The sequence below is a fragment of the Melozone crissalis genome, unplaced genomic scaffold, assembly GCF_028551555.1.
Source record: "Melozone crissalis strain CALT ecotype California unplaced genomic scaffold, PUWL_Pcris_2 ptg000009l_1, whole genome shotgun sequence".
NCBI classification, from domain to species: domain Eukaryota; kingdom Metazoa; phylum Chordata; class Aves; order Passeriformes; family Passerellidae; genus Melozone; species Melozone crissalis.
Genome location: NW_026535787.1, coordinates 17532276 through 17633220, shown reverse-complemented (window position 1 = coordinate 17633220; position 100945 = coordinate 17532276). Strand labels below are relative to the sequence as shown.

The window sequence follows — 100945 nt, the reverse complement described above, 5'->3', positions numbered from 1 at the left end:
AGTAACTGCACTGTGCAGACAGCGTGCCCAGCAATACCCTTGGCAAAACAATGTCCTGGTTTACCAGAACCAAAACAGAAACCAAACCTTCACTATTTCCTGGATCAGTTACTTTTCTGTTGATACTTTGAGGACTTGATTTGCTATCTTACACCAGTCAAGAAGACAGCTGTGTTTCAACTTCCTGCAGTCCCTCTGGGCTTCAAAAACAATGGCTGTAATGGGCATTGTGGGTAATGGGCTATAGTTATACCTCTTTTGAGTTTTAGTAAAATAGATACGGGTCTGGATGAAGGCAACCTATTTAAAAAAGGTTTAGCTTGATGTTATTAATGGAATTTGCACCATGATCTTCCAAACAAGGCTGCTTTTTGATATTAAAAAAACAACAAAAAAACCCAACCCAGTGCTGCTCACGTTTAGAAAGAAATTGAAGGCTTTTCAACTGGTTAACATATTTGAAAGCAAAGGAGACAGAAACTGGAGGGGAAAAGAGAGGAAGAAAAATTGCTTGTGGTTAACAGGGAATTTTTAATAATTTAAAACTGAAGGCTGAAAACACTTAAATATTCCATGTGCTAGTGGTGATTATACAAATCACATCAATGTCTTGTACAAGGCACTTGGTACCCCAAATGTGTCCTTGTGAATGTTTTCAGCTAAGAAGCTGAAAATAAAGATGAGCTTTTACCATCTGCTTGAAATACCATTCATGACAGATATAGAAACTGATTGGCAGATATGACTAATTAATAAGTTATTATTTGTTAATGCTTTGAAGTTTGCAGGCTTTGGCTGCCTGGTGTCACTGCAGTGGTGCACAGAAGTGCTTCACAATTACTCTTCCTTGATGTTTATTCCCGAGTTCTGACTGATATGGTGAGAAGTAGTAAAGAATAACAGCCCATCAGGTTACTCCTCTTACAGGCTATGCACTGGGTGAGACAGGCTGCTCAGAGCAGGCTGTAACAGCACTTTATTCACCTCAAATATGGTTGTAATAGAATGAATTATGGAATTTAAATAAGCCCTTGTGTTTACCTAATGTGATGTAATTGATCCTCTATCAAGTATTTGTCAGAAGAAATTGAGTACCTAAGTTTGTCACAGACCCACAAAAATAATTTGGGTTAAAGAGAACCTCCAGAGGACATCCACTCCAACTCTTTGTCCAAAACGTGTCTGTTTAGATGAGACTGCTTAGTATCCAGCTGAGTCTTGAACACAACTGCAAGGACAGAGATTCCACAGCCTCCTAGGGCCACCTGTTCCAGTATTCCACCACTGCCATTATTATAATAAACAGAAAAACTAAATACAGCACCCTTTTTCTATATAAGTAGCGTATTGGCCGGTGCCGCTCGCTCAGGTCGGTATCTCGGTGTTCGGGGCTCCCTGCCCCGGGAGCGTCCCGCAGGTACCGAGCGCAGGGCAAGGGTCGCTGCTGCTGCTGCTGTTGGGCTGTCCTGGGCACGGCAGCCCCGGCTCCCGCCTCGCGTGTCTCTGTCACGGGTGTAACAGCCAGCGGAGAGCTCGGACAAGCAAAATGCGCAGTTCACTTTCCTTTCTTGCCCCTTACAAACAGCACAGCGCGCACCGAGCCCTGAGGCGGGGCTGCCCCGCCCGCGCTGGTGCTGCTCCTGCTCCTGATGGTCACGAACAGCCCCGCTACTCCCCTCGCAGCTCTACCCCCGAGGCGGCTCTGGAGCAGAAGCCGCTTCAGTTTCGGAGCCGGGGCTGCGCTGGGATTCCCTCGGGAGCGTTCCCGGCTCCCGCCGCCACGGCCGCTCCCCGCAGGACGCTTTGCCCGGCTCCAACATGGCGACCCCGCCCTTGCGCCCGGGCTCTCCCTGCCCGGTTCCAAGATGGCGGCCCCGCTCCCCCGGGCGCTCCCCCGCGCCCCCGCCCCTTCCCGGGCCCTCCTGCGCGCGCGCGGCCCCACCTCACTTCCGCTTGTGCAGCAGCCATTTTGCCTTTCCGCCGCCGCTGCTGCCCGATCTTCTCCCTCCCTCCCGCCGCCGCGGGCCGCTACACTCCAGTTCCCCCCCCGGGCGCGGCTCCCGCCGGACCGGGGCCGATCCCGACCCCCCTCCCCTTATCCCGGGAGGCTCCTCCGCAGCCCGGGCGCGGGGGCGGCACCCGCGCCCCTTGCCGCGCGATGTCCAGCGAGGAGAGCTACCTGGCCATCCTGCGGTACCTGACGAACGAGCGGGAGCCGTACGCGCCGGGCACGGAGGGCAACGCCAAGCGGAAGATCCGCAAGGCCGCCGCCTGCTACGTGGTGCGCGGCGGCACCCTGTACTACCAGCGGCGGCAGCGCGACCAGCAGCGCTTCGCCGAGCTGGAGGTGGTGCTGCAGGCCGAGCGCCGCGCCCGCCTCATCCGCGCCGCGCACCTGGCGCCCGACGGCGCGCACCGCACCCGGCTGCAGACCTGGCAGGGGCTCTCGCAGAAGTACTGGTGGAGAGGTGAGCCCGGGGCGGGGGCGGCTGCGGGCACCGAGACAGCGAACCGCGGCTGGAAGGGACGCGGTGGGTCCCTGGGTCATCCCAGGCATGGCACAGGACCGCGTCCCGGCGGTTCTTGAGCGTCTCCCCCGGTGGAAACTCACGGCCTCTCGGGGCAGCCTGTGCCGGCGCACAGCCACCTTTACAATTTGTCCTCGTGTTCACGTGGAACTCCCGTGCTTTGGTTTCTTTTTGTTCGTTTCTTCTTGTGCCATTGCTTGGCACCACCGGGACCTTGCTCCATGCTCCTGACACCTCTGCTTAGATGTTTATACACATTAATGCGGTGCCCTGTCAGTCGTCTCGTGTCAAGGCTGACCGTGTGCAGTTCCCTCAGCCTTTCCTTGTAAAAGGGACGATTCAGTCCATCAGTCATCTTTGCTGCCCTCCTGTACCCGCCCCAGGAGTCCCATGTCTCCCTTCTACTGGAGGGATGTCCGTGTGCCCTCCCTGCCGGGACCAGGAGGGGACTGTCCCTTGCCGTGACCGGTGCCTTTAAAGGCCACCTCGAGCACGTGCTTTGTGGGCAGTGACACTGTGTCACACCCCGAGGGGCAGGGCTCGCTCTGCACGGTACCTCTCGGTCAGCAAATTATCCAGGGCTGCTCGTCTGGCCGTGGTACCTTGAATATCTGCAAACACAGAGTACAGCTGTCCCCTCCAGGTACTGCACGCAGCCCAGGTAAGGCAGTGACATCTCAACGGTGCCCTTGGGATAAGGTGATAATCCAGTCCACATGGGCTGGGGTAGCTCTGTACCTCATTCATGCATATGCTGGTGTTCGTGTTAAAGTACTACAGCTGCCAGTGGTGGCCGTGCTGGCACTCATTGTTTTATTTGTCTCTTTCTTGCAATGAGAAGCTGAAAAGACCAGACTAATTCTCAGCTGGGTCCTGAGTGATGCCACAGCTGTTACAAATGGTGGTGCCTGAACAGCAGTAATTCCCAATTGGGACTTTATTTTGCCTGAGGGAATGACTTGATATCTTGTTCCCTTTGGATTTGGAGTTCTACTTTTAGCCCTAGGTATCCATCAAACAAATTGCCTGCTTTTCACTTGCCATGGGCCCAGTGTGTGTCTGCATTGCTTCTCTTGTTCCGCTCTTTTCATCCACCAGCAAGTCTGTAATTCCAGCTTTAGTTTTCCCTATTTTCAGTTGGAGAGATTTTGCTGTAGCTGCAGCCAGTCCCTCCAGTCCAGATCTCAATGACTTGATGATCTTTTTGTATGAAGAGGGGATTTGGCATCTCAAAGCTAATATACCCATTCTGGATGGTGCTTTCCTTGCCTTTATCTGCATTCTCATTGTCTGCCCAGCATTGCACTGTTCTGGCATCTTCCTGTGCTGGAAACTTCCTCCATGGGTCTCAGTGTAGCTTCTGTTTGTCAGGAGAAGGCACTCTGTGTTCTTTTGATCTTGCTGATCACCTTTATTTGCACACCCTAAATCCTCTTGCTTCTCTTACACTGAGAACACTAAAATTCATTCCATGCTTTCAGTTCAAGTTTTATGTTTCTTACACGTGTCTCCCTTAAAACAATGTTTTCCCTGCCATTACAGTGCTCTCTGGCTGCTGGGGACAGCAGCTTTGGCTGCTGTCAGCCTGAGGTGGCCATCAGCCTGGTGTGTGTTCTGTAACTGCAAGGCCATGGGCTGGAGAATGCCTCAGGGGCCAGGAAGGGTGTTAGGGATGTGATCTGCAGGCCAGATCTCCTTCTATTTCAGATGAAATCAAGGAGATGTACAAATTGTTAAAATGGACATTAATATCTCAGGTTGCCTTAAGTCTCTGTTTTCCTGATCCTTACAGAGAGAGATATTTAATGATAGTGCAAGTCATGCTCTGAGGAGATGTGAGCAAGCAAGTCTTGGTCTGTGTCAGCAAAGTTTTGAGCAGTGCTGGATTTTAAGCCATAGAGGCCCAGCTGCTGTATATGCTTTTATATTGTCCTAGTGAAGAGAACAAATTTGGATTGAAAGCCGCGCACGGAAAATGCCGTGGGATCCAGAAGGGGACCCTGCACTCAGGACCTGCTGAGGATCTGACATTATTTACAGAATTGCAGAATGTGCTGAGCTGGAAGGGACCCACAAGGATCACTGAATACAACTCCTGGCTTGCACAGGACCATCCCCAAAAGTCACAAGAGTCATTCCTGAGAGCACTGTCCAAACACTTCCTGAACTCTGCCAGGCTTGGTGCTGTGACTGCTTCCATGGGGAGCCTGTTCCAGGGCCCAGCCACCCTCTGGGTGAAGAACCTGTTCCCAAAATCCTACCTAAACCTCCCCTGACACAAATTCAGGCTATTTCCTTGGGTGCTGTCATTTATACTTGGTTCCACTGGTTAAAGTACTGGAGGGAAATTGATTTATTTAAATTCCAAAATCATAAGCAATTGATTTAAATCAGTGGTAATAGTACCTATCAGTGTCATTGCATATAGCACAGTTGATCCCAATTTTGCAAAAGCTCGTAAGTGAGCCTTCCAATTTTTGTCCTCTTCAGGAGAAACAAGCCATTTGTGTGGGCTAAATACAGGGTTATATTACATTTGTCATTGATGTGGGATGATGAGACTGAATGTCTAAGTATCTTTTTTTTTTTTAACCTTAATAATCTTTCTAGGAGGGTTTGCTTGATGTAGTGACATTCTAAATGTTCTATCTCAAATTAGCAGTAGAGACAATATTATGCAATGGTGTGAGAAACTCAGAATTGGTAATATTGCATCAGAGAGGGAGAGTGTAGGTGGCTGACTTTATTTTGCTTGGTTAGTATGTAATATTTTTGATTATTAATTATTGATGTTGAGCTAATTTTCTACATAATTATTTGTTTATAGTAAATTGAATTAAGATTAGAAGCCTAATCAAGCTCCATTGATTTTTCTTAGGTATTCTTAAGCAGGTTAAGGATTACATTAAAGAATGCAGCAAGTGCCAGGAAAAGCTAGACCGCTCCAGATCTCTCTCAGATCCTTCTGAAATGCTGGAGGAGCTAGGACTGGATGCAAAATCTCATGAAGACAGTAATGAAACAGATGATGAATTGAGTAACACAGCATCAATCCCAGCAGCATCCCCAAAGCCTGTGAAGAAGAAACCAATAGCAAAGCACGAGCTTGTGTTTGTAAGTACTGTTGTTTGCATCTGAATGGATTTGCAATTTCTATTACTGCATTCTTGGTTATGGACTTCTTTTCCATTGTTGTGATAATCTTGTAACAATAAGACTGTACATTTTGCCAAAGATATTGAATATGTAGAAATGGGATACTGGTGTATATGTTATGAAATTAATTATAGGACATAATTACTGAGAAATAAAATCATGCTATATATTATGCATCTAGAATCTAAGATAAAATTAGTGGCAAAATTGCCATTGCTTACAATTGCCATCACATACAAGATTCTTATGAGCTCTGTATTTTTCCTTAATAAATGATGAAATAGTAATATATAAAATTCTTGTTCATAATTGCAAACCCACATCCACATAAAGACATTTGAATTTCTAAACTTTTTCAGACTGTAGCATAGAAAAATACAATCAAAGAGCTGTTTGAATGTGTCTTCCCATTTTTTCAGTCTGTTTTAATTGTGTTTGGAGGGAGGGTGAAACTTAAAGAAGGAAAGCAATAGTAAAGTTAAGCTCTATATTCTACAGGCTTGAACTGATTGTATGGTTGCAGAAAATAATCCTTTTCTGTGTTTCAGTGTGAATGCTTGAAAAGGCACAATCTAAATGTAATGAAGTTCTCAAATGTTGTTTATGACAGGTTGACAGTAAGGGCCTTGTGAAGCAGTCATCTTCCAAACATTGTCTGTCAGTCTTAAACCAACTGAATCAGCAGAGGCTTTCCAATCAGTTCTGTGATGTGACTTTGCTGATTGAAGGAGAGGAGTACAAAGCTCACAAATCTGTCTTGGCAGCCAACAGCGAGTACTTCCGAGAGCTCTTCATTGAAAAGGGAGCTGTCACTAGTCATGAAGCTGTAGTGGATCTGTCAGGTGAATTGCTGTGGGTTTCAAAGCTAGAAATCATAATATTCTAAGGTGTACAGTGTGTAATTCAGTCTTTTTTGGATGTTGAAGACAACCAAATTTTATCTTGCTTTTTTCTCTGTTTTAATCTAAAAGTATTTTGTGTAGATCATAATGCAAAAGTGATCGCTCTGATTTTGCCTAATCTGATTTTCCATGGATTGTGGTATTTAATCTTAACATTTCTGAGAAGCTTTTGATGGATTTTTACCTTGCTTAGGCCTGTTTCCTCCTTGTATTAGTTACAAACACTAAAAGGAACAAAATCAAGTGCTTGAGTACATCAGGCAGGGATGTTGACGAGCTGCTTGGAGAGTTGTTTAACTTAACAAATGCTAAATTGCTTCTTATTTTTTTATGAAGCAGAATTTTACATGTCTGCTTTCTCAGACCTGGTACATGCAATACAGGAGCTAAAATATATGTTCTAAAAATAGCTTTGTAGTGATGAAGAGTAATGTACAAAACATAAGGCTTCTGCATTGCTTTCTCATTTATTAACTGTCTCTGCATGAATAATAGGCATGCATGAACAGTAATTTTCTCATAGGATGGTCCAGAAGCTTCCCCACATTAAATATTTGATTTATTAATTATGCAACTGTGGACAGTTATACCAAATTCTTATATTTCAGCATTTCTATCTATATATCCATATTTTTATTGTTTTCAATAGCTACTTCCTTATTTTTCTGCCACATGGCTTGTTACTTAAGACCTGAGTACTTTCTGAATGTAGCAGATCCAGAAAGACTTCGGTTCAGTTCATGTCCTTCAAAAGTATTGTGGCTCTCCCAGCATCTTGAAATATTCCTCAAAGAATTTTATTGTGAAACTCTTTAAGTACAACTTAGTTATTGGAAAAATTGTCTGAGCTTACCCACATGAGGAGGAAGCTGTAGCGTAAATGACAATTAATTGAGTGCCAGTGATGGGCTTGTTATTTCCAAGTGTGTTTTGCTCTGAATTTCAGACTTAACTGTATCAAAGGTGAACTGTTGATTCCTCATGGGATCTTTTGGGGTAATTTCAGGTCATCATTATGTGCTCTAATATCTTGTTTTACTCCTGGTAGGTTTCTGCAAGTCCAGTTTCCTGCCTTTATTGGAATTTGCTTATACTTCAGAATTAACGTTTGACTTCTGTAGCATGGCAGAAGTGGCCATGCTCGCCCGGCATCTCTTCATGTCAGAGGTCCTTGAAATCTGTGAGAATGTGCACAAACAGATGGAAGAGAAACAAATTACAGTGTACCAAAAGGGAGATATCCAAACAGTAGAGTCAACACAAAATTTAGCAGAGCAGGCTGAAGTGCAGGTGCAGCCCATGGATGGTGTTGAGCAGCCTAAACTCACAGCCAGTGAAGTGCCAGTAGCTGTGAATGGAGCTCCTTCCTCTGCTGGGACAGAGGAGGCAGCAGCACCCCAGCCTGACCTCCTGCACCCAGAGCCTCTGGAGGCCACTGCAGGTGATCCTTCCAAGGCTGTGGAACGGTGTGAAACAACTGAAAATTACATCAAGATCCAGCTGGTGGAGAGCATTCCAAACAGCCTCTACAACAGACTCGGCACCGAGCCATCGGCTGTGGAAGCCATGGACACACAGAGCCAAGGGGAAACTGAGGCAGCTCAAAATCAGAGTGATAAAGCACATGTGGATTCTGCTTCTGAAGACTCCTCAGAGACACTCAAGCAAAGAAGTGATGAGCAGAGCAGCTCCATTTCCCAGCCAGAGAGCCTTGCTTCCAGCCAGGATGATACTTACAAAAGCAAGCTTCGCCAGCGCTCTGTCACTGAGGGGGGATACATCAGGCTGCATAAAGGAATTGAAAAAAAACTGCAGAATAGAAAGACAAATCCTAAATCTGCAGTGCAGCAGGTATTCTGTGTCATTAGAGTAATTTCTAAGCTGTGACAGTTGGGCAAACAAAATCCCAAAAGCATTGACTTGGCTTCAGTATTCCTTCCATATTGAAGGTCCTTAGAATGCTCGGTGGCCACAATCTAGGTTGAGTATCTTCTCACAACTTCTTATGGTTGGACAGAAGTTGTATCATCTCCCCAAAATCCTTAATGATCTATGAATTTAATTCTAAGCTAGCTCATGTGTATGTCAGTCATAGACACATAAATTTATCTATTAGAGAAGTGAGATCCTACATTTGTTCAGATTTGAGAACAACATTGGGAATGAAAAATTTTACATCCCATGTCGATCTTAAGATGTAGTAATGAGTCACAATAATGCATTCCTGCTACCTTCTGATTGGGGTCAATGAGAAGAAAGGTCCAAAGAGCAAAAAAACTTGTTAAAAACTCTAGCACCTGAACATACTAAATGTTAAGTAATTGAACTAGCTCCAATCACAATTTTCTTTTTTTTTATGAAACGGTGTTATTACTCTTTCCCCTTTGAGAGCCTTTCCTCCTTCAGTGCCTCTGGATAGTTGGCAGTCATCTCACTGGGCATCATGCATTTAGTTTGTGACAGAGTGCACTTCACTGCATGTTGGCCAAGTCTTCTGAAGAGCTATTAATAATTATATTATAATTTCCAAAGGAGTCCTGAGAGTTTTGTGTACCAGAGCCACCAGTCCCACACACAGGACAATAATGTGGTATCATTACAGCACCCTAGTAGAAACAGTAGAATTAGTATCTTTTTACAGAAGGACAGCTTAAAGCCCAGATGCTAAAAGTAGCACAATCAAAATACTTGAGCAACCTATTTATGCTGATTGAAGAGCACCGCAGTTTTGTTCTCTTTTGGGAAGGGGAATATGGAATATTTACTTTTGGGAATAGTTCCTGTTATGTATTTTGCAGTTTTTAAATCCAGATCCTTGGCAGATGAAGTGCACAGATCTATGGAAAAAATAAATTAGTTTGGATGACTGCTCAAGGTTGGAGTCAGGAACAGGCTTCTGCTTTCCTAACTTGTTTTGTAGCCTTTAGTGTTTTCTGCATCCCTCAACTCCCCCTGTGGCATGGGATTTCATATAAGCATTGGGAAGGAGACACTCTCCTGAGTTCCCAGTTTTGATGCTGGGAGAATAATGGGAAAGAGATTGCAGGAAAAATGCTTCTGGTTTAAATTACAGTACTTGCACCTGACATGGAGATATTGGAATGAGGTGTGCTTTGTAGGAATTAATTCTTTTCCTAGCTCTTACTAATCCTGTACTGAATAAAATTATTTTTGTGGCTTCACAGTTTAGCCAAGTTTGCATAATTTTTCAGAGCAACAGGAAATTTTTTTAAAATACATTAAAAATTTGAGTTTCAATTTGGTTTTCAGAGGCATGGAAGGGCTGGCATGTTTTCAAAACCTGCTAGATACCTCACTTGTTGGGTATTAGAAGAAGTCATGTGAGACTCCATTTTCTTAATGCAGGAAAAGCCAAATCTTTATTCACATACCTTATTTTATACAGGTTTCACAGACCTTTTGTTTGACACCCATGGATTAGTAGCTTTCTTGCCACCTAATTCATTGGTTAGTAAATAGTATTTTACTTGTCTATCAAATCTCTCTATTCCTGGATTGTTTACATACTTTTTCTGCTGGTTCTCAGTGGACAAATCCTTGCTATTGTAGGTGCATTTGTTTTTCACCCTCAGAGTAGATTGTTAATAAATGTCTCATTCTCAAAATGGCTTAATATGGGAACTTGCAAACTGCTCGATAGCTGCCCTTAGAAGAAGTGACAGGGCAGTTCTGGCAGTTTAGCAAAGTGAGGCTTTGGTTTCACAAGGCCTTTCTTTTATAGTTCTTCTACCTGTCTACAACAGTTGGGAGAGCAGGATGAAGAAATTGGGATGCCTGTACTTCCTTCCCTTGCCTTATTCTCAGGAACCCAAAGGGGACACACACCTGATACAGGGCATTTCAACCTGATCGCTTAGAATTTGGTTTCTAAAGAGTTTGGCAGCAAGTTTCTACAAAGGAAGATGAGATTATCAGCTCCAGGTAGCACTAGCATATGTGCCAATACCACATAAAAAACCCACTAGTGCCTTATTCCTAGATAATCTCTAGGAAAGCTGGAATGCTCTCAACTTGATAGAGTACTGCCAGTCAGGATTTCTGTGATTCTTCTGTAACTGTCTTGTAGCTGTCACTCAGGCACTGACTCAGGGCTGGAGAGTTCATTGTCCCTGAACTGGTAAGTCACTGCGTGACCATCCTCATAGTAAGCTTATGGTTTTAAAAAAGAATGGTTTTTCACTCACCTTGACATCTGTAGTTTAGTAGTGAACTGAAACAAGGTAACTTTCATGCAGCTAAGTCAGCTGAACACAATTAGGAGGTATTACAGAAAAACAGAACATCAGCTTTTAGTGCAAACTTTCAGACAAGGCATGAAGTACAATGCAGTAAAATTCATTAATAGGTTCTGGTTTTCCAACTTAGGTTGCCATGAAGCTGGTACAAAGAGGGAAAAAAATGAAACAGCCCAAAAGAGAGACCACAGAAAATAACGAAGTGGAGGCACAGCACAAGTGCACTGACTGTGGAATGGTGTTCCAGCGGCGCTATGCACTCATAATGCACACACTGAAACATGAAAGGTCTAAAGAATATAAATGCCCAGTAAGTTGAGGGGTTGGGTTTGGTTTTTTTTCTGTGTAAATCTTCCTCCTTATGAAAATTAATTCTGTAATTATATTAGTAATTATATTTGTTGCCTTTTTTGGTATATGTATTTATTTTCCTTACTAATTTCAGAGTTGGATATAGCCTTGATCTGGCTGGGGTGAAGTAGAATGGAGTGCAGCCACTTGGCCTGACAGTAGTGTGTGACTTGCTGCTCAAGACAGTGCTAGCATGGGATTTGCTTTTAACCCTACCAGTGAATTTGTGTTTAGTCTAGACTGGAAGTTAATCTCACTGGGAAGTGATCGGTGGTTCTGTCAGTAGCCATAAAATAAAAATATACAACTCTTCGTTAACCTCAGGAGTTGGGTTATAGAGTTAACTCATCATATTACTGCACTTCAAACATTTGATTACTTCTGGTTGGTTTTTTTTAGTAATTCTGCATGTTACATGCACAGTGAGTTTGTGTGTTGTCTGTCCCAGCTGTGTAAGAAGGAGTTCCAGTACGGCGCGTCGCTGCGGGCGCACCTGGTGCGGCACACGCGGAAGACGGAGGCCGGCGCTGCGGCCGGGGGGCCCGAGGGGAGCGGCATGTCCTCGGTGAAAGGCAGGACCAAACGGGAATTCGTGTGTGACATCTGTGGGAGGACTCTGCCCAAGCTCTATTCCCTCAGAATACATATGCTTAAACATACAGGTGTCAAACCCCACGCGTGCAAGGTAAAGTCCTTTCGCTCTCTAATCACATTTGTCATGTTCTCTATTACCAATGTTTTGGTATCGATGCTCTGCTTAAGTTTATGTTAGTCTTGTTCACCTCACTTGGTCACTTCACAATAGGGAAAACTAGTGTAACATTCATGATGAAATTGCTTACAGTCCAAGAGTGAGAAAACTAGAATGAGTATGAGTTGTGCAAGTTGATATTCTAGTGTCTAGAAAAATGTCTTCCTTTGATTATTCCTTTTTTTAATAGACCAGTTCTATCACTGCTGGAGAATCACAGACTTGTCCATACTAGTTCCCAGGAGATACAGGAGGTTTTGTTCTGTTTGAAGTTAAACACCTATTACATAATTAGTTTTATTTGTCCTATTCCACCACGTATGGATTTTTTTTAGGTTTGTGGAAAGACCTTTACGTATAAGCATGGATTGAAAATGCACTTAGCTCTCCATGAAGTACAGAAACAGTTCAAGTGTGACTTGTGTGAAAAGTCTTTTGTCACAAAAAGAAGTCTTCAGGAGCACATGAGCATCCATACAGGTAAGTGATGAGAAAGGGAATCCTTTTCCTTTTTTTGGCTATTTTATGCTGCTGAACTTTAATGTTGCTCTTCAGTGTCAAAAGAAACTGTTTAAAAAAAATAAATGGTAGTTTGTTCTTTTTCTTCTGGTCAGGCAGCTGAGGTAGAGGTCAGTGGTCATTTGTGGTCATTTTCTGGGGCTAATCCATAGTTTAGTGTTATTATGCAAATGTTCTGTACAAGAACGGGGAATTGTGGTTGGTCTGTTCCTGTGGATTTATGTACGTATTTAATGCCTGCATCATGTCAGTTCAACAGGAAATAGGCAACAGGCTGGAATGTTCTAATGCACTTCATCTCCCAGCCTGTCCTTTTACAGGAAAACATGCTAAGTTAAATCTCTCAGAATATCCAGATATGTTTTACACGATGTTCTGTACTAATAATGACATTTTGTAAAGCCTAGTGTCTGGAAAGATCTTAGCATAGGAAAGATGGCAATATAATAATTCAATACAAGCAGAGTTTTAAAATTGTAATTTGTAAAGGTTGTCTGTGTTTCTGGTTTTCTGGGCTGAGCAGAATCAAGAGAGATACTCAGTTAGTATCTCTTTTTGTTCCTGAAATTAAGGTATTTGTATTAGTAGTCATCAGTCCTGTGTTGATGAAATGGAGTAAAAACTTTTATTTTAAGGTGTTTTTCCACAAATGCAAGATATAAGCAGTAGTCCATAAGCAATGCTGTGTTTCTGAAGAAGTTGCATAATACACAAGCACAGGCACTTGTGGTTTTTTTCACACAAGAAGGCAGGTTTTTAGGCTGCTCACTCTTCCTCACTAAATCATAGTTGCAGCAATGTACCTATGTTTAAAAACATAAAATAAACTAATTTAGAGTTGCTAGTTCCCCCCCCTTGTGTATTATTACATTAGCACATACAAAATACACTTAAAAATTCCATCAGTGTGTAATTAAACAAACTTCACTTTGCAGTACTGCTCTGATTACTTAAGTTATATATGAATTAAAACCTGTCTCACAAAGCACTCCAGAGAAACGGAGGCATGGCTTGCTAACATGTTTTGTTTTGTTTTTGCTAGGAGAATCCAAATACCTTTGCTCCATCTGTGGAAAATCTTTCCACAGGGCATCAGGACTCAGTAAACACATAAAGAAACATCAGCCAAAGCCTGAAGTTCGTGGATATCAGTGTACTCAGTAAGTCAGGTGATGGGTGGGTTTGGTGGGCTTTTGTCTTGGTGTTAATGATCCCAGTCATTTTCAAGATTGAAAGCAGCTCCTTGTTGTAGCATAAAACTGTTCCACTGGCCTGGGATAAGACTTGGGGAGCATGAGAATAAAAATGCATTTTGTAAATACATGCTGGAGAGCAAAGGCTTGGTTTTAAACTGTTACCCAGCTCCAGTTTCTTGCAGCTCTTCTCTAATGACTTTGCACTGTAATTGGTGCTATAATCAGTAGCTGTGTGGGTATACAGCTTTTTTGTAGAACAGATAAAAGAGTGTAAGGTTGTGAGAGGCCAAGGGCCTTCAGCCTGGTTTGCCCTCTTGTAGTGTGACAGTGGATTTCATGGATTTGAAGCTGTAGGGTCTGCAATGTCCTGCACTTGTGTTCAGTGTTTGCTGAAACATGGCTGTGTTTAGGAACATTGCAGACTGAGACTCACTGACTGTTGCACTTCTCTTCATTATAAAACATGTATGACTACTTCAATACTGCAATGAATAACATTTGTTTTTATTCTTAATTTATTTTTATTCTATTTTATTCTTAATTTACTATTATTTACATCACAGCATTGTGGACTTTAGCAAAGCAGAAACTGTAACTGGAAAGTGTGATCTTAGTGCATTAGCAAAACATGGATACTTCTTCCGTGACCAAACAGACTATAGGGAACTTTAAGTGCCCTGCAGAAGGACAAATAATGTTTAATTTTGGAACTCACAATGATTCCCTGGGAAGCTCTGTCAGATATTAAGAGGAGTGGTACAATTTATATTATTGCCTGTAGCAACTTAAGGTTTTAAAGAAAGCAATACTCTAAAGAATTGGTTAAAGTATCTCATTGCTGCTGCGTACTAGCAAAAATAATATTTTCTAAATTATGAAAACTTATTTCAGTTCTGTCAACAATGTTTATATTTAGTGATTTTTAATACTAAAAGCATTAATTCTAAAAATACTAAAAACAGAGCTAATAGAGGGTGCACAGACACTGTTTCATGAAACATACTATGGAAGGGAATTTTAGATTTGAAGGTAAAGTATATTTATAAAACAAAAATTTTTTTACTCAAGGCAGTAGGGCCATGGATGCAAGAGGTCACCTTGACAGAGAAGATATTTTGACTCCCCAGCTTCTTCAAAACAGAGACAGTCCTTGCTGCTTTTCCAGCAAAGGTCTCTGCTAAGGATATAATTCATGTTGTCACTGGTGGTTTAGAGAGCTTCACTAAGCAATAACCAGACTTCAGTTTTTAGTTTGGTGGCTTGGAATGGAAACCTCCCTGTCAGGCTTCAGTCTGAACTTCTGGCCCAGTTGAGGGGCCATGAATTATTTTCCTAAAATGTTCCTGGAAATTTTGCAGTGAAGTATGTGTTTGATTAAACTGCAGTAATGCATGACAACGTATGGTGGTTGCTTGAATTTTTTACTTCTCTAATGGCTTTTCCAAATACACAATCCTTGGGGAGAGAGCACTAAGTGCCAACCCCATTCAAGCCCCTGAGGGGTCTTTCTGGTACTATTTTAAGTGGATGTGCAAACTGAGGATCCCTGAGAGCCCCATTTGAACTGGAGTGGTGAGACTTTCCAGCCTAGGAGGAGGTTGGTTGTGTGGCTCGAGGACTGTTACGTTTTTTTTTTTCCCTCTCTCAAAAGCAAAGTCAACTTTTTTCCTTTCCAGAATGCCCATTATTCAGGCAGTGTAATATCAAATGTTTTGTTGCTGTATGGAAGTTTTTCTCATTTTCAAATTCCCTCATTCCAGTGGTTGGTCCTGTAGAAGTTGAATCAGCCACCTTTGCTTGCTGGCATTGCTCTACCTCTGTCCTTTCTTGAGTCATGCAGCTGTTTGTTGTTACATGAGGAAGAGAGAGAGATGAGCAGCAGAATTTCTTTCAAAGGGAGAAACCATGTTTTTGATTAGATCAGACTGTAGTCTTCATACCAAGAGGAGCTGTATAGTCCAACTATGGCAAAGTATAAGTGAAGGAAAACCCTAAGTTAGCCTGGGTTAAGATGTGTACAAGCAGCAAGCTAAAGAAGAAGTATTGATACTTTCAGATGCTTTCTTGCAGGATTGTGAATTTGGGGTTTTTTATTTTCTAAAAAAACCCCCAACATTTGAGCATTAAAAATAACAAAATCCAGTTATCTTTGTGTCAGTCCTCTTTGGTTAAGGAAAGAAGCAGCTGTTACTGCCTCATAGGTTCATATGGTATAATACAAATTTCTCATGTCTCCCAGTTGTTTTGCCTTTGAATATTTACCATTAAATCTGCAGAAAGAATGTAGTTACTCAATAACAGACAAAAGGGTTTCAGAGGTCCTCAAGTTTTATTCCAAGCTTTCAAACAAGCTGCTGTTCTTTTAATTTTTTCCTAGTTTAGAGTGGGATTGTGTTTTAAATAAATACTGATGATGCAGTTGGTGTTCTCAGTCTTGAGTTGCTATTAAAGAAGAGGGTCCCAGTGCCTTTGAAATCAATGCCTTTCTTTTATGGGATGCTAAAACATCTCCTGTTACAGGTGTGACAAGAGTTTCTATGAAGCTCGGGATCTTCGGCAGCATATGAATAAACATTTAGGTGTGAAGCCATTTCAGTGTCAGTTCTGTGGGAAATGTTACAGCTGGAAGAAAGACTGGTACTCTCATGTAAAGTCTCATTCTGTCACAGACCCTTATAGGTAAGAGGAAATTAATTTAACAACTGAAATGTACCAATCAAAGTGAGGCTATAGAGATCTACAGCCTGTCAACAAGGCACTGCATAGTCCACTTTTTAAGTACCAATGGATTGATGGTGATTAGGGTCTTGAGTATTTGAGGATGCTTTACATAGTGTGGGTTGACTCCTGACTTGGGACACAGTGCTGGAACTAAGATGTGAACTCATAAGAGGATAAATACAATCAGTGCAGTCAGAAATATATGTGATCTCACTTCTCTAGAAGGGTTAGTGGAAGCTTTGTGGCTGTGGATAAGAGGAAATGTAGTTCAATCCAACAATATTACTTCTAATTATGGAACTACTTACCATATAAGACAGTATTGCCCTTAACCTTTGCCTACCATAAATAAAGTGCATTTTGGCTTAAAACACAGAAGTGTACAAAAATGGTTTTAATAGATTTCTCACATTAACACATTTTAGGTGTAATGTATGTGGAAAAGAATTTTATGAGAAAGCTTTGTACAGAAGACATGTGAAGAAAGCCACACATGGTAAAAAAGGAAGAGCAAAACAAAATCTGGAACGAGTTTGCGAGCACTGTGGAAGAAAATTCACACAGCTCCGGGAATATAGGAGACACATGAACAATCATGAAGGTATGTAGAACACAAATAGTCATTACATCCCTCAACCCCTAAAACATAATGTGCAAGGGGTAATTGTTTCTTTGAGTCTGTGTGTCCTGTCTGGCAAGAATGGAAGAGTTTTTACAGATTCTCCAGTTCTATGTGAATCCTGGTTTGGTAACTTGCTGTCAGTGATTGCCAGAGGTTGCTGTTGGGGGTCTTTCTAAAGCTCCAGTCACACACAGGGACTGTGCCAATTTGTCCTCAGTACCTGAATAGAAGAGGAACATTTTTACAAGTGACTAAGAGGGGTAAATCTGGTAAAGAATTGGATGTGGATGCGCTAAAACATTCTCCATTTTCAAAGGCACACACAGTTAACAAACTACTCTTCAGATAAGAGAATGATTGGCCTAAATTTTAAAAAGAAAAAAGGACCAGTGTTGGAAACGGATCAACTTCTTAATTTATGACAAGTGATAAATTGTATGATGTTTGGAGAAAATATGAAAACTTCCTTTTTCTTGTTAATGAATTATGTGCCTTTTTACTTTAGAGGTAAAGTATGGAACTGATTTTTGAGTATCTGGTTCTTTCAGCTGTGTTGGGAGTCTATATTCTCCTGTCCCAGGGCAAAACCTACCTTTTTTTGAAGCATGTCTTCTTTTTAAGAGCTCTTAAGAGTAAATCTGACAGCTAACTATTGAAATAGAGATTTTGTGTTTGTTTCTAAACAGCAAAAGTGTCCTATAGTAGGTACCTACCCTAAATGTACAGCAACTGTCAGAGAGGAAAAGCCAGTAGTGAGATGGTGTTTGTCACCACCACAGACCACAGAACTCAGATGTTACAAGGGAAAATAAGATCATACAAACATCAGGTGCTGTATTTGAACATATGCAGTGAAGAGGAGAGTAAAGCTGTAGGTGTACAGAAGGATTGGCAGAAGCAAAGGATGACTAGAAATGCAAGTGACAAATTCTGTGAAGTAAAACATGGCTTCAGAAAGGCATCAAAATTATCAGAATTCCATTAAGCATTGTGCAATTAAAATGAGGAAGAAACTGCATTAAAAGGAATCTTGACAAGTTTTTCAAAGTGAAGTGTTGGGTTGGGCTGGGCACTTGTGGAGAATCGTAACTACTGAATGCATTATGCTTGCATTACATGGTTACACAGAAATGGTAAAATGATGTTTTGCCACACAGCAAACATCACACTATTGCTGTGGGATCTCTTTCTTACATGGCAAACATCACAGCATTGCTGTGGGATCTCTTACACAGCAAACATCACAGCATTGCTGTGGGATCTCTTTCTTACATGCAAACATCACAGGATTGCTGTGGGATCTCTTTCTTACATGGCAAACTGTGACAGTGTTCACAGGGGTCCAAGGATGAGGGAAGAGATGAGGATTTGACTCCATGTTTCAGAAGGCTTGATTTATTATTTTATGATATATATTATATTAAAACTATATTAAAAGAATAGAAAGAAAGATTTCATCAAAAGGCTAGCTAAGAATAGAAAAAGAAGGAATGAATAACAAAGGCTTGGATCTTGAACAGAGTCTGAGCCAGCTGACTGTGATTGGCCATTAATTAGAAACCACATGAGACCAATCACAGATGCACCTGTTGCATTCCACAGCAGCAGATAATCACTGTTTACGTTTTGTTCTTGTGGCCTCTCAGCTTCTCAGGAGGAAAAATCCTAAAGAAAGGATTTTTCATAAAAGATGTCTGTGACAGCAAACATCACAGGATTGCTGTGGGATCTCTTACATGACAAACATCACAGGATTGCTGTGGGATCTCTTACACAGCAAACATCTCAGCATTGCTGTGGGATCTCTTTCTCGCATGCAAACATCACAGCATTGCTGTGGGATCTCTTTCTCACATGCAAACATCTCAGCATTGCTGTGGGATCTCTTTCTCACATGCAAACATCACAGCATTGCTGTGGGATCTCTTTCTCACATGGCAAACATCTCAGCATTGCTGTGTTCCCCACCCTGCTGCTCTCCCTGTGGCTGCAGGCCAGCGCTGTGACCTTTGCTTGCTGTGCCCCCAGGTGTGAAGCCGTTCGAGTGCCTGACGTGCGGCGTGGCGTGGGCGGACGCGCGCTCGCTGAAGCGCCACGTGCGCACGCACACGGGCGAGCGGCCCTACGTGTGCCCCGTGTGCAACGAGGCCTACATCGACGCGCGCACCCTGCGCAAGCACATGACCAAGCTCCACAGGGACTACATCCCCTGCAAGATCATGCTGGAGAAAGACACCCTGCAGTTTCACAACCAGGGGACGCAGGTGGAACACGCCATCAGCATCTTAGCCTCGGACATACAGGAGCAGGAAACCGAGATCAGCTTTGGCGCTGGCGAGGGCGAGACCGTGGTGGTGACAGGAGAGACGCTGGAAGCCATCGAAGCAGTTGCAGCTACTGAGGAGTGCACGTCGGTCTCCACCCTTTCTGACCAAAGCATCATGCAGGTGGTAAATTATGTACTGGCACAGCAGCAGGGACAGAAAATGGCTGAAGTGACGCAGGCCATTGAAACTGTAGAAGTAGAGGTGGCCCATGTAACAACAACGGAGTCGATTTAGTGTATGAGGGAGCAAGAGGGGTGAGGTTGTGTATCTGTGAGAGCCAAGTGTAAAATGGGTTACCTGAGGCTTTCAGTGATGCCTGTTTCCAAATGGTTAATCCTCAGTACTGAATGTTGTGATGACAGAATACTGCACCACGCATCAGATGGAGAAAGTACCAATACTCCAGTGTGGGCCAAGGCTTTGAAAACTGAGATTTCTATAGTGGCTGTAACTTTAAACAAAACAAAAAGGTTAAAATAATGTTTTTGTCTCATGAAGTATCATACTGTAACTTTGAAAAATTAAAAAGAAAAACATATAAAAAGGCTGCACTAAAAACTAGAAATGCACAGCTATTGGTAGTTTGTTTGTTTGTTTTGATGTGCATTTCATCAACTTTGTGAGCAAATTTCCTGTATTGGATGCTGTCTGTTTACTCCCAAGACAAGGGAGGTGGTAGAATGCTTTGTGTAGGCTTGTGCTTCATGTGGCATACAGAAAAACTGAAGCTTTTTTTCTGGGCAAATGCACCATTGGTAGTTAGTGAATCCCAGTTCTGAAGAACTTACTTAAATTCCAGGTGTGAGGGTGGCTGGTCCAAGGTTCAGCAAAATGCTGTAAAATGTTTTATAGATAATGGGCAGGTAGATGGTTGTGATCTGGTTCTCCAAGATGGTTGTGAATTGAAGTTGACCAGAGGACAGCCCACCCCAGGGAGGCTGCTTAGAGAAGCAAACTCCTTTTCTTTGTGAGGGAGGAGTTTGCACCACAGCCTCTGTGCACAGCCACATTCAGCTCCATGTTTGCTTGGAAGCTGTTGCCAGCACTGATGTGTGATCCCAGTGCAGGCAGCCTCATGAGGGATGCTTCTGTTTTTGCTTTACATTTGATGTAGAAACTGTCAAAGGAGAAAGGTCTAATGGCACACTTTTTCAGGAACTAAGGAAGTCCAGGTGGTTATGGACTGATCTTATATTGTATTGAAAGGAGGAGCCCTGCTAATTCCCAAACAGGACACATGACAATATCAGGATAGTGAAATATGAGTATCTTGGGATGGGGTAAAAATTAAATGGTCTCAAAATTACCAGAATCTCTAGAAGACCTTATTACTGCTGCTTTAAGAGAAATACTTCTAGATCCAGTTGATAGCTGATGTTACACCACATAGTTGGAAAAATCCTTACTGGGCAATCCTGCAGGTAAGTGTGAGAACAGCTGTGCTTGGCCCAGGTTTCTGTGCCCCTGGTTCAATACCACAAACAGGGCACACCTTAATCTGTACAAGTGTAGGTTCCTTTGTTGCTGTGTGGCTTTTTTAAGCAAGCAGCATGTCTGTCAAGGAAACTGAAAGTGCTTTGCATGTGAACAGTCAGAGCTGTAGTCTTTAAATTCTTCTCAGTCTATAGTGGTATCAGGTTTCCTAACCTGGACAGCAGTAAGATACCCGAGCAGCCAGAAACTTGTAATATTGCAGGGTAAATTTCGTAAAGAAAGTGACATGCATATAACTGCTACCTGTGAAACAGATCCACTGAATAAAATTTCAGCAAACCCTGTGGCAAAGTAACCACCTCATTTGAATTAGTATTTCTACTTTTCATCTTATTTAACTATGTGGATATCTGTCTACTAAGCTACAGAATGGACTGTTCTTTTTATACTTTGCAATTCTGTAGATAAGCAGTTGTTGAAAATTTTTTATGTTTGAGTCTTGGATCCAAATTAATTTGTAGATGCCTATTTCAAAAGTCAGGGTCTTATTTCAGAGAAATAATGTAGTTATTTATATATCCTGCACCCCTTTACAATTGTATTATTTTCTAATTACCAAATGGAGTAAAACTAAAATGAATATTAAAAAAATTACTGCTAGCTGTAACTTGAATTTTTGTATGGTAAAGAATCTGGAGATAGCCATCCTGCTTAAAATTAAAATACTGCCATTATGATGGAAAAAGATTTAAAAGCACTAGATAAACTTGAAAACTTACTTCAATGTTTGTATCCTAAAAATAATTATGTATTACTAAAGTGAAAAAGTGTTCAAGGAAAAATAGCTGTAAATAGTGCTAGAACATTATTTGTATATTTAGTGTGTTATCTTACAAAAAAGAATATTACCAGCACCTTAGTTTAATCTTTGGTGCATTTATTTATTTGCCCAACCTATGGAAGAAGCAAAAGTGAATCTGAATTTTGGAGCCTTCTTGTTCACTGTCAGAATGCTTTTACTGACTCAGTGATCTGCTGTTTAAAAACAACCACCAACCAAACTAATAACAGAAGGTTGTTTTCTAAAGGAGAATCAGCCAGGAATGTCAAAGCTGAATGTTGTGGCACCCCTTTCTTTACATGCTGTGCCTTACCTTTTCAGAACGGTGTGAGGTAAGTGGGGAGTGTCACTCTTGGCTTTGCTGTTCCCATCTCTGTGGGGTTGCCTTATGTTTTTCTTTGGACTTCAGCACTTAAGACATTCACTACCCTCCTGCAAAAGTCAGACTGCAAATATGCAGTTGGTATTTGATTTTTTTTTTAAATAAAGTTAATGAGAAGTGTCTGATCATTAAGTATTCCTAGTGAATTCCTGTACATAATGAATCAGATTTGTACATTCTGCTGTTTTTATTTAGTGTTAAATGTATAAAGTTATGGTTATTTCTGTCATCAATAAACTGAGCTCTGCCATTAATTGCTCTTTCAAGAAACTTTCATTTTCTCTGGGGAAAGAAGGTGTTGCAGATTCCTCTGCAGTATTTCACTTTCCACATACAGACAGAATCTGGCCTGGATAGTTCTACTAACCCCTGCTTTTTAATTCTTGCCTAAGGCCCAAAAAGTTCCATTGTATGGGGAAAGGAAACACACTGCCCTCCTGAATTGTGTCAGAACGTGGCTGTACAAGAGCACAGTGCTGATGAAACACCGTGTGTATTGACACTGAAACTGCTTTGGCTGCAAGTCCTCGGGTGGGTGAGGTATCTGCTCAGCCCCTGGTACCCAGCTGTAACCATTCTGGTTTCTTTCAGACCTTACTTCTCTTGACTTGGGTGTACAACACTGCACCCCACAGCAAGCACCAGCAAGCTTTGGCTCTGCCCTGGGATGGGTATTTGAGAAGGGGTTGTGGTGTGGAGCTTGTCCTCCAGTGGCACTCTCCTGACTGAGGGATGGGCTGTACAGCTGCCTCCAGGTCTGGGAGCAGTGTCCTGTGCCTTTCCCTTTTCTGTTACAGGAGCTTCAAGGCAGGACTGATGTTGCAGAAAGCCTGATTATCTCCTGTGGGTCATCCTTAGGGAATGCTAGGAGCTTTTAACCCCTCTGTGAGCCCCTGTGAGTAACCAAGCTAGGTCTATAATTAAAGAAAAGTGGGGGTTTCAAAAGGCTGAGTGCTGAAGGAGTAAGGTTGGCTCTGTGGAACAACTGCTGCTCCACAGGGGTGCAACTACAGATGCACAGCGGCCAAGTGATGTGTGGACAATATTTTGCCCCTTTGTTTCCACAGGAGTTACAATCATGTCATTTCTTGCTGTGGAAGGGAGCACCATGAATTTCTGCAGCACCAGTGTATAATGCTAACACTCAGGAGCCACTCTTACAGCTGTGGCCAACAACGTGGTGAAACCCCCCCAGCATCTCTGGAGCAGCTCTTAACCGAGGCCTGTGCTCCTGCAGAAAAATTGCAGCTGCTGCAGGCAGAGGCCCTGGTCACTGCAGTCACCCTCCAGTGCAGGGCTCTTGGGGAGCACCCTCACAAGTCTCCAGTGACCTTTGAAGGACTTAGCAGAAAGGAAGTTTTTCTTGTTCCCCTAGGAAAAGTTCTGTGCTGTCGCTCCTCAGGGAACAAGTGCCCTGCCTCGCAGCACTGCTGAGCTAGGTGGTGCTTTTAGATGTGGAGTAGTGCAAGCTCTTCTTGTCATGGCTTTAAATTTCACATGTGAACAGGATTGTCACACCATAACTAAATAACTAAAGCCCCCTTTAGGCCCGTGTTTCACAGTTACCTGTTCTGTGCCTGCAGCTGTAGAGATGGCAGCTGCTGTCAGTGGGGACACTTCTGTCACCAAAGCACTGCTGTCATTCTGTAACATCAGCCAACACCTGACATGCAACTACCATCTTTACAAATTAGGGGATGCTGGGGGAGAAAAGGAGACATGATTACATTTTTAATATAAGTTGCATTAACTTTGGATGAATAACTTGTACTCCCAGGAAAACATCAATATGGGCCCATGACTTCAAATTTCAGTGGAGCACTTCCTACAGAAGCACAGAGACTTTCTGCATATCCATCTCATCAGGAAATCCAATCCCAAGAAACAAATTTAAGAACTGAGCCACATGCCAAGCAGAGGTTTTCCAGACCATGTTCCATGCTCCAGGAAGTCCATGCTCTGATTACCAGCCACCCTGAGGGGCAGCTGCTGCTGGAGTGCCCAGACATCACCAAGTGCAGAGGTTTGGGCCGTAAATCCTGGGCTCCCACCACTGCAGACTGCTAAATGCAAGTTTGCAAACATAAATGGGACATGCTGTGTTCAGAGTTAAAGTGTAACAAGTTGATGTTCCCAGCTTTTAATTCCATGGATAACTATGCATCTACGCCCAAGCAATGGCTCCACATTATTAAACATGAGCAGCTTTCCTAAGTACTATATAAGATGCCAGTATTTCAAAATTAGACAACAGTAGTGAAACAGTAATGAAACCAGAAGAAATAAGAGATGTGTTAATAAGATAAAGTAAAATAGCAAACTGTTAATTATCCAATATTTATGGTGTTCTAGTGAGTCATGACAGAGACACTAGACAAATTCTGGTGGGTTTAGAACATAACCTTCCCTTTTGTAGCTTAAGAGCAGAACTACTCAGCATTCCTCAACTTGTAGTAATATAGGGAATTCAAAAAAGCCAAACCTCTTTGCAGAACACCCTTTAAGGCTACTAAATTAAAAAAAAAGCTTTCTTGAAACTCTGTAGTTTCTTCAAACAGATTTATCTTATCTTACAGCAACCTATTCAGAGTTCTAGTGACACCAGTGAATTCCAATAGTTCAAAACCTGTTTGCCTCTTCAGGGAACAGAAGTTGCCAATTTCTCAAAAGCTGACTTTTCCTCCCAAGCCTCTTTAGAAAGCCAGCTTTGGAAAAGCCACTGATAGCACACAGAGCTCAGCAGAGCCCCGTTAGTTCTGACAAAGGGGTGCTCTACCAACCTGGCAGCCGTGGAGATGAAGCTCACCCGGCCCCGTGGCAGCTGTGGCTGCTGCCTTGGTGCTCCCAGGAGCACAGCTGCTTCTGCCACAGCTCAGTGAATACCAGGATTGGGTCATCTCCAATAGGGCACAAGCTGGGAACTGGCACCCCTCAGGTACCCTAGAGACAGGCTGGGGACTTGCTGCTGATCAAATCTTCATTCTGAGAAGCTTTAAAGGAATGAACTTAGGTGAGGGCCACACCCAGCACTGCCTGAAACACGGCCAGCAGCAGCTCACTGCACTGTTCGGTGGGGCTGGTTTGGTTTGGGGTTTTGAGAGGGGATTTTTCTTGCCTTTTGTTTTTTGGTTTTTTTGAGGGGAGGATGTTGTTGGGCTTTTTTATTATTTAATACAGTTAGATGAGTTTGGATCTGTTTGCAAGGCAGCAGGCTCAGAAGAGCCCAGCTGCAGGGCAGCACAGAGAACGTTACTGGGTAACTGCTCACACCTTCACCTTGTCATCAGTGTTCTGCAGGCTGCTCAGGGGCCAATTCCTGCTAAGCAAGCAGGAGCCCCACGGGACAAAACCACACAGGCTGGCATTTCAACCACTGCCAGGCACACACAGCATGCTGGACTGAGCAGTTCAAGGTCTCAGCACTTCCCCTAATCAGATCATTTATCATGAGTTTCAGGATTCTTGGAACATCCTTACAAAAAAAAAGGCAACTCAACTAACCAAAAAAAAAAAATCACACCAAGAACAACAACAAAAAAATGGCTCTCTGCATGCAAAAACATCACTACTCTAATATTCACCCTGATGATATTGTTCAGACCAGTCAGTTTGTTCTTGCACGTGTCAGACATTGAACAGCAGCAGACAAATCCAGCTTGTTTGGCACCGAGTCCTGAGGAGACTGAGGCCATCCTGATGGATTTGCTCCCAAGCCCAGAGAAGGAAGAGAACACTTGCACTGGGTGAGGCAGGATCACTGCTACCTTCAGCTGACATACAGAAGTTTCTGCAGTCTCTCACAGGGTCCAGGATTATTTATTGACTATGGAACTAAGAAGATAATTTTTGCTCTCTCAGTTGCATGGAAGGTATTTCATAGCATGTCTGCTCTTCTGCCTAGCAATTTCCTAAATGATTTTGAAGTACAAGGAGATTCTGGGTATGAACATCTACTTCAGACAAAGATGTGAAAGAAAGTAGTGGTAGGTTAATTAAAACAAGGAACAGATCTCTGAGTCATTCTTATTTGAAGTTCTGTTTTGCTTTGTTCCTATCCAAGTGGTTGATATAGCATGAACCAGCTACTGAGGAGCACAAGAAAATAGCTATTCACTATGGATTACCACTATCTTAAAGGGATTTATTTAGACAAACATAACCACATGTGATGAAAATAAGTGAAAAGTTTGTCTTGCCTAGTTCCAGTAATGCCCAAATTGGTTTTGGAAGTCCTGAAAATCAGTTTTGAAAGTGTGTTTTAAATAAACCAAGTATTTCTGCTATGGAAGAAAAATAATGTATACATTTTTATGTTAAGTTTATAACAAGGCTTTTAAAAGAAAACAGTTACAGGTATTCAACTGCATCAGACTTCAAAAGAAAAGAGATTACACATACAATACAAAAATACAAAAAAATATTTTTAGAACTTACAAACTCAAAAGTCTAAGTGGTCAGAGCTTTCCTAAAATAATAATAATAATAAAAAAATACATTTCAAGATGCACTTTCCTTTCTGCACTTGCAAGTTCAACTTTAGCAAGAAGACAGTTTTAGAGGCAGGATGAAAGCAACTAATGTATTGAATGCTACAACCATTTCCCAGCTGAAATTAATTTAGTGTTGACACTATCAGGTATTGGAGTTTAAAAAGAACTTTATGCTTATTTGGGGTATGGGAGGTGCTGCTGGTGGGGCAGGTGGTGCTACTGCTGTTGATAATGTTCTATTTAACCAGTTCTGTTAATAAAATGTTTTTACAAGTACACAATCTAAATTAGACTGAAATTTAGATGGCCATTACTAGCACTGAAATCCCCCAGCACTGTCCTGCAGTATGGAAGCTAAGAAATAAACTGACCAGATTCACGTCACTGCTGAAAATCACTGCAAAAGGAAGACAGGCAGGAAAAGGTCAAGTTTTATTTCTGAAGCTGATACTTGTTAGAACATCAGGACTGCAGATGCAGCACTCTTTGACCTGATAGTGTCCACTGAGGTCATAGGCATCAAGGCATTTTATCTTAAATGGCAAGACAGGGAAAGTGCATCTTAGATTTTTCATACTTAAGCAGTGAGTTACCGATTTTTGGTGTGGCTTTTATTCCTTCTAGGCATAGTAAAGAAAAATATTTCAATCAAAGGTGAAGCTTAATGTACATTAGCTCATATTTTTGGTGGTGGCTTTTGTGTACCACTAGGAAATGCTAACAAGCACTACTCAAGGCTAATGATTTAAAAGGAGCACACTGAAAATACTGATTTACCTTTGTAATGAATATTCTTTACAGACTGTATCTAATATACAGACAAGGCCCATTTCCTTAGGACAGAACAGGCCACTGAAGGTTACACACCCTACATGAAGTTTTAAACAAAATCAGAGCTAAGTTACCAGAGCCACTCAGAGCAACATAATTCCTATTTGCAGAGACTTAACAAAAGGTGACTGCAGGGAGAAAAAAAATCCAAGTTCTTACTATTTCCTGTGTAAGATTATATTCAAAGTAATAGTCCAGTAACACTTCCTAGTACAAGACAATGCTCACTCTCTTTAGCAGAATTCATAGGAGTCAGCTGTTTCTCCTGTTATGAAGAGGGAGCCAGAAATGAGAATGCAAGAGCATTCAATTTTAACCTGATTAAAGAGACAGTAACCTTTTTCATCCACCTTATTTAATCACTGACAAAAAAAATTATCTTAAAAAGGTACCACTCCAATTTCTTTATTATCTGTAACCTTTTGAAACTAATCACATGAACTACAAAATTAGCAAATGCCTTGAAATCTGTATACAAAACATAAATTACCTCTAATTTCAAACTCATTTATTAGTGTACCACTCAAAGTCTTAAAAAAGTGGCTCCAAAGATAGTCTCATACCATTCTTAAAAAAGGAAACTGTTCCTTTAATGTTACACCCTCCCCTCCCCCCAAAACACCCAACTTGTAATCCACATCATTTAGTTATTTTCTTGGTCATGGACATTTCCAAGATGAGATTTTATATTTCGTTCCCATAGCTTCTGGTTGTCAGAAAATCCATGCTTTCCTTTATTGAACGAATTTGGTCCTGCTGAGGTTGGTGTATCCCTGTGAAAAGTGAAACAAGAGCAGTTGAGAAAGCCAGCTCAACTACAGCAGACTGTGCCATGTCACACTGGAAATGCCAACTTCAAGCCCAGTCTGCCCTCTACCACACAAATTTCCTTCTGTGACATCAGGAGCCCTCACTTTTGGCAACTGCAAGCTGGCCACAGAAGTGATCTGTACACAGTATGTCAAAATACAGCAATGAGATGGGGCAAGAGAGGACGTGGCAGTGGCAGTAACTGCTGCCAGCTTCGAAGATTAAGAAACTGAGGATCTAAATTTGTTACTGGAGAAAAGAAAAAACACCAAACTAGAGAACTTTCAGAGTGACTGACTTTAAAAGCAGTCTATCATGATTAACACCTCTGAAATACACATTCTCAAAATTCATCCCTAATTTAAGTGAAGCTTCCTCTGCAAAGATCCCTACTCATTTTAGGACTGGTCCCTTACCATCTCAAATCTGTGACAAGCAGAATAATTATATTATTTATTATAAAGTAAAGAAGCAATTCTTTGTCTTTCTGAGAGATGATTCTTATCTTCAACTTGCACATGAGTTTAAAAATGTGATCAGACTACCTACTTCAAGGGAATTTATAAAAGGGAGGACCAGGAAAATACAAGGTAGAGACAAACAGGAATTCCTACCTATTACACTTATCAAAAAAAAAAAAAAAAAAAAAAAAAAAAAAGAGTTTCTATTTAATGCAGACTCAATTTCTTCCTCAAAAGATGTAAATAAGATTCAAAGTTCAAATGCAAATGTAGTACTTTTAGCCTGTGGATGACAGGCTAAAATTTAAAATTTGAAAATCTTGTTTCTGGAGAAATGTTCCTTTAACCTACTCTGCCTCCTTGTACTCTCAAGCCATGCTCAGGATGTGCCCTGAGCTGGGCAGGGGTTCCTCACTGGCCCTGGTCCACAGCAGAGCTCAAAGCTGCCCTACCTTCCGATGTTCTTCATGCGCATCTTGGCTTCGGGGGGCATCTCCTCGGGCTCGCTCTGCGGGGACAAAGGAGGTCAGAGCCTGACAAGGGACACAGAGGCTGCACTCTGCCCTGCAGGACAGCCAAGGGATCTGCACACACTGCAGGTCCTACACAGCTACAGGACAAAACACAAACTCCTTTGTTCAGCTCCATGAGAGAAGGAGCAGTAATATGACAGCAAAATATTCAGCAAACCAGATGCACAACTTTCCTTGGCCTCCCCCTAATCAAGCCTAGAGAAAGCAAGTATTAATTCAAATTATGCTGTGCATCTTATTTTCAGGGAGAAGTTATCAACATTTTAATGATTTCTTGAACCAACACAGAGCAATTGTGCATTCTTCATCAGAGCCAAAAGAGATGCTTCTAGGTTGAAAATTCCTGACATTTATGTTAGAACCATAAATAACCCACTCTCCCTGCCTACCACACCAATGGTATTTTGTGCTCATCACTGGCTTATTACTCACATCTTCATCTTCGTTGAAAGCTGCTGCTACAGAAAGGGTTTTTGGAGCCAGGGTTGGAACAGGCTCTTTAGGCTTCTGGAAAAGACAAAATGCACAAGTAACATTAGTCTACTAATCAAAAAAGCTACCCTTGGCTTTTTAAGTATTTTGGCAAAATTAAATCAAAGATCTTCACTGAAATAGGCAACCAGGGAAAAGTTTTTGTCTGAATCAAGCACATGAAGGATTCTCTAATGACAAAGGAAAATGACTGCTCATTTATGTGTGATCGCTCTGAGCAGCAAGCTGAGCCCTCTCATATTACAACTCCCCACATGCAGGTCTTCACTTTCGAGCATACTGCAGGGGTACTCAGCCACTGGGGCATGACATGAACAATTAAAACAGAACCTGAACAACCTGTGGTATTCAAAATTTTACTGTGTCACTACTTCCATTATTCTTTTGGGATATTCTTACCCATCAATGTCAGAAAAAAAAGAATAAGTTTATTTTCTTCTATTTTAACAACATGACAGCTTTCTGGCTTAAAACAATTCAATGCTTTTAAACTACTATCAGTATCTAGCACAGTCTGATTAATATAAATTCCTTTAAAGAGTATTTATTTTATTTTTCATTTTTTATTCCTCTATTTAAAGTGGAGGAAGCTGTCAAACACAACTGTTACATGTGCTACAACAGTGGTACCAAGAGTTACTTCAACACCACTGAGAAAAAAAGAAGTAGCTAGTAACAGATTGCTACTATAATACTAAATCAATCACACACAATGCTTTCTCCATTTTACTGGTAAATCTTTACTACACACTCCTAGAAGCTGCTACTGCAGCAGAGCCCTTATGCAACTGCCTACAGCTGTTCCTCACTGATACTGCACAATTCCACACCATTTTTAAAGCATCTGTGCCCAAGGAATGGGGAATGTCCTAGGGGAGCAAAAATGCCTGAGGAGAAACAGGTAAATTTCAGCACTGTCTGTCACCCACTAAGTTGAGTGAAGCAGAAATCCTGAGCCAAATTTATTGCCACTTTGGACATGAGAAACTGAAGCATACCAGAGGCCCAGAGAAGGAAGCCTTGTCCATTTTCCCAAAGTCTGAGCTGACCTGGCTGCATTTATACCCTAGAATGCTGCCAGCCACATCTCCTTTGCATGTCAAAATAACAGAGCACCCTTTTAATCCTCTGCAGGTTTCTAAAATGCTGGCATTGCAGTGCAAGCCTTTCATGATCACAGTTTGAATTTGGTGCAGACAGCTACTTACAAGGTATCCATCACAGTGACAGGTGGGAAATGTAAATGAACTGTATTAAACAGAGAGGCAGCCCTGCCTTGTCCTTGGCCAAGCCAGGGGAGGACTACTCTGGAGGTACAGAGTCATCAGATTCCCATCTAAACAAGCACAAGGATACCTTGTGCTGGACAATCAAGGGGATCAGAATTCTTAGAAACCTATGTAACAAAGCCCCATCACCTGCATTTAACACAAATAAATCACACTGACCTTGCAAAGAACAGGCAAAGTCATAGAAATATGCTACAATTCCCCATGCTAAAATAAGATCTTTGGAGTGGAAGACAACCTATTAAGCCATCTCAATGCTTTCTTCCAGCTTTAAGCATCCTATGCAATGAAGCTCCCAGCACTCATTTCAAAGTAGCCTGAACTGCTTAACAAGTCTCCTCATTTCCCTCAGGAAATTCCTGCAGACTTATCAAATCTCATTATAAAATTATTCTGCATGTTCAAAGATCTACAGTTCATTTCAATCAAGGCTTATGATTCCTGAGACTACTGACCTATTATTAATCACCTTGAAGTACTTACACATGCACGACTACCTGGCCAAGTTAAGCTTTACCCAAGTTACCCCCACGGGAATTCCAGGTTTCCTCTGCAAGGAAGCCTCCTCAAAGCACTTCCCTTTTCCCTAAAATGAAAAGCCCTCAGTAAACTTACATTTGCTCCCAGTTTGATGGATATTGCAGATGCCTTCTTTGTTGTCTGACTGCCTATGGCAAATCCAAACTTGGACATTTTGGCAGGAGCAGGCTTTGTGGTGAAGTCTTCAGCTTCTTCATGAGCTGCCCGTTTCTCTGCGCTGCGACTCGAACTTTCTCCTCCATTACTGGAAGAAACAGTCTTAGTTTTCACAGGTTTTTCTGCCTCTTCTTCAGGTCCTGGTGAAGTCGAAACAACTTACCAAGATGAGCTACTTTTACTGAGCAGATTGATGGGAGCAGCAACCTCAAAAAGCATTATACTCTGGGTGCAATAGGTAAGGTGTTTTTAGTGACAGCATTTTCCACCAATGTATATTTAGTGGACAGCAAAAACACAAAGAGGAGAAGAAACTGCAAGCACTCCACTACTTGTAAAGAACTTGTTGTATGAGCCAGGAAAACAATCTTGAAGCACCATCTCTTTATTTAGTATGGAAGTCAAAGTTCATGTAGTAAATTAAATGTAGATGACTAACACTTTTTAAGAAGTTTTTTAAGTTGCCACAGATAAGCTTTCATAATTGGAATCCCAATTCCAAATCTAGAGCAGATAATCTAAGTTAAAATAAATTCTACTCAATTTCTACAAAATCATGTCCATGCCAGTCTCTAGGCTTGTCTGGCACAACCCTAAAACCATGGGAGTGCCTACAGTGAGGCCGGCTGGCTCAATCATCTTTCAAGTCACTGCTTGCCCGCATCTCATCTGTGATAAATCTGCCAAGCTCTGCTGAGCAAGGAATCAGCACTAAAAAAGCAAATATATAGAGTTCCTCTTTTCTGCTTCTGTATAGCCATGGAAAACACAGCAGCTGAACAGTGATCCACAGAGAAAAAACATTCAAGCAACACTTCCATTCCTATAAAACCAGCTTCTTCAGCTACACCAAGGGACAAAGGTGTCCTTGGAAAGCTCACACTGAACAGAGTAAATGCTTCAGCAAAAAGACACTGCCCTGCTGCTGCCATAAGCAAAGCACTGCAGCAGCAGGAGGGGGAAAACAAACCCACACTAAGGAATGGCCAGGGAAGTGCTCAGAGCAGCAGTTTAAAGCTACTGGAGCTAGCACAGGTTCCTCATCACACCAAATGCAGAACAGCACCTCCCGTGCACAGCAAATTCCGACCATCGGGGGGAAAAGCTCTTTGCACTGCTAATGCAAAAAGCTGCTAGCTAAGGTGAGGCAATGGGAGAGAAGGAAGTCTGAACTGGGGGCCAACAACACTGTAGCTCTGAGAAAAAAAAAAAAAAAGAAGCAAACAACATCAGGAAAGAGAAAAACTGGGGACTCAATCTATATCTATATCTATATATATATATATATATATATATATTTGTCTGCTATTTCCTAAATCAGAAGCAGCAGGATATACCAGTTCTACCCCAGTCTTCCAGGTATCAATAAGTGATTGAAACCAAAATGGATTTATCATTCCTGGCAGACCACAAAAAAAAAGTAACTTTAATCAGTTTGACTGTATTAAAAAATGCTACTAGAAATCTGATCCAGAAAATATAGATATAAAAATGAAAAACAAAGGAGGAAAGAGAAACAATCAAAATTTACACAAGTGACCTTGGGTACTGGTGGCTGCCTTAGCAGAGTTTACCAAACAGCAGTCTGCAGAGACTATGAGAGCATGCCCATAGTTAGTGCATAAAATGACATCCAACAGTGCTCCAGGTGCAGCCTCAGTACACTGGAGACTGGGTCAAGGCTAGGTAGAAGCTTCACTGGCCCTAAAAATGCTGGAATTGCAGAGCTAAGTCTTCTTTTCCATAATGCACAAAATCCGTAGCAGCCAGAATTCAGGGCCCAGGGAACCAGTGCTAGCTTGAAGGTTACTACACTATGCTTACAGCTTACTTCTTTAAAGTAAAATTTCAAATACTGCTAGGCACAAGATGAAGATAATACAATCCACCCATATCTGTTTGCTCACCAGACCCTAAAGAGCACCTCTCTCAGAATCAGCTCCTAGCAGCACTGCATTCTGAGTGCTATTCCTACTGGGCTTGCCAAAGGATGAACACCAGACTGCTAAGAGAAACACTCTGGCTGTTTGTCAAGAGTGTCAGGGGCACAGGACAACTGGGGAAGGTGGGGAGGGAGCTGTTGTGCTGCTGGATTTCTGCAGGAAACAGAAACTCAGGCATATTAACCATTAAACAGGTCTCCACCACCTCCCCTGCCAGCCCATAGGTATATTCCAAGATCTCAAGGCTGCTTTATCATTTCCTGCAGGTCATATTTCACCTCCAGAAAGCACCAGCACTATTTCCAAACCAGACTGGCTAGTGCCCTTCCCATGGATTGCAGACATGAAAAGCTGTCCTCCTTCACAGCCAGGTTTTACTCATGCGAATCACCGAGCCACACGAGGGGACACTTCCACAGCCCAGGTGGCTGAGGTGACAAGAGTGACAGAGCCAGCTGCACAGCATTTCAGGATCTGCTGTCCCTGGGAACAAACCAGTCACAGCTAAATTAATTTTCAGATAAGCCCCAAAAGCTAAGAACTGCAAATTGCTTTCAAAAATCCTCAGGGAACAGCTATTCCTCCTTTTAGGGCCAAGGTACCTCAAGTCATTCAGATCATGTTTCAGCACACAGGACAGTAGGAATTACTGATGTGCTGATGCTGTCCAGTTACTGTATTACTAATACAAAAAAACACCCAATACCACCACCAAAAATAAAAACCAAAAAGCCACCAAAGCCCAACAGAGAAGCAAGAGTCAAGGAACTATCTAAAATCAATACTCTTCAAATGTCAGCGATTATGAGAAACAACATTCAATGTTGAGCCTGTCTTGATTGGTTTACAAGCCTGATTTAATTTTTCAACAGATCTAAGAAGTGCCCTCTCCCTACAGATATATGAAAACAAACAAAAAAACCCCACTAAAACCCAACTAAAACAAAAAAAAAAGGAAATACACCAAGAAAGAAAAGCTTTATCTTTGCAAAGACATTGTCCTCTCAACTTTAAGGGAAGAAAGAAGAAAAGAAACATTAAAATTTTCGAACCAAATACTGCAAAAATTACAGGAATGTCCAGTAATAATATAAATACCATAGGACCAAACAGCAAACTTACAGATTGTTGCCAAGCAAAAAAATCCCCAAATGCTTAAAACAGCGATTAAAGAATATTCACCGAGAGTGAACATTCATTTATAAAAAAGGTACCGCAATTGTTGAAAGTTAATCTTTAAGGCTCAATCTCCATTCTTGCAGACAGCAACAGTCACATTTCTCTCAGAACACGGCGTAAGTACTCCGTGCATTTTTACGAGAGAGAAACAGCGCATTTGCCCGGACAAGGAGCAGCGGGTGTGTTTTTACCAAAGCGCCGGCAGAGGCGAGCCCAGCAGGCGCCACTGGCCTCTCCCCAGCGCAGCCCCCTCAGGCCCAGGCCACCCACTCTCCCCGCAGGGCCGGGTAACTCACGGCCGGCTGAGGCACACCCGGACCGCCCCACCCCCGCTGCACCGGCCCAGAGCCCGTTCCCACCCCACAGCTCCGCGGCGAGAGGCGCTACGTGTTCACCTCCTGCGGGCTGCGGCCGCTTCGCCTTCTCCCCCTCGGCTCTGCCGTCCGCCATTTTCCCCCGCCTCCTCCGCCGCCTCACTCGCCGCGCACGCGCGGCGCTCGGGCCCGCCCCCGCGAGGCCCCGCTCGCGGCCAGGCCGGCCCCGCCCCTGCGGCGCGCGGGGATGGCGCGGCGGGAACGGCGGGAGCGCGCCGAGCGGCGCCCGTCTGAATGATGCTCGTCCGGGGCCGCCGCGCACGTGGGCACGGCTTCCGTTCCCTCCCCCGGGGAAAGCGGGGGGATCAGAGCCGCCCCCCGGCACTGCCGGCATCGCACCCTGAGCCTCGGCGTCCCGGGGGTGCGAAGGAAGCGCGTCCGCCGCCGCGCCCTCCTCGGTGCGCGTGGTTTAACGATGCCTGCCGTGATTCACAAACAGCATCCTCACTGCCTCCGCGGTGGGTATGAATAGCTAAAGCGGGTGGAGGTGGTGCGCCAAGCAGGAGCCGGTGGTGCCAAGCAATGGGACCAGAGGCAACGGCAGAAACTGAGGCACAGAAGTTCCACCTGAACATGAGGAAGGAATTCTCTCCTGTGCAGTGACCGAGCGCTGGGCAGGCTGCTCAGAGGGGCTATGGAGTCTCCCTTACTGCAGATATTCAAGAGCCATCCAGATGCAACCCTGTGCCACCTGCTCTGGGATGACCCTGCTAGATTCGGGAGGTTGGACCAGGCGACCACTGTGGCCCTTTCCAACCTACCCAGTCTGTGATTCTGTGTGAAAAATACACGTATTTTATGATTGGCTTTTTGCAAATACTAAAATGAATATTATATGTGTTGTGTTAGAAAGTAATGCTGCATTAATTCTCTTAATGTGAAAAACGCCAATCACGTGTTTTTAAAATTTTAAAAGTTTAATAGTAATAAAATGATTAAAAAAATAGTAACACAATTAGACAAATTTGGACAAATTGAATTAGGACAATATGAGACAATAAAACCAAAGAGTTACGGACAGTCCAGGTACCTTTTTCTGGGCATCACAAGCCTGGAAAAGGATACACGTTAACAAAGGATTAACCCTTAAAAACAACAGCCTGTTGCATATTCATACACCTCATACATGATGTATAAATTCCATTCAAACACAGGATTCTGTCTGGTCATTGTCAGCTTCCTCCTCTGAATCCTAACAGCGCCTTTGAGGCAGGAAGAAGTTGGTTTCTTCCGATAAGAGGGCAATAAATTCTTTTTCTCTGAAAGATTTAGGTGTCCTGTGGCTGCTATCTCTGTGTGAGTCCTTTCTTTTAAACAAAGCATCTTACATAGCATAGTTGTTATTTTAACACTTTTTATAACCTAAAAAGAATTTATTGCCCTCTTATCGGAAGAAACCAACTTCTTCCTGCCTCAAAGGCGCTGTTAGGATTCAGAGGAGGAAGCTGACAATGACCAGACAGAATCCTGTGTTTGAATGGAATTTATACATCATGTATGAGGTGTATGAATATGCAACAGGCTGTTGTTTTTAAGGGTTAATCCTTTGTTAACGTGTATCCTTTTCCAGGCTTGTGATGCCCAGAAAAAGGTACCTGGACTGTCCGTAACTCTTTGGTTTTATTGTCTCATATTGTCCTAATTCAATTTGTCCAAATTTGTCTAATTGTGTTACTATTTTTTTAATCATTTTATTACTATTAAACTTTTAAAATTTTAAAAACACGTGATTGGCGTTTTTCACATTCTGTGACATGAGTTCAAGTGAGCAGTGACACCACCTCCCCCACGCCAGTGTGCGAGCCAGTTTGCAGATCAGAAGAGGCTGTGTGTGTGGAGGAAGAGCAAATGACAGAAGGGGCATGGTACCCACATCTCCAAAGTCTCTCTCTCGGATCTGGATGAGGCCCCTTCCAGCCCAAACCATTCCAGAGTTCTATGTAGCTCCATTGGTGTCTCTTCCCTCCCTGAGGAGAGTCTGAGTGAGGCACCCACACTCACACAGTCAGTCCTTGCACTTCAGAACTTCCCACACCGAAGGCAGCTCTCAAGCATCACCTGGAACACCACCCTAGGGTGAAGCTTTGTGTACTTCCCAACCACACAGAGCTGAAAGGAACCAGGTCTTTCCCTGTGCCAGAGGTGACCTATGCCTGCAGGCCCTGCCCCTCACAACAGGCAGTGAAGGGCAGTGTTGGGGCAGTGAATCTTCCAATGCCCACCTTACAACAGCACGTGGGAAGAGGTCACCAGGGAGTGGGTGACCAACTCCTCATCTGCCATCACTGACTTCAAGCATCCCCCACAAAGAAAGCCATCCTCATCCCACAGACAGCAGAGCTGTATTTAGCTGCCCATGGCAGCTCTGCAGCCTGAACACAGACTTCCAGAGAGACACCAATGTATTTTGAGCTGTGAGAAATATTAAAAGGCCCTCTGCTCCTATTTACTAATAGGACAGTTTACCAACTCAGAAGTTCCAGCACTTTGGGAAATCTACATTACATGGCCTGAAAACAAAGGCACTCTGGGATAAAAGTCTTACCCAAAAGTAGGTAAGATTATTTTTTTTTTCAGCACAGTGAAGAAATTTGCCTGATTCCTTCCAAACAGGGACTTTATTTGTGCCAGACAGAACATCCAGAAATAAATTGTGCAGTTCCCCAAACTCACTCAAGGCTTTAACCATTTAGTTCAGTTACCAAAGTCAATTCATTTGCACACAAGAGGATTCAGGAAGTAATGGGAGAGGTCTCTTCTACTTCATCTTAGTGATCTTACAGAATAAAACTGTAGACAGCCTCCAAAGCAGTCTGAAGACCTTTGCATTCAGTAACAATCACCCTTGCCCCAGCACAGTTCAATGGAACAGACTGATAGTCTTCATGTAGAGTTATTTTTTTTTACAACAGATTATCTCATTTCTCTTACACAATTTCAATAGTGTGTGAGTAAATTTAAACAGCTGGACTACTAAAGTAATTAAAAAAAACAAACTCTTAATGATGGTAATTTCAAATATAAGCAACAAAACATGTTCTGAGTTTAAAAGCTGAACAGAGCACCAAGAAGTCGGCACAGTTTGTGTGTAAAAAATTCATTTTCCTCCCCATCACTCTACTTTTGCTTTAGTTTATACCTCTTGGGGTAGTTTTTGGCAAATTGCTTTTCTACTTTTTCCCGTCCCTTCCCAAGTTTGAGTGTGCTGATGAGGTCTAATGTTTGTTTCAATTCCTTTACAGGCTTGTTTACAAAGTCACAGTATTTCCTTTTGGGAACAAATTCCAGAGCCTTCTTCCAGTCAGCTGTATCTTTCAAGGTTAATAAAATATGCATCATTTGATCCAGTGTGAGATTTTTAGCACCAGTACTCCACAGCAAATACTTATCCAGTGGAAGGGCTGCAGTCTCCAGCCCTAACCGCTTTGCCCGTGCTAAGGAGACTCCTCTTTTAATGCTCTTGTCAACCATTGACCCAACAATATAGATCTTATCGTGGTCAAATGCTTTCATTACTTTGGGAGAATCTGCTGTCAGATAGATGAGCTTCTCCTTGGGAAAGATTTCTGTGTAGCACTGGTCTGTCACTGTGATAAGCAGTTTGTCCCAGGCCTCTCTATAATTCTTGACAAATTCCCTGTGGTAGAGGCTATCATCTTTGAAGTTACAGAAGTGGATGTGGAACGGATCCACAGATCTCCGATTGCTGCTCTCACTCATTACTATCTGCCTCACTGCGTTTGAGACTTCTCGCACAGACATGTCCTTTTCATAAGACATGTCAAATACCAGAGGCTGGCCAAAGATCATGGACTGAGCAGCCCTCCAGTTGTATGCTCTGTCCATGGTGCGGGACCATAAACACACAAATGGACTCTTCTTGGTCTCCTCTGTTTTTGAATCTTCATCTTGTGCTTCCAGCCTCCTTTCCCTTTTCTCATCCATCTTTCTTTTGTCATTTTTCTTGTAAAGTTCTTTGAGATGCAAATATTTTAAATACTTCTTTTTGGCTGACTTAGAAGGACACTCCATAAAGGTTTTTAGCTGGTCTTCACTCATATTTTCTGGAACTGCTCTGCCAGCTAGCCTCCACATCTCCAAAGTCTCACGTGCAGCAGCCAAACTGGAAAGCTCCTTTGGCTCTGAGACCATCTCACTGACCTCTTCCTGCAACCCAGATTTCATTACCTTCTTCCACTCATCCAAATCCAGTTTTTCTGAGGGTTCACGTGACTTGTCCTGCTTCAGACAAAGTGATAAACTCAGAGTTCTACTGAATGGAAACAAATCCTTTTTCATCCCATGTTGTGTGGCAAATGGAAGGACAGAACTTCTTACAATTCTTCTCAGAAGCATGTTAGCTGAGTGCATACTTAGGCATGTGCTGTGTTGCAACACTTATCTGCAAACTCCAATAAGAGGGGAAAAAAACTTGTCAGAAATCACAGAACACACACAAAGAACACACATGCAGATTTTTATTCTTATTAACACTGACAGACAATAGGTTACTTCTTGGAGGATGCTAGAAATTCCTCCTTCTACTATGAATTTTTTACTGATTCCTAAATAAAAACAGCTTAAACCAGCTATACTTACTGCAATTCAAAACGCAGTCAAACAACCTTCAAGAACTGTCCAAGATCTCTTCAAGTTATCTGTAGCATATGATGAGCCTTCACAACCAAAGTCAGCGAAATGCTGCACGCAAACCAGAAGAATTTTTATGTAATTTATCTATCCTGTGAAAACAGAAAGAAGAGAGGGAAGAATAACAATTAGTACAAGAAAAAAACATCTATTTTCTTTTTCCTAAATTGTCTGTGAAGTTGGCATAGGCTCATAAAACTGAGGACATAAATCCCCCACTCCCATTAATTTTATCCACACTTATATTTACATATGAAAGGTCTACAGAAAGAAAAACACACCCAAGAACATTTAATAGTTTCCTTGGCCTATGCACACTACTGAACTAAGCATCAGTGGAGTTTCAGTCCTTGAGGAAACGTGATTTGGACAAAACTATAATTAATTCCTAATTTTTAAATCAAAATTCATAATCTTCCTAATAAACTGAAAATAATATATATATATTCTGATATACAGAACAAGAAGTTAGATCTAATATTGGGTTTGTAAACATGTACCTGCTCAGATAAGAGGCACAGAAGGAGCAGTGTATTATTTAGAAAAGTTATATAACCTGGCATGTGTTTTACTACACAGTAATTGGTCAAACTGGTGGCTGACCTCTCATGTTCTGCCATTATTAAGATAAAAGAAACAAGAACAACCAAGCAACCCAACAATGTGAAAATTTGTAAGTGCTACAATGGAAGCACAATTATTACTTTTGCCAGTAGTTAAATCCTTCAATGTAAAATTGAACGATTTAACTATTGGCAAAAGTAACACTCAAAGAAGCGCGGAGAAATCAAGGGATCAGTTCCTCAATTAACTTACATGACTGGAGCTCCATTTAAGTCAATATTGAGCACCAGACTTACACCATCAGAATACTTGATGACAGCTTTTGATAGAGCCAAGCAGTGTGTCATTCAAGCTAACATCATTACTGCAGGAATCCATCTAAGGCTCTTTGAAGAACCTAGATTTGTAGCACTGAAAGTATTTTTCTTTTCTTTTTTATCATGAATTCACTGCAACTCATCTCAATAACAGAAAGGCTCTCCATTGGTATATCAGAGACTGAACAACTTGCCTTACTTCCCCAGCCTAGCTGCCCACTCAGAATCACAGACTGTGTAAGGCTGGGAGGCGCCACAATGGATCTGGTCCAACTCCTCTGCTCAAGCAGGTTATCCCAGAGCACATGGCACAGGGCTGTGTCTACACGGGTTTGGAATCTCTCCAGTAAGGGAGACTCCACAGCCCCTCTGGGCAGCCTGTTCAGGCACAACCGCCTGCAGAGTAAAGAGCTGCTCCTCACGTTCAGGTGAAATTCTGTGCCTCGGATTCTGCCCATTGCTTCTTGTCCCATGGCCTGGCACCACGGACAAGAGCCTGGATCCATACTCTGACACTCACCGATGAGGTCGGCTGCAGGGGAGCAGCCCTGCACATGTTTAACAACTTTTAAACCAGCCCACGAGCACCCGAGCCGCTGAGCACAGGCCCCCACCCCACAGCCCCGCGCTGTGCCCCCCAGCCCTGACGGGGACACCGGCGGGGCCCGCGGCCTCCGGGGCACCGCTCCCCGGAGAAGCACCTGCCGGATCTGCGCTCCCGCCCGCGGGGCTCGGTCGGTCGGGCAGGGCAGGGCAGGGCCGGGCGGACCCCGAGGAGCCCCGAGCTCACCGCCAGCCCGGGCCCCGGCCGCACCGCCACCGCCGCTCACCTCGCGGAGCCGCTGCGCCTGCGCGGGGCGGGCCCGCGGTGCTCCCCTCGGCTGTCCCCGGCGCTCCGCGGCTACACCGCCGCGTTCCGGGCTGTGTGCGCCCCACGGCGGGAGCTGCGGCGGGCGGTGATCCGAACTCTCCCGTATTCCGTTCCCGGGGAGCCCTGGGCACCGAGGGGGCTGCGGGTGGGTGCTGCCGCCGCCCGGGTGCGGGGCAGGGTCTGTCCCTGCCGCCGCGCTGGGCTGGGGCGTGAGGCGGTCGGCTGGGGCCGAGGGGTTTGTCAGCCCGGCCTGCTGATCTGTGATTTCTCTCTTGCTCTCTTCTCTCCCCTGCCTCCTTTTTTTCCTTTTAAAAAATGTAATAGCACAGAGAAGTTTTGCTTCTTTTCGGCCCGCAGGTTGCTGTTGTTTGATGGTGCGTTGTTTTGTTGTTTTTTCCCCTAACTGGAAGGCTGGGACTTTAGTGTGGACCGTGATCTGTCGCGATGAGTTTCCTGCTGCCCAAACTGACCTGTAAGAGGGAAGTGGATCAGGCAATTAAAAGCGTCGCTGAGAAGGTTTTGGTTCTCCGTTTTGGAAGAGATAATGATGCTGTTTGTCTGCAGCTCGATGATATTGTAAGACCTTTTTTTTTCTTTTTTTCTTTTTTTTTTTTTTTAACGGACTGTACAAGTATATTTGGCGCATAGAAGAGAATGTTTTTGCTACGATAGGCACTCATGGAAAGTTTGGTGACTAATATAGAATGAAATTACACGATATTTATAAAAAGGTTTGAAAAGTAAGCATCTGTGTTACTACTGTAGTGGCTGAACAAAGTGCTTGAGGTAGACAAGATGTGATATTCTATACCTGCTTAAGCTGGTAACACATAAGAGAAACAAGCTTTATAAAGCTTGCCGCCCTCTTGTTCTCGTTTCTCAGTCTATTTGTCATCTGCCTTTCTCACTCTTTGCAGCTTGCAAAAACAGCTCATGACCTAAGTAAAATGGCAGTCATTTACTTGGTGGATGTGAACAACGTCCCAGTGTACACCCAGTACTTTGACATCAGTTATATTCCATCTACTGTATTTTTCTTCAATGGACAGCACATGAAGGTTGATTATGGGTAAGTCATCCCACCATTGTCTATTATGTCTGTAAGAATTATCAGTTTTTTACTATGTTATCATGTCTGGGGAAGGTAACATTTGAAAACTATAATGTTGTTACCAGCATCTGCTTTGAGAATTCTGTAGGAAGCCAGAAGGATGTAAATAGGGAAGTAATTTGGAATATGCCCTGATGCAATAAGTAGGTGAAATATATCTGACTATGCAAAAAATAGTAAGAAATTATTAAAATTTCAGACATAACACTGCACCTGTTTGACCTTTGGAGGTCACAGCATATTCCTGACTTGGCTATGCCATTACAAAGTTCATTCTTTTGGAATGACCAGATCAGAACTCTTTATCTCATTTGGGCATATTTTCACATTTTTAGGTGGTTTTTCTCTGAATACTTTAATGTTACAATTCTACCTTTATCTTATGCTTATATTTAGGTCTCCAGATCACACCAAATTTGTGGGAAGCTTCAAAACAAAGCAAGACTTTATAGATCTGATTGAAGTGATCTACCGTGGAGCAATGCGGGGAAAGCTCATTGTGAGAAGTCCTATTGATCCCAATAACATTCCTAAATACGACCTTCTCTACCAAGGAATTTAATGGGTTAATCTGAGAAAATAATTACACAAATGGACAATGTTGTAGATCATTTTTTCCTTTGAGCATTTTTTGCTTCCTCTGACACTGTGGGACAGTTTGAGCATTTATCCTGAAGGATCATATTGGTCTCCTTCTGAAGACAGATATTCTGTCACCTCATGCTTCTCTCATAAATAAAGCTATGTGTTCATGCACAGAGTTCTTTGAGTTGTGTGCTGACCAGCCCTTAGAAAACAGGCAGGCTGTGTGCATCCTCACCTGTGGCATCTCCAGTGCAACCTTCTTCAGGGAACTGAGGCACGCTGGTAGTTGCCTGTTTAGTACCATTTTCATTCAGATGTAATAACAGCAAAAGTGACATTAATAAAAAAAGCTGTGCTTGCTCTCAAGAACGTTCAATTGAATGTGCCTTTCCTATGAAGAATGTTACATTTTACCCATTGCTGCATAACAGGACAGAAGTTTCTTCTGAGAGATGATGACTGAAATCTGAAATGGAAATAAACACAAAGGCAAGTTGATGCTCTCTTCTCTCTGATACCCATTATTACTGTTCAGCAGCTTTTTTGACTGAGATTGGAATGTTCTACACTTGTAGGAGAAGGTTTTGTCATCTTTCAAAGGACCCTTTTTTGTGGCCATTGAACACTTTTGATTCCCATGGGTTTGAACTGGAAATTAAGAATAATTCTTTTGTTTATATTCACTTTAAAGATTATTGGAACTTCTGCTTGTACACATTGCAAGCCTTGAGTATGTAAATTTAAAAACTGTATTTCCTACCTCTGTCTAAAGTTAAACAGCTGAGAGGAAGGAGCAGTGTCATTCCTTTGCATCAGTTTGGTCACTGCAGGTTGCCTGACTAGTGTATCTCTATAGCAGCTCATGGCCAGAGTTGGCTTTAAAATGGAAATAATTCTCACTGGCTGAGTTGGCTTTAAAATGGAAATGATTTTACCTCCATGTGTCATGTTTGGGGCACACCAGCTCCAACTGGAGGGAAGGCAGTAGTGTGTGCTTCCCTGAAGCATTGTTCAGCTTAACAGTAAATGTTTCAAGGAGGAAGGTGGATGTTCCAGCTCTTGAAAGATTTTAAACAATATGTGGTACATAGAAGGAAACAGATTGTTTATAGATTCTTTTGCTATTCCAGATTTGGCCTTCTAATGAAGCTAAGCACTTAAGCAAATGTTTTCCTGATAGTTTAGTCTGATTATAGAGCCAAAACTACAGAATATTTATTATAGAAAATGATAGATGAGAGTTGGTATACCTTAACATCTTTAATTCAATTTTAAATTTCACAGCTAGCCAAAGGGTTGTGGCTTAAGGCTTTCAACAATGCATATCTTTCCTAATAGTTAACTTTTGTGTTTTTCTTCTCTGACAGAACTCAGTACATCCCTCCGGGTGTCCAGAGTTGCTGAGGATCCCACTGGGGGGCTTGGAGACCTTGGCATGCTGCCCAGAACACCTGGGGATTTGATTTTGACCCTTGGAGCAAGTTGCCAACTTTGTATGAGGATGTGAAAGTCAAAGAGGTTTGAACAGTGTAATAACAAAATGATCACAGGGCGAAAATGCAGATTTTAGGATTTTTGGTAGGGGGGTTATGGGGACAAGATGGAGGAATCAGGGCGTGTCTAGCCTTCCTTCTTCTTCTTGTTCTCCATTTTCTGCTGGGATGTTGGCACTTTGGGATTGGTTTAGAGTAGAAGTGCACTGTCCAACATAGGTGATAGGTATTGGGAATTAAGTGAAAATAGGAAATACGTAGTTTGTAGTATAAAAGGACAGCACCGCCTTGGGGGCGGTCAGAGTGCTCGTGGCTGCCCTGCAGAGCGGATCTCCGCTGGGCAGAAAGAAAATTTTATAGATAAGAATTAATAAACAACCTCAAGACCGAAAAGTGAAGAGTCCAGAGTCATTCTTCAGTTGTGCAGAGACATCCTACGCATCTTGGGGCAGCAATTACCAACAGCAACCCAAGATTTGGCATCCCTGGCTGGGCACGTTCCAAGGGGGCACTGATAAACCTCTTGGGAAGCAGCCAGAACAGCCTGGGAAGCAGCAGCCACTCTCAAGGCCATCCAGAGAGCTGCTGCCGAAGGGACTCGTAGCAGAACAGTCCGGAGCGGAGCCAGAAGGTGCCCTGGATCCTCTCTCCTGTGAACTGCTGGCGTTTCCAGCTGGACCTTCAGACTGACCTGACGACTCGGATTTGGTAAGAAGGTCAAAATTAAGAACATGGGGGGACATGCTCCCAGGAACAGTTAAGGATTTTGTCAGCCTTACAAGGCATGGCAGAGGCACACCCGATGGAAATTTCAAAGAAAGAACTTAGAGATCTTTTGCTATGGGTATGCTGTAATTATCTGTACCAACTGCACGGGTGATGCTGGAAGCAACCTCAGCAAGATGTGGGCAGGTTGCCAAACAGCAGGTTGCTGAAACTCCCACAGGGGCAGAGGGCGGGGAGCAGAGGCAGAAGCGGGGGGCGGCTCTTGTTCCAATTGTCCCAGGGAAACTGAAATAGCTCCCACAGAAGGGGAGCAGGAGGGAACTTCTTCACCTCCGATTCCCTCATCACCCCGAAAGCCCACGGGACCTCCAAAACGCTCAGAATCCCCAGATACTTCAGGGTTTTCGGGCTCAGACTCAGACACCCTCTCATTCCCGGGACAGCTCAGGGCTGAAGTTTCCCCAAGCGAAATCGAGGAATCGGGACTGTGCCATTATCGGGGCACGTCCTCCCGATTCGCAGGAGCCAAAGGGATACAGGAGAGGGAGAACAGCAGAGTCGGGACGGGGGGCCGAAGTGGGACCAGAGGGGGCAAAGCTCTCTAGCGGCGGGCGCGGTCCCGCGGGCGGCGGCCTCAGGCGGCGGCGGGGGCAGTGGCGAGGGCGGAAGGACCCGGTGGGAGACTCGGGAGCTGACGCGGTTTGCGCGGGGGCGGTGCCGGCGGCAGCTTCGACCGGCGCGGTGCAAAAAACGCGAGCGAGGGGCAGAAATCGCGAGGCAAATGTGGCGCAGCCACCCGGGGACAGCGTCCGGGACGAGCCCGGCGGGGCAGCTGCACAGTCCCAGCCGGCACCCGTAGGCAGGCGCGCGGTGATGACGCCGTACCCGGATTCGGGACGCGGAGATCTGCCCGAATCGCAGCGCGGGCAGGAGCCGAGCGGGAATTGCGCGCGCCGGCGGGGGTGCGGATACAGTGCAGGGGGAAGAGGAGGGGATTCAGGAACGGATCAAACCGGGGGGGAAACATCGGAGGCGGAACGGGAAGGAGAGAGTGACGTCAGTCTAGGGAGGCAGGAGGCGTGCCCGAGATCGCGCGTGCGTAGAAGCCGCGGGCGGAGCGCAGTTGGAGGCGGGTCCGCTCCCCTGTGATGGCACGGGCAGGGAAGGGGCGTGCTCGGGGCTCGGTCACATCCCGGGGCTCCGCCCCCTCTCCGGTTCCCGTCCCTGCAGTCCCAGTCCCTTCGATCCCGACCTCTCCAGTCCCAGGGAGACACACACGTGTCCAATCTCAACTGCTGGCTCAGTCAAAAATCGCACAGTCTCGGTCTCACTTAAAATCGCGAACGCTGCAGTCAGCCTAACCGGAGCCGATCGCGGCCGCGCCGCCATCGCGGTCAGCCAGGCGGGCGACAGCGCCCCCTTGTGGTGGGGCCACTACATTGCAGGACATGCCAGACCTGCCCGACCGAGCCACAGCGTCATCTGGTGGCGGGACTGCAACATTGCAACACTTTTTTCCAACTACGTAGAAAAGGAAATCTAAATCAAAGACAAGTACAACACAGCAAGTAGAGTATTCATCAGCTTCTGAATCTCATGAAGCTCAAGACATTTCTGATGAGGCACAACAACAGGATGATACAATAGGCATTGCTGCCTCAGAGGGTGTTCCAGCAGGGATGTTTTCAGCAGCAGCAGCAGCAGCCAGTTCTTCAGGCAGGAAGCCAACAATCGCTGTACTGAGGAGTGCAGCCAAATACCTTCTATGATATTTAAGCATGGCCACAGGAACGCAAGTACGAGAATTTCAGATTCCTGTTCTGGATTTAGGAGCAAGGCCGAAGACCTCAACAAAACGAGGAATGCGGATTCCAGAGACACCAATGACTTCTACAACTCCATTGAACATGCAGATACCCATGGAGCTGCAGGTTCCAGAAGAAGAGGAAGTTGAAACAACGGATTGGACAGATATTAGAAAAGAACTAGGGAAAGAAAAAAGACTTATTGCAAGGTTCAGGAGACATCACAATGGCAGTGACATACGATGCACAGGGTCAGAATCCAAGGTGGGATAGACTGGATTGTGAGGTGATTAAAGAATTAGCTAAAGCCATCAGAGACAATGGACTGAATTCACAATATTTTAAGCAGCTTCTGAAGGGAACTTTCAACATGTATGACTTTACACCTTACGACATCAGATGCCTTGTGTCAATGATTCTCACCGACACGCAGAATCTTGTGTGGAACACAAGATGGAGAAGATCTCTCACAGAGCTGAGGCTCAGATACCAAGGTGGACCAAACGCAAAGCTCACAGTGGCACAATTAGCAGGTGATCCTCCAGATGACAATCCAACACAACAAGCAGCGAGGCTTCCAAGACAAGTGCTGAGTGACATCAAGGAAGCAGCACGAAGAGCAATCCTGCAGATTGCTCCAGCAGGACACAAGATATCCCATTCACAAATGTCAGACAAGGTCCCATTGAACCTTTTTCCTCATTCACAGATCAACTCACACAAGCTGTGGATCGACAAGTGACTGATGACATGGTGAAACCACATTTCATCGAAAGTCTTGCCTATGCCAATGCCAATCTGGATTGCCAACAGGTCATCAGTGCGATGCCCAGTCAACCTTCTTTGGCAGAGTTGGTGGAGGCATGCAGCAAAGTGGGAACACCTCAGTACGTTGCATCCATTGTGAAACAGGAATTGTGAGGAGAGTTGGAAGAACAACTGGGAGGACGGTTGGGAGAAAAAATGGAAAGAGTGCTTCAATTGCAGAATGAGAAGATCGACAAGATGGACAAAGTTCTAGAAGCGTTGAAAAGAAGAGTAACTCATCGGGAGGACAATGCTAGAGGTGAGGAGCATTTGGACACATGAAGAAGAACTGCCCACAAGCACAAATGCAAGTGCCAAAGACAGAAAGGCCACTCTGTCCAAGATGCAGAAGAGGAAGACGTCTTGCGAATTAATGTTATTCTCAGACGGATGTGGATGGACAACCTCTACCGTGTCCGGGAAACACCAAAAAGAGCGTGCAACATCGTCAGCATGTGTCGACACAAGTGATGGCGATGACACAAGAGCAGGCAGGACAGTCATCGAAGAATGTCGGACAGATTCCCTCAGCAAAGTCCTCAGCAGACTCCCCAGTGACCCAGAACTCCTCCCACCTGGAGCGCAGTGCACATTGGCAGCTTCCAAGTTAACGTGCTTCTTGTATGGAAGTCACGCAGTGATACCAACAGGTGTCAACGGGACTTCATCCAAGAGACAAGATTTCTTGATAACTGGTAAAGACAGAAGCAGTACCCTTGGACTTGTCATTTATCCTTCAATCATTTCAGCAAATCGAAACGAAGAGTTGACGGTTTTAGCCAAGGCTCTTCAACCACCATTGATTGTGGCAGAAAACATCCCGGTAGCAAAAGCTATTGCTTTGCCACCACATGCCACAGAGCAGGTCATGCCGGTGTTTGACGAAGAAGGGTTTCCTTCAAAGGAACACATGGAAGTACATACCACATGGGTGAAACATATAGGCCGAGATCGACCCACTCTCACTTGTCAGTTGACCTGTGGATAAAGAACAATCGTCATCAGAGGAATGCTTGACACAGGGGCAGATGTCACAGTTATATCCTACGTCTTTTAGCCTCAAGAATGGAGTTTGATTGCGCCCTTGGGTTCCCTCACAGGCATAGGGGGAAGTTCTATGTGTCAGCAGAGTGAAAATTCCATTGTTGTCACAGGACCAGGAAACAAGACGGCGATCATTCGTCCCTTTGTTGTGCAGAAGCCCATCACAGTATGGAGACGAGATCTTTTGGCACAATGGGGCATGAAGTTGGAGGTGGATTTTTAGTGAGGTCACTGTGGCACTTGCCACATTGAAGTTAACCTGGAAGACAGATGATCCAGTTTGGGTGGATCAGTGGCCCCTTAAGCAAAAAAAGTTGAGTGCACTGAAAAACCTGGTCCAAGAACAACTGCAAAAGGGACACATCAAACCAGCAAATAGTCCATGGAACTCTCCAGGGTTCGTCATCAAGAAGAAACTATCAGGCAAATGGAGGCTGTTGCACGACCTCAGGAAGACCAACAAAGTCCTCGAAGACATGGGACCATTTCAATTGGGGCTTCCATCTGTCTCGATTCCCAGAGATTGGCTGCTTGTGGTCATTGACCTCAAGGACTGTTTCTTCAGCATTCCACTTCATCCAGATGATGCTCCAAGATTTGCCTTCTCAGTTCCAAGTATCAACAAGGAAACACCTCTGCAGCGGTACCATTGGGTGGTCCTTGTTGTTGTTCAAACAACCTCTCAATCTGATCACAGATGTCTTGCGGGTATGGTCAGATGATTGGAAGGTTCACTTTTGAAAGAGAGCAGCAATGAAGTTTTATATTCATACTTGTCAGGCATGAAAATATTGCTAGAAAACAGAGAACATAAATACTTCATCACTCACATCAGAGCACATACATTGCTTCCAGGGTTTCTAGCAGGAGGGAATGCTCAGGCAGACAGGTTGACAATGCCCATTTCACAAACCCTACTGGATATTTTTGAGCAGGCAAGATTAAGCCATGCATTTTTTCATCAGAATGCGCAGGCACTGATGGAATCCTTTCACCTTTCAAAGAGCCAGGTGAGGGAAATCATTAGTGCTTGTCCAGATTGTCAGCTTGTGCAGCCACCTGCTTCCACAGGAGCAGTCAATCCACGAGGACTGCAAAGTCTTCAACTGTGGCAAGCTGAAGTCACAAAATATCCATCATTTGGGAGGCTCAGAAATGTTCATGTTTCAGTGGACACATTTTCAGGAGCAGTCTTTGCATCAGCACATACAGGAGAAACAGCAGAACATGCCTGTTGACATTTCTTGCAAGCATTTGCATCATTAGGTGGACCTCAAGAAATAAAAACAGACAATGGCCCAACATACACAGGGAGGGTGCTTGACAAATTTCTGAAAAAGTGGGCTATCAGACACATATTTGGTATTCCATATTCCTCCACGGGTCTAGCAATCATTGAAAAAACATATCATACCCTGATATCCCTTTTGGATAGACAAAAAAGGGGGGAGCCATGAGGTTGAACAAGGCATTGTATGTGTTGAATTTTCTCAACAGCTCGTCTTCCAGAGCCCAATCCACCGATTTTAAGACACTTTTCGAACAGCTCTCAGGCAAAACTAAAGGAGAATCCTTTAGTTTTGATCAGAAACCCAGAGACAGGACAAATAGAAGGTCCCTTCAAATTAATTACATGAGGCAAGGGTTTAGCTTGTGTTTCCACAGGGCGAGGTCTGAAGTGGGTGTCGGCACGGCACGTGAAGCCATTTCGGACTCGAGAGCAAGAAGACACTTATCCCGGAAACAGAGAAGTGAGCACGCAGACGGAAGAGAACCAGACTCCAGACATTGACTCAGAAAAGACATAAAAGAGCAACGACTTGGGGGTTTCTTTTGGGGTTTGGGTGTCAAAAACATGGCAAAGCTTCTTACCAAGGGTGAAGCCATGAGCTTGGTAATGCTCGTGTGCCTCATTCTTCCACCTTTTGCTTTAAGCAATGGGGCGGATTTGCCCATTGTCCAACCCAAAGAGAACATTTGGAAAGCTTTGGCTCAGGCGGCAAATCTAGACAGCATTTGCTTGATACACTCAAGGCCAGGGAGACCATTTTCAACATGCATGGTTGGATTGCCAGTGGACGAATGGCTGGTTCCAAAACACACTCCTGTAAAAGTCTCACAGGTCATTGTGGATCCTGTGAATGAGTGGTGTTCTTGGACAAAATTCCTTCCTGCGGCTTCCTCTGAACCTCAGGAATTGGAAATTTTTGGGTCCACGACAATGGAACTTTGCATGAGATTCGAAATTTCGGATGTGACAAAAGCAAAAAATAAGACCATTGATGTCACTCCAAATCATGCCTTTCACAAAAATGCATCGGCTTGGTGCAAATACACGACAACCGAAGCATCGCTCCAAGTTCCGGCACAATTGCCACGGGGGATCTTTTTCATTTGTGGGGACAGAATTTGGCATGGCATCCCTGCAAATGTCAAAGGCGGTCCATGCAGCATTGGAAGAATTTCATTGTTGTCACCTGCTTTGAAATCATTGAAAGAGCAAAAATGTAAAGGGAAAAGATTATTGGAACAGTATAGTCCAAATTGTGATGATGAGGTACACACTTGGGACAAGGCTCAGAGAATTGCCGTTGCGATTTTCTCACCTCAGACAACGTCGGGGGTGGCCTTGACTCAATTGGACCACATGGGTTGTTGGTTGAGCAAACATGCTCAATATGTCCCTCTTGCACTGAGTGACATGTTAAAAGACATTGACAGTGTGAGATGGTCAACTCTTCAAAATAGAGCAGCAATCAATTATCTGCTGCTGGCACATGGACATGGATGTGAGGAATTTGAGGGAATGTGCTGCACGAACCTGACAAATCACTCAGAGTCAATTCATGAGAGCATCAAAAAGATAGAGGAAAGTATAAAAAAGCTTGGGGAGATCACTGGATCTTGGATTGATGATGTGGTTGGATTTTTTGATCTTTCTCCATTGTGGAAAGAGCTTCTAAAAATAGGGTTTTATATTTTAGTAGGACTTTTGGTTCTAGTGCTCATTGTGCCATGCATCTTTTGTGTGTGCAGCGGGTTATGAATTGAGTCGCCAAATGTTACAGTGTGGTTTTATTTTGCAGGTAATTGTTTGATTTGTTGTTTGGTAGTTTGTTGGGCTTTTCCCCCCTTGCTTTTGGAGTGACACAAACTTGTCTTTATTATTCAATTGAGCCAGGTGTCCCTTTATCTCTTTGCTACTTAGCTACTTTTCTGCCAAGTTTCAAACCCTTTCCTCCCACATCCAGTTGTTAACCCCTCCAGTCCCAAGCAGTTTTCCTCTCTTGTATCCTTTGCCCTTGTGTTCCATCCCCAGTTCTCTTGATTAGCTGAACATTGTATCCTCCCTTGAGACCTGCTCCCCTGTATAAGCTGTTGCTTGCCCCCAGCTCATTGCCTGGGACCCCGAGACTGGGGGAGTGTAACATCAAATAAAGTAACCCAGTGCCACCCCAGGCCTGTGCTGCTGTCGCCTCTTTGTTCTGTGTGCACCTCCTCTGGTAGCTGGGATTCTGCGGAGCCCCGAAAGGGGGACCATCAACCCCCACTGTCACCATCTAGCCGGGACATGCAACAGCCAAAGAGGTGCTTTTGGTGCAAACAGAAGGGGGAGACTTCTCAAAACCAAACATAGTTTCAAACTTAGAACTGTGATTTTCTCCACAATGAGATGAAAGTGCTTAAGTGACTGAAACGTGCAGAGGCACTTATGAAAGGAAGAGATCACTATCAAGAACAAACCAGTGTTACCTTTATTAATTGCCTGTCTTCTTCCTTGTGCTACTTCTGGTTACAACAGGCGAATTCCTCAAGGCTGTTGTGATCTTGGCTTTCAGCATGCTCTTCAAGTACTTAAAGATGGGTTGTAAGCAGCAGGAGGGTGCTAAACCATACTTTTCTGTTCCAGCAGAGAAAGTAGGACAATTTACTCTCATGAGACAGTGCACAGTTTTGTTTAGGGGTTTGCTGTTCGACACCCATTCTCGGCAGTTTTTGTGTATCCATTCCTGTATTTCTGGATCGTGTCTGCTCTGGTGCTTTATGTTGTGTGTGGAGTCAATGAATGCCACAGAGTACACTTTATTCATCACCTCACGTTTCCTCTGCACCAGCAGATCAACAAACACCAACCCACCATAGCCATGGGCAATGAAGGCCACATTTCTGGCTGCACTCTTTGCAATGAAATGATCCCATACATACATGGTGTGCTCTTCGGGGCTGCTGCTGCCCCTTTTGGGGATCGAACAGGCAGACTGTCTGACAGGAAATCTCTCCTTTTCAGTTTTCATATCAGTGAAATTGTCATTGGGGTTCAGTACAATCACTTCCCAGTGGCTCTTCAGGGCCATTTTGATGAATGGTATTTGTGTTCCATGTTTCAAGCCCTCACTGACAATTGTCCTTCGCCCCCACTGTCCAGCACAAAAAGCTCCATGGTCTTGAAGAAAGATAATTAGGCTAGAGGAACTTGTTAATGCATCCTTGCTCATGAAAAAGAAACTTCTTGGTTCATCCTCTGTAGCATCAGTAGGAATATAAACCTTCTGCAGCATGCAGACTCTTCCCAGGAGCTCATAAACATACTGGGTAATAAAATGTCCCAGAACTTCGTAGCGTTCGTGATTCTGCTCACGTCCATTCTTGTAGTAATTGAAAACAAAGGATTCATTTGTATCCAGGTGCCTCAGTTCCCCTTTTATATTGAAGTCATATTTTAGTTCCTCTTGATACTTGGAACCCTCTGTTAGTTTCCTCAAACTGAGTTCACGCTGTATTTGTAACCACTACAAATTAAGAAGACTATTATTGTCTTCTTAAGTAGTGATAGACCTCCACACAACACCTGTCTACCCACCCCTCCCTGCATTAGAATTTAGATGTAAAAGCTGTTACAAATTAAATACTTGTTGAACCAGAGTATTTCATGGTAATGTATAGCAAACCAGCTGCTTCTAAAACCTCTTAGAGATGTCAGTTGCGAAGTTCCAACAGCAGTACCTCCTCTGCCTTTATTACACCTTATTTCAGTTTGGTAGTTAAAAATTTGTAAGTAGCATGTTTATTTAAAGATCTGTTTAAGGTAGTTTGAATTAAGGGCTTTAAGAAGGAGGCACATGTACATGGTTCATTGTTCACTTGAACAACTTTTATTGTGCTGTCTCCTAGCCATTATCTTGGAACTCCACTGAATTTCAAGGCCACCTTTGAAATACAGGCCTAGGCAGCTGGACATAGTCCAAGCGTCATAACTGCATCCTGAGCTTTTAAAGAAAATAAGCTTACTAAGGACTTAAACCTTCCTGTTGCTGGTGCACCAGCATACTCTCCATGTTCTTCTACCTTCAGCTGCACTAGAACAGATAATAATGATGTGTTTGCTTTCTGCTAATCACTCTAATTAGTCATACATCCTTGCAAGAACTTGCCACATGGAAATAGAGGAATGGATGACAGAATAAAGTAGCCACTGTGATCCAGGAGCAGGAGAAAAGAAAGTCCAGGCAGCAAACTATCATGAGGTTGGACTGAGATCTCCAAATTCAGATTATCTCTAGTGACTGAAATGAATTATACCAGAAAGCAATTTTTGAGCAGCTGAAAAATTAAGTTTAGCATAACCTTCTATTTTCCTAGTAATTCTTCAATCTACTACTGACTGTCACTGGCTGTAGAACAGCAAACAGGGCATAACCTTTGGCGTGGTCAGAATCCTACCTTTACAGGAGTTAGTCCTAATACAGTAATTTTTTTTTTCCTGTAAATGGTCTGGATCAAGTTACATTTGGCAAGTTAGACTGTATACCTTTAAGTTTTTATTGCTGAACTAAAAGAAGTTTCAGAACACAGTAAATTACATTCTATGTTAAAAGTCACTGTACCTTTTGATAAAGCCAATTACTAGGACAAAAAGTGATCTGAATATTTTCATGTAAGCAACTTGATTTGGAACCCAAGTCTTTCAAGGAATGCAAGTTTCCTTGAGGTAAGGTGCTTAGCAAAATTATTTCTTACATTCCTAAATGAAAAACAAAAACTAAAAAAACTCAAACAAAACAAAACAAAAACATTTTTGCTTTTCAACACATAAAATACCATATGTATTTTCTTTTTGAGTAATCTCTACTGGGCCAGTGTTATTAAGTCCTCTCTGCATGGTCATTTCTGTCTTCTAAATAATAGAGAGCAGGCTAGAAAATTATGCCTTCTCCTTTTCTATCTCATATAATCAGTACACATAGAAAAAGGGGAAAAAGTCATATGCTATGATATATAATCCATTTATTACTGTCTTGCCAGTTTCTTGGAATGGAAACAGTGCAAAGAAAATTCAAGGGCACCCATTCATCTATGATTTTTTCATTCTGCAGGAAGGCACAAAAGACACAAAGGAGATGGGAAACAGTCTGCTATACTACTGAAATATGGGCAATTAATGCAAAAGAGATAATACTTAGTGGGAAAGAAGCTACCCATATTCCAGTTGTTGTTCCCATGAGACAAAGTGGGAGAAAAATGGGCATATTTTAAGGAAAAATGCATTTGAAGAAAGGCAGAAAGCTTTCTGTAAGAATTAGGAATAGGTAGGTGCAGCTTCCTTGGAGTGGCATGCTGGGGACCACGTCTCAGTCCCTTTCCCTCCTCACCCCTAAAAGATTGGAGAGACTAATTTCCCAGCATACTCTGAACGGGAGGTTACTATTCTTTTACTGCAGCTACTAACAGCAACATTGTTTTTTCAGTTCCAAAACAAGGAAGTGTGATTCCAAATTAAACCCTGAACATCTACTTTACAAAGCATTGTGAAGGGTTGTTGAAGATTTCAGGAGGCAGAAACAAACACAGTTTTACATAAAGTGCGCATTTGACTTTCCTTCCTAAAATTGCCTTCAGGATGGAAAATGAAAAGTTTTGAGGCAATTAATGGTAGGTTATAATTTTGGGGTTTACTTAAATAGTAGCTTAGAATTATATACTTATTAGTCCAGAGAACTGATTTTATTGTAGGAACACAATTAATTATAGAATTAAAAAGTAACAATTGAAGGTTAAAGATACAGCTGCATAACACATGCACTTCTTTGTTGTAAGTCTGCATTCTAAATCAGCATTGATAGCTGTTTGTACTTCATTGTCTGTATATAAATGCAATATTCAAGGTTGTAAATGCTAGCAGCCTTTGCAATTGCTACTTTAGTTTTAAAAATTTGCTTTTGGGGAAAAATAATCCCTCTTTCCCTTCCTCCCACTTTTCTATTCAGATTCTAATGTGCTCCAGATGTAAATTCAGCTGGTGCTTGTTGCAGCATTTGGCATATTGTAAACACCAATGCAGTATAAGTACTACATAAGATCCATAAAGATGACTTTGTTTTCCATTTAAAACCACTTCATTCTAGTTAAGCCCAATATTACCGTATGCTCTTCTGTAAAATCTGTCATCATCATAGATGGAAATCTTTTTCACTCTGGGAGTGTAGACAAGTCCTCTGCATGAAAAAAAATAAACCCAATCATGGTTTCAGTTTTCATTACTTCAAGTACTGGGGTGTATATCCACAAGATCTGTCACTAGCTGATGGTTTGGGGCGACCTAAAGCGCTCCAGTAGCTCCAAGTTACAAACTAGCCTCTCATGTTTGTAATTCACATCTGAGAGTTAGCTACAGCTAAACCTCGAGTATGAAAGGAAATATTCGTCCATACTAGCTTTAATTCCCACGACCAAGAAGAAAAAGCAGAAAGCGCCACAGAAAACTTACAATTCTGAAGCTACCCTGAAAAAAAAAAAAAAACACAGCAAAAAAAACCCCAGCCAACAAATCTTCCTCTCCCCTTGGCTGCAGGAGGATTTCTAAGGACAGCAGCTGCAAACTACGGCCAGCCGAGGTTATAAGGGCTCTCCCCGGCTGTGCACCCCCCCCCCCCCCCGGGCAGGGCGTTAATTTGATTAATTTGGCGGGGTCTGGTGTCAGCTGAGGGAAATGTCATTAGCACGGTACTACTTAAACCTGGGCCGGCCCGGGTTCATTATTGCTCCTTTACAAGTAATGCTGTTTATCGGCTTTTTAGTGGCTCTCGGCGGGTCAGTACCGAGCTCATCCCGAGCAGGTTAAAGCTCGGCGGGCCTGAGGGGCTGCGGCCGCGCGGCGGCTCCGGCACGGCCCAGACACGGCCCAGCGGGGCGGTGCCCGGCCCGGAAGTAGCTGGGGAAGCTGCGCAGGCGGCGGTGGCGGGGCAGGCCCGGGCAAACAGCTCCGGCAAACAGCTCCGGCGGTGGCGGTGAGTGCCGGTGCTGACACCGGGGCCGTTCGGTCCTGCTCGTTGCCGGTCCTTCGGCGGGGGAGGGCGGAGGAGGGCAGGGCTGCAGCCGGCCGGCAGCGTTTTGGGGGGGGCCGCGGCGTCTGCCGCGAACGAGCGGAGCCGGCAGCGCGGTTGAGCGGAGGGACGGAGGGAGGGAGGGAGTGCTGGTGGCGGCGTTGCTGCGCCTCTGGGAGAAGGCTGAGGAGATAGTGTGAAAGGGTGGAATTGCTGGCTCAGGCCGTCGGGATTTGCGGGTTTGTCAGAGGGAAGCTGTTCCCTTCCCAGCGGGGGGAGCCGGGGCGCGGAGCTCGGGGCCCGGTGCCGGGCCGGGCTCGGTCACTGCCGCTCCTGGGGGCGCCGCTCCCCCGAGCTGTCAGGCGGCCCCTGTTCCTCCGCGGTTCCTCCTCGAAGGCGTCGGAACAGGCACTACTTTGGCTTTTCTTTATCGGTCCCTTCCCCACCCTGGGGGACTATGGCTCTAACTGAAAAAAACCTCCGAGATAAGTAAAAGTCCCCGAACTTGGCTTCTCGAGAGCTGCAAACTAGCTGTAATCTTTCAAAGTCTTATGCCAGTGTCATATAGAATATGTATAAAGAGAATACCTATAAATACTGGAATCTCTGAGGCTGTGTTCTTCTAGTGATGAAGTTTGTAGGTTTAACAGGAGTCTTTGTCTATTACTTATTCTGGGAGCCCTTGCAGTGGTACAGGTGTCCTCTTTTACTCCTTTTCACTCTATAGTCTAAGTGTGAGCTTCTTATTAGTTGTGTGCCTGTAGCAAGGAGTTAATCAGTCAATGTCATAACTGAGGATAGATTCTAGGACGATTTCATTAAAAATTTAGTCTACACTGACAATCCAGAGCCTTGCCCAGGTGTGTGGCTGTCAATTACCTTTTACTAAGGCCTGTAGTGACAAGGCACAGGGCAAGACAGAACGATCATAAATTGAAAGAGGGTAGGTGTAGATTGGACACAAGGAAGAAATATTTTTTACAAAGCAAATGGTGAGCCTGGAACAGGTTGCCCAGAGAAGCAGTGGATGCCCCATCCCTGGGAGTCTTCAAGGTCAGGTTGAATAAGCTTTGAGCAACTTGATCCGTGTTATGAATGTGGGTTTTTTTGTTCTAGATTGCTGAAAAATTATTTTCTTGCTCTTTCTTAGTGCCTACTACTGTGGTTCTACTTGCCTCTTAATCAATAAACCAGAAATTGTTAAGTTTCTTTTTTTTTTCTTTGTATTTTTTTCCAGTAGAGAAAACCATGTCAGGAAGAACATCATCTTCAAGTCATGTCAATGTAAGTGTTCCTGAAATTTTCAGCATTTTATTTTGAGGCTATGGATATCCTAGGATGTTCTGATGTGTTTGCACAACCAAATTGATTCTTCATTTTGTTGGAACATGCTTTCTTGGGAAACTGTTTATTGTGGTAGCAGTCAATGCTAATGTCTACTGTTGTACATTTATTAATACATTATAGGCTTAGCATTTCATTACACATAAACAGGATGTTTTCTAAGTTATTTTAAGACCTAGGTTACCACCTAAAATTTTAGAGTAATTTGAAGTAAGGAGAACAGCTGCAAAACTGTGTAAAAGTTGGTTATCTGCAGAGATGCACGCAGAGGCTTCTTATGCTGGTGTGTATTTTTTTCCTAAAATATCCCTGTTAGAAGCAGTTTCTGACAGTGGGAGTACTGGAGAGAACAAATGGTGGGCACAGGAACAGGTAGGATTGGGTGAGATCTGGGGGATCTAGTGGTTTAGAAATGAGCTGTTTGCAGCACTGTGTTTATGCTCTTTCTCTGGCCCTTGCTTTTACAGGTGGGAACCTTCAGGAAAGTATTGCTGATTTAGATGAGGCTGCCAAGTGTGTATGCACATCTATGTGTAGAGTTAGTCACCTTTTCTTTGGGAAAAGCTGAGCCAACTGCATACCTTGTGTTTAGCATAGATCCAGACCTCCCTTTGCCTGTTGACTTTGTGCTTGCTCTGTAAGTTAATTGTGGGTGCTGTAAACCAACATCTTCTTAATCAGTGCAAGCGTTGGGAAGATGCTGTGTGGTGAGCTGGAAATGTTGCTGGTTAATGTATCTTGTGCTTTTTATCCCTTTCTGTCAGTTGTCTCTTCTTTTTACTGAGTCTGACTTTATCTGTACTTTATGTTGTCTGTTATGTCATTACAGAAGTTATCAGAACCTCTTTAATTTTAAATGTATGTTAAAATTCTAGATAACTGTGTTCTTTGGAATCTCATAACAGAAGCTGCTAGTCAGGCAGCAGGTGGAGGTCTGAAGTAAGAAATCTGTTCCTAGCTGTTACAGTGCAGATCAGAAATATGCATTCTGACTAATAAACGTGTTTATAGGCCCCTTCTATAACAAAACCAACCAAACAAATTTGAAACAATCTACTTGTAGGAGCTGCTGAATAAGAAAATGTCTTGTTTCAATCCTTCCATGTTGATTGAAAAGGGTGGTACTTGTCTGAGAGGTTGTTACCTGTGTGTGACATGAGTATCCTTTAGAGTTTGAAGAAACTGTTATTAAAGGAGTGTTTGTTACAGTGTTTGACCATCAAAGGCAGCCTGAGATACTGTATAGAAATTTGGGTCTAATTACAAAAAACTTTCATCTTAGTTTTAAAGAAGTGTAGAGAAGGAGTAAGAGCACTCAGGATTTGTACTGAAATATCTCATTATGGTGCAGCATACTTCCTTATGGTCTGTCTGAAGGACTACCTGCTGAGCTAATGAATGCAGTTAAGGTGCTAATAATTAGGTTGGAGTCACTGTTCTGGAATCCCTGCTTTTAATTTCATGTTACAATGCAAGGCATCTGGTGGCTTGCAAATCAAGTTCATAGGATGCTTTACAGTGTCCATCATATGGAGTAGATTCAGCTTTTTCCTGCCTGAGCTAGATTCAGAGATGTGTAAATGTTGCATTCCCTCTCTGATACATTCTCATCTGGTTGTATTTGTAATGTAAGGTTTTGCTTCTCAGGATGCCTGGAGAAATAGCAATGTTTGCACTTTTATTCTTTCAGTTGATACTTTACCTGGTTTAATTAACTGATAGAAAATATCATCCTGTTTCCTTGTCTTATGAACTAGTACAAATTTAGTTTGGTTATTTTTTTGATTTTCAATGAACAAACCTTCTTTCCTGCACATTTTTTTTCTGAACTGGTGAATTCATGTGAATTATTAACTACTTTCTCTTTCAATAATTACTTTCAAAATGCTGTCTCCATTTCTGTGGCAGTTGGCAATGACAACAGCTGATACCATTTTGAGAACATTCAAGTCTGATGCTAAATTATCATACCAAAATTGTTCTTAATTCTGAATTTTTTCTTTTGAGAAAGCAAACCTGGTCATGACATTCAGCTATTTAGTTTTCTCTTTATCATTCTCTAAGCTCAGACAGTTAAACTGGAGAAATCAGAAGGAACTAAGGAGACTGCCAGTGGATTGGTTGTCTCCTTTTTGTTGCCTTGGAAGATGTAAAGTTAATGAAATAGAACTTTTTCAGATGGTTTCATGTGTTAAAACTTGCTCATCATGACACATGATTTGGGATCAGGCATTAATGAGGAATGCATTTCAAGTAAAGTCACAAGTCAGGGCTTCCCTTACAACTTTATTTTGCCCAGTTAATGCAACATTGTACATGGAGGTATGTCAGCTCATAGCACCAGTGGATAATTTAGTTTTACCATGTGTAACATCATCTATTTTCAGTTTCGTATACCAAAGAAGAAAACAAACACCAAGTCAGAGGATGTCCAAGTTCAGTCCCCTTTGGCAAGGCTCCCAGGCTCCCACCATTGTGACTACCCTTTAAAAGAGGTAAAGAGAAGTTCTTCAGAGTGTAAAGTGCGTAGGAGAATGTTACATGAGGATTTGGTTTAGTTTTGGCTGGTTTTCTTCAACACCAAGTGTTGCCTTGTGACCCATAGCTAATCCAGACTGTCTTGAGAGAAGCAAGTGTGTAAGTCTGAAATCTGTTTACAAGCATACATTTACAGACATGGGAGTCTTAGTCTAAATAATTGAAAAGCAGTTTGTCTTTGGGTGTAGTTTGAAACTATCTTGAAAATCATTAATATAAAGGTAAATATGATATTTAATATTTTTTTTAGTTGATTGTCTTCTGACTGCTGAACTTTTAGGTTATATTCAGATCACTTATCAAACTTTTTGTGTTATAGAAATAACCTTTACATTGAGTTTTCAGTTATCCAGGAGCTTAAGCTTTTAAGAGAATATCTAAAGCACTCTATGCCTCTTGACAGAATTTTAGGTGCTAATACAGAAATAACTGTATTAAGACCAAAAGACTGTAAAAGTCTTATGGCATTTATCATAACTGAGTGTCTGGATCATCTCAGTCACATATAGAAGCAAATATTTGCCTCTGTAAATCTTTTCCAAATTTCATAAGCATTTCAAATATCAAGTGTTGGATACATACTTTGCTACTCTTGTTTCCTTCAGCTCAGCATCCAGAGTTTGTTGCTGGCTTTAGTGCTTTCAGAATCATGGGCAAACAGAGCTCCTCCCTCTCAGAGGAGGTTGAAAGGTGTAGTGAAGGAAGGTAGGAATTTCTCCTGACTTAGAGTAGTGGTAATGTGAACCAGGTCTCTTGGTAGGCCAGGTCATTTGAGAATGCTGCAGTAGAGACTTGCTGTGGGCTTGTGTTCTGTACTGGTGATGCTTTCAGTGAGCAGAGCCTCCAGTTGCAGTCAGGTTTTGAAATGGGAGCTGGTGTCTCCTATGGCTACAAGCAGCAACCTGTCTGCCTCTATAAAAATTATGATTTGAATGGTGAATTGGAAAATTCTTTATTTCCTGGACGTTGTCTAATTTTCTGTTTCTTATTTTTCCTACCTATGTCTATACATATTTCAAACTTTCCCATATATCAGGGGATTTCAAATGCTTTAAGCACTGCCTGGTTTTTACGTTCTACTTTAAAAGACTTGGTTGTGAGTTGTCAGAGGTTGCACCATGTTTGAGAAACTTTGTGTGGTTTTCAGTGATTCGGATGTACAGGTCTCTCCTGTGCTTGAACACCAGTGGTAGAAGATGAACTAGATGGTGTTGGAAGGCAGGAAGAGGGGAGAGCCCAGTCAAGTCAATTTCTTGCTGCCAACTTTAATAATGGGTTATTTTGCATTAGAGTTTATCCCTATGGTAGTGAACAGTTTGATTTGGGATGTGCCTTTCAGACTGGATTGAAGTTTATAGTGAACGCACAGACATGAACTTTACAGATGCCCTTTCAAACCACACTTAGTCAAAAATGAAGATAAGTTTGTCTGCTTTCAGCCCAAGTGCCATAATTTTCAAGCATCTCTTGGGTTTATTATATTTTAAATTTTAAGAAATAAGGAAGATTAGAAGGAGGGTTGGAGGTTTCTGGAATTGCAGCAATAACTGTTTTTTGGTAGGACTTCTTTTATTTAATTTGAAAATATGAGTACTTTCTGGTAAGGTAAGGGTATGTGGAAAAAATTAAGTCTTGCATTTCTGGGGTTTGCCAACCAAGTTACAAACCTTCAAAATGCTTTTCCTCTGAGAATTTTATATCCATATTGTAGCCTGGAAAATTTGCCTAAATGCACAGCATTGGCCTCTACTTTCTGCATCTTGTGTATTTGTGATTATGTGGAACAGGCCTAATATTTAAATCTGTGTTTGGTATAGTCCCTCTTGAAATTGGGAAGCAAAGGAATTGTCCTGTATATTTCTTCAGGAGAAAAAATTCTGTTCAAGATCAGGTGGTATATGGATGCTTTAAATCAAGCAAATTAATTATTTGCAAAATTGCTGTGTATGCTATTTATAACTTTGATATATTTGGTCAGTTGCATTGTTGCAGTGTCCCATTTTTCTGGTGCATTATCCATGATGACATAATCAGGTTTTTTTGAAATCTGCCAATTTTATTTGTTTTGTTTCAGTGGAGATTAAGTGCCAACAACAGAAAGCCTTCCACAAAAGGAAAAAGGCAAAGGGAATGCAACAGACACAGCTCTAATGATGAAGAATCAATTGGGTAAGAAGTCATCTCAAAATTAGTTTATCTCTGTTTGCATATTCAGAGTTTCACATCTTTCTTGAAGATTAGTGTCTCTGCTCTCTAGCTAATTATTGTGTCATGCAGAGATGGTTTTCAAGCTGTTGGGTGGCTCACCTTCAGAGAATCATGCTTCAGTGGTCTAATGGCAGCTGTAGCCTTTCCTTGGTGTAATATCAGCACAAGATCTGTGGCATTAGAGTGAGAGTGCTTACTAGAGGAATTACTGCTTGTTAACCTGCTTGGAGTCCTGAAAGGTGTTCGTTACTCTCTAAGTGTGAACTGTTATTCTAGCCCTAGATATCTTTAGATCTTTAAGAAACTTCCCAGAATTCTTTTTCTCATCCTTTTTTGTTCTGTAGGTCACACTCATTAGCCTAAGCTTTATCAACTCTTTAAAACAATTAAAATAGCCCTTAAACAATATGGTGATTAGTAGTGGAAGGAAGTAAAAAAAAAAAAAAAAAAAAGAGAGCTTTTTCACCTCTGTGTTACTGTCAAGGCACTTAAATTATTAAGACTGCTGATGTGCCACTTCTTTCTCTGTTGCCAAGAGCAAATGTCTTGATTTCTTTGAGATTATGGCAAATTATTGATGTGCTATTATAAGATAAAATCATCATCTTCAGAGTTATCAGCTAGGTAATTGTTTTATCCAAGGAAATTTTGAAGCTGTTTTTTCTGCAGTTGACAAATGGAAATAAAAATGTAGAACTAGATTTATTAGCAGGAGCTGGGAAACATAATGACTTTGTGACAAAACGAATGTTTGTCATAATGAAGCAGTTGTTATTCCCCAAATCACTTAATTCTAAATAAGTGAATAAGCATTCTCTGCTCTGTTTTCTGACTGCAAGTAAACTTGCCCATAACTGGTTTCTTCTCAGGAGAGGCTGTTAAAAACAAAGTGCACAGGTAATGAAAATGCAGGTGATTTTGGCACTGCTGACTTCTGTAGGTTTGTGGTTATGAATAGTCATTGTTTAGCCTGGTCTGTATATTCAGAATGCTTCAAAGTGTTGCAGGGAAGAGCTGAAATTGTAAAAGATGCTGAGTTTATTTTTCATACCTCCTCAGAGGCATAGCTGTCAGTTTACATGCACTTACCTCAAAAAGCTTCTGTCAGTAACTTTTAACTGAGGGAGCAGCTCACAGGGTCAACCTAACAGAATTTAATTGCAGTTTCCTGAATTTTATTTATGTTTTGACATGGTTGATGTGTGATGTCAAGATATCAATCTCTAGAAGTCTTTCAGTAAACTTTGAACTGATCTTTAAACATTGAGAAGTTTGGTTTCTTTAAAGCTACCTTTAGATCTGCTGTGTATTAATTTTCTGTTTATTTCAATATGCAAGAGACTTTCAAATAGCATTTATAGGTGTTCCATAATTTTTATACAAATAGTTAGCAGCAGAGTATTGAGAAATTATTTAGACTACAAAGAGACAGCAAGTATTTAGACATTAAACCTGTACATTTTTCAGTTCTTTGAAAAAAGATGTGTTTCTAGAGACTAGCTGGAACCTCTCTGTAAAGTAAATTTACTCTCCTGTCTGCAGTGAAGCTTGTACTAAGTGTTCCACTTGGGTAGTCAGTGTTTCTCAGTAAGTCAGAATCAACATGGGAACTTCATTGTGTAATAATTGGAAAGAGCACCCAGGTTCTAAAGAGGTGGTGTTTGTTGAGCAAGAGTCTGAGAACTGACAAAACTGTAAAGAGGAAGGAGTGACCTAGTGTGCTGCAAGTCTTTCTGATGCAATAGTTTTTATTCCCAGTGAGGAATTTTTCATTTGCATTACAAAGTAGAAAATAAATCTTTATTACAAACTCCTATTAGCTCCTGATATTTTTAAAGCAGTCTACTTTATTGATAGGAGCTAATATCAGGTGTTTAGGGAGATGTGTTGCTTCAGGACTGTTACTGTCACCAAATTTTAGTCATAAAGGACAAAGTAGATATATTAGCACAAACCTACAACTTCACATGGGGCTTTTTTAACTTCTGGATTACAAAATTTGGTAGTCAATTGCTTCTGTCAGCTGTGCTGTGGTGTGAGGTCATGGGGGTCTGTAGCAGCAACTGCAGCTGCTCTCACTTGTACAGCTCTGCTCCTGGGCTTGTGAAAGGATGAGTGTCAGGGCTTTGTCTGGGATCCCAGAGAGGGCTCCTGGGGTGGGTTAGTTCCCTAGTTAGGAGGGAGGGTGGAAGTTAAGATGTGTGCAGTTCCCTCAGGTCAAATGAAATTGGGCATTTCGTTACATGTTCAGTGAAACACGTGTTCCAGCTGAATCAGGTACTGACCCCGTAGCAGTCAGGTTTTTGTGGCAATCATTTGCATTTACCCTTGCCCTGCAAGAGCATTTGGTGAGTAATAACCTCCTAGTCCAGCAAAGCAAGGAGGTTCATAGGGATGCTGATGTTTTTGGGTCACTGACTTCTCATCAGTTGGTGAAAGGACAGGACCTTGAAGCTGAAGGAGGACAATCGAAAGGTTTCCTCACAGCAGGGTGTTGTCAGTGAATGCATCAATCAGAGATTCCCGTTAATGATAGTGTGTCATGTTATTCCTTTGGGCTCAGAAAGGGAGCTCCTGGGCTGTGCATGTGCTGCAGAAGCTCAGATAACTGAATACACATCAAGTCTATCAGTGGCTTTATTCTGTAGACACAGGACAGACCCTCAGCTTGTCTGAGAGCTGAGGGAACAACCCAACAAAACAGTACGTGATGTCTCACTGCCAAAATATTTATTTCCCAGAATTTGGGTTTACTAGTAAAAGAATATAGCCATGAAGACAGTGGTGTAGACAATTAATAGTAATTTAGTCCCAAATGAGCCAGTAGTCTCCTTGTCTCATTTTGATCACTTTCTAATACAAATTTGAATGAATTGCAGACAGCAGTTCCAGCACTGGTGTGTGTACACAATATGAACACTGGGTAGGGAGCTATATCAAGCAGCTGTGACTATTGTGTGAAATAAGGTCAAACATTTTCCCCAATGAGATATAAACAATAAGTTTTGTTCCTGTGGTTTATAAGGCAGGATATTTTTTCTATTGCCTGTGAAAAGCAAAATGAGACTTGTCAGGAGCAGCTAACAGCATTTTTCATAATATATTTTTTGTTTATTCCATCATTACATGCATAACTATGTTTTCATTACCTTTGCTTGTGTATTTTTTTCAGTTTTTGGGAGGTAGATGGGAGACTATGGTAGGTACTTGTTTTGGAAAGTAAAATAATTGTCTTTGGTTTTCCTTCACCAAGATGCCTCCAGTGTTACTGTTATGCAAATTACTTGCTGGGCCTGCTTGTGGGACTTGCTTTTAATGTATACTTTGCTTTTTTCTGTTTGACACTTACTTTAATATTTTGAAATGTCTTTTGCTGGAGTTGCTCACTTTATTCTGTGGACAGTTTAACAAATAATTTAGGGCTCTGTGTACCAACCACTGTTTACAGATCTACGGGCTGGCTTAGGTTTAGACTTTCCCTGAATCTATTGTACTCCCAGTCTTAGTGACATGATTTTCAAGAAACGCTGCCAGAGGCCATACTCCTTTTCGAAAGGGAAGCCATTGAAATCTCTTATGCTCCTTTTCTGCTCTGAAGGTTTGGTCATAACTGGTTCAAAATCTTCAGTCAAAACCTGGTGCCAGATATGAGGTGATTCCTTGGCCTTGTGCTGGCAAGTGTATACCATTGACATCCTGTTTTGTTGAAGGTTCCTCTCCTTGCATGGATTTCTAGTTCAAAGCTTGCTTCATGGTATGTGTGTGTGCTTGAAATTATAAGATCATTTTTACTAAAGTACTTGCCAAAAATCTAGAAACCCCATTTCAATCAAGAGAATGGGGAACATCACAAGTTCGGTTCCAAGTAACACTCAGTAAACCAAATTATATAGGAACCTGGAGCCTGCTAAGGTCTAGCCTGATATGTGAGCAAGGGATGTCAGACCTGAATTTTCAAGGTGGCCAGCAAACTATAGGTAGTGAAATTCTGATTCTGACTCCTTTGCCTCCTGCTGTGGACTTTTTCTGTCCATTAAGTTGTTTAAACACTCAACCTTGGAATATTTTCTGGTATCTTTACCAGTCTTGATCATGCATGGTCACAGTGTCTTTATTTTAATTATGTGTTCCCATTGGACTAATGAACTTGCTGTTTGAGCCTAAATTTAGTAAAATTTCATTCTGATATCATGTGTTTGAGAAACAAAAAGAAAAAGATATATAATTTCTGTAAGGTGGAACAATGAAAACTGAAATAATTGAGTTCTGGGAAATTGATAGCCTTGGTTTGTTTTTAGTCAGGAGAGCTGAAGTGTTCCATAGAGAATAGCACATTTATGTTGTCTCATGATCCCCTGCAATAATGGTTTTAAAACATATTTTTTAAGAAGAAGAAATTTTCTAGTTCACATCTGCATATTGCTATGGCTTACTTCTATGACTGTCCTCTATTTGGAGGAAAAACATAATTTAGTTACTTTAAGGTTTGATTTTTAATTTTGAGTCCTTTTGGAGGAGAAAGGGAAATAGCTTAGTTTTTCATTGCATCATCTGTTCTGGCATCCCAAGAGCTGAAGTGACTTCAGTTCTTTATTCTTCAGTAACTGGCCCTATAAAGTAGTTTGGGTGTTTCTTGTCTTTAGGGAAGAATTTTAAAGCAGAAGAGTGAATGTCTAGTTTCAAGTGATAACTTGTACAAATTTTCTTCATGAATTCTACCTTGAAATTTTCCTTAAGTGCTTGTTTCTGTAAATTTTCTTAACAGCCTAATAAGTTCTTGTGTAGCTGAATTTTTAAACTGATCATGTTTCTTAAATATATATATTCTCTAATTCCTTAAGTACTGCTTATTTATTTCTTATTTCTAATATACATTACAGTGGACAAACAACAAATGAAGTAAAAGTCTGGTTGCTTCTGGAGAAGTCCAGAAGAAAGCCAGAAGTTCTGATTTAGTGGGGATTTCTATAGGAAAATAAGTCTCTTGCTTCCTGTGCTGAATGAAGAGCACTTGCCAGATTGGGATGTGCTCACTAAGCTGTTGCAGTTGAGCTCCATTGTTTAAGACATTAATGTTACTAAACTGACCCCAGGACCTGTGTTCACTTTTTAAGCTTTTCAGTGATTAAAGCATATCTGGAAATGAAACTCCAGTCTCTGAATCCTTAGAGTGTTGAACAAGCCTCTCTGACATCTACAGTATTTGAGGCACGTTCTTGGAACTCTTTTTTGCATTAGGATTCACAGACTGTATGCAGAACTAGATGAAAGAAAATAAAGGGGAAGGCCTTTTCCAGATTGCATAAAACATTCTGGAGCACTACTGTGCTTTAGGTTGGTATTCAAGTGAGACTTTGCACATGTGGCTTTTTATTGTCTTCTCAGAGCCAATGGCTCACTTGATAAACCCAGGATTGTTTTTCCAACAACTAATTAGGACCAATCTGTTACATAACACTTTGTCCTGTGTCCATGTTCTTGCCGTCAGAGTGCCTTAAGTGGGTTTTGGGGTTCTTTTTTGTTGGTGCCTTTTCTTTGTCTTTTCAGATAAAGCCTTAGCTCTTTTCCATCAGTTTTTCTTTGCCAAACTTCTATCAGAAGTTCAGAGATAAAAGGAAACTGCCTTCACTTGAGCTTAAGTTCTTTAAGGAACCATTTAGATTTACAGTGCATTGTCTAGATAGTGGTCTCCAAAGTGTGGTGTGTACATAATAATTCACTGGGATACAGGAAGGAAATATTTTTGTACAATTACTAAATGTTTATATCATCTTGTATTCCTTTTAAAATTTCTATTTCTGTGTTTTACAACCACAGAATTGAGGTTGGAAAAGACCTTTAAGATCAACCTGTCACTAGTACCTCTCTGCAGATTTTAATTAAATAAACTTTGTAGAAGGCATGTGCTCAAAATACTTACTGCTGGTAGGGATGTGTGGCCAAAACATTTTGGAGACTGCTGGTTTGGGAAAGGTGTAGCAGAGCTCTAGGAGAAAGCAGCTCATGGCATACACATTGTGGCATTCAGGGGTGCAGAGATCTCATCAGGTTGACAGCCATCCACAGCTTCTGGGCATGTTGTCCAAGCTGTGGGTAGGAACATTTGTCCTTTCAGGTTCAGTGGAGGGTTGTGTGTCTTGTGTATATGGTAAGTAACGAGGGAGAGGAAATCCCAAGCTCAAGATTGAAAGAGTAAAATAAAACACTTATGTGGAACATCTGCCTCCATTTCATTGTGTTTCACTAGCATGGCAGTTCCAGACCTTATTTTAGGTGCAAGCATGTCTGTCCTTCAGCAACAAAAGTTTCCATGCCACACCTGTATTTGCCACTGGTACCATGTAACCAGGCTGCTGAGCTGAAGGCAGCATGTCAGTGGGACAATTACTGCTGCTTGCAGATGTAAACACACTGGGGAACAGCAGCCCTTTGCTTAAGAAATGTTACTGTAGCATGTGTGTAACAGCCATGTGAGTAGTAAGGTTTTTTCCCTAGCTATTAAAAAGAGATTTACTCTAGAGTGAGAACATGTTTTTTTGTTAGGCAAGACATGCAGTAGGAAAAAAACCCCAATTCTTGTTTCAGTAATCTTTAAAACCCAAAAAGTTAGCCTGAACTTCAGTGTCTTCATAGGACCTGCTCTTGGAAAACAAGTCTAGTTCTCAGAGGTTTGAAAATAAAGTAAATCCTGATGAATCATCTATGATCTATAATGCTTATCAGCTTATAAATTCAATAAGCTGGAGTTCAAGTCCTGCCATTAGGTTGCCACCACCTTATGCAGCACTACAGGCTGGGGAAAGAGGGGCTGGAAAGATGCCTGGTGGAAAAGGCCTTAGTGGTGCTGTCAACAGCAGGTGAAAATGAGCCAGAGTTTGCCCAGGTGGTCAAGAAGGCCGGTGACACCTGGCCTGTGTCAGCAGGACCAGGGCAGTGATTGAAGGCCACACCTTGAGTGCTGTGTCCAATTCTGGGCCCCTCACTAAATGAAAGATGTTGAAGTGTTGGAGCAAGTCCACAGAAGGACAGTGGAGCTGGTGAAGGATCTGGAACATAATTCCTTTGAGGAGCAGCTGAGGGAACTGGGCTTGTTCAGCCTGAAGAAAAGAAGGCTGAAGGAAGACCTTATCACACTCTAGAACTGCATAAAAAGAGGTTGTGGTAAGGTGGGTGTTGGTCTCTTCTCCAAGACAACCAGTGACAGGACAAAGGGACATGTACTCAAGTTGTGCCAGGGAGATTCAAGTTGGATATCAAGAAAAATTTATTCACTGAAGGAGTGGTTAAGCACTGGAATAGCCTGCCCAGGGAGGTGGTAGAGTCACCATCCCTGAAAGTGTTCAAAGGCAAGTACATGGCACTTTGCAGCATGATTTAGTGGGCATGGTGGTATGCAGTTGAAGACTTGTTATCTTGGAGATCTTTTCCAATCCTTATGAGTCTGTAAGAAAACTGTCCCAAGTTACTGACCATAATGCAGGTTAATTCTTTATGTGAAGACTTCAGTACCCATCTAGCAGAACTACCAAAGTATAGATACTTTTTTAAAAGAACTTCAGTAGAGTGTTTTTACTGACTTTGTAATTCAGAGTTTTAAGTAATATGTTTAGTGAAATTGAATAGAGATAATTGGAGCTTCGGAACTGGGAGATTTGTAATAACTTCTTTTTTTCCCCAGCAACATCATAATTAATCTGTCATATGGGAACAAATAATATTCCTGGCTTTAAAATAAGATGACATAAAATGAGTGTATGTTTTCATGTCCTGCAAATGGTCAAGCATACACTTTCAGAATGGCTTGTAAGGCCATAGTGACACCACTTCCAACATTTTGTGATAACAAGATGTACCAAAATTTCCATTTCAGTGTTTCTGCACTGAAAGTTTACCTCTTTAGAATGGCATATGGTTATGTCATCATTCATACCAGAAGGAGAAACCTTGCAAGGCTGCCCTGATCAAAAGATGAGTTTGTGGTTGCTCTTCTCCAAAGAGAACTGCTTTGTAAATTGCCAGGGAAGTGACCTTAATTCTCTAAGGTATGATGTAGAGACAGCAAACTCATAGAACATCTTTGTTGAATTCATATGACTTAAAAAGTTCTCAGCACCCTATTATTAACGTATTGTTATATGTATGGCAGGCAACCCAAAGTTATCTTGACGAATGTCCTGAGGATGAAAATAGGAAGAAAATACATACAGGCGCAACCTAAAACTGGTGTTAATTTTTCTGATGCTGGCAAGCTGCAGTCAGATCAAGCACCCTCATCATCTGCTGCCAGCGTAAAGATATGGCAGATTTTAAATCCTACTCTCCAAAGTCTTTTTCTGTCTAAAAGGTATGTTGTCTTTGCCTTATGTCACTAAACAAAATAATTTTCCTTGCAGTTATTTCTTGATGAGAAAGTGTTCTTTATTGTGCCACAGTTTCCTTCTTCATGAACTGTATTTTGTCTCACTTCACTGAATTCACTTGTACCTGGTTCCTTTTGATAATCATTGAGAGATGGTGCCAGGCATACTTTAGTGTTTTTTCTGATCAAATGGCTTCTAGAGGGTCCTGTACTGTCAAGACCAATTAATTATGGTTTAGCCATTGGACTCTCAAAATGTTTGGCTTTTTTTTTATTCTCATGAAAAGAATGCACTTGAATTTAACTGAAGTGCTTTTCTAAGAGGAGATACCAAGGTGTATTTTCACTGTTACTGCTTTAGACTACTCATGAGAATAGGAAAATTGGCATAAATCATCAGAAGAAGAGCATATCAAGTCTAGTATCTTCTTTGCAGACCTGCAAGCAATGGTCAATTGTAGATGTTCAGGGAAAAGCATGGTTAGAGTGAATGCTTTATTCTCTGGATTTTCTGTTGAGCTTCTGATAACAGTTTAGGGGCTTCCTTTATTGGAGGTTACGTCCAGTCTACATGTTTTTCAGTCTTAAAATTTTCATCTTTAAGTTGTATCTCTTGATTGTTTATCCCCAGTGGGTCTCTGAAATTGTGTCTGAAGGTAGCCTTCTGATGAAAAGCAAATTTATGTCTTGCAAGAGGAGATCTGAGTGTTCTCCAGACATCACAGCATCTGTGCTGGAGTGTGCTCTGTGGATGAACACAGACAACAGGAGAATTATGCAGTCAATATTCAAAAGGCAGTGTTGTTCAAAACATATTCAAAAGGGCCATAACCTTACAACCTAATCCAAAATAAATTGCAATGGAAGTGGTAGCATTTAAATCCCAGTCTGAGGAAGGAAGTGGATATGGGCTATACAACAAGCTGGCTGCTGTGACATTGTATGAAGTAAGTTGAGCTGCTCTTGCACATTGTGTGCGTGTTCAGGTAGGAATTGCATCTTTATATTTCTGCTTGGCTTATTTTTGATGCTTGTCTGTTTTAACACTTGCAGGTATTTTTCTGGGTCTTGCAATACTGTAGAGTGCTACCTCATATCTGAGGACTGGAATAAAATCTAATGCTACCTTTTGTGTGCATGCTAGTTTTCTACCTGTTTACTAGGTGCTTTAGAAAATATGTTCTGTTTTACTGGAGGCTTCTTGTTCACAGGAAAATCAAGATTGTTTGTTCCAGAGTTCTGACAAATGTGTACAGATACTGCATGAAAGCTGTTTAGAGAGAAATATTTACCAGTTTTTAAACTGCAGGATATGTTAGAGGCAATGCAGTGTGCATAGTATCTGGCTAAGGTAAAATTATAAAATTACATGGCTAGTTTTCTTACCTTTTGTGTTTACCTGTTTTTCTTGTACTTTAATGGGATTTTTTTTTTTTTTGGCCTCTAAGGGACTAAGAATATTGATGTTTAATTATCAAGCCTGTAGGATACATGGATTTAACAAGAAGCTTGTTTCTCTAGATTGCAGTGCAGTACTTATGGTTTACTGTTGTATGTATGGCAGGCAACCCAAAGTTATCTTGACGAACGTCCTGAGTACGAAAATTGGAAGAAAGTACATAGACAGCCACGTAATAATTGATGCAAATTTACCTGCTGCAGACAAATTGCAATCGGGTCAACTCCCCTCATCAGCTGTTGCCAGCCTACAGACATGTCAAATATTAAGTTCTCCTCATGAAAGTTCTTTTCTTTCTGAAAGGTATGTTACTCACTGCTGATTTTGCCAGTCTTCCTGAAATGACGTAACTTCCCAATGGAAAAGAATTTCCCTGAAACAGCTTTTGTTCTACTCTTTTCTTGGACCAGGAGATCAGTTTCCTGAGTGCAAATTAACATGCTTCTCCAATGAGACATTTTAACATTGCATTTGTTCTGGTTTGCTGGACCTGGTGTTAAAAGGCTGCTTTTCTTTCTTAGAAGGAATTTCTGTTTGCAGTGATTGCACTGCTTTGATTTGGGAAGAAACACAAGTAATTCTAACACATCTAAGTTGGTTTTGTGTCCAGAACCAAAATCTCGCTTTCTTGTTGGTGTTGCTGTGTTCTAGCATGATTTCAAGTAACTTTTTTTGCAAAATATCTCCAAATTCCTCTCTGTAATAATTAATTTCTTACCACATTAACCCACGGGTGGTGTCAATATTCCTAACAGGGTGGCATTGGTTAAGGGCTCTGCGTGTCCTCCTACCACTTAACATCTACTTTTCATCTTTTCCTATATTTAGGTTGACTGAGCATCACAGTAATGTTTGACAAATAAACTAGCAGAAATCAGGTATTAGAATTAGATAACACCTGTTTTGGTCTAAGGTGGCTGTTGCATTCAAAGCAAGCTGCCTCTGTTTGTCTTTATGGCTACAACAGCAAATTTTCCACAGGGAAAAATAGGAAATTCTGAGGAAGACGGTAGAAGGATGAAGAGAATAATGATGTGAGGTTTTTTTTGAAGGCAGGAGTTATTAAAAGTTCCCAGGTTGAAACTGAGAGAAGCCAGTCATATTCCTCATTCTGATACATCAACATCTTAGGGAGCTGAAATTAATAGCAATTTTTTTTTCCTACAGAATTGCCCATTGCTGCTTACATTAACCTGACAGAGCTGCAATTTAAATGAGATTTAGAGAGAACAGTTTATTAGGCTGTCTCATTTTAAAGTATCATATTTTTTACTAATAATTTTCTGTGACTTAAGGCTGGCTGAAGTGTGGGGTGTTCATTTGGATTGTTGTGCATTTAGGTTTTTGGTTTTTTTTGTTTTGTTTTATTGCAAAATAAGACTAATTTTTAGTATCCGATTTTTTAACTTTCTAAAGTTTGGATGATGGGAGGTAGTGGAATTATAGAGAGAAAAACATGAACTCTTGTATTTAATGCTCTAAATCTGAGGGTACGTCTTGTGTATTTTTTCTGGCTCATATCTAGAGCACAATATTCTATATTAAGCACAATAATGGTTTGAGCTAGTAATTTTTTTAGTAGTTAGGATGACTTTTCACTCTTCCCCAGTGAATAGCACTTTAGTGCAATTTGTAATAGATACAGTATGGGAAATGGAGAATTGAGGAGTTATTTCAACTAAGTCATGGCTTGATCCTGGTCACCTGTCTGTAAGTAAAGCCAGTGCACTGCATACACTTGGCACTGATTCCTTTGAGGTCTCTTCTTTGGAGGAGAATAATAAAACTCCCCTCTTGTAAGTGTTATATATGCACATGATCATACAGAGAGTCTTTTGTACCATCAGAGTAGCCAGAATGCATGCTGAAAATTGTGCTAGTTTTGTACTCTGGAAATTTCAGCTCAAGTTAAAGAATTGTGTGTCATCAGAACAGGATGGTAATAAATTAACTTATCTCTACCAGCTGGAACTTACTGCCAGCTCCCCCTTTCCATTCTTGCTCTTTGTATTACAGAATTGGTGGATTTTTTGTTGCTTTACTGCAACCCAGTGTGAAATGCACTTATTTAAGTGAGCACTGACCTGTCAGTATAACTAATGAATTTGAGGTAGATTTTAAATGTATAGAAACCCAAGGTTTTAAAGTGTTTATAGTATTTGTTTCTCCTGGTTGTTAAGAACACTTTACAATATATATTGCCATAACTTCATAGGTGTTGCATATTAAGGGGTTAAGGGGTGCATTTTAAACTGAGCTATCAGCAAAGCTGGCATTGAAAATAAAATGTGCAGAATTTATACATAAAGCAAATATGTTTAGGAAAATCTATTAGCTGAAATAGCCCTATTCAGTGCTTTCTGCTGTTAAAATCCCTGAATTGTGATGTTGGTGTAAAACAAATGCTGAAAACTACTTGATGGATTTGTATGGTCTTTTAAGACAGTCAAGTCTACACAGCTGTTATGCATACAAATATTTTAGTTGAGAGAGAAGTGTGGGTTCCAAAATCAGGTTTTCTATAGTGGCCTGCCTAGTTTATGTAAGACTGTCTTGTTCAATATACAGAATGAACAATAGCACTTACTGGAAACTACTTCTGTATCTGGTCCAATTTATGATTCTTTATGAATGGAAAGATAATCAGTAATTTTTTCACAGTGCTTATCACTGCAGAAGCACTCCAGAAATCTTTGTCTGTACAGAATTCCCAAAGAGCACTGCTACTCCAATTTACAGATAGATCACTCAAGAGTAGTCATCTGTTCAAAAAGTGTTTGACAGTTTTGGTTGTCTGGTTAGAGATGTCAAGAGTCTTTTTTGCCACGGTGGGTGATGATTTTTAGGAGTTGAAACTTGGCTGTCAGTGATATCAGGCGTTGTGATGATCACTTAGCTGTTTGAAAATCTGAGATCACAACCTTGAGTTGAACACATTATAAAAGGATAAACACAAAATCCATTTGGATTAAGTACTGTAATTCTTTTCTGTTTCTTTCTTTTGATGTCCCATCCCTCTCCACCCCCTTGAAGTTACTGTTTCAGGCCCTTTTGAGCAGGAATTTCTATTTCAAATAATTCCACATTTCAGGATCTTACTCAATGGATTTTATCACCAGCTCTGAATCTAAGTTAAAAATATACTACACTCACTGCATTTGTTACAAAGGCAATGATTGTCAACTGACTGTTCTCTCTTTTTTTCTTGTGTTCTTGTTGCAATCATTCCTTAAAGCAAAATAATGTTTCAGTGTCTGATCTCAAGTGTGTCAGATGCTAATATGGTGCCTTTTAGAAGCATCTGTTTCATTTATCTGTGTATTGCCACAACTGGACTGAATTAATTTGTGTTTCCTTTGGCAAGGTCCACGTGTTTATGGGAAAGACAGAAGTTTGAAGTCTGATCAACTCTTGTTTCTGTTGGGATTTTTATTCAGTATTATTTCAAAATTAAAGATAAGTCATAGTTACTATTATTTACAGGTCTGAACGTTGCCTGAGAAAGACAGATGATGAACTGTGTAAATTGACCAAGGCTTCCAAGGAACCAGAAAAAGTTAATGCTGTCACTTTAAGAAGACGAGAGCTGCAGAAGAAAGGTTTGTAGTTAGCAGTCATTTGGTGGTTAAGTGTGAATTTTGGAGATTGTTGGGATATTTTCCTTTTTTAATCTAGTATTGTGAAGAGAGTACAGAAATAAATTGAGGTGTTGCACGCAGTGTATATGTTTCCTCAGAATACTTTTTTTTTTACAGATACCATAAAAATGTATCAAATGCCTGGTTTTAAATAGGAATAAAACTATGGTGAATCAAATCTGTGGAAGAAAAATGAGACTGAGTGCAGCCTCACTGCACTGTTATAATCTTGATTTTCTAAGAAAGTCTTATAATAAAGAACGTAATCCATTAAGAATGCTCAAATAGTTTGTGAGCCCTGCTAAAATATTCATGCTAGATGATATTTATTTTCACTGCTGAAGAATTGTGACCTCTATGCATATTCTCTAGGAATAATGTACTGTCTTTTTATGCTGGCTACTAATATTTGCAAATTAGAACAGGAAATTGAGAATATTGCATTTGGCAAAAGATAAAGAAAGACTGTGGAGTATAAAGTGCTAAATCTTGTTTGGAAAGGATCTATGAATTTGCTTATACCCTTGACTAATTATGCAAAATAGTAATAATTTTGGGGAATATATTTTGGCAGTCATATACAATTAAAAAAGGAAAGAACTTACTGTGTAGAACTTATTACACCTACTTCCATGCATTTTATATAAGACATAAACAATATGAAGAAATGTAAAGGTTTTTAAGGATAATATATTAAATTACCTTTTTTTTGACACAGAAAACAAGCACTGTGGTGAACTGGAGAAGAGGAGCAGACACATGAACAGCACCACTCTTAGTCAGAAGGAATCAGTTTCTTTTGATTCTGAGAAAAGGAAAAGAAGATATAGTGGCCATATTTCTGATGATTGTAATGCACATATTCCACAAAAGTCACTTGCATTCTCTGTAAGTTGCACTTAATTTTAGCACACATTCACACATACTAACATAGCAGCAGTAGCAACATCCCAAATAAAAGGATTATACCATAAATAGGATTTATCATACAGGTATATTAGCAGATATTGCCTGTTGAGGTAAATTAGTTCAGTGATGCATCACAGGGAGTGAATCAATGTTATTCTGTCCACATCATCACATTCTGCTTATTGTAGCAGAAAGGTTGAGAAAGATGAATGACAGTGTTTCTTTCATGCAGGAGCATAGATTCAAACAATTTTGAAAATAAGGCATCTAGCTTCTTAAGTGAAGATTCTTTCACAGATGGTCTAGAATTTGGGACTAATTAGGGGCATCAACACTGAAATCTTGCAGATGTCATCTTTTTGCTTCCTCCTTAGTCTATTCCCTGAAATTTTGTACTTACCTATCCTTAGGATTTGAAAAAAACCCAACAAATAAGACTGAGGGAATCAGTCAAGTACAAAGTGGGTTTATATCAAGCATTTGAATATAAACAATAAAGACATCTCTGTAGCCTTCTGATTTAAACCCTACAGAGACAGGCAGTTATCAAACCTGTAAAACCCAGTTGACCAAGTCACACTTTTGGAAAGTAAGGAAAGCACAGATTATTGGCCTCTCCATGTCTGACACTGACAGAGCTGCTAAAAATCAGAAATAATTCCTTGTTCAGTTTGAATAGGGGTCACTGTAGCCTTTTAAAAGATTGTAATAATACTCTTTGGAATATGAGGGGGGAGAAATGATCCTGAATTGAGCATTCAATGTCACTGTGTTAAGCTATAATTATTTTTTCTAGCACATAGCTAATATCAGTGATCACTGATCTGAACCCTCTAGAAATGTCAAGTAATAAACTTACATTCTGTCTCTGATTCCTGTTTCTAGGAAAATAAAGGTTTGAGTTCAGCTCAGTCTCCTGACTGCAGAATACCCCGTGAGGATGGACAAAACCACAGATCTAATCCTATTCTGGTGCCAGACGGTCCAGCAGAGAGAGACTCTAAAGACACTTCCACCCACAACCACTTAAGGCCTGCTCACAGCCACACAGAGGACTCTGCCTCAGAGTCTCCTTCCAGAAATGTGTCAAAGAAACAGCTGTCTGCCAGCAGTGGGGATGTGCCTTCCCCACAAGTTAGTACCATCAGGAGAATAAAGCTGGACAAAGCAGAGTACCTGAGCAAGCTGCGGAACAGAATCTGCAGGGGTAATCAGCACCTTGTTTCCATTGACCCAAGTATGTACTGTGTCTGTGCTGGTGACAATTCCTGGTGGTACACTTAGCTACTAAAACTTGAGCATAACTGGCTAGTTGAGACAGAGGGAACAAAAGACTGAAGGCTGCCATCCTGTTTTTAATGCATTGGGCAGGTTAAAGAACAGTGCCTAATGTCAGGATCTTGTATCTGAGAAACAGGATGAACAGCAAGATTCTTGAATTCCAATCCTCTTTTTCCAGCTGATTTTGTGACTATGGAAAAACCCAGCTTTTATTTTTTAATGATGCTAAAACTGAGAAAAATTACTCTCTTCTTTGAAGCAGCTGTGCTGTGTCCTGTTTCATTTAGTAGCCAAATAATTTTGAGGACCTGGTGTTTGTAAAGATACAGAGCACTACTTGTTGCATACAATTCCATGCATGCAGATCTTGACTGTTTTGAGCAGTGTACTTTGACATCATGTACTGCAAGTCAGAATTCTTTACTTGTCTGAAATCCACAAGGAATGAAATATTCACAAGTCTGTACTTTGTAGTATACGTATACTTCTTTTTTCCTTTTTTAGTTATCCTTTCCAGTGATGATGAAGATGGACCTTCTGAACCACAATGCACAGAGCTAATGAAGGATAATATGACTGAAAATAAAGAAACACAGTCTGACTTCTGTTTCTCAGCTAAGCAATTAGAAGACAAAACAAAAAGTCACACAGAGCAGGTAGTCCAGTTTTTGGCCAATGTATTGTTATGCCAATTTATTTCTGTAATGTTTGTTATAGAAAATGATTGTTTATTATTGTCCCAGCCACAAGCATAAGCTGCAGAAATTTATTTCACAGATAGAGTACTGGACAGTCTTCCGAGAATTTCTCTGATTCTGAAATTTCTCTGGTTCTCTTGGGTGTTTTTGCTATGCACAATGTATTTCCTATTATGACCATAAACATTTGGAAATATTTAATTTCAGAAAACAGGAAGATCAAATAGTAACCTGAGGTAGAAACAGACATGATAAAGATACATCTGTGGAAGAATTTGTTTCCACACACTGTTTTTCATTGATCATAGTTTTTTTTGTCATCCAATCCTCTGTTGTAATTCAGGGCTTATAGCAGTTCAGGATCTTTGTTGACAGCAGGCAGAGATAAAGTGAAGTTCCCCTTCCTCTTGGGCTAGCTGTAGAACTTGAATCTAAAAGTAGCCATAAAGGTTGTTTGCCCTGTTTTGGACTTGATTAGCCTTTGGCTGCTGGCTTTGACCTGGATATGGGTTATCTCTGTAATCCTGAAACAAGTCAGAAGAGCCATTGCTGCCTCTTCTCACAGGTGAATCAATTCAATCATAAGCACTGAATTAGATCCTGAAGGTCTGCTGTTAAACAGAGCTGTTGCTCTGTTGTTTGAGTTTTTACTATTTGGAACCAAATGAGAGATTGTGCCTTGGTAATGGAGGTGAAACAAGGTACTGTTAGACCCTTAAGAAAATTGTCAGTAATGAATGTAATAACACTTGGAGCTTTTTAAAATTATTTTTTTATGTGGAAGCTGGCTTTGGGAGTCAATTCTTAAAGTCATGAATAAAGGTATTCCTGAAGTTACAAGAGGGCCATATCTAACAAATACAAATTTTTTCCAGTTTTTAGCAGAGTCAGTTGAAGATAAATATCCTCTCAGCTTACCTTCTAGAAGCACACCTAAAAAGCAGACAAATCTGGATGTTGAATTTGATAGACTACACATTGGGAAATTTAAGTGTCTATCAACAGGTCCTGCTAGGGTAAGTTGTTCTATTATTTTGTGAATACTTAAAAATTAAAATTCTGGTTAAACAAACTCATTGGTACTTAGTGTAGAAGCGCAGAGTTTTTTTTTACTGCTGCATTAAATTCCTTTGGCTCAGCATTGGCGTATGTGGCCTTGTGCATTTGGATTGCTGTCAGTAGAAAAGCTAACTGTGATTTGCTGTGGCCACAGTTTTCACTTGTAGAGGTTCTGTATAAATGCTGTACTGGCATACAAGTCATACTGAGGAAGTTTTTAATGAATTCTAACAGAAAACAAGGGCCATATTAATGGCCAATTAATGTCGCTTTATTTAAAGACCAATTACTTTCCTCAGAAATAGTAGTTGTGTTCTAGTAAAGTAATTCATAATGATCAGAGTTCAGATATATACTATGCTCTTGCCTTTTAAACAGAAAATTGCTTGCTTTGTGGCTTCAGAGAGCATAAAAGCAATACTAAAAGCTTTAGTGTGTAGCCAATATTCCACTCACAGGGTGTAGAAACATAAGTGAGGATGTTCTTTAAATGGAACACCAGCTCCAGGAGTTTCAACAGGTCTTTGACCAGGTTCATTCTGTATATTGCCACTGAAAAAGATGTTTGAACCTACATATCTTTTGCCTTCAATAAGACATTTTGAAATCTTGGATTGTAATAACAATTTCAGCATCTCATAAAACAGCAGTTACAGAAACATTTCATGGAAATTTTCTAAATTAATGGCAAAAATCATTTGAAGGATGAATTGAAATAAATGTAGGATCAATGCTCTTAAGTGTAAAGTAGAATTTTTCCTAGGGAAAAAGGGAAACACAACTTTGTGCCTACTGTGGTGCCACAGGGGAAACCTCCTTTGTTAATATGTGTAACCTTTTCTCGAAGTGACAATAAAGCATTTTTCATTTACCAAAGTCTCTTTAAGATAGCAGCAGTGCAAGTAGAATCTTTAAAGGCCTTTAATTCAAAGATTAACATAAGGAAATACCAGCATAAAGTTGAACCACTTCTCTCATGTCCTTACTGCAAGCAGTGCATCTGACAGCTTCTCATATATTGCGTTACCTCCTTCTGTCCCAAGTGATCATCTTTTCTTTTTAAGGAGCCTATTGGCAGTTCTGCAACTTTGTGCCTTGCATTTCTGAAAGTCACTTGCTGTTATTTATGTTCTGCAGTGCCTTTAAGAATGTTTTTTAGGTGATATAGGCAATGTGAAGTCTCAAACTTCACAAAGCATATTTGACTTCAACTTAATGCTTTCCAAACTGAATTTCTATTATATTATTTTAATATAATATTTTATTTTATTATTTTCAGTTTATTTCAATATAAGGAAATATGTGAAGATATTTAAAAATCCATATATTGTTTTAATAATTTTGTAAAATGCAAACTAATTTATGTTTTTTAAAATCTTATTTCAGTTTACAACGAAAAATATTGTGATCCCATTTCAGGGTAAGAGAATTTTCTTTAGCCTTTTCTTAATTATATCTTTATAGTACTGCATTAAAATACTAAGTATGTGTTTCAGTTATCAATAATTTATAATCTTTCACAATGATATTAGATAGTTTTTAATTTTTTATGTTTTTCAGTAAATAAAAGTTTAGGTGTCGATAGTGTAAGCATTAACAACTTATCAGCTTCTTGTACTTTTAATATGAATTTGTAGTTTTAATGGCATGCCTCCCATATTCCTGCATATTTTAGGTGTTGAACTATAGTAGGTATGACTTTGCATATTTTTGAGGTGAAACATTGAACTTTTCAAATTTGCATTTTAGATCTTTAGGTTTACAAAAATTTGTGATTAGACTAAAGCTAAGAGGAATATAATGCTAGATTTGCATTCTGTTGATTTTCCAAGATGATGTGTTGTAGGAAAAGGTTTATGAGCAGTTTTAAGTGGACTTGACTTAAAATAGGAATTAATGATTTGCAGTGTTCTTTTTTCCATAGTTGTAGGTATTAACTGTGGTTATTTTGACAAAAAAAACCTCAATTTTTTTTCCAGGAAGAATCCTGCATGCAGATGTTTAGATTTTTGTGTTACAGTTTGATAGCTTTGTTTTACACAGCTTGATGTAGCTGACTTAAATATTGAATTCTCAGTATATTATGTAATGCAAGGAATAAAATCTATAAATATTGTGTTACTACACTCCAGTCACACCTCTCAGCATGTGATTACTGTGACATAGATAGAGTAATACATGGCTGTTAAGAGCATGTTTTTTTGAATTCTGTTTTCTACAGTGTCTCTTAAGAACATTCAGCTTACAGTGGACACACTGGATCTGAGAAGATTTGGCTGGTGGAAAAGTGGTGGTGGCTGTTCTTCAACAATTATTTTTCTTTGGTTGTCTGTGGATTATGTAGAAAAGATTGAAACCCAGATGGGAAAGTTAGTAACCAGTCAGCCATGTGAGTAATTGCTTTCCTTAAGTGCAATGAAAAGGTCATGTCAGTAAAACAGCTGGGTTTTAGAATGCAGAGGAAAGCCTATAGTGTTTTAAACATCACACAATCAGAAAATACACTGAGTTGGAAGGATCATTGAGTCCAGCTCCTGGCCCTGCACAGCACCATCCCCAAAAATCATACCATGTGCCTGACAGCATTGTCAAAATGCTCCTTGAACTCTGTCAGGCTGGTGCTCAGACCACTTGCCAGGGGAAGCTGTTCCAGTGCCCAGCCACCCTCTGGGTGAAGAGCCTTTGGCTAATATCCAATCTAACCCTCCCTTGACACAACTTCAGGCCATTCCTGTGGGTCCTGTCCCTGGTCACCACAGAGAAGAGCTCAGTGCCTGCCCCTCCTCTTCCCCCCTTGAGGAAGTTGTAACTGCAATGAGGTCTCTCCTCAGTTTCCCTTTCTGAACAAACCAAGTGATCTCAGCTGCTTCTTGTACAACTTCCCCTCAAGACCCTTTACCATCTTTGTGGCCCTCCTCTGGATGCTTTCTAACAGCTTAATGTCATTTTTATATTGTGATGCCCGAAATTGCACACATGTACTCAAGGTGAGGCTGTACCAGTGTAGATAAGTTGGTTACTTCTGCACTTCTAAAATGCTTCACTGTACTTTTATTTGGAAGAAAAAAACCTAATCTTATATGATTCAAACTTACTGTTGCTTAATAAAAAGACATCAAAGCAATTTAATTGTAGTCTCTGTCAGAAGGCCTTCTGAAACTAGACTTGAGTACAAAGCATCTCTCTCTTTAAAATATATGGATGTGTTAAATATCCTTACTCTTGAACATTGTCTGTGCTATACAAAAGGCTTGGCAAGTAAAGATTGGCTTGACCTTTGACAAGACTGCAGTGAGCCATTGATTATTATTGAAGAAAATTTCCACAAAAGGCAAAATGGGCTGTTTAATCTTTGGGTATTATGGACTCCTTGTATTTTGTATTCCAGCATGAGGCTCTTAAAAAAACAGAGTATAACTGTGGCTCACACATTCAGAGTGGCACAATCATACAAGGTTTTTTTCATAGGTGCAATGATTTTGCTTACATAAAAGATGATGTCAGCATTGTCTGTGTGACACTTAATAATCATCTCCTGTATGAAAAATTATGAGCAATGGCAGCTTTACACAAGTAGTTTGGAGCAAAATACTGGATAAAATTTTAGGAGAGAGCTCCCTTTAGTTGATGCAAGTTTATTGAAGCTACTGGTACCTTCTGTAGACACAGTTCCCAGTGAAATGAGTGGAATGTGAGTATGAAGATGCAAGGTATCTTTTAATATTAGGTTTATTTGCATTGGTTACATTCTTGTTGGAGAAACCATCAGTAATTTTAATTAAATTTCTGTTTGATTGTTTTATACCTCTTAATTTTACATAGTAATATGAGTGTTTTGAAGTGTTTTCAGAGACTTGTTGAAAAAATCAGTAGTGGTTTTGTGGATTGTGGAAATGGTTACTATGGTTCTGCTCTGCTGCAAATATATTTGGAAAATGTATTGTGGTGGATCTGACAGCCTGAGAGGGCTCAGAGGGGTTTCTCAGCCAGGAGAGTTAGAAAGGACTTGAATAAGAAGACAGGATAGGCTGTGCTGGTCTATGTTCATGGCATGGCCAGACAAGTACACTGACCAGCAAAGTACTTAAATATGTTAATGCCCTCAACCCTCTCTTTGGCCATACTGCTTCTTCCCTGAATTACCTGAATGTCTCTCTTTGCTGCCTTTAGGTCTTTCCTTAAACAATCCTTTGGGATTCCTGTGCAATCCCAAAATACTCTTCCCCTGCATCCCATCATGTGTGCTGTTCACCTCAGCAGTAGCCCCCTTTCACTCCAAAAAGTGCTCTGGCACTGACTTATTGTGATGGGTTTTGGGTCTGGACCCTTGGGCTGAGACTCTCCTAGGACAGCCCTGATTGTGTGTCTCTTGCTCAGTCTGTAATTTGGGTTCCTACCTGCCATTTTGCTGTGCTCCTCTGGGCCTGTGAAAGTGGGACTTCTATGGGCTGATGGCTCCTGTGATGAACCTGGCAGGGCTTGTTTGGGCTTCCCCTCTTGCCATTGTCTCTCTTAGTTCCTTTGTGGGTGTTCAGACAAGTTTCTATCATTTAATCTAATAGTTAATGTTATCCATTTTCTCCCTTTTCCAGCCAAATCCAATGAATTTGTATTTTTGGAAATGTCTCAACCACTCACAGAATGGGAAGAAGAGAGACTGACTGAACTGATTACAGGTGTCAGCAAGAGGAACAGAGCACCAGATCTTGCTGAGTTTTTGTCTTTGAAAGAAGCATTACTCTTGTTTAAGGATCTTTCTCCTGAAGAAAGCTCTTTTGTGAGTTGCAATAAGGATCTACTAAAGCAATACATGCCAAAAGAGAATACCTCAGATGCTCATGAGCCTGTAATTCAGGTGAGTGGATAGCTGTTGCTTTATTCATCACCATTGCTTGGCATTCACACATTTGAGTAAATTTTAGGTCAGCCTTCTTCCATAATTCATATCAAAAATCCCAGTCAGGATTACTCCAAAATTTGCAATCAGCTAGATTGTGTCCACAGAGGGATAGTCTGTAGACTTCATCAGTCAGTGGCAAGTACCAGTGCTTTAGATCAATTCATGGCTGTGTAAATTTAGAACCACAGGGATGTTCTGCCCTTGTGGTGTCTCTAGGGCAGCAAGCAGGAAGTTAATCAAGTAATGAGTAATGGAACCATTTTTTTGGTTGAGCTGGAAGTGCAGCAGAGCAGGAGCTGTGTAGGTGGCCCTCCAGTCCCCTTTAGATGTACTTGTGGGGTCTCCACAGCTTGAAAATGTTGAATTACTCTTCAGACTGCTGGGGGGATGAGTCTGTACAATTAATGTGTTGTCTTGGTTTAATCTCTTGAGGAAATGTCTAAACCCAGCCCCATGTCACTGTCACACAGAAATTACATATCTTTGTTGGCACCAGTAGAGAGCCAAGAGACAGCAGGTTAATCTGCAAGGTCCATGAAATTGGAGACTTTAAAAGGAAGCCAGCCAGCTCAAATATGTATTGTTTTTAGGCAAATTGTGCAAGGACTAGATTTTCAAATCTTCCAAGCATATACAGCTCCTGGTAAGACAGTCTGACACTTGTCTCCTTTCTTTTATTTTTCTTCTCCAAAACCATTTCTGGTTCACTTAGCTAAATAATGCTTGAATAGTTTTAGAGAGATTATTATGCACTAAGATCTGTCATTATATTTAAAAATATTCATAACTTCTTAGTTTTCTGAACAGTTGCATGTTTGCCCAAATACCAAAGTTTATACTTTGGATCTCCAGCAAGAATCCTCTTCAGTGATGCAGGGTGCTCCTGTGGTTTTTAGGCTTGCGTTTTATGTATCAAGCTGTATAATGTTTTTACAATTGCTTGTATTTTTCTGGTAGGAATCAAAGCTAAAAGTGATCAGGCCCAGTTATGCTCTTGCAAATAAACAGAATAGTGGCTGCTATTGTATCTCTTTATCCTCTGCACTGAATGAAGAATGGAAAGAAGTAAGAGAAATGGGAGCAGTTAAGAAGTAAGTGTATTTCATGTAAATGAGAAAGGGAAAATATAAGAATTTGAATACATTAATTAGTGGAATAAAAGCCCTCACTTAGCTGCCATTCTCTAGTTGATTTGAAAGTGTTGTATGAAAGTCAATCTTCAAACCTAAAATATCAGCAAATATTAGTGTTACAAGACAATATGGATGTGTTATAGGATGAAATTTGGGCAAATCTGCTCTATGACTTCAAGGTCATATCATGAGTACATCAACAGGGAGGGTGGGGTTCTCACAGGTTCTGTCAGTATCCATCTAAGTCTCTCTTAGCAAAACTTACTAATTTAAGCCAGCTTTTTATAAAATCTGAACAAAGTGTTCTTTTGCTGTTCTGTCACACTCAATCTTTTTATAACCATTTGTCCTCTGGTATTTCTTCACATTTTGTATAGCCATTTTTCAGATACTTTGATCAAAAATAGAGAAACAGGATGAAGGCAGAAAATAGTCTGCTTTCAAAAGTTTTTACCAAAGTTTCAGGGTGCTTTAGGGTGATACTTGTTTTGTAACACCTAAATATTGGAGGAGGAAATGGTAAAGTTTTGAGAACTACTGCTTTTCCCAGGTTTTCTAGAAAATATTCTGCATATAAGGCAGCCATATTCATAACAATGTCATGTAAAACAGTTTGTCACTGTTATTATGATATGATTTGTTTTCTAGTTTAATTGTTTATCCACCCCCACCTGCAAAAGGAGGACTGGGAGTCACAAGAGAAGACTTAGAGTGCTTAGAATATGGAGAGTTTCTCAATGATGTCATCATTGATTTTTATCTGAAGTAAGTCATCTCAGCCTTTCTTGTATCCTTCACACTGTCTGGGGCATGTTGTGGACTTGAATGTACTGGAAATGTTGGTCACTAAGTACAACAATTTCAGAAGTAGCAATGTGATGAATTGGACATTGGACTTTTCTAAAAAGATTTTTTGTTCTTAGCAGTTTCATTTGTTTTAATTTCATTGGTTTTGTCCCTCTGAAAGCCTGTGATAAAATCCAGACAGAATAACAGGAGGAAAAAAGCTTCTTGGTGACCTTACAGAAGAGAAAGTGCCAAGTAGGCAGTTGAAAAAAGTAGGGGATCTGTAGTAGTATTTTATTTACTAAGTTTACATGAAGTGGAGCATCCCCTGCTATGCTGTGCAATTTCAGGTATTCTTCTGATGCTGATGTGCAGAAGGGAACACAGCTGATACATCTTGAGGAGGTTGTGCTTGGCTTAGCTACTCCAAGCCATCCTGCTGAAGTTGCTTGTGAGAGCAATTTTTCAAGAACTGGCTTTGTGTCCCCCAGTCCCTAAAGCTGTGTTTTATTTTCACTCTGCTGACCTAGACCTCAGAAGAATTCTGCTTCTTTTAAAGCTTGTCAGCAGGAATTGCATTTTATTTGGCATCCAGATGGGTGTAAGAACTGTGAGTAATAGGAAGACTTGTCTAGAAGATAGGAAAAGGAAGTGTGTGACAGTGTTTCAATGGGGTTTTACAGCAAAGCACTTCCTATTTTGCTCTAAACTAGAACTAAATAATGCATCATGGTCTTCTGAATAGTTGTAGCTTCTCAACAGAAATGGAAGATTTAAATAAAAGGACTTAATGCAATTGTTGTAGAAATCTCTCTGCTTTTATAACTTGTTAAGACTTCCCAGATTCTGTTTTTATTCTTTTGCAAGCATTGTCAGGTATGACTGTGTTGCCCAATTCATCAAGTGAAGCTGGAGGTACCTTGTGTAGGATAACTGCGATTATGAGGGCTTTGGCTTTCTAGAGTGACAGAATAAACTCTCAAGTGATGTTTATAATAAAATTATCAGCAGTGAAGTATTAGGTACTTAGCTTTCACATGCATTACCTGCAAATTGAAATGGACAATTTAACTGACCTGTTCCATGCTTTTTGAATATGCTCAAGTATAGCATTCCGTAGGTTTATACTTGGTTAGGTTTTCAAGTCTCTTTTAATTGTAAGGGCTTGTTACCTCACTTTTGAAATAAAGTCAGAGGACTGAATACTGAAGAAAAAAATCAGGGACAAAAAATAACTGCATTCTTTGTAGGTGCTTGGCTGTTACATACTCTGATATGTGAATAGTTAAACTAGAAAAGTTTGGTGTGATTACTGGCTGTGAAGGCAACTGATACTAAAGCATAACCTGAGTATGACAAGTCATTAGAATAACTGCCCTTTTTTTTAGCAGTAACAGTGCTTTCTAGAAAAATAATTTAATAATTTTGGTTTCTTCTTTGGTAGGTATCTGTTATTGGAGAAGGCACCAAAACCTGTTGCTGACCGTACGCACATTTTTAGCAGCTTCTTCTACAAGTGCCTGACCAGGACAGAAAAAAACTCTGAGGGGGATGTCAAAGTTTCGTAAGTTCGTTTTAGATGCCATTATGACCAGAAGCAATCTATCTGTTGGTGCCACTTTGAAGTTTTGGAGATCATCTTCTAATCAGCACATAAAATAGTTTTTGATGTTTTCCAAGAGATTAGTGATTAAATTTTGTAACTCACAATTTAAACATACTGGTGTTTTTCCTTAAAATCAATGTGTTTCATACTGAATATGAATGAAAATGTTATCACCTTTCTCCAAATTTTTCTGAATATTTACTTCAGGCAATTATTTACTTGATATTTTTATCATAAATGCACAGTTTTGCAAGACATGCATAATTTAAAGAAATTATGTTACTAATATTTTTTTATATTCACCATGTATTTCATCTTACATATTGGTAGAAAATTATTGACCAAAGTTTTAGTTAGAAAATTTTACTGCACACCAAGCTTACACATTTGTTTTTTGACACATGAGCTCACTGGATTGGAGAGAATCCCAAAAAGATATCATTAGCAGCACAGGAGCCCTGTATCACATTGTGTTTCGTGCTGGCTCTCTAAAGGGTAGAAGCATTCTTAACTAACTTCCAGTTTCTTCTCAACACTGATGTTTGAGAGCAAAGCCACCAACATTCATTCTGTTTTCACAAAGCTGCAGAATCTGTTAGGTTACAAAAGACCTCTGAGATCATCAAGTCCAACAATTATTACCCAGCACTACCAAGTCCACCACTAAACCATGACCCCAAATGCCTTATCTACACATCTTCTAAATACCCCCTGGCCTGGTGACTTCCATGGCCAGCCTGTTCCAGTCCTTAGAAAATGTTTTGGTGAAGAAATTTTCCAAACAGCCAATCTAAACCTTCCCTGGCACAACTTGAGCCTGTTGGCTCTTGTCCTGTTGCTTGTTACCTGAGAGTAGAGAATGACACCCACCTCAATAAAACTATCCAGGTTGTTAGAGAGACCAATAAGCATCATCATTCAGCTTATTGAAGGCTTTTTTGTTTCCCTCTGAAGTGATTGGTTTTTTCTTCTGTTATCCATGAAGTCTCCAGATTTTTCATTCTACTGGCAAACAAGGCCAGCTGCACAGAGAGGTGTGTGGCATCTTGTTTAGGTGACAGTACTGCTGGGTGAAAGCTGTGTTGATGGAAAGAAAAGTGAGACTTCTGTAATATTCTCAAAGATATCTTGAAAATTCATGTAACTGTGTTTGAGAGAACATCTTCCATGATTTTACTGTCTTCTGACTTTGAATGTTCTGAGGTGAGGACAAAATTATCCATGATAAGAATGCTGTTATGCCCTGATCTGATTCCTTTTACAAGGCTGGACTGTCCATAATCTACTGGAGGAACAGGAATGGCACTCTTAGTTTCTCATATTTCAAGGACTGTGGCTTTTCTGAACAAGGAGATGGCTTTGGAAATGCTAGTTTTGTGTTTGGGCTTAAATGCTCACCTGGTGACTGCAGATGGTTAGGGATGTTAGCTTGTTTCAGTGGGTTTGGTTTTTTTTTTTTTTTTTTTTTTGTTTTTTTTTTTTGTTTGTTTGTTTTGTTTTTTGTTTTTGTTTGTTTGTTTTGGTTTTGTTTTGTTTTTTTTGATAAATGGCTAGTCAAAATCCTGGCTATTTACTGTTGTAAATTAAATTAATCCCAACAGATGTAGCTACTTAAAGACCCTTTGCTTCACTTTGGTCACATAGTTCAGGCACTAGATTGAGAAAGTTGCTTTTATAGGTGCTTTCCCAGGTTATAAACAGGCCTTGCCTTTGAAATTCCCAGTGCTTCTAGAATCATAGAGCGGAGGAAGTTTGCAGCAAGTCTTCACTTAATGCTGGCCCATGCGGAGTCCTACACCAGCCTGGTTTTCCACTCCTTACTCATTTTCTCCAGTTCCTACTACTCTGAAGTTGTGTTTCTTAATCAAAGATGAGGATGGAATCACAATGATAATAGGGATGTCTGCTGAGTAGAGTGAATTATACTTTCATATTGGAGCAAAGTTCTGTGAAATGTTAGTTTCTATTTCAACTTGTGCAAACTAGGCTGAAAATCCAAACTTAAATATCTTCTCTGTTTTTCTTGTTCTCCTCATATTTGTCCTCATGCTTTGTCTGTAGAGCTGGAAATGAAGTGTGGCAGCATTTAAACCTCAGGATTGGAGGGCAGGTGTTTCACCTCTGTGTTTGCTGCAGGTGTGCTGCATGACCCTGAGCAAGGCATTTAGCTTTTTCCCTGCAAAAAAGGTTGTTCAGATAGGCCTTCAAAAATGGTATTGTGAAGCTTAATTAATGGACATTTTAAATTATAGATCTGTATTTACACTGACTGGTGTTTAAATGAGGTTTTTGTGTTTAGTGCAGTAAATTATAATTGCAAGAAATCCATTCAAATCTTTGCATGATTGTGGGTTTTTTTTTTTTTTTCAAGAAGAGCTTAAAATGGTTCAGAAATGGCTCATTAGTCACTTGTGCTCACTAGTGTGCTGATTAATTTTTAACCTGTCTAGGAAATTTCTAGAGTAAATGGAAAACCCATTGAGGGACTGGGGAGATGTAGGAGTGCTAATCCCTATTCTTTGCTTTAAGTGAAAGGAACAAAACCAAACAACAATTGTCATTTGTTTTTTCAGAGCAGCACAGAGAAGACACAGAAGAGTAAGAACATGGACTCGCCATATAAATATCTTCAATAAAGATTATATCTTTGTGCCTGTGAATGAGGAGTAAGTCTATGTTTTCAATGCATTTTCTGCTTTTTAAAGATTTCAGTTGTGGTGGTAAAATTTAATGGCTGATCATTGCCCATGATAGATTAGATTTTGAAGAAGTAATACAAGTGGAAGGAGTAATTTTTGAAAACTGTTCAAAAGATAAAATGTTTATTCAGCTGTCAGCTTTGTACCTTTGGTATTTGTTTTACTGAAAATTACTGTCAAGTATTTTTCAGACTAATTAGTGTGTCATTAGGATGATTCCTGTGCACTTCAGTAATATTTCTATAAAGAAATCACAGCAACTCATAGTGTCAATAGATAAAAGTAGAACTTCCCTAATCTATGCCTTGGCCTGGTTAAATAACCAACCTGTACATGGAAACTCCTGTAAAATTTAATCATCATTGAAAGGTAAATAATGGAAAACATCTGTGGAAGGGTGCCACATCTTCAGCTATATGTAAAACTGGGATCACCATCACTGATTATTAGTGGTTTTTTATTTTGGATTTTAGCTGAAGTGTGGAATGGGTGCTCAAATTGATTAATTGCTGTGGTGGGTTTCTTGGGGTTTTTAAAAGAATTTATACTTATGTTTGCTGCTATGCCACAATGCAAAGTAAAAAAAGAGGGAGAGGATTAGTATGAGATGCCATGAAAAGAACATGGCAATGATGGTTGTGTGTCACAGAACAGTTGTCCATGAGCTCTCAATATTATTAGAGCTTTTCATAGCCCTTTCAGAACCAAATGTTCAGAATTCTGACATCTTTTCCTCCCTCTCCCCACTGCTGGGTGCAGGTCTCATTGGTACATGGCAGTTATCTGTTTTCCTTGGTTGGAAGAAGCTGTGTATGAGGAGTGTCCCCAGCAGAATTCATTATCCCACCAACCTCAGCAGTGTCCCCTGGAGCCAGAGAGTGAGAGCACCAGAGCTGGCTCAGTGCTCTGCAGGGATGAGGAAGAGGGGGATGGTAACAGAAGTTTATTCTCTAAAGGTATGTAATCTAGGAGAAAGTTAAGTCAAGCCATGAACAGTTCTAGGTGTCTTAGTCCTTGGAGGAGGGAAATTATGTGAAAGATGATTTCTAAAATTTCCAGATCAATGTAGTATGTTTTTATGTACCCATGTGTAGTAAGGACTGCAAGTTTTCTGCAACTCTGGAAAATACTGGAAGAGACATAGAAAATAAGGGATGATTGGAAATTTTGGTTTCAGTAAGATTTTTATCAGGAGGGAAGACTTTGGTAACTGCTATTTCAGGTTTCAGAAGGGAATGTTAAAAATTGGTTTATAAATTGGTTAGTTACTTTCATATTTGAATGTATTTGAATACTAATAATCATGAACTTGAAAATAAAAATACTTTGCTTAGGCATTATTTTCTTAAATTATTTTTATTTGTTCTTTTGTACTAGGACGCAATGAAATTGCTGCTTCTGCTTCAGTTCTATATTCAGCTATTTCTAAAGTAAGTGCCTTTTTGTATTGACAGAGAAAACATATTACTGAATTTCTGAAGGCTGTGAGACTTGACCAAGGGATTTTGTATCATCTTTTTTGCAGTAGTTATTTATGTTTGCATAGCCTGCAGCATGTGCAAGGCATTTTGAATTAGCATTGTGCTTACCTATTTCCTCTGCTACGATTTCACCTGTTTTTAAAGTTGATTTATCAGTTTTTGTTTTTCTGAAATGACACCTTCTCTAAATTTATGAAGATCTTAGAGTTTATAACTGATGTTGTCTTTTTAAGATTTATTTTTATTTTTTCTTTTGTCTCAGATCTCCCTAAGTAATTCCAAAAAGCAGATTTGTAAAAGGTATGTTTCTGTTTTATTTCTAGTACTGTAACATCAAATTACGAAATTCTATTGTAATTCAAGTATTGTTATAAAACCACAGCTGTAGGTACTTCTCAATTTTTACCACATTGGTTAAAATATTGATACTTTTGGGTAAGCTGTGTGCAAAAAAATACTTCTTTCAGTGATGTTGGTGATGAAAGACTGCAATGACTTGTTTTTTGTTTTTGTTGTGTACAGGCCTTGTATACTCATCTTGGATTCCCTGAAAGCATGTTCTGTGCAGAAAACTGTTCAGGTTTTGAGAGAGTAAGTAACTACACTTTCTATCTTTTAGTAATAGATCCTGCTGGTCATATTTCTATATACAAAGTACTTTTGTCTAGAAAGGTGTATATTTCTAATGCTAAAGGAAAATCCATGAAGAGTCATGACTAAGGAAACACTAATTTTAGTACAGAGACTTCCTGAAAAGCTTTTCTATGTTTTGCAACCCAAATATGATGCAAAAGCTGTAAAGTGGAGAGTGGAGAAAAAAAAATAGAGAGGTTTTTGCTGGTGTTGTTTTAGTGGGGGGAGGATTTATCCCATCTAGTCTACCAACTGAAGGTGTTTTTAAGGGTAGAAAAACACTTAAAATGAATACTTTGAAATCTGAACAACAATTTTCCAGGGGACTGATGTTCATTTTTTGATGATGCTTACAGAATTAGTGTTAAATACATTTCTATGTACAAAAATACAGAAACTAGACTGAAGCTCTCTAAAAGCTTGATGTGTCAGTAGAGTTATAGTGAGATAGTATTTGTTTTGAAAAGTGTAAAAATATATTCAATTTTGTACATAATAAGTGTGTTAAGTATTGGAAGAATGTAATAAAAACTTTCAGTACTTTTACACACTCCTGATGACTTTAATGTCTATCATCAACTTAAAAAAATTGTTAAATATCTGAAGATAAATGAAATTGTTCTTTCTGTTCTCTGTGCTATTCCTTTCACTGAAAGGTGGAAAAATCTGTAAACTAAATAGCACCACCTTCTTGTAAAAGTAAATTTTTCAAAATGCTATATAAAGTTTAGATGAGATTTAGAAATTTTTGTGCAACCATCTTTTCCCTAAATAGAGAGACATCCCTGCCATGTGTCTTGGGAGGAAGAATGAAATAGCAACTTCTGTTTATTTATTTATGTGGGATGTATTATTTTAGTGCACTATTATTTGGGCTACTCCTGAGGCTGAAATTCCAGAGTGTGGTTTCTTGGAGTTTAGAGAGATGTCACAAAAAGTCAGAAAGTAAGTGGAGACCTATGGAGTGAGATAAGGGGAGATTGGGAAGCAACCTCTTATTCCTTCAATTTCCAGTTACACCCTGGAAACAGAAGTTTAAGGAAATTGATGCAGGGATTCTATGACATTTTCTTTTCTCTGAATTGATTTTTGTTGTGTTTTGGGCAGTTTTCAGGCTCAAACAAATGAATTAGAAAGCCTACAGTCATAGGTTCTTGCAGTTTCTAGAACGTGTGCTTCACTGAAATGTCTTCATCTTGGAATTGTTGCATATTTGGTGCCTTTTCACAGTTGCCATTTTCTCCAAAAGCTGCTTAAGTGTTCTGTATGTATTTTTATTCTTATGACTGCAAGGACTTGGAGCTTTTAGAAATCAAACACAAGATCTGACTTAATGCATATATTTATTCTTTTAAGTCAGACCTTATTTTTGCTTTTCAGAAGCCCCTAGACTTCTGAAGTCTAGCTAAAGCCAGGAGAAAAATATAGGTAACTATTGCCTTTGAAAACCAGACCCTTAAGTTTTCCATCCCATCCCTAAAATCAGCAGCCAGTCCTGAATGTGGAGTCAGTGAGTTGCTGTGGAAGCATGAGAACAATAGAAAAGCCTGATAACAAATCCTAATCACTGTAGAAAAGCTTTCCTAAGGTTTTCATCAAGTCTTTAAATACCTTGTGCACTGTTAGCTTGCAAGGGTTATACTGGTGCAATTATTACAGAAGTTTTTTGTAAAGTGAGGTTTAAGGGGGTTTTAATTAGAAAATTATTCCTTTAGTTAAGGTATAAAAATGTCCAGGTATCCTAATTGCTTATAGAAACTCTGCACAAGTAGCTAATTTTAAATTATATCATGCATATTTGTTTAGTATATTACCCATTATGTTTTGTATATTGCCTATTATGTAGAAATGCCTCTGAATGCAATAGAATATTGGATATTTGGAACAATGTTGAGTAGTGTCCCAAAAGGTATTGAGTTTGGGAGTTATTCCTGAAGTATTTCCACTGTTTACTTTCTTCTGTAGGTACCTTGAAGTGGAATGGGAAGTGAAACGAAAAACCCATCGGGAATTCAGTAAATCAACAATGATTGACCTATGTCCCAGAGTGCCTAAACAAGATAACAGCAGTGATTGTGGGGTCTATTTGCTGCAGTATGTGGAAAGCTTCTTCCAGGTACAAATGCAATCTACCTTCCCCTTTCCCCTAAATTATCTTAAACCACAAAAACCCATTTTCTGAGCAAAATAGCCAGACACAAAAAAGCTGTCAAGTGTCAAAAGTATAAAAACCATTTGAGAAAGGGGAGATGAAACCCATTCTTAAGTAATAGCAGGGTCTTTCTGTCTGGTGTCTCATATGGGTCTATCCTCAAATGTTTCTGACTTTGTAGTTTAGTGCTGCTTTTATAGTGACACATATGTCAGTATGATGTCAATATGTCACATATTGACTACTTGTGTGTATTTGGAGCCTATTGGTGTATGCACTGCTGCCCTACAGATGTTACAGAAGTATCTTTGCATCTCTTCTTGCAGTATCTAAAACTTTGTCAGCTTGTGCAGTGGCCTTTGAGTGGATCTGCAGGCAGCAGTTTCTGTAAAGGGAGGGAGAGGGGAAATTGTTAGAAAGGAATGAGTAGAGCTAAGGAAGTCTCTTTTTTTTTTTTTTTTTCCTTTTCTAGCACATACATTTAAATATCTGCAGATCCTGGGCTTCAGGCACTATCTTTCAGGGTGTCCCCAAGTCTTCCTCCCCTTGATCGGCACACTGCCCTTTGCTTTGTCCTTTTCATGGCTCTGCTTGTTTGATGCATGTGATTGCATTCTCTGAGATTCCTGTGCATGCAGAGCCTTGTGTGAGGCCTTGGGCAGTGGACTGGCTTTTCTGCTGTAGGAGAACAGATCAGATTGCCATTCCACAGCACCTGTACACAGGCACAACCACTGGGAGCTCTGTGTGCAGTTGCAGGCTGTGATCTTGTCCAGGACACGGGGATGTTGTTGGATGCATCATGTGGGATGTACATACATAGCAGGAGTGCCATGGATGGATATGGGCTCTTTGAAATGCACAGGTACAGAGCACAAGGAGGCAGAGTTGTACTTCATGTGGGTCAGCTGGAATGCATGGATCTATGCCTAGGGCTGGATGAGGAGCCATCTGAGAGGTTCTGAGAGCAGAGCACCATGGGTGACATAGCAGTGGCCATCTGCTGTCAGCCACCTGATCAAGTACAAGTGCACGAGGCCCCTTTGGACAGGCAAAAGCAGCCTCATATTCACAGACCCTGGACCTCTGGGGTGACTTTAACCTGACAGCCTCCTGGAGAGTCCCTGACCTGAGTGACAGGGGACCCAATGAGGAGAGGTGCTCTGCTGGAAGCCAGGAAGGTCTGGTTGGATACAAAACTCCAAAAGTTCCTTCAATCCCCAACCATTCTGTGGTTCTCTAATAGATGGGTTGAGCTCTTGTGTAGGGGGAAAATGAAATTACTTACTTACCAAGGCTTTTGAACTGCCCATTCTGTAACAAGGGGGTCTTGTTCTTCTTGAAGAAGCAAGGTTTGAGGTAAGGTCTTTGTAAATTGTCCTAAAGACTCATAGACTGCAAATCATGATGGATTCTTAAGTTTACTGTTTCAATTTATCATATGTTACTTTATTGAAAGGAAGGAGGAGGTAAAATATAAGCATGGCAAAAGACTGAAGAGGGAAAGAGGAAAAGAAATTTCTTTTGGCAAATCAGATGTGATATTGTAGTCTTAACTACTAAATCTGCCAGCACCTTTCATCTATTTCATTTTGCTATCCTCTTTTGTTCCAAATTCTCCCCTTCTCATGTCCTGCTAAAACTGTTATCAGTATTCTTACTTTTTGTTGTCCTGTCAGAGGACCTGCTTACAACAGAAAAACCACGTGCTTGAGACAGCAAAATCTCAGGATTCTGAACCACATGAGATTGATTCTTTGCTATAGTTTGCTATAGTTGCTATATATTTGTCTAAATATGTGAAATCTGCCTTTAATATGAGTTAATACTGATGTATCTTTCAGAGAAATGATGAAAACCTGTTTGGTGTTTACCAAGAGTAGCTTTTGGCAAGGGCACATATATGTGTGATTATGATGAATGAACTGCAATTTGATTTTAAGGGCTGGCAGTCTTGTATGGAAATTTGTTTGTGCCTCCTCAATCTCAGCAGAGTGGAAGGGTTTGAAATCCTTTCTGAAGCTTGTGTTAGGAAATCCATTCCAAAAATATTCCTTTTTCTCTTACCAGAATCCCATAGTTAATTTTGAACAACCACTGCATCTGGAGAATTGGTTCCCTCGTCAGCTGATCAGAAACAAGAGAGAAGAAATTCGGGACCTGATCTTGCAACTGCACTTTCAACAGCAGAGTGGCAGCAGCAGCTAATAAATCTAATAAGGCAGTCCTGGCAAAGGGTACTGCTGTATAAAGTAACTGGAACTCTGCTTAGTTTGGTCTCTTCCTGCCTTATAGAGAAGGAAAAAAAAAAGCCACAAGGAGTACTTTTTGCTCAGCATGTATTTATTTAAAGTTTTTTTTTATTTCACTGGTGTTGTGTGGTCTTAAGATGCTGGAAGGGGGAATGGAGAAGGTTGTAGATAAGAATGTAAATATGTAAGTTAAAGCTAATGCATATGAATTGCTAGTTGGTTCTTGGAATATGAAAGCTGCTTACAGTTATGCCTCAAGGATGTAAAAATACTTGTGTCTTTTGGAGCCTGTTCTTTATAATTTTATATAAACAGGGATGGTCATGTAGGAGTCAGGCCTGAAGACAGGATCTGGATCTTGTATTATGTCTCTTGATTTACAGCTGATACAGATAGAATGAATACTATGTATTTTTTTTACTTTAAGGATTTAATGTTGACTCTCTTTAGAGATGTATTTTTTGTTTTGTTTCTGATTATATACAGAAGTAATCTGCATGTGTCAGAAAATTCTGCCAAGATTTGAGGTTCATGAGTTTTGATGATTTTTTTAAAAAAATTATTTTCCCCCTTCCTAGCATTTTCATAAGTGTGTTTCCACAAGGGCAAGACATTTGTTTGTGAGTGACTGTTGAAATACTTCAAAGTTGGGAGTGTATTTTCTTTTAAGTTTTTTTTTTCTTATCAGATTCTAGAAGCAAACTTGCTCTCAAAGTACATACCAATACAGTATGTGTAGGTAGTAGATTTTTAATGCTGTTCATCTGATTTTGGGGAATAATTCCTGCAAATCATAAGGCATCACCTGCATTAGCAAGGCAAGCAGGCTGTGGCCTAACAACCTCAAAAGTCTGAGGCATTTTACTGAAAAATAAGGTCATTGAGATATGGGATTTACCTATAAGACAAACAGGATTTTTATCTTGCTTAGGAGAATTGAGTAATGATAACTGAATATTGAGTGTTTGAACTTAGACTTGATTTGATTAACTAAGACAAGTTCATCATTGTCTTAATTTGTATTTATGTAGCTTTTTCTTGAACAGTGATCACATTTTGCTGTGTGCACTTTTTCTGTACTCACTGCACGTTAGAAGGTGACTGTTCTAAAAGGATGCTTTCTCCTGTTCCCCACTGTAACTTTACTGAAGTGTCATCTTACCCTTCAGAAGGACTGTGTGTCAGATAACCAACAAAACCACTTGTGTCATAAAATAGTCTACAAAACCAGAGCTCTTAAACCTGGAAATACAACAGAAAGTTAAAATAAATATTGAGGGCAACCCAATGCAAGCATTTTTGTCATTGCAGAATTCTCAGGGCCCCTTCCCTCAAGACAACTCTGAAACCTGGCTTCTGGAAAATCCAGTTATTATTTCAGGTTCTGTACAGTCATCCAACACCCCTCCACTCCCCCTTATTGTTTCTCAAACCAGGAAGCATTCTTTCTGTGGGGGAGAGAATTTTAAAACAATTTGCTGAGCACAGTTACCTTCTGTATAGCTGTGAGCAGCCTTGTGCAGTGACTGTATGTTTTTTGTCTTTGTTTCTAGTTTAATTCTGTAGTTTGGCACTACCCCTTCTTTCCCTGCCTCCCAACATCTTCCCCTCCCATCCCAGAGTTGTGTCTTTCAGCACCTAAATCACAACACCAGCATCACTTACAAGAATAATCTGTGTATTTATTGTAAAACAAAAGATACAATGCAGAAGTGTGTTCCCTTTCTCTACACCTTTCTTAATTGAATAATGTTTTCAGTGCTCCCTTATGAAAAACAAATTGGGGTTTTCCTTATGATAAAGTTAGATTTTATCACCAAGCAATTGGTTCTTTTTTAGATTGACTGGTTTATAGCTATGTAAAAGCAAAATAATGTATGCAATTTTCTAAATTCATTTTATAACACAAAAGGATTGCCTTTTTAGATTTCTTACATATGTGCTATGAGAATGCCAATGCATTTGATATTAAAATTATCTCCAGAAGTTGCTGACTGTGGTTGTCACCATTCTTTTCCCAGCTGCTACAATTAACTCACAAGATCAGAGTAACACAGGCCACCTGACTGCTTTTAAGGTACATGCACAGTGTGTGTGTCTTGGGTTCCTTGTTGCTGAAATGGCTCCCGAGGTATTACAGAGTTTTTTTTCCCAGCCCTGCACTTGAAGAAGTTGTTGGGATTCCTCAGCTCTGGTTTTCAAGGTTGTTTATTTTCTCTTATCTAATACATTCTCTTTTGGACCTGCAGAGGTTTGTCCAGAAGGTCAGGTTGAGGCACTCTGACCGCCCTCAGGGCAGTGTTCTCTTTTTATACTAAAAACCATTTGTAGTTTATTTACAATAATTTTCCAATACCTATCACCTGTGTTAGACAGTCTGTCTCTACTCTAAACCAATCCAGAAGTGCCACCATCACAGCAGAAGGTGGAGG

The 100945-nt window shown here is 41.0% G+C and overlaps 6 protein-coding genes across 14 annotated transcripts; 3 read left to right on the top strand and 3 right to left on the bottom strand.

The window, feature by feature from the left end:
• The first annotated feature begins 1998 nt into the window (after nt 1–1998).
• On the top strand, nt 1999–20520 carry ZBTB11 (zinc finger and BTB domain containing 11). The gene is made up of 11 exons (XM_054270200.1): nt 1999–2468; nt 5407–5642; nt 6295–6526; nt 7635–8437; nt 10973–11152; nt 11642–11878; nt 12280–12424; nt 13506–13623; nt 16180–16338; nt 16806–16981; nt 19031–20520. Exons 1-11 carry the CDS (start codon nt 2159–2161, stop codon nt 19561–19563), a joined length of 3129 nt encoding a protein of 1042 aa, XP_054126175.1. The 5' UTR covers nt 1999–2158; the 3' UTR covers nt 19564–20520.
• A 5586-nt stretch (nt 20521–26106) lies between these two features.
• On the bottom strand, nt 26107–35197 carry PCNP (PEST proteolytic signal containing nuclear protein). Of its 2 annotated transcripts, none has more exons than XM_054270419.1 (5): nt 35106–35197; nt 31508–31728; nt 29544–29618; nt 29031–29086; nt 26107–28080 (listed from the first exon to the last, which is right to left on the bottom strand). In XM_054270419.1, the coding sequence occupies exons 1-5, from the start codon at nt 35158–35160 to the stop codon at nt 27951–27953; spliced, it is 537 nt and encodes a 178-aa protein (XP_054126394.1). In that variant the 5' UTR covers nt 35161–35197; the 3' UTR covers nt 26107–27950. The 2 variants fall into 2 exon arrangements, with proteins under 2 accessions (XP_054126394.1, XP_054126395.1); XM_054270420.1 differs by lacking the exon at nt 35106–35197 and adding an exon at nt 31752–32646 and having other exon boundaries at nt 31508–31676.
• Nucleotides 35198–37683: 2486 nt separating this feature from the next.
• TRMT10C (tRNA methyltransferase 10C, mitochondrial RNase P subunit) lies at nt 37684–41484 on the bottom strand. Of its 3 annotated transcripts, none has more exons than XM_054270446.1 (3): nt 41446–41484; nt 39684–39826; nt 37684–39493 (listed from the first exon to the last, which is right to left on the bottom strand). In XM_054270446.1, the coding sequence occupies exon 3, from the start codon at nt 39453–39455 to the stop codon at nt 38202–38204; it is 1254 nt and encodes a 417-aa protein (XP_054126421.1). In that variant the 5' UTR covers nt 39456–39493; nt 39684–39826; nt 41446–41484; the 3' UTR covers nt 37684–38201. The 3 variants fall into 3 exon arrangements, with proteins under 3 accessions (XP_054126421.1, XP_054126423.1, XP_054126422.1); XM_054270448.1 differs by lacking the exon at nt 41446–41484 and adding an exon at nt 41406–41424; XM_054270447.1 differs by lacking the exon at nt 41446–41484 and adding an exon at nt 41317–41411.
• A 52-nt stretch (nt 41485–41536) lies between these two features.
• TXNL4B (thioredoxin like 4B) lies at nt 41537–45823 on the top strand. The gene is made up of 4 exons (XM_054270445.1): nt 41537–41631; nt 41897–42062; nt 42404–42555; nt 42994–45823. Exons 2-4 carry the CDS (start codon nt 41931–41933, stop codon nt 43157–43159), a joined length of 450 nt encoding a protein of 149 aa, XP_054126420.1. The 5' UTR covers nt 41537–41631; nt 41897–41930; the 3' UTR covers nt 43160–45823.
• Nucleotides 45824–52815: 6992 nt separating this feature from the next.
• LOC128933483 (putative protein FAM172B) lies at nt 52816–56530 on the bottom strand. The gene is made up of 2 exons (XM_054270474.1): nt 56477–56530; nt 52816–53847 (listed from the first exon to the last, which is right to left on the bottom strand). Exons 1-2 carry the CDS (start codon nt 56507–56509, stop codon nt 52816–52818), a joined length of 1065 nt encoding a protein of 354 aa, XP_054126449.1. The 5' UTR covers nt 56510–56530.
• Nucleotides 56531–57267: 737 nt separating this feature from the next.
• On the top strand, nt 57268–100502 carry SENP7 (SUMO specific peptidase 7). Of its 6 annotated transcripts, none has more exons than XM_054270299.1 (25): nt 57268–57342; nt 58616–58662; nt 61110–61217; nt 63335–63429; nt 66641–66667; nt 71615–71812; nt 73392–73589; nt 76770–76885; nt 77643–77812; nt 78719–79040; nt 79619–79770; nt 80688–80828; nt 82258–82291; nt 83093–83260; nt 85464–85726; nt 86729–86862; nt 87553–87669; nt 89135–89254; nt 91870–91962; nt 92755–92951; nt 93373–93425; nt 93739–93776; nt 93999–94067; nt 96075–96225; nt 98332–100502. In XM_054270299.1, the coding sequence occupies exons 2-25, from the start codon at nt 58627–58629 to the stop codon at nt 98467–98469; spliced, it is 3138 nt and encodes a 1045-aa protein (XP_054126274.1). In that variant the 5' UTR covers nt 57268–57342; nt 58616–58626; the 3' UTR covers nt 98470–100502. The 6 variants fall into 6 exon arrangements, with proteins under 6 accessions (XP_054126274.1, XP_054126271.1, XP_054126275.1 ...); XM_054270296.1 differs by having other exon boundaries at nt 78719–79070; XM_054270297.1 differs by having other exon boundaries at nt 57307–57342; nt 58619–58662; nt 78719–79070.
• The last annotated feature ends 443 nt before the right edge of the window (nt 100503–100945 follow it).

What these genes read in the sequence shown, in the direction of transcription:
- TRMT10C (XM_054270446.1), bottom strand. Translation starts at nt 39,455, where the DNA reads ATGCACTCAGCTAACATGCTTCTGAGAAGAATTGTAAGAAGTTCTGTC.
- ZBTB11 (XM_054270200.1), top strand. Translation starts at nt 2,159, where the DNA reads ATGTCCAGCGAGGAGAGCTACCTGGCCATCCTGCGGTACCTGACGAAC. An exon ending in AGCTGTAGTGGATCTGTCAG is followed by an intron (nt 6,527 to 7,634) that starts GTGAATTGCTGT and finishes TACTCCTGGTAG; the next exon opens with GTTTCTGCAAGTCCAGTTTC. An exon ending in GCACATGAGCATCCATACAG is followed by an intron (nt 12,425 to 13,505) that starts GTAAGTGATGAG and finishes TGTTTTTGCTAG; the next exon opens with GAGAATCCAAATACCTTTGC.
- PCNP (XM_054270419.1), bottom strand. Translation starts at nt 35,160, where the DNA reads ATGGCGGACGGCAGAGCCGAGGGGGAGAAGGCGAAGCGGCCGCAGCCC. An exon ending in CCATCAAACTGGGAGCAAAT is followed by an intron (nt 29,619 to 31,507) that starts GTAAGTTTACTG and finishes TGTCTTTTCCAG; the next exon opens with AAGCCTAAAGAGCCTGTTCC. An exon ending in CTTTCAACGAAGATGAAGAT is followed by an intron (nt 29,087 to 29,543) that starts GTGAGTAATAAG and finishes TTGTCCCCGCAG; the next exon opens with AGCGAGCCCGAGGAGATGCC.
- SENP7 (XM_054270296.1), top strand. Translation starts at nt 58,627, where the DNA reads ATGTCAGGAAGAACATCATCTTCAAGTCATGTCAAT. An exon ending in GAGGTAGATGGGAGACTATG is followed by an intron (nt 66,668 to 71,614) that starts GTAGGTACTTGT and finishes TATGTATGGCAG; the next exon opens with GCAACCCAAAGTTATCTTGA. An exon ending in ACTGTTCAGGTTTTGAGAGA is followed by an intron (nt 94,068 to 96,074) that starts GTAAGTAACTAC and finishes TTTCTTCTGTAG; the next exon opens with GTACCTTGAAGTGGAATGGG.
- LOC128933483 (XM_054270474.1), bottom strand. Translation starts at nt 56,509, where the DNA reads ATGATGATGACAGATTTTACAGAAGAGCATACG. An exon ending in ATTTTACAGAAGAGCATACG is followed by an intron (nt 53,848 to 56,476) that starts GTAATATTGGGC and finishes CTTAATTTGTAG; the next exon opens with TGGTTACAAATACAGCGTGA.
- TXNL4B (XM_054270445.1), top strand. Translation starts at nt 41,931, where the DNA reads ATGAGTTTCCTGCTGCCCAAACTGACCTGTAAGAGGGAAGTGGATCAG. An exon ending in GTCTGCAGCTCGATGATATT is followed by an intron (nt 42,063 to 42,403) that starts GTAAGACCTTTT and finishes CACTCTTTGCAG; the next exon opens with CTTGCAAAAACAGCTCATGA. An exon ending in CACATGAAGGTTGATTATGG is followed by an intron (nt 42,556 to 42,993) that starts GTAAGTCATCCC and finishes GCTTATATTTAG; the next exon opens with GTCTCCAGATCACACCAAAT.